The following is a 144,179-nucleotide window of genomic DNA, read 5'->3' as shown; positions in this document are numbered from 1 at the left end:
TTCACTTTTCCTTTTTTCCTTCTCCATCAGATTTTATAAATACCATTTCATATGCAAGATAATTAGTAAATATTTCATTAATTGTTAAACATATATTAGTTATCAAATACTTGTATACAAAACTTCCTAAAACCTATGCTGTACCAATGATAGGAATGAAACTCATTAAGAAATTGTTTGTTCTTTTTCTCATTTTGCATAAAGTTTGCAGATAAATGACTCCATCTTTCTTATTCAAATTCCAGAATGTGAACATAAAAGGAAAATATAAAATTACTATATAATGAAAATGAATTTTAATGAGGATTTAAAAGAAAACACACAGCTTCAGTGATATTGTTTCTCTTACTTGTATATTACCAAAGACAACACAACTGGCAAAATATTTGCCCATATATGTCAACCTTGGTTTACAGGAATATGGACATTGCAGAACTTAAATGCTTGGTGACAAGAAATACAACAATCACTAGAAAGTGTTTTTTTAGGAAAAATGGTACCTGCAGATCAAAGCAAAACATTTGAGATTCTAGCAAAGCATGATAACTTCAAAGGTTGTTCTCTGAACAGCTGCGAATCTGCTTTAGGTATAAAGCTTGCAAGAACTTGAGCATCCTGAAAACATTCCAGATTAACTTCCCAGTTTGACAGAAAGCTAATTGCTTTCTGGCCCTGAAAGGGATGATAGTGTGAAACCTAAAGTTCAGAAATCGATTTCTAAAATATGTCTTTCTTGGAGAATCTTTTCTTACATAAAAGCATGACTAGATACTATATACTTTGCTGAGGAATTGAGTTTAATAAACAACCAATATTTAAATAAAGGAAGAATGGCAGGCAGAGATGAGATTCTCATTTGTAAATGCATTAAATACCAAAGGTTACACCAGTAAAAACGAATGCTCTTTCCTTAAGTGTTTGCTGCTCAGAACACTCGCCTACTCTCCATCTCTTTCATTACTTTTGATCAAATTGCATCAAGGCTGATTGATTATCATCTTCCCTCTAACTGCTAACTTTCTGACACTCCTTCATTATGCTCCAAGGAGGACATCTTTATTACTAATAGCCTGGGGTGCAGATGAAGTATTGTTCAAAATTGATATTTCAATACAAGCACAATATGCTTTTGTATTGAAGCAGAATGAATGTTAATCCCTCTTTGTGCATTCACATCATTTTCTCTCTTCTTTTCCTTTATCTCAGTGATACAATTTTTTTCTTCTACAGACCTCAAAAGTTATTGCCCATGCTGTGCCCAGCATGTACCTACTAAGATTTGCAGGCTCCTTTTCCTACATGGATCCCTTTCTGCCAAATTCTGTGTTTACTGTACATTGAGGCTTTCTTCTCCCTCACTTTCACATTATAGTACAACTCATGAATTGCCCAACAGTAATTCATCAATGAGGTAAATTGTCCTCAGGATGGTTTATCCATGAGCATCAAGGATCTAATCCTATTGCTTGTTTAGGGCTGGCTTGAGACCTCTCCTGTGTTAAGAAAACTTTTGAAGAGTAGAGCCATGTTGTGCCCACCTGGGCATTAGCAAGGAAGTGAAACAGGGCCACCCTATGGGCAGGATTCCAGCTTCTGAGGCTGGGTCAGATCCCTGCTCAATCCCAGCTGAGAGGATCCACCATTCTCCCCTTCATTGTCAAATAAATCCAGAACGAATTGCATGTCCTATTTTTGTGTAATGTTTAATCTTCACAATACCCAAGGTAGGAAAAATAAAGATGTAATCAATCAGTATCGCCTTCCAAGGGAAAAATGAGTTATAAGAGGAAGATGAGCTTTAAGGCACTTTCCAGCATTATAAATCACTGTCTAAAGCGTCTGTATTTGTAACTGTGCTTAAAGTGTTTATCAGGAAAAAACTATATGTTGTATCGGTAAATGGGATAATAATAGTTCTTATGTCATATGGTTATAACGACGATTAAATGAGATAATTCTTGTAAAACACTTAACATAGTGCCTGTGTTAGTACTCAAAAATAGTAGTAGTTATTAGTATTAGCTATTAATTAGTATATTGTCCACTAGGCCACACTTGCTCACTATTTTATACAAAAGTCACACAAAGCTAGGCAGTGTTGTGTTTAAACTAAACAATAAGTAATTTTTAAGATGCATATGTTTTTCTACCCAAATTTGTTATTTGGTTGTTTTTCTTAAACACTGATATTTGGTGAAGAAAATAGGTTGTCACTTTTAGGAACCTAAATTTTTATATTACATTATTACCAATAATGTGCTGTCCTGATCTTGAGACTGAGTGTTAGAACTGAAGATGAAGCAAGGAATAAAAATTACAACATAAATAAGTTTTACCTTCCTCCTTTTATCTCACTTTTTAATGTGAAACCATATAAATACTATCGTATTCTTCCATTCCAATAATGATGAGGAATCTCAGAAATCAAGGAAATGTACAAGAAGGTACATTGTGAGATTTGTTACTGGTTGTGACGTCCTGACAACCCGCAGCTGTGATATTACTCCCTTTGGACGCATGATTATTTTTTGCCTATTAAGTACTGTAGCCTAAGAATATACGAGCCTAATCTTTAAACACTTTCTCTCATTGCTTTTATGTTCCTTAAAAAACAAACCAGAAATATGCAGTCTAATACACTGCTACTGAGAGTCTACCTTGATACGACATATTTGGAGAGCTATTAAAACTTTAATTGTGCATACTCTCCAATCCTGCAATTTCGCTTATAGAAATTTTCTCTTGCAGAAACACTTGTACAAATGCACAAAAACATATATATTAGGATGTTTACTAAAGCACTATTTATAATAAGACAATACTGTCCCCAACTCAAAAGTCAAAGGTGGTTAAATAAAATACGATGCATTCTGATAGTAGAATACTATACAGTTGTTAAAAATGAAGGAATGGACACCAAATCATGGAGCGGCTTTTCTCTAGGAGAGATATTATGGGGGATCTTTACTTATTTTTTCCATTATATGTCTTACCAATAGTTGAAATTTCAAAATAAGAATAAATTGCTTTTGTTAACAGGAACAGATACACACACATACACACATGTATATATTTAAATACACAGTAAACAAATACATAAAAGAAAACCTCAAATGAAAGTACTAGGTCAACCAGAACAGTTAGTTGAAGTAAAGCAGGAATAACATTTGATCTCCAGACTTCAAGTCTACTGTGTTCTTTTCTTATGAGAACACATATTCTTAAGTATGCCACATATAGTATTGGTGTATCTATGAAAGGAAAAAGGCCATCAGATTTGGTAAACTCTTTTTTTTCTTTCTTATGGTGTCGAAAACTCTTTGCTCTTTTCAAATTTAGCATTCTTCATGCCTGTAGGACTCCCTCCTCCTCTGTGCCTGGTCCCCTCTTGTTAATGAGTCCCTTCCCTTACCCCTGCCTCCTCCCAGCCTCCCTCATTTGAACGAACCATGCTGAATGGGCTTCTCTTGTAGCAAATGCAACTGAAAATTAGTGGCTACATTTAGCATGATGAAAAGGATTCTAAGGACAAATCTGGGACATAGTGTCATGATCAGTTAGAGCACGAGTATCATGAAGATGATCATCCGCAGAGGTAGCAATAGTTTCATAGCTTTTCTTAGGGTTAAGGTCCCAGAGCATTAAGAAGCTTTTGAGACCTGCCAAAACAAAAAGCAAAGTCCCAACACATTAAGCCATTGTGTTCTGAGGAATAGTAATCTGCATCACGACTCTGTTTAGTGGCTAGGAGGGAAGGCACCTGGGGTTATACTGCTAACCACTGAGTCTAGGTTCTTTCTGTATTTAGTTTTGTTTGTTTGTTTGTTTGTTTGTTTTTGTACATAGCCTTTGAGCTTCAAAGAGGACCATGGCTTACACCGAAGAGAATACAATTCAATAATTCAAGCATTGGGTTCAGAAAGAACTACACTTGACTTCAAATTTCTAAGTCCTAGGACAATTATAGGTTGAACTGGATCAATAAAAGATAGGTCTTGCCCATAAGATTTCTGAACTTTCACTTGAACTTGTCCAAATCAGAAGCAGAAAGCTGGAATTGATTCAGAGAATTCTAGGGCACAGAGGCAAGGACACTTGTGGGTAGTACAAGGTACTAAAACACTTTCATCACCCCAAAAAGAAACCCCAAACCATTAGCAGTCATTCTCCTCCTTCCCCCAGCCCCTTGCAACCACTAATCTTTCTGTCTCTATAGATTTGCCTTTTCTGAACACTTTGTAAAAATAGAATCATACAATATGTGGCCTTTGGTGGCTGGCTCCCTGCAGTAAACATATTTTCAAGGTTTATCCATGTTGAAGTAGGAATAAGTACTTCATTTCTTTTTATGGCTAAATGATATTTCACTGGGCCAGGTGCAGTGACTCATACCTGTAATCCCAGCACTTTGGGAGGCCGAGGCAGGTGGATCACATGAAGTCAGGAGTTCAAGACCAGCCTGGCCAACATGGCGAAACCCCATCTCCACTAAGAATACAAAAATTAACCAGGTGTGGTGGTGCACATCTGTAGTCCCAGCTCTGTGGGAGGCTCAGGCAGGAGAACCACTTGAACCTGGGAGGCAGAGGTTGAAGTGAACTGAGATTGAGATACTGCACTCCAGGTTTGTGACAGAGTGAGACTCTGTCTCAAGAAAAATAAAATAATATGGACACTCAGTTTGTTTCCACCTCTTGGCTATTGTGAATAGTGCTGCTATGAATATTCACATATAAGTATTTATTTGAGTACCTGTTTTCAACTATTTTGCATATATGCCTACAAACGGAATTTCTGGGTTATATATTTCTGGGTTATATGGTAATTCTATGTTTACCTTTTTTTTTTTTTCGTGGAGACAAGGTCTCACTCTGATGCCCAGGCTGGAGTGCAGTGGTGAGATTACGGCTCACTGCAGCCTCGACCTCCCAGGCTTAAGCAATCCTCGGTCTCAGCCTCCCAAGTAGTAGCTGGGACTACAGGCAGGTGCCACCATTCCACTCCCTGCTAATTTTTTTTTTTTTTGACACAGAGTCCTGCTCTGTCACACAAGTTGGAGTACAGTGGTGTGACCTCGGATCACTGCAACCTCCACCTCCTGGGTTCAAGCAATTCTTGTGCCTCAGACACCCAAGTAGCTGGGATTATAGGCACGTGCCATCATGCCCGGCTAATTTTTGTGTTTTTAGTAGAGATGGGGTTTTGCCATGTTGGCGTGGCTGGTCTCGAACTCCTGGGCTCAAGTGATCTGCCCGCCTAGGCTTCCCAAAGTGCTGGGGTTAGGGTGTGATCCACTGTGTCTGGCCCATATAACTATTTTTATCCTCCAGAAATATTAGGACAATGTTCATAAATCAGAAAAATTCATTGCTCACCTTCTAGTGTTATTTATGTCAATGAACAATCCAACAGGGCTAAAAAAAAGTCAATATTTGACTCTGGACCTGAGAAAAGAAGCTGTTTATTGCAATTTGGAAATTACATTTTCTGTGATATAAAATTGTTTATTAGGAGCATGACAGTTTATAATACCTGGAAAGTAGAAATGACTTTTTAATACAGTTTAATGCAACAAGAGTAGCTGAAGAAACAAATTAAAAATCATTTGCTTTTTTATACTTAAAATATAGAAAAAGAAGAAATACTTTAATTTTAAGAAGTGTTCTGATAATCCACAGACTTCATGTTATACTTTTTAAAAGTAAATCTGATTTGAAAAAACAACAACAACAAACATATTTAGCCTTGTTGAACACCCACAATAATAATGTTTGAAAAAAACTTACCTCTTAAAGCTATTAGACACAGGGAAAGCATTGTGAATATACAAATCTCTTTAAGTTCCAAAAAAATTCAATTCCAAATTTTTTTTAGTTTAAAAAAATTAAACTCTATTTAATTTTTTTTCTTAGGGATACATCAGGCAGAATGGAGAAACTGAGGCATCCTGGCAAATTTGATGAGGTCCCCAAGGTCTCTAATTTGGAATACGTCCTCTAGCAACGACCTGAGGCTTAACATCTGCTGATTCTGTGCTACTATAAGATAGTTCTTAGTTTACTGGGTCTGAAAAGCAGGTTTTTCTTTTAACCTCTGGTATTTCTTAACAGTTGCTACCTGTGGTATGATCACCTGATGATGTACTTTTAGCCAACTGTGTGTCATCACAGGGGTTTGTCTGTTTTAAAGAACATTCAAAGAAAAGGAATGGCTAGTCGTATATAGGAGATCTTGTTAGCTGAGATTTAAGGGAGACTTAGAGAAAAGCTAACGGGAGAAGGATGTGCATTGTGGAGGAAGGGGTGGCGGCTGTACCAATATAAAAAAACATTATAAATAATAAAACTGAAAAAAGATTTATGAAAACAGGTAAATGGTTGTTTTAGCTAGTGGTCAAATCCTTGGGAATCGGAGCTACAAAAGATAATTATGTGGATCTGCAAGCACTCTTAGAAACAGCAAAGGGTGTTTGTCTAACAGGCTGCAGGGGCAGAGTAGTGGTAACGATAGCCATGGAAACACCGTCACTGGGACAACTGGGTGCTACGAGGGGCAGCTGGATGGCTTGTGCACGCAATGGAGGTGGGCTGGAGTTTTAACGTAGCCAGTCACGTCCATGGCTCTCTGCAGCTAGTTCTAAATTGAATTTTGTTTCTTTGGTATGTTTTTCACTCAGGAAATTCAAAAAAAGATTAACAAAGGAACCACAGCATTGACATGTTTTGGATGCTATGTAGAATTGATAAAAGAGTCCTCAGGATTCAGGCATTTAAACCAATTCACCTGCTTTACTCCTCGGGATCCTTACTATTTTTTAAAGCCTGTTCTGGATTTTATTTCATGAAATACTGTGTTACTCTGAGTTGTATGTGAACACACATACCACCCACATGGGAATGAATAAGGACATGATTTCAAATATATGTGATAAAAAAAACTTACCCTTTGACAGATACTACTTTCGTAATAGTATCTTTCCTCTCTTATATCAGATATCAAAGAAACTTGAAAGTTTTTCCAAAAACATGTGTTTCAAAATAATAGTATCCAACAAGGATGATTATGCTTATTATACTTAAAAGAGGCAGAAATGGAAATTGTTGGAACAATTTGTCCAAATGATCTAACAAATTCATGATTGAGCTGTAATTTAACCTAAATTGCTAGAGTCCCATCTTAATGATTTTTGCTGCTGCTTGTTCAAATAAAGGAATATTGATTTTAAGGTAATCACAACTGAGATGTAGTTCATATTTCTAATAATTTTCTCAGCAATACTGTTTTATTTCTCACCTAGAAGTAAAAGCATGTGTAAATGTGTTAAGATTGTATATTTTGGTGGTATGATTTCTATATTTTCATAAATTAAAAAAATTGTAAGACGGGGCTTAGAATGGAGTCATACTAATGAGAAATTTAAGATATATTAATATATAAGATCCTTCTTATACTTTTATTTCTTGGATAAAAAGGTGAAGAAATCATAAGGTCTCAAAGAGGTAAAATATGCAATGATATTAAGACCAACCTCAAAAGTAAAAAACATAAATACCCGTGTCTCTATCAAGTAAACTTGATAAATAAATTAGATAAACCAATGAGGTTTATCTAACTGGTTAGTTGAATTTTTTCTTTTTTTTGAGACAACATCTCTCTGTCACCCAGGCTGGAGTGCAGTGGCATAGTCTCGGCTCACTGCAACCTCCACCTCCCAGGTTCAAGAGATTCTCCTGCCTCAGACTCCCAACTAGCTGGAATTACAGGCGCCTGGCACCACGTCAGGCTAATTTTTGTATTTTTCGTAGAGACAGGGTTTTGCCATGTTGGCTAGGCTGGTTTCGAACTCCTAACCTCAAGTGATCCACCCGCCTCGGCCTCCCAAAGTGCTGGGATTACAGGCGTGAGCCACCACACCCAGCCAGTTAGTTGAATTTTTAAATATTGAATTTTCAAATGACCATCTAGATCAACTAGTTCCTTTGCTCCAGTCAGAGGTACTGTTCATGGGCATAGATGACTTATACTAATTATCCTTTATTCATTTTCCTAAGATAAAAAGAGGATATAATAAATTATGCTAGATAACCTACCTGGAATTATGTGAAAATTAATGAGATTATGGTTGTAGAGTTTCATTTTTGTGGAGTGGCCAAAAACAGTTGTTTTTTCTTTTTTTTTGGAGATACGGTCTCGCTCTGTCACCCAGGCTGGGGTACAGTGTCATGATCATGGCTCATTGCAGCCTTGACTTCCCAGGCTCAAGTGATCTTCCTGCCTCGGTCTCTCAAGCAACTGGGACTACAGGTGCGTGCCACCATGCCCAACTTACTTTTTCATATTTTGTAGATATGGGGTCTTGCCACCTTGCCTAGGCTGTTCTCAAAATCCTGGACTCAAGCTACCCTCTCACCTCTGCCTCCCAAACTGGCATTACAAGCATGAGCCACTGCACCCAGCCCAAAAATAGTTTTAAAAAATGACTAATTCAAATTAATGTACTTTTTTGAGAAAAAAAACTTAAAGTGCATAACTAAACATACACAAAGAAAGAATATATTGTTCAAGAATTATAATAAACAATCAAGTTTTTATTGACTTTGACATCAATGGCAAATATACTTAAATATGCATACCTCATTATTGTCAATAAACTACATCATCACATTATTATTGACAAAAACAATAGCAAGACAAGCATCTTAACGAATGCAAAATATAATACACTTTGTAGTTGTATATTTTTACCAAAGTGTTCTCACATTTATTATTTTATTCTCATTTTAAATTAATGAATTATTTTGTGCCTTATATGTATTCACGTAACTAAAACTCTCTTTCAAATGTCAAAAGAAACCCAACTGAATGTTATCTACAGATGTCTTTTACCAATTTTTTTTAACCTAAGTTAATTTTCAAATGTTGCTTGTTTAACCATCTCCTATTTCACTGTCTCTATTTGTATGTTTTATTCTTTGAAATACTTCTGCTATCTTGAGGAAATCTTTATCCTTACCATCAGGATTCTTTTGCTTTTTCTTTCCTTCTCCCATTGAACAGGTCACTTAAAGCCTTCCCCAGTAACTATTGCATATCCTTCCTTGGGGGACAAATTCCTGCTCTCTAAAAGTTTGTAGATACCAGCATTTTTGTTTTGTCTCAATTTTTCTTCAACTTGTAAGGATCTTTTAAACTGCTCTTTGAAATCCTTCAAATTCAATTTTACAAAATCAAACTTCCTCTGAAAATTTCTTTAGGAGATTTTGTTACTATTTTTGTTGAGCTTTATTTTCTATTCTTGCATCTCCTTCACAACATTCCCCTTCATTGAAATATGTCCTCTTTTTAATTTCCACCTTTTAAAAGGTGAGATATGAAGTATGTCTCTCACATGTTCTGGATTCTAACTACTAATTATTAAAACATAGCCACATTAAAATGCAAAATAGTTGCTGATTATTTAAGCCTACACTTCCTTCTTTCAGAAGTGGACATGGGGACCATCTTTTAAAGTTTGCGTTTGTTCCAGAGGGTGGTAGAGAGATCACCGTCTAGTGTTAATGCACCCTGCAGAAAGGAGGCGTTCATGATAAATGCTAGGGACTATGGCAGACCCGCCCTCCAGTGATTCCCAATGAGTCACACCCTTGTATAATCTTCTCCTCTTGTGTGTAGAAATGGGTGACTCGCTTTTAACCAAAAGAATGGGGGTATAACTCCTTTGAGTAGGTTATACTATTAATACATGGAAGATGTGATAAGATGCCACTGCTCCAATTATGTTTATTATATAAGACAATGTCTAACAGGCTGGTGGGAGAGATTCTTCCATTGACCTTGAAAAAGTAAGCTGCCCCATGTTGTGAGATGTTCATAGCAAGGACCTGTATGTGACCTTTAAAGACCTCAGGGTGGCATCTAGCTGACAGACAGTAAGAATATGGGGTCTTCATGGATGAGGTGGGCTCACACATGTAATCCTAGCACTTTAAGAGGCCAAGGTGGGCGGATCACCTGAGGTCAGGAGTTTGAGACCAGCCTGGTCAACATGGCAAAACTCTGTCTTTACTAAAAATACAACATTATATTTTTGTATAATTTTGTGTAATTTTGGTTGTGGTGGCGGGCACCTGTAATTCCAGCTACTTGGGAAGCTGAGGCAGAAGAATAATTTGAACCTGGTAAGTGGAGGTTGCAGTGAACCAAGATTTTACCACTGCACTCCAGCCTGGGTGACAGAGCTAGACTCTGTCTCAAAAAAGAAAAAGGGGCCTTCAGTCATAAATCTGAAAGAAATGAATTCTACCCACAACCTGAATAAGCTTGCAAGTGGATTCTTCCCCAATTAACTCCCCAGATGAGAATGCAGCCCAGCCGACATCTTAATTGCTGCCATGTGAAACCCTGATCTGAGGACACAGAAAAGCTTTGCCCAGGCTCCTGACCCAAAGACACTGTGAGATAATAAATGCATTTTGTTTTAAGCCTTCAAGTTTATGGTAGTTTCTTACAGAAATAGAACACTAATACAAGGATTGTCACTCTTTTCCCTAATGACAATTTCCAAAATATTTATAGACTTTCTTTCCTGTTATTTTCAATATTTTAATTTATTCTTATGAGTTTTAAAATATACTTTAATTTATTCTGTCTCTCATCAATATTAACTTCTTTATTTGGAACACATTAAAGTAATGGAATTTGCTTAACTAATAGATTTTTTTTTATGTACAGTACCTCTTGAATTTTGTAATGGGGCCAGATTCTGTTATTGATTTTTTCGCCAAGTGCATAGACTATTAATATGCTTTTACACTTTCAAAGACGTAGAAGTTGCTCTGTTGTATTTTTAAAACTAGAATCATAAACTTTAATTAATTGCTTTAGCTCTGCACATGTTTTATAACAACGATCATAATGTTTTGCTGCAAGACATATTGTACTACTCAGGATATTTTCCATATTTCCCCAGTGTGTACTTTTCATTCACAATATAACATAGAGCAAAGATAATAAAGATTTAATATGGAAACAAGTTTAAAATTAATGTGTCTCTTAGGTAATACAAGCTATATCTATTCATTCTAATTTATTTTAGGATACCAGAAATATCATATTCCATATTTTTATGTTTCACTACAACTGCTTCTTGAGTGAAGCAGGTATAAAAATGTAACAATATAGACTTATCAATAATTGTTTGTTGCTAACATAGAAATATCCTGAAGATACTATTTTCTGAATTGTCATTAAAATGAGTGAGTCAGCAGTAGACATGAAACCAGAGACTTCTCAAGATGATAACATGTCTTATTTTTGTGCTTATTCATTTAGCTTTTTCCTTTGCCCCTCTGCCAAAGCTAAAGTCTTGCTTAATTTTGTGACGTTTCTACGGAACAGTGATATCAGTTACTTCTTCAAAATTATTGATTTTATAAAATCTTAGAACATCGGTGTTGAATCTATTGGCCTGTCTATACAGGCCATAAGAATATATAATCTCATCAGTACTATGGCTCCTGTTGTTCAAGACTTTTTTTTTTTTTTTTTTTTTTTTTTTTTTGAGACGGAGTCTCGCTCTGTCGCCCAGGCTGGAGTGCAGTGGCACAATCTCGGCTCACTGCAAGCTCCGCCTCCCGGATTCACGCCATTCTCCTGCCTCAGCCTCTCCGTGTAGCTGGGACTACAGGCACCCGCCACCACGCCCGGCTAATTTTTTGTATTTTTAGTAGAGACGGGGTTTCACCGTGGTCTCGATCTCCTGACCTCGTGATCCGCCCGCCTCGGCCTCCCAAAGTGCTGGGATTACAAGCGTGAGCCACCGCGCCCGGCCTGTTGTTCAAGATTTGTGCATTTTAATTTATATGTTCAGTTGTGTTGTCAGACTCAGAAATCAGATTACTACTTCATTTTTGAAGTCATCTTGTATGGGAATTACCCAGTTATGAATTTCCAAGGAAATTATTTGTGGCAAATGATTGACTTGTATCTTCCAGAGACTTTGCTTCCACCATGGATATTGGAGCCTCTTGCATGTCTCATGATGCTTGCCATGGTCCATACTGGGGGATTCTGTGACTGACCGTGAATGAAACAATCAGTGTCATTTTTACCTGCTTTATTTTTGAAAATTAGACTCTATATGAATTACTAAACATACATGAATTACTAGATCTACTGTGAAATAGCTATGTTGTTCACTCTTTCACAATATATTTTCTTGCCAAGTTTTGGGAATAGGCTATAGAGATGGATCTTAAGCAAAAGTAATGGTTGAACAGTAGTCATCACAGTATTATAAACTTCTTTAATGTCTTTATGTGCTACAGTCATAAATGATATTTGAACTTAATCCAGCGCAATTTCCATCTTGTTCAACTGAGAAAATGGCTCTTGTGGGAATTCTTTTAACCAATTCCACCTGCCACAGGGTATTAGCAGATTAGAGCAAACATTGGGAGGTGCCCTGTGTCATCTAAGTGAACAATGACACATTTGTTTGCTTTTCTACCATCAAGGATATTTGAAGGTCGACTTTTGAACAGAGTGTTTTGTGAACATAACAATAGCCACATACTTGTGTGGAAGTAAACAGATACTTGACCAAAAGAAGGATCTTTCAACCATATAACTACAAATAGGAAAGAAAGCCCAACATGAAAGATCTGCTTTTTCAGCATGCCCACTGCTTCACCCACCCCTAGACATCTCCTGCTCAGAGAGGCTCTGTCTTAGAAATACCCCGGATCCCACTGGAACTGTGAACACTGGTCAGCAATCCTATTCTATATCTGATACAGGAGAAAATCCAAAAAAGGAAATGTTGAGAGAAGTGTTTTTTCTTTCTTCACCTTTGCATTCTGTAAAGGACTGAAACGTGCAGATTTCTTGATGCTGTTCCTACACTGATAAATGACAACACAATAGTGCTTAAATCATTATTCCTGAAATTTCTCATCATAAACTCATCATCCCTCCACTGCATGGTAGGGCTCTGCAGAAATCATACAACTGAGGATTGCTTGGACCCAGGAGTTCAAGGCTGCAGTGAGCTGTGATTGCACCACTGTACCCCAGCCTGGCTGACAGAGTGAGATGTGGTCTAAAAAAAACATGTAACTGCCCTTAATTTCCTTTTCTATAAAATGAAAAGAGTAATAAGAGGCTCTTGCTCATGTCATGGGATATTTTATACACATTTAAGAAATGAACCCTGTGGGCAGACAGTTCTTAAGATCCATAAATATCACATTATTCTTGATACCCATAATATTAAATGAAAGAAAATGCTTTTTCTTTTCACTTCTTGAAGAAAAAAGTAATTAAAAAAAAAGCTGATATGCCCTGACAATGGTCAGAAGGCGCTCAAAAAAATTGGTCTGTGAGAATTGGTATTAGGGCAAACATAAAATAGATGATTAAAATGAGTGGGTAATTTGAGTTGTCAGAGGGTTGGGTGGGCAATATAAGTGCTAATATTAGAGGGATGTGGCTAATTCCATGTCCCTCCAGAAAAAGGAAACTGCACTGGGGTTTGGTCATTGAAGAAGAAACTGTTTTTAACAGTTGTGTCGTGTCATGCCTCATTTTATAATTCATTAAAAAATAAAAGCTCAAAGACCAGCCTGGCCAGCATGGTGAAACCTCGTCTCTACTAAAAATAAAAAAATTAGCCGGGCGTGTTGGCAGGCGCCTGTAATCCCAGCTACTCGGGAAGCTGAGGCAGGAGAATCACTTGAACCCGGGAGGTGGAGGTTGCAGTGAGCCGAGATGGCACCGTTGCGCTCCAGCAAAAATAAAATAAAATAAAATAAATAAAATAAAATAAAAACCCTCAAACTTAAAATAAGTGAAGACTGGGGAACAAAAATCTCCATATGAATAAGCATTCAACCCTGTACGGAAACAAAAACCTTCAATGACGTGAGTCCCGTCTTCTCGCTAAAGGAGAGTTTTCCAGAGGTCTGGCAGAGGGGATGTGGCCAAGCTTCATCTGGGCGCAGGTGCAGCCATGCTTCCACAGGGAAAGAACAATCTCTGGAGTGAGGCAGCACTGGTTTGGCGAACCCCGTGGCGACTGCCAGTCGTTTGCAGGCTTTTGTCTATTCTTTGTGTACTGTTTGACTCAGCTTGAGCCAAAAGAATCAGCAGCTAAAGCTGGAGCCTGCCTTTTTGCAGAGAGCACAGTATTTGATGTTTCTGGACATTTTTGCAACGTGTAACCCCTACCCTGAGCTCCTGCTGCCTTACTAGCACTTCTGCATGAAAGTACAAGACTCTAAAATGGTACCTTCTACACACTATATTCCTATTTATGAGGCAAGCAGACAATGTTTTCTGACAGCTGGCTGTCCATCTGGTGTTTGATGTGTGGCAAAAAAGCACCGTGGAGTAATAAGGGAGATGGATGTTTCTCTGAGGTGACAACTCAGTGTTCCTGAGTGCAGACTCCCTTGGGCTTCCTGCCCTTCTGCCCTGCGTGCTGCCTCTTTGCACGGGATTGTAAGTTTCCTCTTCTTATTGTAGTACAGGTAAACTATTTCTATTTACCTACCTGGCTTTTCATTTATTTGCAATTTCTTGATCACAACAAACATTTCAACTACTTTGTTATGGTGGTGTCAGCGTGAATGCATTGGAACTGGTAGAGGTTTTTTTTTTTTTTTTTTTTTTTTGAGATGAAGGCTCACTCTGTCACCCAGGCTGGAGTGCCGTGGTGCCATCTCAGCTCACTGCAACCTCTACCTCCTGGATTCAAGTGATTCTCCTGCCTTAGCCTCCCAAATAGCTGGGACTACAGGCGTGTGCCACCACCCCTCCACCCCTGGCTAATTTTTGTATTTTTAGTAGAGATGGAGTTTCACCATGTTGGCCAGGCTGGTCTCGAACTCCTGACCTCAAGTGATCTACCTGCCTTGGCCTCCCAAAGTGCTGGGATTACAGGCGTGAGCCACACTGCGCTCAACCTGGTAAAGGTTTTTTAAACAGCCTTCTTTCTTTTTTAACTTTTATTCTTGCCTGAAATTCTTTATTTTTATTTGTTTGTGAATGTTTTCCAGCCTATCTGTTCCAGAAAACTAAGAGAAATATTTATGCCAGACATAAAGCTATAATCTTGCAAACAGGCTGAAAATAAGTTTTTTAAAACTTAGATAATCTTCAGTTTGCTATGACTGAAGTTTTAAAATAGTTTTATATCTGCATATATATTTCTATATTATGGATATTCAGTTTAAGAATTGTTGGCTGGGCGCGGTGGCTCACGCCTGTAATCCTAGCACTTTGGGAGGCCGAGGCGGGCGGATCATGAGGTCAGGAGATTGAGACCATCCTGGCTAACACGGTGAAACCCCGTTTCTACTAAAAGTACAAAAAATGAGCCGGGCATGGTGGCGGGTGCCTGTAGTCCCAGCTACTCGGGAGGCTGAGGCAGGAGAATGGCCTGAACCTGGGAGGCAGAGCGTGCAGTGAGCCGAGATTGCGCCACTGTACTCCAGCCTGGGCTACAGAGCAAGACTCCATCTAAAAAAAAAAAAAAAAAAAGAATTGTTTGGACAGATTTTTTTGAGACAACTACATTTACAAAGATTGTACTTGGTGTCTACAAAAAATGTTTTGCATTTTTAATAGAAAAAAATGCTTTACACCTAACAGAATGCAAAGAACCATGAATTATTTAAATATTAGAATTTTCTGAATTGCCATATTATAGATAAAATGACTATTTTAAAATCAGCATATTTTAATGCTGATTATTTTATTAAAAATCATATTTTAATAATGATTATTTTAAATCAGCAAGCATACAAAAACCAACAATGTATACACCTTAAGGCAGAAAGTATTTTCTATTTTATTTTCAGTGCTACTGTGGAATCTTAAAGCAAGCATCACTTAGGATTGATTATAGACAAGCACCCCAATGCTGTCACTTTAAAGGAGAAACTCTTCTGAGCTGTGATTATCAGGAAATCCACTCAGAAAAAGATAAGCATCCCACAGAGTAGCCTGGGCTTCCTGCTTACTGAGGCCACCTCTCTGAGATCAATGAGCATTTAGCTGCAAAGATGACCCTGGACTTCTTCCTCCAAACTCATTGTCGTTTTCTGCGTTACTATTTCTCTTCACATTCTCTGCTCATTTGCACAAGAGTGAGGCCATCATGGTTAGCTTTAGTCAGGAACTCTTGGGTTTACAGAAGGGAAAAAATAGCCCAGGGATGGCCAAGCTCAGCCAGGTTCACCTCTTACATTGAACAACCGGTGTTTCTGTGCTCTCCTGAAAAACAATGGATCCGATATTTTTGCTGACTGTGAGGCCAAATTGGCTGGTTGTAGGTATAACTAAAGTTGAAAGCCTTGCGGTGGATGCTATCAATATAGAAAAATGGCTGATAATGTTAATGGTTTCGAATAAGTTAATTGAGGAGTACTTCTTGGGTACTGTGGACATTGCCACTTGTTTAAAATGGAGAAGAAAATGTCTTGTCTTAAAAGATACAATCTTGGCCAGGCCGGGTGGCTCATGCCTGTAATCCCTGCACTTTGGGAGGCTGAGGTGGGCGGATCACGAGGTCAGGAGATCAAGACCATCCTGGCCACATGGTGAAACCTCGTCTCTACTAAAATACAAAAGATTTAGCTGGGCGTAGGAGTGCACACCTGTAGTCCCAGCTACTCAGGAGGCTGAGGCAGGAGAATCGCTTGAACCCGGGAGGCAGAGTTTGCAGTGAGCCAAGATTGCACCACTGCATTCCAGCCTGGTGACAGAGCAATACTCCTTCTCAAAAAAAAAAAAAAAAAAAAAAAAGATAAAATCTTAACAAAATTTTTTCCTTTCTTCCATTCTATTCCTAAATTTAAAAGATACAATTTTTAGAGGCCTAAGTGAGACAGAAAAGGCCTATTTTGCCTTTTGTAGATTAAAAGGCAAAACTAGGAAGGGTGAACAACAAAAAGATGTAAAAATAAAATTTGTTCAATAAGAAGCATTATAATTAGGGATTCCAATGTTTATTGCATAACTGCAATATGTAAGTGTGTTTTTTTTTTTTCAAACAAAGAGAAACAAAAGAAAGAAAAGACAAACGAATAAAGAGAAAAACTTTAGTGAAAGAAAAATTTTAAAGAAACGCCCAGGCTTGGTTTTAGATGGTTTTTGATCTAAAGCATGATGTTTTAATATGGCATTTTATTTTTATATTTTCTGAAATAGCCATCCTGCAGGAAATTTTGCTCACTCCTGAGCTAGAGAAAGGTCAGAAAGAGAATGAACAGCAGCAGCAGCAGAGTCAAGAGAAGGAAGACATGGCCAGAAGTCACAGGACATAAGGACAGCCTCTGTTTCACCCTCCCCAAGGCTGAAGTAGGTCTCCATTTTGCCCTGTTTTCTAGAAGTAGACACGTGCTACAAAGGATTAATGAGCTTTACAGTTTGCATTGAATTTTATGCACTATGGAGAATGGGGGTTACATAGTACAGATCACAGATTTTCTTCAAAATCTGCTAGTGAGGGCCGGGTGCGGTGTCTCACGCCTGTAATCCCAGCACTTTGGGAAGCCAAGGAGGGCAGATTACCTGAGGTTCTGAGTTTGAGACCAGCCTAGTCAACATGGTTAAACCCCATCTCTACTAAAAATACAAAAAATAGCTGGGCATGGTGGCGCACATCTGTAATCCCAGCTACTCCAGAGGCTGAGGCACAATAATCACTTGAACTCAGGAGGCAGAGGTTGCAGTGAGCCGAGATTGCACCACTGCACTCCAGCCTGGGAGACACAGCAAGACTCCATCTTGGGGAGAAAAAAAAAAAGGCTCTAATCTGTTTTGTTTTTTTCTTTCTTCCAATTCGATAATTTATATTGGTCTATCTTCAAGTTAATTGGCCCTTTTCTCTGTCATTGCCATTCTGCTACTGAGCTCATCTGGTGAATTTTTTATTTCAGTTCTTACATTTTTCAGTTCTAAAATTTCCATTTGGTTCTTTTTTTAATGCTTTCTACTTCTTTGCTAAGATCATCTATCCCTCTGTTCATTTCAAGAGGCTTTACCTTTATCTCCTAGAGACCAGTTATAAAAGCTGCTTTAACATTTTTGTATTATAATTCCAACATCTGCATAATCTTGGATGTGATGGTTAACACTGAGTGTCAACTTGATTAGATTGAAGGATGCGAAGTATTGATCCTGGGTGTGTCTGTGAGAGTGTTGTCAGAGGAGATTAACATTTGAGTCAGTGGGCTGGGAAAGGCAGGCCCACCCTTAATGTGAGTGGGCACAATCTTATCAGCTGCCAGCACTACTAAAATATAAGCAGGCAGAAAAGTAACCTCCCAGCCTACATCTTTCTCCCATGCTGGATGCTTCCTGTCCTCAAACATCAAACTCCAATTTTCTCAGTTTTGGAACTTGGACTGGCTCTCCTTCCTCCGCAGCCTGCGCAGGTAGCCTATTTTGGGACCTGTGATCCTCTGGAAGGTGGTTGCAGGGCTGTTTGATGCTAGCTGTATGTCATCCCCTGCCATCCTTATGTTTGATGTTGGCCTTGAGCTGGTTCTCCTCATGCTTACAAAATGGATGCAGCATTCCAGACAAAACTTCTAGATACAACAACATTTAGAGACTGAAAATGGGCCATCTCTTTCTTTGTATTAGTATAAGATTTGACTATAAATGACAGGAAAACTAAAATAACAGCCACTTAAGTGTGGCTTTTTTTTTTTTTTTGGTTCTGCCATACGTAGTCTCCATTCCTAAGGTCATCCATGATCAAAGGTGGTTGTTCTACCTTCAACTACCACATCCACATAGCAGAATAAAAGAAGTAAAAAAAAGTCTGAGTGTGGTGGCTCACACCTGTAATGCCAGTGCTTTGGGAGACCAAAGCAGGAGGATCACTTGAGGCCAGGAGTTCAAGACCAGTTTGGGAAACAGCAAGACCCTATCTCTATAAGAAATACAATAAAAATTAGCCAGGTGCATGCCTGCAGTCCCAGCTACACAGGAGCCTGACCAGGAGGATTGCTTGAGCCCAGGACTTCAAGGATGCAGTGAGCCTTGATCATGCCACTGCACTCCAGCCTAGACAACAGCATGAGCCCTGTCAGAGGAAAAAAAAAAAGTAGGTAAGAAGCACCTGTCAGCTGTCCAATAGGGAAGATTCTCAGGAGCTGCCACACTGCACTTCTGCTTTTATCTCATTAGCCAGAACTTATCAGGCCACATGGGCAACAGAAGAGGCTGAGAAATGCATTCTTTATTCTGGATGTCCATATACTCCGCTAAACTTTCTGCTACTATGGAATAGGTGGAACACGTATAGTGGGAACCACAAGCTGTCACTGCCACATTCTTGCATGTCTCAAGAAGCCACTGGCAGGCTTCCCCCTTATGCCCTATTGGCCAGAAAAGTATTGCATGCTTATGCCTAAGCCAACCTTGACAAGGGAATGATAGGTACCATCATGATTAGCTTACATCAATCAAGACTCCCAATCTAAGCTTGGAATTGGGACTAGCCTCTCCTGAAGGATATGACTTCCAGTAAAAGAGCAGGTACCTGGGTGAAGTCAGAATTCTTAGGAAGAAGTAAAGGACAGAAAAAACAGGAAAGAAGAAGGAGGGGTGTAGAGTGGATTTGGTAGGCATGGTCACTGCATACCCTCTGTATGGAGTCCCTGATTTCATGAAGTGCAATTGAAGTGTTTACCTGTGATGCTCCTGTTACTGTCCCATCTATCCACACTACCAGAATCAATAGTGGATTCATTGTGTTTATGTGTGTGAAGACGAGAAAAGAGAAGTGGAAGAAGCCCAATAAAATGCAGTTACTGCTAGTGGCTCCGCCAGTATGCACTCTTTCCTCCCACCTAAAAGCTCATTTGAGTTAAGTTCTGAATATTGAAATTATTTGTATTCAAAAGTATTGATTAGAGAAGTTTCCCAGGAAAAATATAACTGTTCCTTACCTATGGTTGACTAGGAAGAGTCTTGAAGAGTACAAAACAGAAAAAACCAACTGGCATTTCGAATTGAGGGTGTTGTGATTAGTAACATACACTCTTTTTTTTGCCACACATAAACTTTTTTGAGAAGAAGGAAGCCAGTACAGGAAAAAGGATAAAAAATATATAGATGGAGGAAAATGGAGATGAATGAAAATAGGTGAAAGAGAAACAGTAACAGGGCATATGTGTGAGAGGGAGGGCAGGAGCCATGTGCTTTTGTCATTATTATGTTGCTATGGTAATGAAGCAAAATTGGGCTGATACTGCTCTATGGGTTTGCTTTGAATGAGAGGCCAAATATGTGCAAGCATAGTGGCAGATTAACTCTTTAGTAAACCAAAGGGACAATTTAATTGTACTTCATGTAAGGATTGAATGTAATTTTTAAAGAACTCTCACATTCCGTTGAAATAAGACCCAAAGGAGACTCTGAAGACATATAATAATTTTGAAGTTTCTTTTTGTGAATTAGCAGTGAATGAAAACTTCTCAATTATAAAGTACATATTCAGTGCAGAAAAAAATGTAAATATATAAAAGCACAAAGCCGATGATGAAAAAGACACCTGATTCTGTCTGTTAACTTTTGGATGTGTAGCTCTTTGGTCTTTTCATGTGTGTATTTTCACCAGTTGAGATCCCTCTTTATTATTGTATGTTGTATGTTTAGGCTGATTCCAGTTTTTCACTGTTATAAATAAGATTGTTTTTCTTTTTCTCAGGAGAGCATCAATTGCTCAAAATAGATTTAAAGGAAAAAATTTTACATACTTTTGATTGGACTTGGAGCTATTCTTGACACATTGTAGCCATTTGACAAATAGGAATTATTATGATTACTGACAACCACACATATGTGCAGCAAAGTCAATAACTGTTTGTTGACTATCCATTGGGGTTGCCATTCAAATATTACAGAAGTTGCCCTGTAGGTGTCACGTTCAGGTATATGGCTGGAGGGGTTAGCAAGCCTTGTCCCAGAGGGTTTCACAAGGTGGAATTTACTTTTCTATGGCTTTCAAACCTTAGAGTTTGCAGAATGTGTATCCATCTACATAGGATTTGGAGATGGCAACTCACATAACTAAACCCAGTAGAGATGGCTGAATTAATACAAATTTATTAATTGGCAATATGATATATAACTGCCAGGAAGATGGTGCATTTCCATCTGTACAACTAATATATCCTCTTCTGTAGTCAAACAGCTAGCAAAAAGAAAATCAGAAGTTTACAAACAGACAGAATCAGAGATGATTTAAATGTGTATGCAGCCTTGTCGTTCAGATAGGTTTCTCTCTTTCCAGGACAGTTCATACAGTCCATCTCCAGTCTTGGTACCATATAATTAGCTACATAAGATTTTCCTTTCTGAACACCCTTTCCAGGTCATCCTGATTGGAATTGTGTGGGTTCCAATCGTAAGGGTTTATGTTACATATTTATAAATGAAGTCTTGGTTTACTTCCTCAGATGACTGTTCATGTTCATTATATGTGGATACCGATAGTTTCTCCAGGGGTAACTGGGTACCTTTATTTCTCTTTATCATCATATTTATCAGTGATCCCTGTTGGGTTGGCATTTTGGCAGACAGCTAAAAGGTTTAAGTATTTTATTATTAAAATATTTATAGAATAATTAAAAAAAAATAGAGACAGGGTCTCACCATCTTGCCCAGGTTGGTCTTGAACTCCTGAGCTCAAGCGATCCTCCTGCCTCAGCTTCCCAAAGTGCTCTGGGATTACAGGCATAAGCCACCATCCCCAGCCTAGAATCAAATTTTAAAGGCTACAGACATACTCTGAAAATACCATTTGCTTAACAAATATTCACTGAGTACTTACTGAAAAAATAAAAGGAGTAACTCATCAAGTCTAGCAACTGTGAGATTTGTCTAATGGCTCAGAGAAGCTGCCATTTTAAAATTGTGATCTTCCCTGGAAGCTTCTGAATTTTCTAAAGGGAGAGGATTTGGCCCAGGAATCCAGTCTCGGGCCACTTTAAAACATACTTGGCGGTGGCTCATGCCTTTAATCCCAGCACTTTGAGAGGCTGAGGCGGGTGGATCACCTGAGGTCAGGAGTTGGAGAGCAGCCTGGCCAACATGGTGAAACCCCATCTCTACTAAAAATACAAAAAAATTAGGCGGGCGTGGTGGCACATGCCTGTAATCCCAGCTACTCGGGAGGCTGAGGCACGAGAATCACTTGAACCCAGGAGGTGGAGGTTGCAGCGAGCCGAGATCGCGCCATTGCACTCCAGCCTGGGCAATAAGAAAGAAACTCCATCTCAGAAAAACAAAAAACAAAACCCATACCTGGTTTGGGACAATGCAGAGGTAGTTGTGTGGAAGTGAGTGGAGCATCGTCTAAACTCTGGTTTTCTGGGGGAGGATGTGTTAGGGACTGTGTGAATATTGAGGTCTGAGTCTAAGGGATCATTCATTGTGGTCATGGTGAGTGTCTCCTGTGCGTTTCTTGTGATTCTAGATGGTATCACAATAAGACCAGATATGATTCCCTTCTCCAGATAGGGAAGAAAGTAGAGCTGGAAGGAGCCTGGTGGACTGAGAAAATGTGCAGCAACCTGCAAACTGGAGTCTGGATGAAGTTGAAGGTTAGGTAAAGTGTGAGTATGAGATTGGGAGTTTTGGAGACAGGTGCAAGATGACAGAAGGCTGTGTTTAGATCTGCAAGAACAGTGGAGGAGGTCCAGAATGATACATTTTCATGATGTGGTCATGAGAATGAGTTCTTATTCAGAAGCTAATGGATGGTATGAAGGATGTTGGGAATATTTGCTGCTTTTCTCTAAACTCTTTTATCCTCCAGAAGCCCTAAAGACACCTTCACCTGAATGTCTCATTAATCCCCGGCCCAGGCAGAATTCTGCATCTTTCTCCACCCAATCCGATCTCCATCCTGCATTGCAGGTCCCAGCACCTGCCATCCAAGCCAGAAATCTGAAAGTAAGTCATCCTTAACATCTCCCTCCCCCTCACTCAAACGCAGTCAATCACTGAACATGTTAATTCTATTTTATAAACACTTTGCAATTTCTTTTCCAACTCTCTATTTCCACTGCTGTGGCCTTGGTACAGATCATTATCACAAGCTCTACCACTGTGCTCTTCTCGCCACCAGTCTTTGAAACCTCCAGCCTATTCTATCCTGTCCCCACCCCCACGCTGGGTAGAATGAGCTTTTTCCTTCAGTACTTCAGCCTCCACTCCCACTCCCTCTGCAGCAGCTTCTCTGGACACACCCTGCTGTCAAGCCACACGGAACTACTTGAAGTTGCCAGAATCTTCTACATTTTCTCCCTGGTCCAGTCTTTAGTTCAAAGACTGCTCCCTTTGCCTAAAATGCCCCTCCTTTCTTTTTTCTTCCTAACACCTGTTCATGCTTTAAGGTCAGGCTTGTGGTTGCCTCCTCCAAGCATTCCTTAGTGACAGCTTTCACCCTTTCCTCCCTGCTTGAGATCCTCTGGACATCCTCCCCAGTACTCTAGCCTATGCTAGTAGAGAACTCCCTGCCCTGTATTGTGAATACAGATCGATTTGTCTTTCTTCCCCATTAAGTTGTGAGTTCTTTGAGAGAAGAGATGTCTTATTCAAATTTGTATTATATTGCCTGGTTTGAAGTCTGACACATACCAGACCCTTAATAAACACCCACGGAAGGATAAATGAATGAGTGAATCCAGGGAAGATCCATCATAACTATAGTTCTTTGATCCTGTGAAGCCTCTCCCTTTTTGCACCATGATCATTTTATGAAGCACTGTTATACACTGTTAGGTCATGTCTTGTCTGAACACTAAATCCTCATTAAAACTTCTTTGTCATCAAAGACTGAGATGGAAATGTAGTCAAGTATCTTCATCTTTATAGATGAAGAAACAAAGGCACAGAGCAGTGGAATGACATGCAGGGGCACATAGTGGGGCCAAACTGGGACAGGATCCTGGGCTCCTGTGTCCTGACTCCCTGCTTTTTCCAACCACTACATGGCTGCCCCTCAGATACCTGTAATTGCAAATACTTTTGATTGTGTTTCTTTGAGGAATGCATAAGCTGCTTTTTCTTTTTATGGGGTCTCACTCTGTCACTCAGGCTAGAGTACAGTGGCATGATCTCAGCTCACTGTAACCTCTGCCTCCTGGGTTCAAGCAGTCCTCCCACCTCAGCTTCCCGAGTAGCTGGGACCACAGGTGCATGCCACCATTCCTGGCTAATTTTTTGTATTTTTGCTAGAGATGGGGTTTTGCCATGCTGCCCAGGCTGGTCTTGAACTCAGAGCTCAAGTGATCCGCTTGCCTCAGCCTCCCAAAGTATTGGGATTACAGGCATAGGACCACTGTGCCTGGACCATGATATGTTTCTAACCTCAGGAAACAAACACTCCCACCAGTAGACAACTTTGAGTAGATGTTGAACCTTTCTCTGAAATGATTTTACTCTATTTCAAGCAGGAGGGTTTAAAACAGAGTGCCTTCCAATTTGGCTGCTTCTGGCCTCCTCTGTGCACTCCAAAACTTTCGTTTTGGAAAAGAAAGTCAGCTTCTCCTTTCACTTGGCTAGGAGAATGGACATGGTCTGAGATCGGATTGCCTTAGTTGGGTACTATGCCTCCTTGGTGTGTTTTTATAAAAATCATTCACATGAAAGTCACAAAACTAAAGCATTTGGTGCTGGAGGTGGTAGGGTGGGTGTTCATAAAGTAAAATGCAAAGCTCAGAGCTGTTCCTATCTTTTTTCATAGTAATATGGATTGCTCTTCAAGCCCAATTTGGTTTTAAGGCTTGCTTCTATTTTCCTCTTCCATTCTCTCTACGGATCTGCAACATCTGTTAAAAAATGATCCCTCCTGATTTTTTTCTTCAGTTTATTTCTCTGATCACTGTGCTTACTGCTTGTGGCACGTACACATTTAGCAAGTCAGCGTGACTGAGGTTTCCTTTAGTTATAGGATATAACCCAGTTTAGATATTAGATTTATTTAATTGCTGCATTCAAAACACTGTTGGGCATTTCATATTAGTATTTTTTTCAGTCTAAAGATCACCTATGCTTATATTAATATTTTAAAGAGGGTGTTTTGTAGATATGGCTAGTCTGTTTGTCAAATTACTGCCTTTTATCATCCCTCAGAAGTTTTCGTATTTCTTCTTGTAAGTGATTGTAAAGGATGTGTACTCACCCAAACAATATCACAGAAAAAAAGCCATAAACCTGAACACTGGAAGGTAAACTGATGGCAAAGACTTTCCATTTTACTGAGGCTTCTAAACTGCTATGTTCCACTTTGAACCATAGTTGCACCTTGTGTGTATATGGTGTGTGTGCGTATGTGTGTGTTTGCATGTATTAATATTTGTATATAAATGTGTAAGTATAGCCACCATTCATGTTTGTTGGGGTATCAGAACAAAGCACTCTCAGCAATATATTATCTACTAAGAAAAGAAACAATTTTGAGCACTGTGGGGAAATTCCAAGGAAGTCTAATCAGGATCACTGCATGACCAGATATCTCTTTTATTTAATGTCAGGTATTTATCACGGAATTTTAGCCTTCTTAAATAAAAAGACATACCAAATATTTACTAATAAAACATTCTGAATCAATTTCTTGTCCACTTACAGTTGAGGGAATAATGAAAGTTCTAGGTGATGAACCTGAAGTTTGTGGCTATACAATAGAAAAGAAATGATTCTAGGACTGATGAAGCATTTGAGTTCCATGGTGGCTCCACCTGCCAGCCTCACAGATTCCCTTCCCCCGGCCCATCAGTCCCTGCAGACTCAAGCTTCCGGTAGGGGGTGCTGTTGTCTAATATAAGGCCTATTACTTTGCAAGAGAATTTGGCTATTACTTCAGATCATTTCTAATCTTTACCATTTCTCAAGATTTCATGTGTTTAAATTGATATTGGCTATTTGCTGTTAAGTATACTGTGAATTTAATCTTATGCTACTGTTTAATACATTAAAGTGCCATTTTGGTTGCTGCCGCTGCACTGATTAGCATTAAATTTCCCCAGAATGTGTTCTGAATATCAGCGAGCTTGTTCAGGAAAATGAATAACAATTTTATTGTTTTTAAAACAATGAAATATTTGATTGCTTTGTAAAAATTCATGAAATGAACTTTGATGAGGCTTGGGAATCAAACTAAGACTTTTAGAGGAATTGAACATACAAGGTTTGCCTTTAAAATTTTATTTTTCTGCTGGTGGAGATGTGTTATATTTGCATTTTTGAGCCTGAATAATTTTAATTCCATTTGTATTGTACAAACCCAAGAGGAACATTTGCTTTGTTTTCACTGATTAGTTATACAATTATTCTCTTCAGATATTACACGAACCATGAACCATAATATTATATTTCTCGTTAATACATTTTGGCAAAAGTATTTACATGACAACACAATACATAAATGTAATGACTTTCTCGAATGAGTACATTGTTGCCATGAAGCAATCACCTTTATTTTAATACAAGTAAAATTCATTAAAATTTTTCTCAATTAGCAAAGCGACTTTTCCAAATGAACTAGTGAAGGAAAAACATTTCCTGTTTTATCCTAGCCCAGCTGATTTGCTTTTTATTGCCAGATGTCTATTTGGGAAGGACAGGAAAAAAGAGGAGTGTTTAATTTTAATAAACTCGATGCAATGCTGACTCCTAGGGGATTAGGTATGGTTCTGATACACTTAGTTTCTTTTCAGTTAGTTTCAAAGTAAAAGTTAAATTTGAAAGCAAAAGCCTTTGAAGCAAAGATACTACTTTCAAGACTCTCTCTGTTGAAAGGTAAAACTTGGAGAACCAAATGAACAAATCCTTTGAATTCCAAACTTAATTTAAACAAAAGAATATTTTATTTTTCTCCTCTCACTAAAATGTTTAAATCCCATCATAAGTCTAATAACCAGATTATGTCATTTGACACAGACAGTTGAGTTGAGCCCTGTATCTGTAAATGCAAATGTAGCTTTTTGGGAAAAAATATAATTAACTTTGAATTTGCATTTACATAGCATAGATTTCAGATTAATTTAACTTAACTGCTCCTTATGAGGTAATTGTTTAGGCCTAGTTTTGATCATTCATCTTATGTATAGAATGAAGATACCTTTTTTTCCTTAAGATAAGTTAAAAAATAAATGACAATACCTATGTACAGACTGAATGACTCAGAGTATCGAATTTGTAAAGTATGTCAGATTTTTTTTTTTTTTTTCGAGGCAAGGTCTTGCTTTGTCATCCAGGTTGGAGTGCAATGGTGCGATCTCAGCCCGCTGCAACCTCTGCCTCCTAGGTTCAAGTGACTGTCCTGCCTCTTCCCAAGTAGCTGGGACTAAAGATGCCTGCCACCATGCCTGGCAAATTTTTGTATTTTTAGTAGAGGGTTTTGCCATGTTGGCCAGGCTGGTCTGTTAGATATTCTTAATAAAATTGTGAAGGCTAAGAATATTAATTATCTTATATGTTTATGTGGCCCTTGCTTTTAAGATACTTAGCAACACAGAATCTAATTCTTAGAATACCTGATTAGCATTCTTCGGATGGATTGTAAATTGCTAGTTAAATAATATTTCTAAGGGAATAAGTTTAAGAATGAAAATTTCAACTTCTAGTAATGTTTACCTAGGATAAGTGACAATTAATATTTTCTCTGTCTTGTAGGAAGCTAGATTAAGATGTTAAAATAAATTATACATTAATCATGAGCAAAGAAATCAATATATTTCTCCTTCCCTGATCTTCCAAATAGCTCTTAACTTTACAGAAGGAGTCAAGCCTTAAAAAAAATAACAGCAATAAAGAAGAGGCACATGATAGACTCCAGTTAAAGGAGTGAGGCTCCTCAGAAAAATGACTGATTATAGAGCTGATGCAGGGAATATACATGATGAACCTGGAGCATCTTGTAAAACTAGAGGGTAAGAAAATGCTCAAAGCACAAAAACAGACCAAAAAAATGAGGCACGTCAGAGGAACACAGGAGCCAAGCTAAAGCTGCCAGTGGATAAACCTGGAATAATTTGGGCAACAAAATAAATAAGGTAGTATTAAATTATAACCCAAAGTATAAAATAAATATTCATGAGTCAAAGCTTGAATAAACAAACAAATAGGAGAAGCTCAACACCACTCCTCAAGTAGGCAGAGTTTAACTCTCCAACCCTTGAGTTTGAGCTGTGCTTGGTGACTTACTTGTGAGAAGCGGAATGTGGAAAGAGGAAATAAGGAACTACAGCGGAGAAATGTATCATCTAGCTCCAACACATCATCAGTGAAAAGTCATATTGATAGCATGTTCTCTTGATATGATGAGAATGGCACTTTACCTTCATTGTCTTCCTCCCAAATACTCATAACCTCAGTCTAACTGATATGGTTTGGCTCTGTGTCCCCACCCAAATCTCATCCCCAGTGTTGGAGGTAGGGCCTCGTGGGAGGTGATTGGATCATTGGGGTGATTTCTAATGGTTTAGCACCATCCCCCTCATGCTGTCTCATGATAGAGTTCTCATGAGATCTGGTTCTTCAAAAGTGTGTGGCACCTCCCCGCTTCTCTCTTCCTCCTGCTCCGGCCATATAAGACGTGCCTGCTTCCCCTTCACCTTCTGCCATGATTCTTAAGTTTCCTGTGGCCTCCCCAGCCACACTTCCTGTACAGCCTTTGGAACTGTAAGCCAATTAAACCTCTTTTCTTATAAATTACCCAGTCTCAGGTACTTCATTATAGCCTTGTGAGAATGGACTAACACACTAACCACAGTTAAAAAAAAAAAGTCAGACAAACCTAAATTAAAACACATTCTACAAAACATCTAACCAGGAGAATCTGAGAAATTGTCATAGACAGAAGAGGTTAAGAAGACATGATGACTATATATAATGCGATATCCTGGAAATATGACCCTGGAATAGAAAAAAAAAATTAGTAAAACTGAAGAAACTGTGAAATTTCATTAATAGTAATGTACTGGTGTTGGTTCCCTAGTTGTGACAAATCAGCCAGGAGAAACTGGGTGAGGGGTATAATAAGAGAACTCTGTACTGTTATCGCAACTTTTCTGTGAGTCAAAAACGATTCTAAAATTTAAAAATTTGTTTAAAAAAGAAAAGGTATTTAATATTTCATTTCTGTTACATAGATCTTGATAGGTTTGGGGGGAAATTGGAGATGGAGGATAGGAAAAGGTGACACAAGAACTAATTATCTCTCCAAAAAGCATACATGATTTGTGAAAAATGCCTCCCCGCCACACCCACTCCCAAAGCTTTCCACCCTTCTGGATATTAGAGACCATATTGTAAATTGGGTTTGAAGAAGTCCATGTTTTGTATTAAGCTAATGGTTAATGTAATGGATTTGCCTGATCTAGCATAGGCTGGAACTGTGATTCTGATACAACCTGGACTGGCACCTGTAATTACTGTTGTGCTGGGGATTACCTTTGCCTCTCAAATGTGTAGGATCCATCCCCACTCTATTGGTCTGTTGAATTCTAAGCGTTTTTTTAACTGGATTTCTCCCTCTCTTTTTATTTTTAATGAAGGACCTCCTTTAGAAGTTTCATTGAAAAGAATACATAAGGAAGCAAATTTTGGAGAACTTAAATCTCTAAATGTCTCATTTAAGTGATATTTTGATTGGGCCTAGAATTCTAGAATGTAAACTATTTTCCCTCAGAATTTTGTAGCATTATTCAACTTTCTTCTAGTTTTCTGTGCTCTCTTAAGAAGTCTGATCCAATACTGAATCTTGATTGTTTATGTCTAATGTTTTCTCCCTTTAGAAACTTTGTGGATCTTCTCATTGTTCTCTGAGTTCTGAAATTCAAAATTATGAGCCATGTATAAGTCTGTTTTTATTTATTGGACTGGACACATACCAGGCCCTTTGAATGCAGAAAGTCATATTCTTAATCACCTTTGGAAAATTCTCATGACTGTTTTTTGTTGGTGATTTCTACCTTTCCCCTTTCCATTTTCCCTGTTGTCCCATTATTCAGATGTTGAATCTCCTGTATTTCTCCTCTAATTTTTAAATAAATACTCTTATGTTTTCTATTTGTCCTGACCTGAGGGTCTCCTGACCTTGGGTGATCCACCTGCCTTGGCCTTGCAAAGTGCTGGGATTACTGGCATGAGCCACTGCGTGAGGATGCCTCTTGTTTTTGTTTTTGTTTTTTTTTTTAAGGAAAAAAACCCTTTCCTGTTATTTTTGTGTGTTTTGTTAAGACTGACAGAAGACATGCCTATGTTCAACCTGTCATCTTTAGATGGAGATCCAGTACGCCTTTATAGAGGGCTTACCATGGACTGGACTGTGCTAGGAACAATGGGGAATATAAAGATGTTCCCTCGAGTCATGAAATTGAATCACTGTCAGGACTCAGTTTTAACCTGAAATTTAGAATTGGCCTTAGGAAAGACTGAGTAATTCAGGATGCTAATTTTCCCATGATTGAGGTCAAATGAAAGATGGAAAAAAAACACAGTGTAATAATTGTTAAAATGAGTAAGAAAATCTTCCTTAGGTACTTTATGTATTGAGATTTCTATATGCTGTAGTAATTTTTTTCTTCTTTTCTTTTACTATTCGACCCAAAAAACTAATTAAGATGAAAAAGAGAAAAACTTTTTTATCCCCCTGAGCATTTTCAAGATAGTCTTGTGAAAATAACTCTTCTTTGAAGGGGTGTTAAAGTCCCCCAGGATTCAAATATAATGAACAATGTCACACAGTCAAATGTCCATAGAAGCTATCTGGATGTAAATAAAGAGAAGCAATAGAGCAAGAGACATAATATATGGCAGAAGGCCCTTGACCTTAGAGTTGGGGGACCACAGAAAGCAGCAGGAACTGTGGAGAACTGAAAAGGGAATATCCTATTTAAAGAGGGTCCTCGCTATTGAACTTCAACCTGTTGCTGCCTTGTGGAAATGAACAATAATCCAAGTTGTCAAGGGAAACCAGAAATCTGTGTTTTTAATATGAAATTTTAAAATAAGATGTTAAAACAAAATATTAAAATGTTAATATGAAATAGCCCAATTAAAACATTTTAAACGTTAAAAAGTAGCTAAACATTTTTTTAAAAAAATACTGTGCAGGCCAAAGAAAATGTATTTGTGAAGCAGGCTGAGTTGTAGGTCTCCAGTTTGCAAACTGTGCCATTGTCTTCTATTTGCCCTAGATTCATTTTTCAGGATTATATAGGGCCATTCATAGTTGTCATGGCAAATGTAGCCCCAAAGATTGATATTCATCTCTGGGAAATATTAGGCTTAGCAGGATGCAAAAATGGGAGATTCCGACTTACTAAAAAAGTAGGCCAAAAATCCTATATGCTGTTTGCCATAAGAGTTACACTATTTTTTCACAAAGAGTTTTGACTCCATTTCTCAAAACCAGCCTGCTTTTTCACAGTCCTTCTAAGCAGAATTGATTTTTTTTTTTTTTTTTTGGTACGAAGTTTCACTCTGCCGCCTAGGCTGGAGTGCAGTGGTGCAATCTCGGCTCACTGCAAGCTCCGCCTTCCGGGTTCACATCATTCTCCTGCCTCAGCCTCCCCAGTTGCTGAGACTACATGCGCCCGCCACCACACCTGGCTAATTTTTTGTATTTTTAGTAGAGACGGGGTTTCACCGTGTTAGCCAGGATGGTCTCGATCACCTGACTTCGCAATCCACCCGCGTCGGCCTCCCAAAGTGCTGGGATTACAGGCGTGAGCCAGTGCGCCCAGCCTCTGATCAGAATTGATCTTGCAATGCTGTATAGCTGTATATAGGAGTGAAGAAGCTCTCTATGCATTGATAGGAAAGGACTGCCAATAGATATTCTTAGGTGAAAAAAATCAAGGTGAGGAACAATGTCTAGTGTGCTACTTTTTGTGTTAAAATAGAGGAAAATAGAGATATATTTGTTCATTTGCTTGTATATGTATGAAGAAAATGTAAAAGGTTACATTTTAAAAATTAGGAACGACCTGTGGGGTACTGGGCAGATGGCCGGGCGTGGTGGCTCACGCCTGTAATCCAGCACTTTGGGAGGCCAAGGCAGGCAGATCACGAGGTCAGGAGACTGAGACCATCCTGGCTTACACAGTGAAACTCCGTCTCTACTAAAAATACAAAAAAAAAAATTAACCGGGCGTGGTGGTGGGCGCCCGTAGTCCCAGCAACTTGGGAGGCTGGGGAAGGAGAATGGCGTGAACCCAGGAGGCGGAGTTTGCAGTGAGCGAAGATTGCACCACTGCAGTCCAGCCTGGGCGACAGAGCGAGACTCCGTCTCAAAAAAGGAAAAAGAAACTGGGCAGATAGGAACAAACTGGAGAGAAGGCGTTCATTATATACCTTTTCCTTGAGCTATGATATCATCTTTTTGAAAAGTTAAATTAAAAATTATTCTATTTTTAGCCACATGCAGTGGCTCATGCCTGTAATCCCAGCACTTCGGGAGGCCGAGGCGGACGGATCACTTGAGGTCAGGAGTTCGAGACAAGTCTGGCCAACATGGTGAAACCCCGTCTCTACTAAAAATACAAAAAATTAGCCAGGCATCGTGATGCATGCTTGTAATCCCAACTACTTGGGAGGCTGAGGCAGGATAATCACTTGAACTGGGAGGCAGAGGTTGCAATCAGCTGAGATCGCACCATTGCTCTCCAGCCTGGGCGACAAGAGTGAAACTCTATCTCAAATTTAAAAAACGAAAAAACAAAACAAAACAAAACAAAAAAACAAAAAAACCCTGTTATCTTTTAATCACAAATCCATATCAAACTAACTTAAGTTTGAAAAGGGTGGTGTATTGGCCTATGTACCTGAAGAGTCCAGGAGCAGGACTAGCTGCATAAGGCATGGCTGGATAAATTAGGACTTTTTGCTTTTGTTTTCTTTCCTCTCTAACTCTCAACTCTCAGTTTGAGGGTGTTGGCTGCATTCTCTTACAGCAGATGGCTGCCCCCTAAGGTTCTGGAAAAATGGTTGCAAGATGTATGAGTCACATGCCTACAGTGGCTACAATCTATTATTATAGATTGCCAAGGAGGAAGAGAAAATATCTTTCTCCTTTGGTAATAAAGTCCAAAAAAGAACTCTGGATCATCTTAGGCTACATACCCATCCCTGATCCCTGAACCAGTCATTATGGTCAGAAGGTAGAGCACTTTGATTGGGTAGGCTTAGGTCACATGGGGATATTTAGCTTGTCCTCATTTGTATCACATAGAAAGGGCAGGGATATTCCTTCAAGCTAGGGGTGATGGGCCGTGAACACAGATCTATTATAGAACCAAATGGGCTCAAAGTTAAAGCAACCCTTCTAAATCCCTGTGGCTCAGATCTTTATTAAAGACCTGCTGCAGAACTCAGTGAACTGCAAGATGCCAGGTACATGGAAAATGACCATTAATCATCCAAAAATACACTCTTAATTTACATAGGCTGCAAAGTCGAGACTAGAATATGACATCTTTTCCTAGGCCCCTACCTGATTAAAGTTGCTATTTTGCATACCAGGAAACAGGGTAAGCCCCTTTTCCTCAGATTGTTTATTTCACTCAGGTATAAATGGTTTGAAAGCCCAAACTAAAATGATGAGAGAAAAGAAGACGCAATACAGCAAGCTCTGATTTCGGAAATGATGAATTAATGTTCACCAACTTGACAGATTTTTCAAAAATAAAAACTCAGCTACGTTCATTAAAAAGTCATCTAGTCTGATGACTGAAGGCAAAAGAATGAATGCCCTGTCAGTGAGTTAGCTAGTTTATGCAGCCTGCAGCTTTTTCAGGACCTGGGGAAAACTCATGTGCGTCAAGGACTGATCCCTCTCACAATGCATAAGTTGTGGCTATTTTTGAGTGCACCTAAATTCTCTCTTGAAGGCTGAATCAAGCCACGTGAATCCCTTGAACTATCAGTTTCTCTGTCTTTAAAATTGAGATGATAGTTTTGTTTTGTAAAATTGTTGGGAGCTGCATTAGTGTCTGCTATAGACTGAATGTTTATCTCTCTCCACAAAGTTTGTACATTGAAATCCTAACCTCCAGTGTGATGGTGTTGGGAGCTGGGACCTTTGCATGAGTGGAATTAGTGCCCTTATAAAAGGGACTCCCAGAGAGCTCCTGTTCCCTTCTGCCACATGATGTTACATGAAAAGATGTCTGCCTATGCACCAGGAAGCCAGCCCTCACCAGATGCCAAATCTGCTGGCACCTTGGTCTTGGACTTCCCAGCCTTCAGAACTGTGGGAAATAAATCTGTGTTGTTTGTAAGCCACTCAGTCTACAGCAGTTTGTTACAGCCACCCAAGTGGATTAAGACACTAACCTACTTAGCCAATTGGGTGGCCATGTTTGTGGTAATTTGCACTGCATTGTAATTTGCAATACAAATTAACACAGATGTAGCTTAAAACAACACAAAATTATTATCCACAGTTCTGGAGGTCAGATGTCCAAAATGGGTTGGCAGAGCTGCATTATTTCTGTTGGCTCTAGAGGCAGAAGCCATTTCCTTGCCCTTTCCAGTTCCTAGAGGCTGCCTACATTCCTTGGCTCATGGTCATCTCACTGATGTCTCTCACGGTTATATCTTCTTTTCTGACTCTGACCTTTGTGCCTCCCTTTTATAATGACCCTTGTGTTTACACTGGCCCACCCAGGTAATCGAGGATAATATTTTGTATCAAATCCTTAATCTGCCATGTAAGGTAACATACTGACAGTTTTTGGTGACTAGGATATGAACATCTTTGGGGGACCATTATTCTGCCTACCACCAGAGTAGAAAATGAAATAATATCTGTGAATTTTCTTAGCACTGTGCTTCCCACATATTAGATACTTGATTAATGCTGATTTTAAGTTTCTAAGTTTTATCAGTTCAGATGTTTGACCATGCATCCTGTCTAGCCTTACACTTTTGGATGTTTAATATCCTGGTAGAGCAGAATATATAATATTATATTCCCATGAATACCAACCTAATTTTTTATACTTATGAGCTCTTTGTACTTATCTTGAAAGAGATTGTTTATCCAAAAATAAAGGGCAGTCCTTGGATGGAACTATTTTAAGCAGCAAAATTGCCAACATGCACATTCTTTTCAGCTACTCTGTAAGGAAGACCAAATGTAACACATGGATTGTGGAGAATTTTCAGAGAATACTCGATGTGCTAAAGAATGTTCCATCTTATACATGGCAATAAAAGGGTTAATTCGTCAAGGTACACTGCAGGAGGTCAAGATTTGGCAGTACAGGTGTTTGTACCTTAGCACATCTCCCCATTTGTCTTTAGGTTAACAGGTTCCAAGGGCATCCCAGTGTCCTTCTTTTGGGGAGGGTCCTGCTGGCCCAAAATTATACTCAGCATGGCCCAGTGGCTCTGATTCAGGGGGTTGAATGGTGATTTTTGATGTTTTTTTTCCTGGCCTATTATACTCCAAGGACTTTAATGGCAAAACAGAACATGCTACCACATTGAAGAATGTGCAGTGGACTTTGAGAGCCTCCCAGAATGATTCATGAAGCCTAATCATATATCTAAAGAAAGGTAAAGATTACGGCTTTATGTATTCTAGCAGAAGAAATGAACGCCCATGATTCCCAGAGGGGTCAATCTTTGCAGTAATGAAGTTTATATTTGGGATGATGGGCCATCTCTCATGTATGTTCTTTTGGTTAATAATAGTCTTTGTTTAGTAGTCACTCTCCTAGGAGGGAACGCTAATGTAATACTCACTGAATTTTCTGCTGCTGGCTGGGAATTATCAATAGGTCATAAATAAGCTACCATCACATAGAAAAGACAGTAAGATTATATATACTCCTACTACCTCCAATTACTGTAAGAGTAACAATTATAAGGTTGTACTCCTACAGCCACCCTAGGGAGAAAATGAGAGGAAAACGTTCCATTAGCTTAATGAAGAGAGCACGGCAGAGCCACAAATTTCCTCACTATTAGCACCTATGGTGTGCCCCAGCACAGGAGGGAAGCTCAAGTTGCAGGGTAACAATTAAACTTTCTGACAATTAGCCCCTGCAAGGTATGGTCTCTGAACCTGAAGGAGACATTTCAAGGAATCCCATTTACATTTTTCTCACCTCTTGCCTCTGAAATTTGAGTGAGTCATTTGCTTGTGGAAATGGAGGGCGTCAGGGCAAAAGTTTCTTTTACAGATGACTACAAAGCATCATTGGCAGGCTTGCCAGAGAGCACCCATCAACTGAATGCCCTCGTTAGTAAAAGGGAGGGTTAAGAAAGGTGAAAGATCTGCAGAGAAATGTTCACACCAATCTAATTAGGGAAAAGATGAACTGGATCAATGTGAGTTCTTCAGCTTTAGTGTTATTTGCGTTAGAAAGAAGACCACTGAAGAATAAAAATAGATGTAAGTCTTGGCATTGCAACTGTCAAAGAGTCAGGTTTGCTCCTGGCAGGCCTTGTATTAGAGGGAGAAGAAGTCAGGCTCCCCCGACAGGCTGCCCTGTATTCACATTTTGGCTCTACCGTTCACTCTCATCAAGCCCCTATTTTTCTCCTTTGCAAAATGGAGGTACCAATAGAACAAACTTCCACGGGTTTGGGGAGGATTAAAAGAGAAAATCCATAGAGATTAATCAATAGTAAGTGCTTGACGAATGTTAGGTATTATTATCTAGGTTCAGAATTAGCCTACAACACCATGCATTTGTATAGCATAAGTAAATATGTGTGATAATGAATACTCTCAACATTTCCTTTGCCAGAATTTCCATGTTCAAACTTCACTTGCTTGTAATTAAACAGTTTACTTAAGATCCTCTCAATTTAGGAAGTAGTACAGAATATTTACACAATTTGGAGATGTAATATGTCTGACGTGTTCTACAAATTGCTCATAAATATATGGATAAACATGGGCAAATAATGGACTTTTCCCTCATTATCCAAAACACAAGGGGCTTTTGTTTGGTCCAACTTCTCTACCCAATTAAATGGAATACTGATGTTGAGCACACCAGTCCACTACTGCTCTTGCCCCTTATTACAGCCAGAGCCTGTTGAAAAGTGGGTGGTCTACTGCCTACCTCTCTGGGCAAGACAAAGCAGTTCTTAGACAAAGCCCAACTTCTCTTCCTTGGAGCTGACTTTGACCATGGTGCAGCTCTAACGTGCGCCTCTTTCTCTTTTATACCCCACATCCTCCAGCATAGCAGTTGGCCTCAGCAACTCTAGATGAGTCACCTCATGAATGCAGTTCCCCGTCCCCACGATTTTGCTCAAAATACTCTCAACGGATCTCCTGAATTGAAAATTTCTAACCTCTGACTTCCAATTACAGTTACTAATAGAAAGCTTAAAAAAAAACTCAAATAGCAGACTATCTTATTGAGAAACAGTCTTGCTTAGGATACAATATTTCAAGCATTACCTTTCATACCTGTGGGTTTTACACTGATGTTTCAGAAGGTAGTTGGCAATTGCAATTAGGCTTTAGGTGTTTTGTGAAACTACAACAGTTGTTTTTAAAAAAATCTTTTAAAATAGCAAGATACTGAGTTTGAGAAACAGAAGTACTTCTCAATGATACCTTTGCCTGTCCTGTGACACCTAGATGTCCCTTGTGATGATTAAGCTTGGGTCACTTCTTTTTCCTGGTGTGTGGATTTTGCCTTTCACAGCACTTGCTTCTCTTTTCCCAATCATTAGAGGGCTCACTTTTGCCCCCTGCTACCTGGCTCTCCCCCATTTTGTGACCATTATACATTACATTGTAAAAATTGTACCCCACTTCCATTCCTAGGACTCTTTGTCCTGATTACCCCTCCCCTCTTTTTTTTAACTGCAAAGAATTTATCACCACCTCATATACTATGTATTTTACTTATTTACATCTGTATTTTCTATCTCATCTTACTGTAGTTAAGCTCCTTGAGATCAGGGGATTTTGTTTTATTCATGCTGATCTCCAGTGGCTAGAATAATGCCTGGCACACAGTAGATGTTCAACAAATAGTTATCTATAGGTAAAATGACCCAACCTCCAAAATTATAGGTGAAGATTTTTATAACTCAACTTCCTTAACTATGAACCCTATCATAATTGTCATCATTACTTTTTTCTTATTAATTTGTCTCATCTCTCATGGCTACTAACAATAAAATTTGATACCTACACTAATTTAAAAAGAGATCAATTAAAAAAAAGAGGTTGATTTTTTAAAAAATTTAAAAAGAGATGGATAAAAAACAGATCATCTAATCATCTTGCCATGCTTCCACATTTTTCAGATTTAGAAACTGAAAATAGATATAATTGTGATTGCACAGCTACTTGCACTGTGTGGAGCTTGGGGAGTGGGGGAGTGTTGTTTTAGTTTTAACATGGAAAAGCCCTGTGACTTTATAAAAAGATTTGATAACCTGTGCTCATGAGGATAGATGCTCCCATAAGCTCATGCGCCCTAATTCCCTGTTTGCAATCAAGAGTAATAATTTTGGCTGTCCTTTTATCAAGGTGGATGGACTACATGAGTAGGATGAATAAGGAGGTGCTGATGTAGCATAGTTTGAAAGGTATCTAACAGTATGGAGGCCCTATAGCGCAAAATACAGAACACTGCCAATGTCAGAAATTGCACCATTGGCCTTTTTGCTCAGCTTTACTCACTTTGCAACATTCTACCTGAAAAGCAAATCCTCTAATATTAGAGCACGTGAAGTCGCTAATACTTTAGTGGGGACCCTGAGACTTGGAAGTGATTCCCAAAATCTAGGCACACAGAAGTACTGAGATTTTAGGTGTGGAGAAGAGGCAAAGTGGATACTAGTAATGTACTCAAAGAGAAAGCAAAAATGCTGAGGGTCAACTGCCCAGCTAAGGCCAACTCTGAATTTCCTCCCCAGTGAAATGGGTCAAATGAGACTGCATAGTGTTAATGGTGGAATATGATGCAGAACTAATCACTTTGTATAAACGCCCTTGGAAGCATGTGGTTGACACACAATTATTTGAGAATTGTTAATTTACTAATAGATAGCATCCTTGGATCTCCTTCTTACTAAGTGAATATTGATGAACATATAACGTTCAAGGTTGGTGCAGCACATCTTTGAAGGTTTTCTGCAGTTGGATGTCCCTGGCACAAAACAAAGTACGTTTTTGTCGAAAGAGATGAAATGAGGGAATGCAGTAATGTGTCGAGGGCAGGGTAGTCCCCTCCTGATGCAGGCAAAAGGGGATGCAATGTCTGTAGAGAAGTACACAGTAATAAAACTGACCAAAAGTTCGTCTGCTTTTCATTATCACTATGTGCCACCAATTCTAAACTATGCAAATAATAAAATAATCCTCCTGTAAACTACCTTGTGTTAAATTCTAAACAGTTGCTGTGGTTGTGGTTGAGTTGAAATAAAACATATGAAAGTTTCAAATGAGCATATCTTGATAACTTACCCTTTAATAAACATTGTATCCTACATGTAAATTAATTTGGAGAATTTCCACTTATACAGTTAATCCCCCACAAAAGGGCACTGCTATACCCATTCGTTTTGAGAGTAACAATTGTGAAGTGCTGAAACTCACTTTGAAGGCAATTTCTTTTTTTTTTTTTTTTTTTTTTGAGACGGAGTCTCGCTCTGTCCCCTAGGCTGGAGTGCAGTGGCACGATCTCGGCTCACTGCAACCTCTGCCTCCCGGGTTCACGCCATTCTCCTGCCTCAGCCTCTCCGAGTAGCTGGGACTACAGGCGCCCGCCACCACGCCCGGCTAATTTTTTGTATTTTTAGTAGAGACGGGGTTTCACCGTGGTCTCGATCTCCTGACCTCGTGATCCGCCCGCCTCGGCCTCCCAAAGTGCTGGGATTACAAGCTGAGCCACCGCGCCCGGCCTTGAAGGCAATTTCTATGTTTAAGCAGTATAATTGAAATTAACAATTTAGCGCTGTGATTTTAAAGATGAAGAAACAGAACCTGAGTTACTTCAATTAGGTCATTCTGTGTAGTTTTTATTACAATAGCGAAGCAGCATGCCAAGTCTGAGGCATGCTTTTGACAAGTGCAAATTTAATGTTTTTGACAAGTGCAAATTTTATTTCAAACATCATCTTTTACTAAATTTGAATAGTATTACTTTATTGTTAACTCTTTTTTTTTTTTTTTTTTAAATTTTGAGACAGGGTCTTGCTCTGTTGCTCAGGCTGGAGTGCAGTGGCACAATCACAACTCATTGCAGTTTCGACTTCCCAGGCTCAGGCAATCCTCCTGCCTCAGCTTCCCAAGTAGCTGGAACCACAGGCTCACACCACCACACCCGGCTAATTTTTAAAAATTATTCTTAGAGACATGGTCTCCCTGTGTTGTCCAGGCTGGTCTCGAACTCCTGGTCTCAAGATATCCTCTCACCTCAGCCTCCCAAAGTGCTGGCATTACAGGTGTGAGTCATCGTGTCTGGCCTAACCATTTTTTTTTTTTTAACTAAAGAATAACTCAAGAAAACAGAATGTTATATCAGTGCTGTAATCTAATTGTCTAAATTGTACCTTTTGCAGATGTTTTGGTTTTACTAAAACTCAGTTATCAGTTACTGTAATGTTAGTATGCATTACTGAGACAGACTAACATGTAGGTATAAACTCTCCCCTCTTTTTGAGATATATAATGTAATTTAAAAGTATTGGTATTTTTTATTCTGTAATATTTCCTTTTAAATTTTTCTACTGGCATGATTATTATGCATACACACATATTTTCAATAAAAGACCATTTTTAGTATCTGCACTCCTTTTTCAGCCATCATTCTCATTCCTTTCATGATTATTACTGAAAATAATTTTGTCCTGTGAAGATGGGTATTAAAAAATCCACTTTAGGTGTCAAATACTGTAGATATGACACTAATTCCTACAACACTGGTACTACAATGAGATCTTTTACTCGGATCTCTTAATTAGCTGCAGCTTTGCAAATACACTTTGTACCTTCACTGGCTGATTTTTCTAGTGATTGCTAAAACAATGAGCTACTTAAGACCAATCTGAGCTCCGTTTAATTCGGTTAAAAGATAAGAATTCTTATTATTGCAGTTACTTTGTCTTGATTGGTTAAATTAACATTCAGTTATTGGGGTTGCTGTGCAATATAGGATATTATTTTACCTACTGTGTGTTCAGAGTAGTCTTGTCATAGTAACAGCATGCTAGCATAGGAAGCATTATAACAAATAGGTAAATACATGTCTTTTGTGAATTAAAGGAGGTAATTATGTCAGCCTTATTGCATTTGTGGGTGAATAGCTAAAAATAATTAAAGTAAAAATGCCAGAAAATATTTAACATTAAATAAAAATAATCACAAGATTGTCATAAGAATGAGCTGTAAAACATAATTTTTAGTTTCTCTTGATAGAATATTTCAAATTAGAATATGAAAACACATATACAAATACTCTTTTATTTTCCCTTCATTCAAAGCAGTCCCAGTCCTAGACTACACACTACAGCTACGATTGCTGTAATTTTCCTGTCAAAATAGATATTTGTTAGAAAAGACTTCCAAATAATTGTTATTTTTATAGTTTATCTTTATGCTTTGTACAAACAAAACCCAAATAAATCTTGATATTTAGAATATTTTGGCTCCCTAGAAACATGTAGGATTATGCTGTATGGGGTGTCTTATTGAGATTCATTTAAAAACAAACACACCAGAACTTGCAACTGAGCCTCCAAGTAGTCTTTGGTTAACTACACACTTATTCCAATGATTCTGCTGTTGTCCCAAATCTTTCTGGGAATTTTTTTCTCTGTGAATGGCCTTTAAACCATGTGGCATATTCTTCCAAATATTTGATGTATTGAGCCTCACGAATATAAGGTGGTTAATTATGTTTAGATAAAATGGTTTTTATTTAAACAAAAGAGGAAATTATGAGGTTCATTTTTCTTTTGTAGCTTCTAAATTAGCTTCGAAGGCTTTTGCAAGAGAGGCCCCCTGAATATTTTTCCAGCTATGATACACTGGAATCATATCTAGAGGAGACTAATTTGAAAGACATGTATTTGAACTGGTAGAGTTGTTAATGATGTGAGTCCTCCTTTTTCTTTTAAAGTCAAATAGATTTTAATGGCTATTGATGTAAAGCAACAATCAGTGGCATAACACAGCTATGTGTGGGCAAAAATGAAATGCTTAAATTTAGAAGCCACCAGGGAATTATCTGACTTCAGTTTCAGGATCACATTACATTTTCCCCAATCTTTTTTTCTAAATTTGGCCTAGAACATCACTCAGCAGTGGGTTGACATTATTTTGCATATATAATTATCCTCAGCCTTATTCCAAAAATGATTTGAGAAAACTATAAGGGATATAGTAGTATATCATTAATAAAGATCAGTACAATATGATAGGGTAGTACAATAGGATGCAACATAAAAAATAGATTGAGGGTGGGAGAGGTGACTCACACCTGTAATCACAGCACTTTGGGAGGCTGAAGTGGAAGGATTGCTAGAGCCCAGGAAATCAAGACCAGTCTGGGCAACATAGCAAGACCCCATCGCTACAAAAAAATGTTTTAAAAATTAGCTGGGCATGGTGGTAGGCACATTTAGTCCTAGATACTTGGGAGGCTGAGGCGGGAGGAATGCAGAGCCTGGAAGATTGAGACTGCAGTGATCTGTGATCACACCACTGCACTCCAGCCTAGATGACAGAGCAAGACCCTAGCTAAAAAAAAAAAAAAAAAAAAGAAAAAAAATTGAGGCAAAGGGAAAATAAGGATAGAACAGAAAAATGAAGACAACACAAAGCTATTAACAAAGCATGTACATGAAAAGGCTCTGCATACCTCTAATAAAGATCAGAATTTCAGCTGTCAGTTTCCTAGTTACCAAACCAGAGAGGAAAATAATCTGTTACAAAACATATATATTAATATGTGTGTGTGGGTGTAGGGGAGGTGGCACTGGTTAGCTTAACTAGATGAAAATCTAAACCTGACTCTGCCATTGACATAAACTTTTGATTTCTATGTGTTGCAGTAAACATGAGGATTTAATACTTGGCTTTTCCTTATTATACTAGAATACATTACAAACAATAATTGGAATGTAAATAATTATGACCTATTTTCAGTTCATAAGCCATTAATAGAAACAGCTGACATTGATATTCAAGGGGAGTCAAAGGGAACGAACAGGCATCACCTATGTCGCATTCACTTTGTATGTGCTACATCATTTAATTCATACACCAATCCGAAGAGGTAAGATTCCTATTTTATAAATGAGGTCCCTGGGCCCCAGGAGACCTCCTTAAACAGAGATGGCATTTGAACTGTGGCCTGCCTAATGCTACAGCCAGAATATATTCTCCACTGACTACACTGCTTACTAAGGCCGCCAAAGGCTTTCTTGAGAAACTATCTTAGGTAAGATAATAAAAAGTTATCTTTCTTTTGGATTCCCTAAGCATCAATCTTTGGTTTTCACAAAGGCCCAAGATTACTGTGCACTCATTTGAGTTTTAACCTTTATGTTAGCTATACTCTACCCAAACGATTTACTCATTTTCTTTATATGAATTCCTTTTAAATTTAAAGAGAACTTTAAATCACTATTAAAAATGTAAAAGCAATGTGTTTGCCAGAAATAGAAGACACAAAGAGAAGTAACTATTAAAGATGGGAATACGTGTAGTTCCTAAGAAGCTCTCTGGCACTACCAACTGTGCCTCCCTGGAGGGTGGGGGCCCTCCTATGCAGGACTGGGAAGTCAGGAAGCTCCTTGAGTGTACAGGAGTGGTCTCTGGGAGTTTCTGAGGATCAAATCCAGGCTTCATGTCATTTACTTTTCTCCTTTCAAACACGAGAGAAACTTGGCATTGTGGCAAAGACGCAACCCAGGGAAGATGAAGGAATATATCCACTGCCATCAGAAATATGGAGCTGCAGCCTAGGATACCTTATTCAATGGAGCAAATTTGGGCAAAATGCTGGTAGAATAAAACAAAACAAAATATGTCTTTTCTGTGAGATGAAAACAAATTATCTCCCACTCCTTTTAGCATTACTGAGATTTAAGTGCCCTTGTTCTGAAACTGCAGATTTTCAGGAAGCAAAATTTGACAACTCAAATGTTTCACCACATGAATAAATCAAACAATCTAATATTAAAACATTTTATGTTGTCAATATTTTTCTATTTTTTTATGAAAAAGAAAGTCAAGAAACCCCAAGAGATAACAGCTGGTACTCAAAGCATTTCTACATTTTTTAGATTGTAAATTTTAGGAAAGCAGGTACTTATTCTAATTGTACATTCCCGCACCCCCCACCCCCAAACAGGCCCTAGTACAGTATTTTACGTCATGTGTGTTAGAATATTCTGAACACATTCATCTCTTTACCAGACATCCAACTCAGGTTTGATCATGGTTCATCTTAAAAAGACATGACTTCCACAAACAGCAATTCGTTATGAATGGTACGGACCATATGTTGGACAATGTAAAAGACCGCCAGAAGTTAATTGAGCTCTATTAATAGTTTGTGCATTATTACCGCATTTGTTCAATGTTCCTGTGGAAGAACTTTATTTTCACTCAATCCCACTTTGGGTAGAATATAACTGTTTTCTTATAATTTGTGAATTTTGAGAAAATGTCTTTCCATGAATAATGATGAATTGTTAAACTTTAGCAAACTTTATAAAACACTTACACCCACTCAATTCTATAGCCATTTTATTAACTCCAAACACCCATTCAAGCAACTGAGTAGGCATTCCTGCAATACAGAATTGAACATTCAAAACCAAGGGCACATGGATAATTCACATAATTTTGATAATCTGAAGGCACAGTCACATAATTATAGGTAGAGACAGTTCCATGAAAAGGCCATTATAAGTCTTTGATACAGAAGGGAATGAACACTGATTGAATACCTATGCACTTATAACTTGGTATCATTCAATGCTCACAATAACCCTACAAAGTTGGGAGGAAACTGAAGACCACAGAGGTTAAGTAACTTATCCAGGACCACCCAGCTTGTAAATGACAGAGCTGGGATTTGAAATCAGGCCTGTGTGACTTCAAAGACTGTATTATTTTCTCTACACCACTTTGCCTTTATGGTTAATGGAAATGTTCTAAATAATCACTTGGAACTTTTGGATACTGGCGACTCCATTTCATTAGCATACAGGAACCGCTGAAAGCTGTGGCTTTATAGGATAGGGAGAGTCATAGCTTATCAGGTCTCATGCCAAACGAAATCAGGATTGACTCTAGTAAATAGTAGGGAGCCCACAAAGCTGTTGTAGAGTGAGTTTCGGAAGGACATTTCTAAGATACGAGTGCCAAATGTTTTAAAGTTCACTGAAACATAATTGCAAGGAATGTGTCCTATGATGGGCAGCCTCAGCTGTTGCCAGTCTGACAGTTTAAGCCAAGGCACTACACAGTGTGTCTGAAAATCAGTGTCATAAATGGCAACAAATTGTCTGAAAAGTGCTAAAGATGGCAATCACAGGGCAGAATTCACCTGTGCCCAATACAGACTGAACCACTGTTTGCAAAATGGCCTTTCTATATACACATGCAAAACTCTAATTACTCAAACATCATTAATTTGTTTTAGGTGACAGGACAATCTGTTTTATTATGTATTTAATTTTGCTACTTCATTAAATCAACACTAAGCTCTGCTTTTGTGTTTCTGGTGGCACTGGAAATATAAAGGTATGAAAATGAATGTCATTGTCCACAAGAAGTTTGAAATATTAGGGAGGTAGGGGAAAGACTGGCACACTAATATAAATCAATGTGAGGCCACTACTCTAGAGCTTATATTTTTCTTGTTTTCCACACATGCACACACACACACACACACACATTCAAAATAAACAAGGCTAAGAATGTTTTCCAAGGTAGAAGTTCTATTGGATGTGAACTATCCTAAAGAAAAATTTAGTTTATCAACTGACTACACATTAGGATAGTTGGTAAATCTAAGACACATTAGCATACAAATGTTAGATTACCTAACATTTCTTCACATATATATTTTCCTTATAATTCTATATAGACATCCTATTTTCTTCACTGTTAAGGCAGAGGTAAATCTCATACTAGCAAATTGAGCACACATTCAAAGTCAGTGAAGGAGGCAGGAGGGGAATCAGTGGGAGAAACGTATAGTTAGTATGTAGGAGTTTTTTTGTATTTAATTTAGTATTTCAGTATAATAAATATCAAATCAACTATAATAGTAATCACTTCCATTAGACATTAATATTTACCCTACATATCCAAACCCCAAACATATGGAGGCAAAAAAGATTCTCTCATGAATATACTTACTATAATCTTTATTTCCTTCTGCTATATCAGGTGCTCAAGTTTCTGGGATGCTGCTTGCTAGAGATAGACCCATGGAGATATGCTGCCCCACGGCGTGCCCTTTAACTGGCTGGTGAACTTCAACCATCACTTTTTTGGGCAGTTTCTGTACTAACAACATACAGAAATAGTCTCCTATGCTACAATGCTAATACACTGCAGAAGGTAGAATATATTGTTCAAAATATGGAACTGTTTTTTGTCTTTGTGTCTAATCCCAGAGTGGCATATAATACGAGCACAAAGCTTAACATTAATTATGAATTTTTATTGACTAAATTAAGGTCTCCCTCTCAACCATATTGCTCAGCAGTTCTAAATTCCAAGGCATACCTTATGTTCAATTGTGTTTAGGCCTTCAATATTAAATAAAATAATGTGCTATTTTAATATGTATGAGAGAAATACTTATGGCATGAGACCACTGTTGTTCATATTAAAAAGTCCTTTTGCTCCAGTTGGTTAACAAGCTACAAATGTTACTAACCACTTCTACTGATTATTGCCTTAGCGAAAGCAGAATTAGAAGCATGGCATCTACTTTTAGATTAAACATTTTTTGTTTATTGACAAAGACATAACTTTTTACTGATTCTAGACTTAAAATAAATATATGATGCTCTATAAATGTACATGTTATAGAAATGGTAAGTAATAAAGTAACAGGCTAACCATTTCTTAAGAGCCTTTAGCAAGGGCTAATCTTTGATAACTGTGATAGATACGATTTTTAGGTTGAAATGTGGGAAAAAGCCGACAACTTGTCCTGTTGGTAAATCTAAGAAAATAGTTCTTCAAAAATCAGCCAATTCTTAAGGGATTACAGAATACTAAACTTGTATTCAATAACACTAAGAGACCAAGTAAAACATTTTAATACCTGTTAAATACTGTATTTCAATTTCTAAAGTGTAAGAGTGATTTAAATTGTTCATTTTAGAAAGGTAAAGGCTAAAATTCTTTCTAAATTTTTAATTACTAACTTTCCCATTTATCAATGCATATAATAAAGATTGAACTATTAAAGGTCAAATTGGTACATCTACTGTTCAATGGCTTTTTCATTCTCAATGTAGTCTTTACAAGGTAGTTCAAAATAACTAGCTCTCAAAAGTTATCACAATAATCAACCGGTATTTCTCCAATGCATATATTACATACTCAATTACATACTCATTTCAGTAATTTCACGATCGTTTTCATTTTTTGATTATTTTCAGCTTATTATTTCTTATGTATTGCAGCTTCTGGGAGGAAAGTTACATAAAGCATCTGGAAGTAACTGGAAGGTATATTCAAATAAATAAATAAATGAGAGTTTCTTTTTTTTTTTAATGGAATATATTTCCTAGAGAAAAAAATCTTTAGCAGAGAAGGTAACTTTAAGTTTGGCACTTAAACATTTTGAAGTAACATAGTTGAGAAATACTATGTTAAAAGTTATTTATTTTCTAAAATGTAGAAGTGACTGACTCATTTTTATTATCACTCATGCACTGTAACAGTCTGGAGAGCAGCAGGTTGCTTGAAGATGCAACAAATATTCTTTCAACACTTCAATAAACACAATGTAAACATTCACTTTAATAATGTTTCCTTTGTTAATGCAAAACCGAGTGCATTTTTTCCTTCCCTCTGCCTGAGCTATGACTAGCTGAGTAGCAACAGCAGAGTGCTGAAAGAATTTTTCAACAGCAATTTGCTTGTTTCAATTTACTTTTCAAGGTTGATGATCAGAATCATTATGTTGCTTGCAAAAAGATCTATTTCTATTAATTTGATCCAGTCATTCCTCTTGTTCTCATCATATTTAGTTTCCCTGGCAGCTTCACCAAGTAAGTTAATTGAATCAGAAGTGCCATTACCACTCCAGTTCTAGTTTCATATAGAAAATGAACTCCTATGTCCTTTAGAAACAAATCTGCTACACCTGTTGAGAAAGTATGGGTGTACTGAAATGAATAACTCATGTATTTCCACAGGATGGTGAGGAAACCTTTGCCTTTTGCTCTTCAAATACTCTTTCTAGTTTAGTAGACCTATGTCTGCAACGGGCAGTACCAAAGCATTATCTGTTTAGTACTCACTTTTTTTAAAAATAAGAAATTCTAAGAAGGTCTGTTTTTTGAGCTAGAACACAATCATCATCAAGATCAAGAATGAGAAATCTTGTGTAATTTTCAAATTATTTTCTTTCATGTAATTTTACATGATGCATGTTGAAAAAGCAAGGCTTACTCCAAATGTGTAATATTCTAGAAACATAATGGGAAACAAGCTATTCCCTACATCTGCAATAAGTTTCAAAATAGCTATTTTCCCAGTCTCCTTTCTGTGAGGGAATGTGTGTTACTATAGTTCCAACTACTTAGCCCCAGCTAAGTAGTCTGGAAGTCCAATGGTATCACATTCTTCACACTAAACACACCTATAAAACCAGTGGAGAAAAGAAACTCCAACTTCAACCACTGGCAAATTAATAAGAGTTAATATAAATAAATTAGCTCACACTGTCTTTGAAATTGGGTGTAAGCAGGCTATGTGTATGAAAGAGGAAAATCACAGGGTTTTAAAATAGATATAGTCACTAATTATCTCTTTATAACCTGCAGAGGGCACCCAAGTCCTTTGAAGGAAAAAGTAAAAATTTAAGAGGAATAACTAATTTTTAAATTTTTCATTATAACAAAATTTATAAACATAAAATATCATTTAAAAGAGGCCATTTAAAGGAAACATGTAGTTTTGACTTTAAATGTTCAACAGATTAGAAATGCAAAATTTCACATCCTGCTGGAAAAAAAATTCAGCAGGTGGTTTTTAGTGTGGAGCATTTGTCCATCTGTAAATGCTTGTGCATCATACATTAACATTATTACACTGATGTCAATTATGCAGATTAGCTAGGGCATTAGTGAAATCAATCAGACCTTGCAGTATCTTGCTTGCTTATAAAGCAAGAAACTAGTGATACAGGTACAGCCTTGTATTGTTCCAGGCTATACACAAACACTAATGTTATATCCATAAAACAGCTGGTGAGGAAAGTTGGAGGCTAGTTGGAAAGCCTTCAGGTCTTGAGAGTTTTAATCACTCTGTTTCAATCACAAGGAACTCATGAGTTCCTTGGCAATTTTCAGTTTAATGAATCCTTTCATTACTATTAACTAATACTGTGTTTGGAGGAAAGATATTTGAATATTTGACCTTAAAATATTGTTCATCTTACATGATACTGACATGTTTCACAGGGAAACCCACCAAGTCAGACACACTAGTGTTGTATACATTTACGTAAATTCATATACATGTTGTGTGTGTATATATATATATATATAGTGATGGTGAATTTCAAAATATATTCCTGTTTTATTGAATAAATATAACTACACGGAGTGTAATGATTAAAAACACTAGTTTCTTAGCAACATAGCCATGGGAACCTGCCCTCTATCTTTATAGAATGCCATATCTTATATTTTTCCTGATGCGCAATTTTGCTGTGGTTTAGGAACTTGCTATCAAAATATATTTTGAAACTAGTTATTAAATTGAAACTAGAGGAGGCTGGCTTGGCAGAAACATAAGTTAGGTATGCACTTCTTTGAGTCATTGTTTCAATTTATAAATTAGATCACAAAAAATCTGAGCCAAAAAAAGTATAATAATCTAAATACATCACTTGTATTGCAAAATGCTACTAGAACAGTAATTACTAAGCATTAAAATGCTTTGTTTATAACTAAATCATTAATCAAAATCTAATCTTTAAAAACGTATTGTAGCAAATCACTATACTTTTTTTTTTTAAAGGTCTTAAAATATACTGGAGGAATAAATCCTGATTTGACATCTTACAAGATAAAGACTGACATTGCTATTGAAACAGTTTTAAACATCAAATTGAGAAACCTAGCATGAAACATTACCTTTTCTTTCTCAAAATACTGTGCAAAATTCCATACAATATTTCAAGATTTAAAATTATGGAAGAAGAGGTACTCAGATAACTGAGAAAAAGGCAGGCAGAAAAAATTTAATTACTCGAGTATTTTGGTAATGCTGTCACTTTTTTTTTGAAAAAAAGCATTCTGAAAATGAATGCGATTATTCTTATAATGGAAACACAAGAAGCTCCTTTGCCTCAAGAAAAGAATAGTTAACAAAGCTTCGAAATCATTAGTCTTAAGGTGGATAACTGTGTACTGCAACACATTTTCCTCAACTGGATTTCTTTACCACACAGTATGACATTTTCTAATGGTGGTGGTGGTAGGGGGAAAGGTGAGAAGAAACCATGCAGCTTAATAAAACAGAAGCATTTTCTCAGCCTAAGTTGTAGCCACTGCTTTGATTTTTGGGTTATGTCAGGGCCAGTAAGTATACTCTAGTGCATGAAACAAAACTAGAAGCAATACTTAGAATGTAGTCTTTGTTTCTTCTTTCTTCAAAGCCTGTGTTTCCTAATATCATTGTTAGGCAAAGCAAAAAGAAATGTTTGTTCTATTACGTAAGAAATAAACTTCATTTGGTATTCAATTGACTTTCTAACTTAGCAGACAGGACTTTACATCTTCAAATACTGAAAATAAATTGCATTCTTGGCCCTTGCTTTAAAAGGTTATAGAGAATAAACGCACACCCTGGTAGTGTTCTAGTGATCTCCCTAATCTCAGTTGCACTTTGTCAGAACGAGGTAACTGGTAGTTAAGTGAAATACCCTAGATCAAAGGGGGATTAATCACCAACTGAATCCTTGCTGAATAAACCTGTCATTCAAGAAAATTATTTCCACTGAACTTAGCAGAGGATTGAAGGTATTTGCATAACAGGGACCAACGTACTTCAGCCAGGTTAAAAGGTTCAGAATTCATCCCATGTTTAGCTTTTTGCCTCCTTTTCCTTTCAGCAGCCTGGTACAATGGTTTCTAATCTGATAATACAGCTAACTATCTAAATGATGTCAGAACAGGAAAGTATTGCAAAGTTTGGATGAGGGATGGATCAATTTCACTTTCAGTAACTCCTAAATCTGATTTGTTGGAATTTAAGATGTAATCCTAAAAAAGTCCCTTAAACCTGAGGACTGTTTATTAACACCCCTTTTTTTTGACCTTTGTCTTAGGAACAACCATTCTGTTGTGGCAGCAGTCCCTACAGAAGGCCTGGATGATAATTCCACCTACCTAGCTCCCAGGGGTAGTGTAGGAGTCTATCAATGTCTATGAAGCATTTTGAAATACTATAACAAAAACCAGAAAAGAAATTGGCAATTGTTACTAAGTATAAATGTCTGCCTTGAAAGATCTTAAATCATGCAATGTATAAAAACACCATAATAATTTTAACCCAGTAGAAATACTGAATTGGTGTGAAAAAAATGAAAACGATTTTATGGGACAGACTAACGTTTAATAAAAAAATTTTTTTAAACAAATAATTGTCATCAGAATTCCTGACAAGACTACTTCAAACTTGACATTTGAATCAATTACTTAAAAAGTTAAAAAAAAAATTGCCACCACCGTAAGGGTATTGCCTAAGTACCATATTGCTGGCTTTAAAAAGTTTTTAAAATATTGTTTAGTAAAAAATGGAGAAAAGAAGGGTTTACAAAATCGTGAACCATCTTTTCTGGAGTCCATTCTAAAAAATGTAACACTTCTTTTTTTAACCTTTCAAGTTTATTGAAGAATAATTACCTATGTGATAGACATCAGATTTCATAATCATATTTTGGCACTAAAAGGGAATTTAGCAATTTTGCATCTAGAGAAGGTCTGACACTATCCAAATCTTTCACTGGAAGTAGTTGCTCATATTCACTGCAAACGCAAAGCATCTTTCAAGTTAAAAAATGCAAAGAATAGTTATCAAAGAAAATGAATAAAATCCATAGTGAGATAATTTTTTAGAAAATGATTGAAGTTTTAACCCAAGAAAGGACTCTTAGAGTGTCTTATAGCTTAGAATAAGAACATGTCAATCACGATTAAGCTTCTGGAATCGGAATCCCTTTGAAATGCAGCTGTTTCTTCTTTAATTGTGGCAGCGGACTCTGAAGAAAAGAAAGGTCCAGCCTTAAAGATGAGTAAGGAATACAAAATAGCTCAGGATTAGTTGTGGAGTTCAAAGGTCGCTAATTACACTAAGGAGTTCCCAGACACAGGGAAAACATTAAACAGGTCACCTACCAAACGGGAAACAGACTTTGTCTTCAGAAATTATCCTGAAGTGACAGGTTTCTAGACAAAATCAAAAGCATCACAGTGTGCCCAGCTGATCTCAACGGGATGAAAACCTAAGTTGGTTCAGTTCTGTAGCACTATGTTAGAATGGAATGGCAACAGATGGCATCAGGTTCCCCAACACCTCATCACTTTTCCAGGACACCCTAGATTTTCCTCCAGTTTCTAGAAATGTCAAATAGAAGACTCACTGATTTTTCTAACTGCTTATAAACTTTTGCCTAGGGGATTATTATATTAAATCTTTGCCTACTCACTAGATAAATGCCTCTTGCTTACCTTAGTGTATTTGGTAAACATTTATACAATCAAGATTCCAAATGGCTCCATTACCATTAACTTATCAACATAAGTGAAATGTTAAGCTTTATTTGAGTTTAAGAGAGATCAAATAACTTACAGGGAATAATATTTTCTTCTTTCAGAAGGAAAGTTTTCACGGCTGATTATCTATGATTAAGCTAGAATAACAAGTTAAAGTCCTGGTCAGGCAGTAATTCTTTTTTTCTTTGTTACTTGGGATAATTTTGAACATAGAACCTTATGCCATGACAATGCTTTGCAGAAAATGAGTTTATGAGTAGGACTGACCTTGATTAAAAAATCATATTTCAAATCCTAATTTTATATGCACTATGCCTTTAAACTATCATGCTTTCTTTTGAGGAGTTAGCAGCTTTTCTAAACAGAACCCAAGATATAATCAAATTGAGTATTAATCTTTAATGCATATATTTTTTCTCATTTGTAAAAAGACATGAATGAAGTTTTGAGGTTCGCGAGATTTCATCTTTTCTTGAATTGTCACTTAAAGTCCAACTTGACAATGAACTGCTCTGAAAACATAATATGACATATAATTGCAGAAGCAGGTAGAGGATAAAGAGGATGACTAGATGGTTTCTGAAGAAATCAAGAGAATGGTAAGAAAGTGAGAGTGACAGCTTTAAGGAGATATATATTACATGTGACTAAAATAAGCTTAAATGATACTCTCTACTCACAGAGTGCCTTTTGAATTTTTACCAGAATTCATTCATTAATTTTAACTTAATTAGACACAGCAAGAGCAGTATTAGATCTAAATTACCTTTAAAAATTTGGCTGCAGACATTAAATGATTACAAAACACTATGATCATCTTCTGAAGATATTCCACACATCTTAATATGGCTACTGACATCCTAAGCAAAATGTCATTGTGGTAGATTAACAAGCTTACTTAAAAACTAACTCTAGAACAGAGATTACACACCTTAAGTAGAATTATGCAAATTCTTTATTAATCAATAGGATAGTTCTGATTAAGAAGAACAGGCTACTATTTAAACACTTTTCCTTTGTCTCTGTTGGCTGTTTTTTGAAGAGATGTAGTTGTTTATAATATGGTCTCTGGTATTCTGTAACAACACCTTATACTAGGAGCTTAGTACTTAGATTTGGAAGAGAAAATAGTTTTTATCTTGCATGTTATCTACAACCCACTGGGAGTGGCTGCCTGAATCTCTGAACTGAAAAGGAGCCTGACCCTTTATCCAAGGCGCAGTACAGAAAAGGGCTGTAATTGATTAGCAATGTCTGCCACAGAAACACTAGGAAACAAGTGTGGCAGGGTGACCCAGGACTAGTCTAAAATGAGCCCAAGTGAATCACTACTTTTCTATGTCCAGAATTATACTGGCATAAAATCAAAGGTTAACAAAATTGGAGACATTAGCTTTTAAAACGTCCTTTCAAGCTCTATCACACTACAAACAGTACATGAGACTACTTTTACAATTAAATCATTCAGTGATTTTTCACTCACAGGTTATATGCATCCACATTAAAATATAAGATTATGATTTTCTTTAAACTGTTATCATTATATAATCCCATTTAAACATGAGACTATTACAATAATAATGATCCATATGTTACTGGAGCAGGGGCTTTAGAATTCCAGATGTAATAATCAGAAGAAATTAGTTTCCGGTCTAAAGAAAAGAAAAAGAAATTAATGATAAGAATATTTTAGCAAAAATTCAACGAGAGCAAAGTCATGATTTTTTGAAATTGTGGAATGCAGTTATTTCAAGGCAATACTTTGAAATATTCATCTTAATTTGATATTATCAAGACTTAATTATAACTTTTACCATTTTACAAATATGGACTCATCAAATATTTGAAGAATCCATCTTTGACCTTATATGAAATATCTCTCATTTATGCCAAATCTGCCAATTTTATCTTCACATTTTCTCTAAAATCTTTTTCATATGGACCATTACTCTGACTGCAAAAACATTAAAAATTTTTCATTGGTTTCTCTTCTATAACCTTATTACCATAGCCCTGATTCTGGTCTTACTATTCTTTACCCCAAGTGTCAGAGATATACATTAACACCCAACTTCCTAGCAACATTCTAAATAGTTTGCTTCACTGGTTTCTTATTATAGTTCTGATAAATTTAAGCCTTTTTAAAAATAGCTTTGAAACTCTACAAAAATGGCAACCTATTTGAACTAAAGTTTTCTGATATGTAAAGTTGAGATAATAATGCTCATTTGGAGTTACACATGTAAATTCTTTATATATATATATAAAATTAAATATCCAATTAAATATAATTATCCAATTCAGCCTTTTCTACCTTTCTTCTTCATGCCCTTCTTCATAATGAAAAGAATATAGACTATATTGTCTTTTTTGTTCTCTTCAAAGTTTGAGAACCCAGTAACAATGAGAGGCAAGACAGCATACTGTTAAGTGGACAGGTTCCAGAGCCAGAATGCTTGAGTATCTGACTCCCAGTTCTTCCATTTGCTAGCTATGGGACCCTAATCTCTCAGTTCCATCAGTGTCCTCATGTGTAAAATGGAGATAACAACACTTACATAGGGTGCTGTGAGGATTAATGAGATAATACACATAAAACACTTAGAATTTTGCCTGGCATATAGTAAGCAATAAATATTAGCCATTATTATTTAAATTGGTATTATTATTACTAAACTATTTTTAAACTAAGTTGTATATTATGAAAATAGATTTTATTGTCAAGATGATGGCAAAATAAATTTTACATAATTGCACAAACTGGCAGTCACATTCGGAAACTAACAGAGGAAAGAAAAGATGGGTCATAATATTAATTTAAAATGAGTTCTTTCATTCAACATATTTTGTATTAAGAAGCAGGTATGTTCCTATCCTGTATTATGTTCTCTGGAAATTACTGCAGTATGTTTAGTTAACATAAATAAATTAAAATATTTTCCCATAGACAATCTAAAATACTGGTCTGTTTGCTTTCAGTCTCTCATATATACAACAAAAAAATGATATAAGAGAAAACACAGGGCAAGCCTAGGGAAGTAAAGAATGCTGGTTTATTCTGGTTACATTACGTAGAAGTTTATACTGCCATGCACAAGTAGTTGCTTAGAATTCTGTAGTTCTGAGTTCTCTAATTCTCTTGAAATGTCCATGGAGAGTCCTTTCCTATTTCTATTTTAGGAACCCGAATCCTTAGTTTAAGAAACATTTATCTAACTATAATAATAAAAATGTATGAAAATTAGGATTATTCTTATCCACATATATAACAGCTTTATTCTCTTTAATGTATGAGGCAAAAAGGTTCTGTTTAAGTTTAGATTAACTCTACCTCATTTTAGCTACTATTCGATGTTACATATTTCTATTTGATCTGAATTAAATAATTTTGATTCATTTATAAATTGTTTTTTGTCTCATTATATTTTCATATGTTTCGTGTGTGTGTGTGTGTGTGTGTGTGTGTACACACATATAGATCTATACTTTACCAACCATTAAACATACTAAAATCAGGAAATGTCTTTTTTATTGTCTTCCTATTGATAGAATAGAGAAGGTGCTAAATAATGCTTATTGATTGCAACATTTGCTAAAGATATTTAAAAGTTTTAAATAAGAATCATCTGTAGTATCTACTAAATCTATACTATATGTTAAGCATCATACTAAGTCAATATAATCTTATTTAAATCTCATAACAATCCTGAGGTAAATCGCACTATTATTTCCATTCTATAGACAAGAAAATAAAAACTTCCAAGAAGTTCACTAACTTGCCCAAAGTTATACAGCTAATGAAATGGCTGAGCCAGGCTTGAGCCCTGTCTGTCCAACATCACAGTCTCTGTGAACCATCTCTGAATAACCAGAGAAAAACAAATCCAATTTTATACTAAAGTTCACCTCTGTCCCAATCTTTGCTCATCCAGACCACTTTATAAACATGGAGAAGGCAGAGGGCAGTGTAAAGTACACAAACTGTTATGTGGGGTAGAACCAGCCCAGAATTTTATAAATTGGGATTATTCTCTAATCTCTAAGTTCTGTTACATTCAAATTTTACCTTAGGTAATAACTGCAAACACCATTTTAATTCCCTTAAGTTAGTTTGAATCTGTGTAACTTACGTGCACTTATTTTTGGTTTTCCTGATGCAAAAACTTGAACTGAATGCTGATCTGCATAACATCCAGTAAGTGTGTAATCTAAGATCCTAAAATGAAGCTAGAAAGAAGAGAGAATGTACCAAATTAAGGTGACTATTTGGTAAAAAGGATGGTTACATTTTTTCCCTTGACCCAGTTTTAGGGAATTTATTTTACACAGTTCACAAAATAAAAACCACAAGTACTAAACTTGAATTGTGTGTGTGTGCATGTGTGTGTGCACACACATGTATACAAAAACACACACAATTTTTTTTCCATTTGCATTAGGGCCATGTTTCTGTAAGGCTGTCATTATGAAGTACTTAACACATAATATGCACTTCACTAACAGCTCTAATCCATACTGCAAGGTATGCTGAGTGAATTGAGGTTCAAAGATGGAAGCAACTGGTATCCCAGCACGTAAGCGGCAGAGCTGGCATTTGAACTCAGACCTTACTGCCTCCAAAAGCTGGTGCTGTCTCCCGCTGTGCTGCTGTCTTGTATGCCCTATATTCTCTCCTATCCCTAGGGCTACGTGGCTATGATATATTCTAGATCATAAGTCTTTTACAGGCAGGAAAGTATACATCTTCTAGTAAAATATAATGTAATTACAAAAACAGAAACATCAGTTTATCTTGTGTTTAGGGGGAATGAGTTGCGCTACTTAATTTTCCAGAAGGGTGAAATTTAACTTTTACAGAACTAAGCTTAGGAATTACCTTTTCCCTCACCTAGAAAACCTTTCTAAAACGTACTCCATAATTCCTGGATTTCACTGACAATGTGGGGCTATCACTACAAATGCCAACTATTATACTGTGCTGTAACAGAGTGAATCATTAGTACCTTCCCTGAAAACACAGCACACTCTGTTGTCCAGGTTGCAGTGCAGTGGCCAGGGTGCCCCTAAGTTACAATGACATTCACATGACCTATGAAAAAATCTATGCTTCATGGAGCTCTAGTTCTCCTTTGTTGTGATTCTCCTCCTCTCTGCTGCTAAATGCTCCAGATTTTTGCAGTATCCTGATATCTTTTTATATATTTTTTCTCCTATCTCTATTCCCAACAAATTTCTCCCATTTCCTAACTTTATTAATTACCAAACTAACTGATCACATGCATAAGATGTGATTTAGAATGTAATGTAATTTTCAGATCTTCTCAGCAATTTTTTTTTCCTGTTGCAACTCAAATTATCTCTGATAACAAAGGGCTTTTGCTTGCTTTTTTGGTATAATTCTCAATGCTGGAAGTTATGACAAGACTGATTTCCATACAACTGAAATACTGTAAAACACACTTAGATCATTCAGTCAACAAAAATATGTGCTACATGCTTTCAATGTGAGTGTAACTGGTTGGTGACGGGAATGAATAGAAAAGTCGTAATTCCTACCTTTGAAGGACATAGAATGTGTGGTAACATTCCACATTTTTTTCTGAAAGGTATCTGAAGTAGGAATTTTTATAATAATCCTTGAAACAAAGCTTCTGGACATAAGTGAAGCCAAGATAGAAGAAATGAATTATCATCAGTATACTTCTGACTTCACTACCACTTCCCCTAATTGCCTGTATTTCTCTTGATTTCTTTAATACATTTTTTAGGTTTTCTTGCTACCTTTCTAATCACTCCTTCAATTCTCTCATTTTTTTTTTTAATCTTCCTGTATTATTTTATCCTTTTCTGATCTTATCTATTTCCACTGCCTCAACCATTTCTTCCCTGTGGCTAATTCCTAAATCCTTGTATACAGCTGAGCCTTCTCTTAAGAATCAAGCTTTAGATTTTTAGCTACCCACTGAACATTTACAATGGGCTATATTGCTATAACCAGCAAAAAATATGATATGAAACCCATTTCTTCCCAATTTTCTCCATATCAATAATTTAGGTATATTCATCCATTCAGCAAATATTTATGTGCTAGGTCCTGGACTAGATATTTGGAATAAAACAATGAATGAAAGAGATTCACGTCTCTACCCTCTTAAAAAGCATCACGTTTGGTTTAAGTTCCATTTTTTTTTGAACAATATCATCTTGGAACAACACCATTCCTTGTCTCTGTATTTAATTAGTGGTCAAGGCTTTACTTTTATCACAGCTTTTACAGCAGTCCCTTCGTTTTCCTCCCTTCTCCCTTCTTTTCTCTTTCTGTTGACACTACACTAGCTCAGCATTATTAACTTATTACAATATTAACCTTTCATATGGAATATTAATGTTACAGAATGGCTTGTCTCTAGTTTTTTTACTCACCTTCCTTACATCCATTCCAGATTAACATTCATAAAGAATCACTTGTGAAAGACTATCCCCTACTTAAAAAAGTACACCATCAACCAAAGGAATAAAAGTCAGATTCAAACCCTCTATAATCTTAATCTAAATTATGTATCCAGTCTCTCATAGTACTACTATTTTTAGCACTGGTTTCTAAGCATGCCTTGTTTATCCTTCTTTACTATTTAAGTAATTTCTTTACCTAAACAAATGTTAGTCAATCTTCAAGTCTTCATATTCATGTATTTCTAGGCCTCAGAGTTTGGCTTAAACTTCACCTCCACTGTAAAGCTTTCCACAGCAACTTCAGCTGTAGCACCTTTTTCTTGAAATACCAAAGCTGTTAGCACTGATAAATTGTTGATGTGCAACACTGAAAATTCCTGGAGGGCAAGGACTACATCTTCTATTTTTTGTATACAAATCTCAATTTTTTTTTTTAAACAGAGTCTCACTCTATCGCCCAGGCTGGAATACAGTGGGACAATCACGGCTCACTGCAGCCTCGAACTCCCCAGGCTTAGGTGATTCTCCTATTTGAACCTCCCAAAAAGCTGTGACTAAAGGTGTGCACCACCGTACCCAGCTGATTTTTCTATTTTTTGTAGAGGTGGGGTCTCACCATGTTGGCCAGGCTGGTCTTGAACTCCTGGGGTCAAGCGATCCACCCGCCTTGGCCTCCCAAAGTGCTGGGATTATAGGTGGGAGCCACCATGCCTGGCCCAAATCTCAAATTTGATAACCAAGAGCTGAGTAGAATTAGACTAACTTGGGGTATTTAGGTTAGCTGGCTCCCTTTTAAAATAAAAAACAAAAAACAAAAAAACCCTTGTTTTTTTTTTTTTTTTTGAGACGGAGTCTCGCTCTGTCGCCCAGGCTGGAGTGCAGTGGCGCAATCTCGGCTCACTGCAAGCTCCGCCTCCCGGGTTCACGCCATTCTCCTGCCTCAGCCTCTCTGAGTAGCTGGGACTACAGGTGCCCGCCACCACACCCGGCTAATTTTTTTTTGTATTTTTAGTAGAGACAGGGTTTCATCGTGGTCTCGATCTCCTGACCTCGCGATCTGCCCGCCTCAGCCTCCCAAAGTGCTGGGATTACAAGCATGAGCCACCGCGCCCAGCCAAAAAAACCCTTGTTTAAAAGAGATCTGGTTGCACTCTGTTGTCCAGGTTGCAGTGCAGTGGCACAATTTAGCTCACTGTAACCTTGAACTCCTTGGCTTGGGCGATCCTCCCACCTCAGTCTCCCCAATAGCTGGGACTACAGACATCCCGCCACTATGCCTGGCTTTTTAAAATGTTCAAGTATTAAGTGATATAGAAGTGACTAATACTAAACAACAACAAAAAATCAAACAAAAATCCAAAAGAGAACTTATCCCAGACAAAAAGAACAGAATTCTAAAACCATTGGTGGAAAACATTAAAAATCAACTAGAAATAGGCAATTTATAAACAAAGGAAGGGCGCTACTATAGTGAGCCATATAAATATGTTTACCTTTAAATATGCTGTTTGTCCAATACAAATTGGGTCAAATGGCTGCTTCTCATGGCTCTTGGCTCCAAAAGTTACAGTTCCAGAAAGACTAATTTCCATTGATTTGGGGAACTTCTGGCCTAAAACACAAATATACCAATAAACTATTCTAAATTAAGTAGATTCTACAGTAAATTAAAAGAAAAAACAATAAATAAAACTTGCTCACCAATAATCCAGATCAATAAGCTTTTCTCTCGAAATACTTCAAGCTGGCCAAAACTAGTTTTGTATTCCAAATGTGTAATTGGACCTCTTTAAAGAGAAAAGGATAAAATAGAAAAAGATCACAGATGTAACAGTTTTAAGAGATCTAAGTCAAACTTGGCCACTGTTATTTAATACAAGGACAGCATAAAAGCAGATATGTATTCAAGTTTGCAGAATAGAACAAATAATGAATGTTGAATCTTGAAAAACAACAAGCACACATAAACATTTTTGGTGATGATGTATATTTCATTATTAATCCTTAAGACAACTATGAAATCATATGAACTGTATTAATAGAGTCACATGGGTTGCTACAATAAGACTATGATTTTACTATATATGTAGATATATTTTGACAAAAAACTATGCTGCAGAATAAATTTAAAAGTAGAATTGGTAATAAAGTAATATTATGATATAATTGGCTGATTCACTAGGTTGTTGATAGTTTGGTTTTTGACCTGTATACGGAAAAATTGCTAGAAATAAATCCGGTAGAAAAATAATCCCTGAGGAAGCTACATTGGTTTAAGTGTATAATTTACTAGTAAGTTTAACTAGAAAGATAAAGGCATATTTAAAGGTAAACAGATTATTTTTATGACTATATCATGAAAATCAGCATTCATTTAAATAAAATAAAATTGTTCAGACCTTAAAAATAAGGTAAAAGGCAAAGACAATTTATTGTGGGGCAGTGGAAATGTATTAAGACAGACGGAAATTATGGCAATATGCATTTTATTCCTACCTATTGTAAAAAGGTATATGGGCTTCACAGAATTCAAAATTATTTTTCACACTTTCATGAAGTTTTAAATTAATGGTTATTCTTAGTTGTACTTCTTCCTCCTTCATTTGATAAAAACCCAAAATTGGTGGGACAGGGACCTAAAAAGAAACATAAATGTCTATATAATTCTCAGGTTAATGGGTCTAAAACACCAAAAGTAACTGAGAGAAGAGTTACTTTTAATGACTTAGAAGTTATTCCAAATTATTTTGGTAACAGCAATGATGAATCTATATTCATTATAAGGACAGGGATTCTTCTCTCTTTGTTTTCAGAGATGAGAAAAGTGCTTTACAAAGGTGTACAATGCATTCTTGTTGCTATACTTGCTCATCCAGGCTCCCTGTCTCCATGTTCTCTGACCTGCAGCATAGGGCATGCAGTAGGCATACTGATTACTGCCAACCTGCCCACAGCTCCTGTTGCTCCAGTGGAATCCCATGAGTTCTCCAATCCCACTGTTCAGCAGTAACTTACTTGGTTGGTCATCAATAACTGACTGAAGAGGAAACAACTTGCAGGCTGGGGTGAGCCAATCATTTCTGGTATATGTGAAGTAAAACACAGAAAAACTACTCATACGGTGCAGGCCCTACAGCTGTAAGGTCATGTGTAAGCAGAGAAAGCCAGTTGAAAGAGGAGACTGAGAAGCAGAGATGTGACAGACAGGGTGGACCTTGAGTACAGGCTGATATTAATTTTCTGGTTCTAGTCCCAGTAAGAACTGTCTGCTTCTTTTCTTATCCTTAAACGGCAATGAGATTGCCTATTGCATTCTCAAAATAAATTCGCTCTACTTAAGCTAGCTTGAGTAGGTTTTTCTAACCTACTCATTCACAACTAGGACAAGAGAGAAATGGTGTAGTGGAAAAGAGGTTTGGGAGTCTGAAAAATTGGGGTTCAAATTCAGGCAGTGCCATTTATCAACTATAGACCTGATGCAAGTCATTTCACTTCTTTGAGACTCTCCTCAGCTGTGAAATGGGGATAATGTCTAATCTAAAGGTTGTTACCAGTACTACAGTACTAGAGAAAATACATGTAAAGTGCTTAGGACAATGTTTGACACACAAGCAGTTATTCAATAAACAATAAATAGCTATTAATAATAATATATATTTGCAATTCAGGTTGCCTGGATGAGGGGTATTTTATGTTTATGGTTAAAACCACGACTAAATCATACCAAAATCTATCCCATGACCATGAACTCCTTTTTAGGGAACATTAAAAAAAACCTCAATTATTTTGAAAGCGATTTACAAATAGTTACCAACACCAAAGATAAGAGGTATCTTATTCAAAGTGAACTTCATCTTTTTTTTTTTTTTTTTTGAGATGGAGTCTCACTGTCACCCAGGCTGGAGTGCGCTGGTGCGATCTTGGCTCACTGCAACCTCCACCACCTGGGTTCATGCGATTCTCCTGCCTCAACCGCCTGAGTAGGTGGGACTACAGGCGCATGACACCACGCCTGGCTAACTTTTTGTATTTTTAGTAGAGACAAGGTTTCACCATGTTAGCCAGGCTGGCCTTGAACTCCTGACCTCAAGTGATTCACCTGCCTCGGCCTCCCAAACTGCTGGGATTACAGGCATGAGCCACTGTGCCCTGCCTAAATCTTCATCTTCAATTATCAATTATTGTCTGATAAATAGAACTTTTTCTAAGTTCTCATACCAAGTGTATGAATTATTTACTTATCAATAGTATTTATGAATATAAAGATCAGCAAACTCTCAACTATTCTAGGGTTGTTTACCTGGGAAGTGTAGTAGCATAAGTTGAATGACTCTAAAGGTGGAGTGAATGGAAATTTGTAAGGCCCACTAAATGCAGAGTCATCCATTGCATCAATACTACTAGAAGTCAGAATTGCAGAGTCAAGAGAAGTTACACAAGGATGAACTAGAATATCCTGAAGTGGAGATCCATTGGTGGGGAGACTCAAGCTGATGGTAACATTTGGCATGATTCCTTCCAAATCACACTGAAATGCAAACAGAAAGATTACCACCAAAATCTCAGAAGCAAATGTCTGTTCGAGGCTTTTCAAAATTTGTCAGTCATTTTCCCCAATTAACTCACTTTTCTCTAGGTATTGTTCTCTTTGCTTTCTGTGTTCATATTAATGGTTTTATCATGTTCTTATACACCCAAGCCAGAGACCAGCAGAGCCCTCATAGACTCCATTGCTTATCTCTAAAGCTCTTACAAAGACAATTTAAATCTGCTGAATTTTCTCCATTCCTGTTGAAACACATTGATATGGGCCCTTACAATTTCTGCCACAGCCCTCTAAATATTTCTGGACTTGCTTTCCTCTAATCAGTCCTCTAATCCTCCATCAATGCCAGAGCTATCTTAATGAAACATAATTTTTATTATATTTTTTCCACTGTGAAATTCTTTCAGTGAATTCTGTACTACCTGTAAAGCCTTTCATTGTTTGAATATCATCTACCTCCTTTTTATTTTCCTTCAAGTTCTGGGGTACATGTGCAGGATGTGCAGGTTTGTTAGATAGGTAAACGTGTGCCATGGTGTTTTGCTGCACAGATCATCCCATCACCTAGGTATTAAGCCCAGCATCCATTTGCTATTCTTTCTGATGCTCTCCCTCCCCTAAGCCCCACAACTGACAGGCCCCAGTGTTGTTGTTCCCCCCTTGTGGCCATGCGGTCTCGTCATTCAGCTCACACTTACAAGCGACAACATGAGGTGTTTGGTTTTCTGTTCCAGCATTAGTTTGCTGAGAATAATGATTTCCAACTCCATCTACGTCCATGCAAAGGACATGATCTCATTCCTTTTTATGGCTGCACAGTATTCCATGGTGTATATGTACCACATTTTCTTTATTCTGTCTATCATTGATAGGCACTTATGTTGATTCCATGTCTTTACTATTGTGAATAGTGCTGCAATGAACATACATGTGTATGTATCTTTATAGCAGAATGATTTGTATTTCTTTGGGTATATACCCAATAATGGAATAGCTGGGTCAAATGGTATTTCTGCCTCAATGTCTTTGAGGAATCGCCACAGTTCCACAACGGTTAAACTAATTTACACCCTCACCAACACTGTAGAAGTGTTCCCTTTTCTCTGCAATCTTGCCAGCACCTGTTGTTTTTAAACTTTTTAATAATAGCCATTCTGACTGGCATTGGATGGTATCTCATTTGATTTGCATTTCTCTAATGATCAGTGATGTTGAGCTTTTTATCATTGTTTGTTGGCTGCATGTATGTCTTCTTTTGGGAAGGGTCTGTACATGCCTTTTGCCCACTTTTTAATGGGGTTGTTTTTCTTCATCTACCTCCTCAATAATTTTCTGCCCTGCAACTTACACGTAGTCATACTGGATTCTTGCATTTCCCTAAATAAATCATACTGTCTTATACCTCCAAATGCACCTTTGCATGTGCTATTCCTTCCAGCTGCAATGTTCTTTTCTCCCCGTAAATGCTTTCGTTCTTCACATCTTAGCTCATTTCATGCTCTGTGTGAAGCCTTACATTCTGTATCACCTCTACAGCCTACCTTTGCTATGTAGAGAAGCCCAGGATCTTCTTCCCTATGTAGTCTGGGTTAGTTTGCCAATGAGAGGTACTCATGAGAGATTCACAAGGGAAAAGAAAAAAGGAAGTAATTTTTCTTGAAAGTTCTTTGAAGCCAGATAGGACAGCTTCTCAAACCTGTCCTTGAGCTCCTACTTTAAGGCCAAAGTGGCCAGATGCTGCACTTCTGCAGAACTTTCCTTGAATTTCCACTGTGAGGTCATAACAGACAGACATGGCAGTTTCTCAGACTTCTTTGTGAACTTCTGATTTTCTATCTCCTCCATTCTCCAGACTGAAGTCTTTAGTGACTGTTTCTGAAAGGCTACAGCTAGAGGATCAAAGACTTAATTCCTCAGTGCTTCTTGAATAAGCCCTAATTTCTATATCAAACATCTTTACTCCCATAAATCTTATAGTGGCTTCTTCTGGCCCAACCAGACTGATATACTTTACTTGTGTTTGTGTAGGTAGTCAGGGTCTTTGTACCTCTATCGTGAAATTCACCTCTATTAAAGCCTGGATCAAACTGACCAACTGAGTCCCATAAGAATTATTGATATCTTTTGTTTCACCAGAAATATTTTAAGAGTTAGTGAACTCTTAAAGCATAACACTTAGCTCCTAATGCAGCATCATATATTAGATTGCACCATGCATTAACTGTCCACTATCTACAGGTATTTGGTCCATTTCTCTTTTCAAGCTTTAAATTCTTTGAAAGCAAGAATCGTTACATTTTTGTTAGTTATCTCTAGTGCCTGACACATTTCTATGCATAGAAAACAATAATAAAAAATGTTTGCTGAGTGGCTGTCTTTTTCTAATTATAAACCAACTTTTGTTTTCAATTTCTAATACGAAATGTTTCACTTTTCATGTTTTATCTACTATTTGACAGGTGTGGAAATTCATTATGTATCTGCTATACAATGTAAGTACTTAGAGAGCAGGCAGGCATTACGAAGAGTACTATATACAATTAGTGCCTTTATAAGGTCTGTCAGTGACAATTACAATAATGTCAGTCATGTTAAAAATAAATATGCCAAATAATCTTACTTTAAAACTTAAAAAAATATTTTAGGGTTTCAACTTTTAAACCACCTGCTATTTTCTATATGTGAACTATTAAGAATAAATGAAAAGTAGTTTTGTTTTTGATATTTATGGAGACAAAATAACCAAACATCAATAGTAAGTACCATTAAAATTTAATAATATTCAGTTTATACTTAGTAAATTAATCTCTTAACATTCGTAAAGGGTCAGAGAAACATCAACCATCATGGAACCCGCCAATGAATCTATCTGGGCACTTAAAATGCCGGATCATCAGTTATTTACCATAGGATGAGAACATCCATTCTAGAAGGAATTGGTGTACTACCTTTAAACCAATCTGGCATATGTAAACCCAATTTTAGAAGTAAAAGTTATTAAAAAAAAAAGGCACCTAAGAGTTTATCTCATTTTAAAAATGAGAAAAGATTCATAAAATTGTGTAACTTTCTAAAGACATACAGAAAATTAGTGGTAGAGTGAGGTCTAGAACTTTGGACCACTGGCCTTTGGCTCTGGTTTTCTACCAGAGTAGGACAAAATGAAGATGATTATTTCCATTTACAATGGGCTTCACAATAAAATTCCTTTAAACAGTAAGTTTCTGAAGTACTTAAAGAATGTTTGGCTAACAGTTATACTATGTACATACAACCTTAAAGAAACATTTAGTATGTAGGTTAAGGTATACCCCCATTTTTTTTCCCCTTAAAAACATTTTTTAAATAAGGAAGTTGTCCATCATGATAATCTGTATCAGGACTAAGAGTAGGAACCAATCTGAAATTCTCCTAAGAGTAAACTGGAGTCAGCCTATCAATGAACAGAGATGTTAAATGCCATGATATTAATTTCCATTATATCATAAATAACATATTCCCTGTTTATTGCTACAGAATGAAAAAAAAAAAAACAGAATTGGTGAATTTTTCTATTTTCTTTTTTTTACGACAGAGTATAGCTCTGTCACCCAGGCTAGAGTGCAGTGGCATGATCTTGGCTCACTACAGCCTCTGCCCAGGTTCAAACAAGTCTCATGCCTCAGCCTCCTGAATAGCTGGGATTACAGGCATGCACCACCACGCCCAGCTAATTTTTGTATTTTTAGTAGAGATGGGGTTTCACCATGTTGGCCACGCTGGTCTCAAACTCCTGACCTCAAGTGATTCGCCTGCCTTGGCCTCCCAAAGTGCTGGGATTACAGGAGTGAGCCACTGCACCAGGCCGTATTTTTCTATTTTCATTTCATTGAACTTATGAGAAAAAAGATTCAACTACTTTGAAACTTAAGAATGACATAAACCATGAACACCTCAATTTTGGAGCCATTTACAATAGTTATTTCCAATAAAGTGAGTAACTGGAGTGTATTTTTGACCATGATAGATATGAGTTTAAAATAGACTCAAAAACTTTTAGGTAACTTCAATGTTACCTAAAACAGGATAAAAAAAAAGACAGACCCAATTTTTCTGTCAGGACTGTTCTAATTCTCTGCTCTTGAACTCTAGTTTTATCTATAAGATTTATACATAGCCACACAACATTAAATTTGACATATAAAAAGTATACGTAACTGCAGGGAATAAAGGAAGGTAGAAAAACAAAGAAATGAGAATACTATTAATATAAACTTGTAGGAAGTTTACCTGGAGGATTTTATTTTCGATCATTATTCAACATGGCATTAATCACTGCTAACTGTATTCTTATTTCTGTTGTCTTTTCCTATTTTCTATTTCTACAGAGAACCCAATATTAACCTAACGACTTGTTTAAGTAAGAGCCCTTCAACATGATTTTAGATATGTCAGAGATGTCAATTTCACCCCTCTAAAGAAAATGGAAAATAGGAGTGGTGACTTTAAAATATGTTCTGAAGTTATTTGACATTACTCTTTTCATAGGTGGAGCCTAATTCCACGCCCCTTGAATATGGACCACTTAGTGACTTGCTTCTAATAAACAGAAAGTAGTGGAAGTGTAACCTCCCAGGCTAGGTAATAAAAATAATCGCTTCTGCCTGCCTGTCTGTCTGTCTCTCTCTCTCTCTCCTCTCTCTCTCTCTCTCTCTCTCTCTCTCACAGATCATCTGGTCTGAGGGAAGCCAGTCACCAAGTGTGAGGACACTTAAACAGCCAGTTGAGAAGTCCATGTGGAAAGGAACTAAGGCCTTCCTCCAATAACTAGGACCAACTTGTTAGCCATGTGAGTGAGTCATCTTGCAAGCAGATCTTCCAGCCTCAGTCAGACCTTCAGATGACTATAGCCTAAACTGAAAACTTGACTGCAACTTCATAAGTGATTCTACCCTGAAAGTTCCCAGCTAAGCTAATCCCCACAGAAACTATGAAAATAATAAATGTCTATTTTGGGGACAATGAGACAATTCTTTACACAGCCACAGATAACCAATATAATTGGTAAGGAATGCAAAAAGATAACATAAAATTTTATGTGACTCTCCCATTCAACAACTGCTGCTTAAGATGAAAATAAAAAATGCTATTTAAAATACAACTAGCAAATTTAACTTTTCTCCATATGTTAAATAAAACGATAAAGCAAATACCAGAGAAAAATCTCACCTTGCAAGTCACTGTTCCAACAACTTGCCATGTATCCGCTACACCCTGTTTATCATATTGCATGGATTTTACCTTTTCAGTGATAGAAATAGAAACTTGTGGTTTTCCTTTGTACGTTCCAGTTTTCCAAGCTGGCTGTTTTTGTGGCTGAGTCACAGATGCAAAGTTGGTATTATCTAATGAATTCTGTAAGTTAGCATCTAATAAAGTACCAAATGGACAAGCCTGCAGAAGCAAGTCAGGCAACTGGCTCAATTTTGTATTTAGCTCAGAGTCATTTTTTTGACCTGAATAAAGAAAATCCTGTATCCCAAAAAGAAATTCAAAGCCTTGTGAAACTCCACTAACACTAATTAATGGTGGTCGAGGTGACAGAGTTTGTTCAACTAGTGGAACACAGGCATATATCATGTCATTCTTCAGAAAAGCAACAACTGGCCAGAGTTCTTCACCTCCTATCAGGAGTCCATAAACGGATGTTTTATTGATGCGTGAACAGCTATCACGACTCTCAACAAAGTCTTTATCATCATCCAATAATCTAAGTTCAAAGAGCAGTGCTTTAAGAAAGGGACCGTCTTCGGGAACAGGCACATAACTTGCTCCATTGAAGACTCTGGCTCGTTTTTCAACAGTTGGATACCGTCTGCATTATGGAAACAGAAACATTACCAAGTAAAATCAAGATGAAAGAATTTTTTTAAAACTCCCAAATACAAGGCAAACAGTAATAACAATAAAATACACAAGAAACAAATATATACACACATCCACAAAAGCCAACAACCAAAAAATTATAATGCCCATTAAGTTACTCTTAGAGTGCCTGTTTCATATTTGGTATATAATCTGTTACTGAAAATGCTTAATTCAACTTAGTTATTTAGTTTAGGTAGAGTACATGATTCTAATTCAAAATCCTTGTCTCTCAGCCACTCAGATACCATCTTGGTCAGCAAGGAGTATATACTTGAACCGTTTTAGGCATCTATAAGAATTTTTTTTCTTCTGATTCTACCTTAGTAGCTAGAATAGGACTAACAAAGTGGTTCAATTTAACCCTCCACGATTTTGGATTCATTAGTTGAGATGGTACAATTTTAAAAGGAATGTTCTATTCTACTTAACCTATAGTGAATGACAGGTACCCTGAGTCTTCTTGCCAATCCCTACAAAAACATGGAACATCATTTTAGTAATAATGGTTTATCTCTATGGCCCTGGAAGATACTTTTAGGTAATAAAAAAGAATAAAATCAGAATGTTTTTGCATATTCTGAGTTGAACCGTAAGCAGTTACTAATTTATCTTTTCTTTGCTTGGAAACAGAAGATGCTTTTGCTTATTTACAGAAATCTGTTAGATCACAGTTTCTCAGTTCCAAAATACGTACTTTCCCTCATTCCTTCTGCCTCCACTCCAAAGTCCAGAACAACGTCATTTATCAGCTGTTAACTTTTGAGTAAATCACTTAACTTCCCTTTGCCTATTTTCTTGTTTGTAAATAAAGGGGTGGCAACAAATCAGCAGTTTTTACCAAGAGTCAAAAGCACACCTGGCTAAAACAGTTTTTTATTAAAAAATATTGATGTTTACTAATATTTTAAATAAATATAAGAAGGTATTCAAAGTTATCCATATGTAGGTTGGGTGCAATGGCTAATCCAGCACTTTGGGAAGCTGAGGTGGGTAGGTCACTTGAGGGCAGGAATTTGAGACCAGCCTGGCCAACATGGTGAAACCCTGTCTTTACTAAAAATACACAAATTAGCTGGTTGTGGTGGTGCATGCCTGTGATCCCGGCTACTGGGGAGGCTGAGGCAGGAGAATCTTGAACCCAGGAGGTGGAGGTTGCAGTGAGCTGAGCCGAGATCGTGCCACTGCACTCCAGCCTGGGCAACAGAGTGAGACTCCATCTCAGAAAACAAACAAACAAACAAACAAACAAAAAACACCAACCAACCAACCAAGCAAACAAACAAAAAACCCAAAAGCAGTTACCCATGTGTAGGTAAATCTCACCTACATTCTGATGCATTTTCTTGATTGAGAAAGGGGAAGAATCAGGTAGCACACCAGTAATGGCATGGCATAGCAGGTAAATGCCATTTATTTCTCTAAATCTCTGTATATGAATAGTAGAGACCTCTGGACTAAAATCTAGTCCAATCTCTTATTAGCTAGTTTTCTAGAGGATAATTAAAGTTCTTAAGTATAAAAATTTTACAGTTGACTGTGAAGATAAGTTAATCTGGGACCTTACACAACACCCCAATGTGTTCAATAAATATTTGGTTGGATGACTCAACCTATCATTTCTAATTTATTATATGCTTTTTCTAAAACAGGATTCAAGGCTTAAATGGGCCTACAACTATGGGGTATGATACCGACCTAAGCCAGATGTAAGCTGATGCTATTATTATCTGGAAAGGAAACCTTTAAACCAGAATCTTAACCAAGTTTTGTTACAGGAAATAAGTACTTAGATAGAGAAAACATCATTTGCCTTCTTAAATCTTAAATGTTGGCCACTTATTGACACTATTATCAAGTGTCAGTGCTATCTATGTAGCTCTAACGCCTCCCCCAAGAGGTTAGAAAACTGAAAATATAATAAAATTTAACTAAGTCATTCAATGATACAGAATTAAATCATTTGAACCCAACTTGCTACCTCCATAAATGTGTTGAAAAGCCTATCCAAACATATCTGACTTTTTATTCTGAAATAATATCCTGAGCACAGTGAAAAAACATTCTGAAAACTAGGATTTAAGAAACTTACTTTCTTAAGCAGTAAAAAGTTCACCTCTATGACATATTAAGATAAGCTACAAAGCAACAGATACGGTATTGGTACAAGAAAGACAAAGTACTAGAACTGAGACAGACCAACATTTATATGAGGGGACATAACTAACACTACCAATAGCGTCACAAATTAATGAAGACATGACATACTGCTTAAAAGATGATGTCAGAAAAACTGTCATACAGTATACAGAAAAACGAAATGGGATGCCTACTTAACATCATATCCGAAGATGGACTACATATGGGTTAAAGACCTAAATGTAACAGATGAAATTATAAAGAGAAGATAATGTAGGAAGATATTTTTGGGAAATATGGGTAAGAAAAAACTTCAACAAATTCCCAAAAGCAATTAACTACTTTGATTGCATCAAAATTAGTGATTTCTGTTTAACCAAGGGAAACATAAAGTTAATTGACAATGGTAAATTAAAGAAAATATCTATACTATCTAAAAATGACATAGGACTAATACCAAGAATACAAAACAAACTCCTACAAATTCAAAGGAAAAAATAACTTTGAAAGAAAAAAAGGACAAGACATGTACAGGCAATTCACAGTAGAGGAAACTTAAAGGACTAACAATAATTGCTACGTACAGAAATGCAAACGAAAATAAGATGTTCTTTACTGGCAAAAATTAAATGTTAGGAAAGAATGGAGATACGGGAACCCCTTCTTGCTGCTAGTGAGTGTGTTGGTGGGTGAAAGCATTCTGTGGAGCAGATTATTTGGCAGTCTTTAGTCAAAATCGGCATAGACATGCCCCATGGACAGATTCGAGGATGCATACTTTGGCAGTGTTCTTTGGAGGCAAATTTGGGAGAGGTCATCACTAGGTAAAGGGGATAGGTAAATGTGCAGGATGTGAACCACGGAGTACTACAGGGCAAGAAGAAACAATGGCCTAGATTTGCACTGTCCAACATAGTAGAACTACCCACATGTGGCTATTTAAACTTAAATAAAAATTAACATTACCCAAAATTAACAACTCAGTTCCTCAGTTATGCTAGCTGCAGCTCAAAAGCTCAATAGGTACTTGTGGCTAGTGGCTACAGTATTAGCCAGTACAGATTAAGAACATTTCTCCTTTCCATCATCATAGAGAATTCTATTGGACATGCTGCCTTAGATGAACACAAAGTATCATGGATGTTTCTTTAAAATAGTGCTGAGAAATTTGACAAATGTAACATTAGGAAGTGAAGTCCAAAGCACACTTAACTATGTAATTTGAAAAATGCATACAATGAAAAAGAGTAACATCGAAGATGTAAGAGTTACCTGTCAGTGGGAGGGGAACGGCAGTTAGAAATCGGTAACCAAAGGGAATATAAGTAAAATGAGAGATACTTTGTATGGACTGATGCGCCTGGTAAACCACGTACTAAAGAATATTACTAATCTCCTGTATTTGAGGTCCAATAACAAATGTTGGGGTTAGTGTCAGCCAGAAATCCTGGGGGGAAATGGTAAACTCCAATTCTGATGCCCTCAGGAACAAAAACTAGGTTGCAAAGAAGGAATTTTTCATATCCCCATTGCCAACCAATTTTCATTTAAAATTACAATCTTTTTTTCTGCCTCAATCTCAATTCTACTGTGGTACTACTTCACTATAAGCTTTCTTCAGGGAAGAACGAATTGTGACAAAGAAGAACTATCAATGGCCAGAGAATAAAAGGTGAAATAGACCCACTCGATTGCCACCAACATTTTACAATCAGTTACTGTACAATTCTCTTAACAGAGCTATTTTGATTACACAGGGCAAATTCTAAAAGTGGGACCAGATCAACTGAACACAATATATGAAAAAGTGAATAAATTCTTTTGTGTTTCTATTTTCTTCAACAATTAGGAACTGTAAACTGATGATTTCTACCAATGACACATATTAACAAGATAAAAATAAAAGCCTGGGCCGGGTGCGGTGGCTCACGCCTGTAATCCCAGCACTTTGGAAGCCAAGGCGGGCGGATCACGAGGTCAGGAGATCAAGACCATCCTGGCTAACACGATGAAACCCCGTCTCTACTAAAAATACAAAAAATTAGCCGGGCGTGGTGGCGGGCGCCTGCAGTCCCAGCAACTGGGGAGGCTGAGGCAGGAGAATGCCGTGAACCCGGGAGGCGGAGCTTGCAGTGAGCGGAGATCGCGCCACTGCACTCCAGCCTGGGGGACACAGCGAGACTCCGTCTCAAAAAAATAAAAAAAAAAAATAGAAGTCTGATATAACTTAGCATGGATTTTTCCGTAGAATACATTAAAATGTTCTTGAACGATTTTGTCAATGCATGTTGAAAAATCTGAAACATGTCTAGTGCTCAGTAAATTTTTTACCTTTCCCTTAGTCATCTCCATTTTAATCCCAAGTAGACGAAGGTCATTTTAAAATACAATACTAATAGAAAACATATACCCTAATACTTAATATGTACGAGTCATCAACTCAATTCTCACAACACTGTAAGGTAGGGCTATTAAAATCTCCATTTAACAGAAGAAACAGGTCTGTTAACTGGCTAGCCCAAGGTCACGCAGCTATTCGTGGCAAATCTGGGCCACGAAGCACCACAAAACTATGCTACTTCATCGATCTTCCGATCCATCATCCCTGAGGATTCGGATTTGCATTTACCTGGAGAATCTCACGGTGCCACAAAGTGGAGTTCCCGGTTCGTGGCTTATGAGCCACACTGCCCGCTGCGCCATGGTAAGTCAGTAAAGCATTAGCTCATCTCATAATTAAGGTCGCCACCAAGGAACAGCGCAGACCGGCTTTCTCAGACGGACTCTTACCAGAAGCCCCGAGGCTCATCCTGCGCCACATGCCGGTCGCGCTCAGCAGAGAGGTTAGCTTCTTTAGGTGAGGTGACTAACACTTTTGAGTCGCTCTAGGCCAACACACACCACAAAAAGTTCTAAGAACCCCAACCTATAACCTTGAGAAATTTACCTATCCCCCTGCAACTCCGGTACTTTCTTCCTCTAAATTCCACTTCCGGAATGGTGGCCCGCCAGGATCAAAGTTCCTCAAACACAGCGTCGAGCGTTTTTTCGGTTCGTCCGCCGCTCGTTTTCTTCGCTCCCCCCTCCCGACAACCTCCCTGGCGCGCGCAGTTCCACTTCCGGCGTATGAGGCGGTGACAATGGGAGCAGCGCGGGCGGCGCCAGGAGGCAGCTGACAGGCGTTTGCGGCTTCGCTTCATGGCCGCTCTCCCGCCCCGCCTGGGATCTGTGGGGAGTTGGGGAGCCCGCGGCGGCCCGGAGCCGGAGCTAGCGAGCCGAACGGAGACCTGTGCGCCGCGCCTTTGAGGCGCAGCATGTGAAGCGGAGACGGCATCCAGTGCGGGGCGAGCCTCTCAGCCGGCCGGGATGGCTACCACGGCCGAGCTCTTCGAGGTGGGCCCTGGCGGCTGTACAGGGAGGGGCAGGCCCGGGGTTTGCAGGCAGCTGGGCGGGCGGGCCGAGGAGCGGGCGTTTGCTGGCTGCACAGGAGGAGCCCTCGGGAGAGAGGTGCGAAACTGAAGGGTTGGGGTAGCAGCTCGGTGTCAGCGCGGGCGGAGCGTGAATGGGGGGGGGGGGGCGAGGGGCTGGGCGGCCGGTCGGCAGAGAGGGGAGCGGGTGTCCGAAGGGAGGAGGGTTGCTTTTGTCTGTGGGGGCAAGAGGGGGAGTCTGGAAGGTTCGGGTGTTGGAAGATGTCTACTCCGGATGAGTAGTGGGAAGGGCTGACTCAGGACGAGGAAAGAGAGCCAGGAGCCTCAGGTTGGGCGAGTCTTGTCGCTGGGATCCTCGCGGGAATAATAGGAGGAAGCCACTTGAGATCGGGACTCTTGGGGGCTTCTCGTTTTGAATAATTATTCCATTAGTAAGGTTGCAGGTGGCATTCATAGGCCTGCCAGTTTAACCTTACATTTGAAAGGCTGGGACAATGTTTTTTTTTTTTTGGACAATAAAGGGCTACTTACCTCTTTCGACTGAAGGGAGGCAAAATTCAAGTGAACACTTTATTTCATGTAATGCATAATAATACACTTGAGGCATTTACGTGTATTATAAAATAAAACCAAAATGAAGACTATAAAACTAAAACGAACACTTCGTTTCATATATATAATGCACCTTAAGTGTATTATATGCATTTACGCGTATTATAAAATCACCTAACTGCAAGCTAGAGAACCCTTAATACGTAATAGTGAGAATACTAATGTCTTTCCTCTAGCGTTTTCAATATCTAAACCTTAAAATTTAATTTCGTGAAGTCCGCTGTAAGAAGCTGTGATAAAAGTTTGAGATAATAGAATAGGAAAACTCTAATTGGACTACAAAACAATGAAACGTATAAAGCATCTCTTTGTGTGAAAGAAATGAAAACAGATAAGAAAAAGGAAAGACCCCTTTTTTGTGTGTGTGCTTGTGTTTCACATTGAGTAACTAAAGTGTAATAATTGAGAAGACTGTAATCCACAATAGGGAACTTCTCCATAAGTGAAAATGGTGTCCTTTTTCTGCCTAAGATTCAGCAGTTTTTGTGGCTTACAATTTGAATGTCACAGTTTTAATAACAAATGGAAATTTACATTTGTTATTGTTACTGTATTTTGCATATCAGTCAGCTTTTGGATAGATAATGCCTTTTTTGAGAGGAGTAATATATGTTATTGTTATAATTTGTAGTAAGACAGTAATTTGTGAGTGAAGGATTGTAATTACAAGAAAGACTTCAGAGATATTGTATTTTCTCAGTTAAGGGTTGGGAGATATGCTACATTAATTTCTGTAATTCCAAAATTGTGCCATCTGTTTATTGACACAAGAACGGGGAGACATTTTTCCTGCTAGGAACTTTTACTGTGTCCCTAGGTACTAAGTAGTGCTGTGGTTCCTTGTTTTATTTTTCACATCTTAAAAAGGGAGAACATGATGAAGTTGTATGAGATCTTTAATTAACATATTTGCTGACAAACCAGTTCTTAACCGAAAACTGTTATATATGTTGTCATACAGTTCATAAGACATTATCCTTTGAGTCAATCCTGCTTGACGGTTCCAGTTGTACCTTGGACCATCTTAAGTATATTTTTATTTAAATGTTTGACCACATGATTTCAGTAACTTATTTGGAAATACGTTTGATTTTTTTTTTTTTCCCTTCTCCCTAGCGGGGAAGGGGAGGAGATGGGGAAATATATATTTTGCTTTCTGGGGTCCTGCCATTAGGTTAAGTAGTTAAACCAGATTAAGATTTACGTAATTTAGTGACTCTAATTATATGGTAGCCAGTAAGATTCAATGATAATAGAGACAGTAGCCCTTAGACTACCCTTAGGCCAGAGGGTTTTTAGAACAAATTTAAACATATTTATAGATCTTAAAATTTATGTGACTTTTTTTGTTGACTATATGTAGCTTGTTGCTTCGTCAAAATTAAAAGCATAATAGTTACAATTAAGTTTTAATAGTTATAATTAAGAAGTGCATTGATCTTTTCTTGTACTGCTATGAATCCAGCCCTACAGTGGATTCTACTCTTGAGTAAGTTTTCATCCCCAAGTGAAAAGTTGATCTCTTGGCCTTGGAGGGAGGAGGAAAAAAAAATCCTGTCACTGCTCAGTTTCCTGTAGCTACTGCCATAGCATCTAGGTAGTAGTACAAGTCACAGGAAGCATCTTTTTCTCCTGCTTCCCTTTCTTAGTCCCAGCTGGAGAACTGTGGAAAACAGAAGGCAGGATGTAGTCAAAGATGTTTGGTTTTTATGCATCCTGATTTTCATGCACTATTAAATAGAATTATGCTTTCACTTTTCATCCTAAGAGAAGTTAAATGAAAACAAAATTAAGCTTTTGAATCCATGAAATTTCATTATGTTATCTCTGCTTCTTTTAAAATCTTATTGGTCCCATGACTCTTAATGGAAACAACTTCATATAACAAAATAAAACTGTAATATATTTCCTCAGGTGACCGAAATGATTTAGTAATAGATGATTTGGCTATTGTAATAGTGCATATCCTGAAAGTTTCTCGGAATACCTTCTTAGTTTCAACTTTTGTTGACAGATCTTTCTGTAAAGAAAGTGTTTTTAAATCTCCTCAGGATAGACATTCTGAATAAGGATTCTTATGTGGTGTAGATAAATTGTATCTTCTACATATATGAAGTGGCTGGGCTCAGAAATTCCTTTCTAAATTTTCTTTTCTTTGTTTTTGAGACAAGGTCTTTCTCTGTCGTGCAGGCTCGGGTGCAGTTGGGTAATCACTGCTCACTGCAGCCTCTACCCTCCAGGCACAATCCATCCGCCCACCTTAGCCTTCAGAGTAGACTAGAGGTGCCTGCCACCACGCCCAGCTAATTTTTAAAAATTTTTTGCAGAAACAAGGTTTCACCATGTTGCCCAGGCTGGTCTTGTCTCCTGGGCTTAAGCAATCTGCCCACCTTGGCCTCCGAAGGTGCTGGGATTACAGGTGTGAGCCACCGTGCCCCACCAGAAGTTCTTTTTATGTTGTTGCAAATATTCCTCTCTCCTTTTATTGTACTACTGAGGACATTCTTTTCTCATTTGCTTATTGTTTTCCCCCATAATTCTTCAAGAGTCTTCCCTTTTCTCTGTTTAGGCTACCATTATGGGAGAGTTCTTGGTTAGTAACTAGGGTTAATTATTCATTCATTCTACAAATATTTGTTGAGTACCTATTAAGTTGAAGATAAAGTTCTGAAATTAACGAGGCTGCATGTCTCAAAGGGCATGCCATAGAAATATTAATCCTATGAGATGTGTCGCAAAAAAACTAAAAGGGTTCGGTGGCCAAATAAGTTATGGAAATGAGCATAGTCTGTCGTTGGAGATTTGCAGTATACCTTAATATGTTAAAGATGATGATAAGTCCATTTCCCAAACTTTTTTCACCATGAGACTGTTTTCTTTCTTTTTTTAAGAGACTTTTATTTTCTACTGCTTGTTAACTTAATTTTGTGAATTACAAGGTACATATTTTGGAAAATATTGAATTAAGTGTAGAACCTGTCCTTATCAAATAGAGGGAGAGAAGGTAGATACATGATACTATACTCTTAAAAATAAGGTTATAAATGGTTTCAAAGAGGTCTAGGTGTGCCATAGGTGTTGAGAGGATGGGAAGATTACCTCTAGAAGAAAGAAAGGATTAGAAGATGGCATTTGAATTATCTACAGAGGGTAAATTAGATTTGAGTTTGTGGAACTGGGAGGAGGGACTTTTCAGTAAAGCTGACTATAAAAGCTAAGACATAAAGGGAGGGTTGTAGGCCCTGGAGATAAGGGGAACATTCATTTTGGCTGGAGTATAGCACACATAAAGAGGAGGAGTGGCATGTAAGGTAAATTGGGGTTTAATTTTGGAGGTCCTAAATGCCAGGATTAAAAATTCATTTTTTTTCTTTCTGTAAATGTAGATTACTTGATAATAGTGCTTGAGGTCAGCTAATTTGGCTATGATAGCAGTGGCTGTTTGACTTCCAAATTAGAGTATGAATATTGAAGAACACATTTTCCCACATTTATTTGTCTCTTAATTTTTCAAGCTAAATCACAAAAGCTATTTAAACAGACTTGTTGAAAATGATGTCTCTTGTTTAATTAGCTAGCCACGTATATACTAATGAACATGAGATACACAAGTAAGGAGCATCCCATTACTGTCAAGGTGCTGAAATGCTATTTATTTTAACCATATTAGTTGTTAAGTGTTTATAGACCTTGGCTACCAATTGTAGTATCATGTATATGATAAAATGTATTCATTCTGCAAACATTGAATGAATGTGTAGGCCAGACATTATGTAGAGTTAAAAGATGTTGAGTTAAGCATCTGGTTGAGGAAGACAGACATGTTAATCCATTAATACAGTGCAGAGGGAGTATAGAATCTTTTCCAGGGATTGTTAGGAAAGGTTTCATTTAGTAATGGCATATAGAAATTGGATGTTGATGGATAAGTAGAGATTTTTCAAACAGGAGGAGGGCATTCCAAGGCAGAGACACAAGATGACTCCAGTTTGTTGTAAGGTGAGGCAGCTGAGAAGAGTTAGGATGTGTATGTGCATATTTTAAGAATAGCGAGTGGTGGCAAGGCATTGAGACCATAGGAGTTCGAGGGCAGTTTTCTCGTTTTTTTGCTTTTTGTTTTTTTTTTTTTTTTTTTTTGAGAAGGAGTCTAGCTTTGTTGCCCAGGCTGGAGTGCAGTGGCATAATCTCGGCTCACTGTAACCTCTGCCTCCGGTTTCAAGCGATTCTCCTACCTCAGCCTCCTGGGTAGCTGGGATTATAGGCGCCTGCCACCATGCCTGGCTATTTTTTTTATTTTTAGTAGAGATGGGCTTTCACTGTGTTGGCCAGGCTGGTCTCGAACTCCTGACCTCATGATCAACCCGCCTCGGCCTCCCAAAGTGCTGGGATTAAAAGCATGAGCCACCGTGCCTGGCCAGTTTTTTTGTTTTTTTGAGACAGGGTTTTGCTCTGTCACCCAGGCTGGAGTGCAGTAGTGTAATCACAGCTCACTGCAGTGTCGACCTCCTAGGCTCAAGCGATCCTCCCACCTCAGCCTCCCGAGTAGCTGGGACTACAGGCATGTGCCACCATGCCTGGCTAATTTTTTATTTTTTGTAGGGATGGGGTATCACTGTATTGCCCAGGCTAGTCTAGAACTCCAGGACACTCCTCCCACTTCGGGCCTCCCAAGGTGCTGGGATTACAGGCATGAGCCACTGGGCCCAGCCTGGGGGAAGTTTTAAGAAGGCTTTTTATAGATCATGCAAGAGGGCTGACCTTACTTTTTTTGGGTAAGGGTCAGGGAGACAGACAATTTTAACGTTAGTGTGAAGAATGGCCTTCGATGGGGGAAGTTAGCTGGGAAAATAGGGATCATGGGCAATCTGACATAGTTCTTGTCATTTGGTAAGTGTTCCAGAATTATCTATTGACTGATTAATCTAGCCAGATGAAATTCTAACCTAATTCAATGCTGACAGAGAAGAAATTTGAAAAGAATTGTGGAGGAAGAATTAGAAGAATTTGATTACTGAGGAGTTAAAATTCCAAATTTGTAAACTTTGAAAAGTTGGTGGTTGGTGATTCATAAACTGTGACAGAGAAAATTAGAAAGACCCTTGCAGGGAGAAAAAATAATATATTCATTAAATATATGTATATATATAAATGTGTATATATATAAATGTGTATATGTATATACACACACACACACACACACGCATACATGCATACATATATATTTACACTTTGAGTTTTTAAGCAAGACATCCTGGTAAAGAAGTCCACAAGGCAAATGGAAATATAAATTAGTAACTCAGAAAGAGATCACAGTTAGACATAGCAGTTTAGAGAGTATCACTTTATATGGGTGTTAAGTTAGCCAGGAGGTGGATGACATCTCTCAGCTCTGCCCCTTACTAATTGTGTGATCTTGGCAAGTTACCCAACCTCTTTGTATCTCAGTTTTCTTATCTGTAAAATGGGGTAAATAATAGTATCTACTTCAGAAGGTTTTTTTGATGACTAAATTGAGAAATTTAAATTGCTTAGGAGCATACTATTAAGAGAGTAGTATCCATTTAAAAAAATTAGGTGTTGGCCACTTTCAATTTAAATGGATTGAGATGAGGACTAGATTAGAGATCTATCAGGGAGGGAACGACTTCAGCCTTCTTAGTCTCAGTTGACAGTAAATGATCCAAGAAGTAGGAGATTATAGTAGGAGAGGATTACAAAAAGGGGCTGTGGAAGGTTATGTTTTTCAGGATGGTCACAAGATCTGCCATCCTACGTTGTGTTGTTTATGCCCCTCCCATAGGGAAGTAGGGTCTATGCTCACTTCTTGAATCTGTACAGGCCTATGACTATAGAAGTGATGCTATGTAGTGATTTGCAAGGTTAGGCCCTGTAGAGGGCCAGATGTATTACCTTTGATGACCTAACCTCTTGGACTCTAGCACCCATGCCAAGAGAAAGCCCTGCATGCAGCCCTTTGAAAGAACCAAGGCCCTTCGCCCTTGGCTCTGGCTGAACTCCCAGCTAACAGTAAACACCAACTTGCCATCTTGGAAGAGTATCTTCTAGCCAAGTTGAGCAGCCACAGCTTATTTCATGTGGAGCAGAGACTGGGTTTCCCTGCTGAGCCCTCCTCAAATCAGATTTGTGAACAGTATGATTATTGTTATTTTAGGTCACTAACTATTTGAGTGGTTGGTAGGCAGCAATAGATAACTGAAACAGAGGCCGATCAGTTTCTTACCTACACCAAGATCTAATAGCCTTCTACTGGTCTTAGTGGAGACAGTGGTAGAGGTAGAGGTTGATGTTTAAGAGTAATAGAGTTCCATTTAAGTATTTTATGCTTTTGAGTTCTCCAGTCAAAGCAACTTGGAAGTGAACTTTTGGAATAAGCAAGTCATTAAATTGAGGACAGTATTACAGACTGCACATGTGTGTAATTAATCTAAAATACTGAATCCCTGGTGTTCCCAGGAAATTAGATAGTTGGGGTGTGTGTGTGCCCTCATGTGTGAGAGAGATTTGAAAGAGTGATTGATTGCCTTGTTCTCTTGCAAGTGGATTGCAATTTCATGTAACACCCTGCAAATAAACATATAACCTACAAATTAAACGAAAGTTCTAGTTGAGTGATAAATAATTTAAAAGTTTGATTGTTAATAGTTTATGTATATATGTATTTTTAAAACTTAGCAAACTTTTGTGATGCTACTTCCTTGAAGCTGAAATATGAAAATAAGAAAATATAGTTATTTATATATCTTTGCTTATTCAGGATATAATAAACGAAGCAAATGATTCTTTCACTTGTTTAATTTCATTTCCAAGGTGTTTATTAAATGCCTGTAAGAATATTTAACGTGTATATTTGTAAATACACTTAATTTGATTTGAAATGCTAATGGCAGATTTTGTTAAGTATTTAAAGTAATTTCACAGTCTATAAATGTTAAGGCACTATAATAGAGTGGGAGAAATATCTAGGTTAGAATACTGGTTTAGTACCTTGATAAGACTTAAATTTCATTTTCTCAGTTTCCTTATATGTAAAATTGAGATGAAAGAGCTGGGTTGTGATGATATTTAAAGAACATTCTTGCATTACAAATTTTAAATCTAATTATATGATTCTGCTGAGACTAGTATAACAGGAATTGTAACATTCGTTACCTCTCCCTTTTGGACATAGACGTCATATATATTACCTTACTGTTTGAAATGAGATATATTCTATCCTGGAAAAATATTTTGCTTAAGAGAATCTAAAATATTTTGTAAGATTCTAAACTACCATCATTTAGATAGTCTTCAAAACAATTTTGATAACATGATTAATTGGCTAATTTCATAGTGTAAAGGACTTCAAGATTGAATGTTAAAATTGACTAATTTTAAAAAGTAAAATTATTTATTTTGTAGTGTTTGTGCAAGTAGTTTTCAAAATATTTTTTCAAATTTTGCCTTAGTTATATTTGTGTCTTAATGTGCTTTATTTTTCTACCTTTTCATACTACCTTTGAAATCCATTTTGCTAGCCTGAGACAAAATATTTTGTGGTGCTTTTTTAAAAACTCAGTAGTCGATAAATATAACTTATTTATTAATAAGAAATACAGAAAACACGTAAAGAATCTCACTGAAAAATCAAGGAAAATGAGGTTAGAAAGTAGAGGCCAAATATTGCAAAATTCTTTAGTTCTTTGTAGTGCCAGAATTGTATTAGGCTCATATTTGGTTTCTGTTAGAATCTTGGATTGATAGTACCATGTAATGCCTGTTCTTTATTTCTGGGTTGTTGGGTGTTGGTCTTGCCTTTTTGGTTTTGGATATATGGATCAAGAGCATGACTTTCAAGACCCTCTGCAGGGGTTTCAGCCATGGCCCCAACTAGCTAGTGTTTTGGTATGCTCAGCATTGTTCTGTTGACTACAGCTGGAAAGCAAGAGAAATGCATGACACAGCCTCCCCTTGCTTTCAAGTTAAGTATGGAGAAAAGAGTGAAACTTATGAAAATGATTCTAAATCAATAAATGACAAAATGACAATTAGTAATATTCTGTGTTGGGATTTGAATTTTTAAGCTTTATAGGGGTTTAAGAGTGGAGAAATTAGTGGAGACCATGTAGGGAAGGAACCCTTCAAAGAGGAAATGGGAATGGAGCCAGGCTTTCAGTAATGGTATAGCAGTGTTTGAATTGTTGGAGGAGAAAGGGCATACTTGGTGGGGTGAGTTACCTGGCCACAGGTTAGGAAGCAGGAGTAGCATGGGCTTGAAAAGAAGACTGGAATAGTGGCTGTTTTGAGGTACAGAGAAATTTGGGTAGGTGGTACAAGATAAGAACCTTAGGGTGAATAGCGCTGCAATAAACATATGTGTGTATGTGTCTTTATAGCAGCATGATTTATAATTCTTTGGGTATATACCCAGTAATGGGATTGCTGGGTCAAATGGTATTTCTAGTTCTAGATCCTTGAGGAATCGCCACACTGTCTTCCACAATGACAAACACCATATTTTAATATTACAATTGGTAACATTTGTAAAGCATACAAAATCAGTTTAACGGAGCAATATAACAACCAATTAAGTAAAGCTAAATTTCATAAGATAGTATCTTAGTGCATAGTTATAGATTTTTGTTTTGGCTTGGTAATTTTTGCTTTGATTACTGTAGCAAAACAAAGTGAAGCTAAACCTTGTTAGGCTTATAAAATTCTAAAGGATTTAAAAATTTTTTTACAGGTATTTGTATTACAGGGAACTGTTTGAGAAGTCTTTTGGGAGGGCTTGGTCATTTGGAGGTCTTAGGATTTGTTAATTTGGCTTTTTCTCACTGTAAGCGCCTTTGCAGCAAGATAAAGTATTAGAAAGCAAGGCACTAGGATTTATTTGCTTATATAAGTAGAATTTTTTTAAAATTTTTATTTATTTATTTTATTTTTATACTTTGCTTTTTTGGAACTTCCATCCTTTGGGGATCGATTGCTGACTTCTCTTAAACCCTTGTGATAATTTGTCTCTGAGGATAAAATGTGTACTTGCTTCCAGGACACTGACTTCTAATTTTCTTCTGCCTGCACTGGTGCCTCCTGCTTTCTTTTGTTGGATTGTTTTCCTCCTCTTATCTCCAAATGTTGGCATGCCTTTCTTCCTCCTAGATCTCAACCAGTCCTTAGGTAACCACCTATATGTTGATGATTCAAATTTTGTGAAGCTCCAGCTTCTTCCGTGTAGTAAAAATTTGTTTTTCCATCTATGTGCTCTATATTTCTCTTATATATCTAATAGGCATCTACAATATAACATATGTGGAACAAAACTCTTGTTTCACTGCTCCCTCATCCATCTCCTTCCCTGATCTTCCCATCTCAGTAATTAGCACCACTATTCACAAAGTTGTCCTGGCTGCAAACCTCTACCTCTATGAGTAATCTTTTATTCCTTTTTTTTCTTTCTCCACATATCCAATCTATCAGCAACATATGAATGCATCCCTTAAAACCTCATGAACCTATTTCTCAGCACCTCATCCACTGCCACTTTCATCTGAGTCACTGCCATCTCTTGACTGGACTACTAAGGTGTTGCAGGTTGGGTCTTTTGGGAAGCAGACTTTGAGACAGTTTAGTATGCAGAATATTTATTAGGAAGTAACCTTGGATGAACAATTATGAGGGGCAGGGCAAGGATACAAGATTGGGCATGTGGAGAAGTAGAGTTACAGTTTTGGTCCAGTGGCAGTGTTGATGGCTCCTGTGGGGAGGTCTGAAACTACAATGACCTGTCAGAGTTGTCCTGCTTTGGACCAAGGTGGTCTGGCCCTTATACTCCCATCTTAATCAGTCATTGGATATGGCTCACATTGGGAAAGGCATGACATTGGGTGAAGTGGCTCTTTGCATCTGATGAAGTCCCTGAAAATACTGCCCATGAAGGCTTTTTGTTGACAGCACTATTAGCAGTTGAGCAAGTCCCTTCTTGAAGGGCAATCTGGATGGCACATTATTGTGTCCACCACAGACAACCCTTGTTCCACTAGTAGACTTCACTGCTTCATATACATTTGGGGAGCAGCCCTTCTGACATTCTGGTTGGGTCTTATCCTGGAGGAAAATTAGAAGAAGAAGGCTAGTGAGATGAACTGTGGCCCCCACTGCTATAGCTGGTCTCAGAGTTGCAACTGATATTCACTGTCTCTCACCTGTGCTATCGATTGTAACTCTGCCTTACCTTCAGCTAATACCTCTGATGTTCTTGGTATCTTAACTGGTTACAATACCCTTTTTAGGCCAGGGTTGTAACACTTGTCCATACATTTTCAAATTGGTTGAGGGAGTGTTAAGAGATCCCTGAGAGGATCATCTGTGTGCCAAACATACTGCTCTCTGCCCCCATTGTGTATTAGCAGCCGTGCCTCATTCTGATCATTATGGTTGATTGCCCCAGCCAAAGATGATCACTCCTCTTCTTATTCCCTAGATATAAGGAGACAATATGACCAGGCAGTACTTGTAGTTATAGTTTAATGACACTCTTACTAGGTTTGTAGGCAAAAATGTTCCTTCTTTGGGGACCAAGACTATTCCTGAAGAACCTAGAGTCACAGGGATCCTAAGCACAAATTGGGAGTCATGATATAAGTGAACCCACTTTCTGCTTTTACCCCTTGTTGCCAGACTCATGTGTTTTTCCTATAGGAGTCACAGCATCATATAAAGCCTTTTAATTCAGAATATATGCTGCATCTTAGAGAATAGTGCTTCTTTTTTTTTGCTTTTGGAGACAGAGTCTTGCTCAGTCGCCTGGGCTGAAGTACAGTGGTGTGATCTTGGCTCACTGCAACTTCTGCCTCCCGGGTTGAAGCAATTCTCCTACCTCAGCCTCCCGAGTAGCTGGGACTACAGGTGCCCGCCACCACACCCAGCTAATTTTTTGTATTTTAGTAGAGACAGGGTTTCACTGTATTGCCCAGGCTGGTGTTGAACTCCTGAGCTCTGGTATGAGCCACCACACCCGACCAGTGCATCATCTTAGTAGAGTACGCCCTCTGAACTGGTGCTTCAGCTGTGCCTTCATCAGGCTGTTCCAGTGCTCTGTTAGGCTGCCTACCTCTGGTTGGTGTGCTTTATGATATGACCAGTGAATCCCGTGGTTACCTCCTTTGCTGTAAACTGGGTGCCTGGGTCTTTTGGTGTGATGTGGTATGTGGAGTCCTGTGGCAGAGGAACAAACACTCCCTCTGAGGAAAGGCAAATCCAACTCAAATGTTTCTCTATCAAAGTAAAATATTCTTTCTTCTAGGGTGGAAAGGGCCCAGTGTAGTCAACTTGGCAACCATGTGATTAGTCTTGAATGGGGCTATTTTAGGGGCTTAGAGTTGGTCTCTGTCACTGTTAGCCTAAATATTTGGTTTCACAGTAGCTGGATCAGCCTTGGTAAGTAAGACCCCTTGCAGTTGGGGCCATGTTGTCTCTGTACGGTGTCTGCTTTGTTCATGTGCTCAGAGTGCTAATGCCAAGCAAAGTCATTTTTTCTACTTGGTTGCTTAGTTCCTCTTTCATGCTATATGTTCCCTGGTGTTAACATGTTATACAAAGAACTTCATACTTTGCATCCAGTCTCATGTATCTGTCTGTCTTAGTCAGCTCAGGCTTCCATAACAAAATTCCATAGACTGGATGTCTTCAACAACAGAAATTTACTTCTCAGTGTTCTTGGGGCTGAGAAGTCCAAGATCAAAGTGCCAGCAAGGTAATTGTCATGCTGAGGCCTCTCCTCTTAGCTTGTAGGCACCACCGTCTCACTTTGTGCTCACATAATCTCTTCTTTGTGTGTGCAGAGAGATGTTTCTTTTTCCCGTAAGAACATTAATCCCATAATGAGGGCCTGTACCTTATGACCTCATCTAACACTGATTACTTCCCCAAAGGTCCCATCTCCAAATACCATCACATTGGGAGTTAGGTCTTCAACCTATGAATTTTGGGAGGACAGTTCTTTCATTGTATCATCCATATGCCTCTACTCCAGACTTCCTTGTCCTTGGTCTTCCAATCTTTCTTACTTCTCTGATAGCTAGGCCCTTTGCCATTTCCTGTGTAAGGTGGCATCTCATGGTAGTTTTGATTTGTATTTCCCTAAATATTAGTAATGTTGGGCATTTTTTTTTTTTTTTTTTTGGGACAGATTCAGTCTCTCTGTTACCCAGGCTGGAGTACAGTAGAGTGATCTGGGCTCACTGCAACCTCTGCCTCACGGGTTCAGGTGATTCTTCTGCCTCAGCCTCCCAAATAGCTGGGACTACAGGCACTCACCACCACACCCAGCTAATTTTTGTGTTTTTAGTAGACAGGCTTTTGCTGTGTTTGCCAGCCTGGTCCCGAACTCCTGACCTCAAGAGATCTGCCTGCCTCAGCCTCCCAAAGTGCTGGGATTACAGGTGTAAGCCACTGTGCCCAGCCACTGTTGGGCATCTTTTCATGTGCTTATTGGCCATTTATATGTCTTTGGAGAAACAGCTGTTCAGTCCTTAGCCCATTTTTGAATTGGATTACTTGTTTTTGTTGTTGAATTTTAGGAGTTCTGTATAGTCCAGAATTTAAAATTTTTCCTTAAGTCTGATTGGTCTATTTTTTTCTTTTGTTGCCTGTGCTTTGGTATCATATTCAAGAATTCATTGCCAAATCCAGTATCTAGAAGCTTTACCCTGTATTTTCTTCTAAGGGTTTTATAGTTTTAGGTATTACAAGTAAGTCTTTGAGATGTTTTTAGTTAATTTTTGTATATGGTGTTAGGTAAGGATGCTTTTGCATTTGAATACCCAGTTTTCCCAGCATTATTTGCTGAAAAGACTGTCCTTTCTCTTTTGAATGGTCTTGGCACCCTTGTCAAAAATTGTTTGACCAAATATGTGAGGGTTTTTTTCCTAGGCTTTCTATTCTGTTCAGTTGTTCTGTGTGTCTGTCTTTATGCCAGTACCATATACTGTTTTGATCAGTGTAGCTTTGTAGTAAGTTTTGAAATCAGAAAGTGCGAGTCCTGCTGCTCTGTTCTTTTTCAAGATTGTTTTGTGCTCTTCGGGGTTTCTGGTCTATTTTTGAATAAAACAAAGTCATTGGGATATTCACAAGGATTGAGTTGAATCTGTAGATCACTTTGGGTAGTATTGACATTGTAACAATATTAAGTCTTCCAGTCTGTAAACATAGGATGTGTTTCCATTTATTCGTGCCTTCTTTGATTTCTTTTGAAGTATTATAGTTTGCACTGTACAAGTCTTTAGCCTCCTTGGTTAGTTCTTATTTTATTCCTAAGTACTTTTTTCTTTTTGGTGCTATTGTGAATGGAATTGTTTTCATAATTTCCTTTTTAGATTGTTCATTGTTAGTATATAGAAATGGCAACTAATTTTTCAGTTTTTCTTTTATCTAACTATGTATTTGTGTCTGTTAATCAGGCTCTCTTCTTTTTTTTTTTTTTTTTTTTTTTTTTTGAGACGGAGTCTCGCTCTGTCACCCAGGCTGGAGTGCAGTGGCGCAATCTCGGCTCACTGCAAGCTCCGTCTCCCAGGTTCACGCCATTCTCCTGCCTCAGCCTCTCCGAGTAGCTGGGACTACAGGCGCCCACCACCACGCCCGGCTAGTTTTTTTGTATTTTTAGTAGAGACGGGGTTTCACCATGGTCTCGATCTCCTGACCTCGTGATCCGCCCGCCTCGGCCTCCCAAAGTGCTGGGATTACAAGCGTGAGCCACCGCGCCCGGCTCAGGCTCTCTTCTTGCTCCCCCCCTCCCCTTTACCCTTCCCAGCCTTTGGTAACCACCAATCTACTCTTACTTCTATGAGATCAAATTTTTAAAATTCCACATATGAGTGAGGTCATGTGGTATCTGTCTTTCTATTCCTGGCTTATTTAATATAATGTTCCCCTGGTTCATCCATATTTTTGCAAATGACAGGATTTTCTTCTTTTTAATGGCTAAGTAATATTCCACTGTGAATATGTGCCATATTTTCTTTATCCATTCATCCATTGATGGATACTTAAGATTGATTCCGTATCTCAGCTTTTGTGAATAATGCTGTAGTAAACATGGTGGTGCAGATATCTCTGACATACAAAATGATTACATACAAAATGATTTCATTTCCTTTGAATATATATTTAGTAGTATGATTGCTGGATCATTATGGTATTTCTATTTTTAATTTTTTCAGGAACCGCCTTAACGTTTTTTGTAATGGCTATGATAATTTACATTCCCACCAACAGTGTGCAAGGGTTCCCTTTTTCTCCACATTTTCACCAACACTTATCTTTTGTCTTTTTGATAATAGCCATTCTAATAGGTGTGAGGTGATACCTTACTGAGGTTTTAATTTGCATTTCCCTGATGATTAATGGTGTTGAGCATTTTTTCGTATACTCGTTGGCCATTTATGTGTCTTCTTTTGAGAAATGTCTGTTTCTGCCCTTCACACATGTTTTAAATTCAGGGCATTTGTTTTCTTCCTACTGAGTTGTTTGAGTTCCTTATGTATTTTAGATAAACCCCTTATCAGATGTATAGTTTGCAGATATTTTCTCCTGTTCTGTAGGTTGTATATAATCATGTTAATAATGCTATGGAATTTGGCTTGCTGATACTTCATTGAGGATTTCTGCATGAATGTTATAAAGGGATATTAGTCTGTAGTTTCCTTGTGCAGTCTTTGTATGGCTTTGGTGTATCAGGGTAATGCTGGCCTCATACAGTGAATTAAGAAGTGTTTCCTCTTCCTCAATTTTTTGGAAAAGTTTGAGAAGGCTTGGTGTTAGTTTTGTAAAATGTTTAGCAAAATTCAACAGTGAAGGCATGAGTTCCAGGGTTTTTCTCTGTTGGGAGATTTTTGATTACTGATTCAGTCCCCTTACTGGCTATAGGTCTATTCATATTTTCTATTTTTTCAGGATTTAGCCTTGGTAGGTTTTGTTTCTAGGAGTTTTTTTATTTCATCTAGGTTATCAAATTCGTTGGTATACAATTGTTTGTAATGCTGTCTTATAATCCTTTTTGTTTCTATAAAATTGGTAGTAATGTCTTCATTTTCATTTGTGATTTTAGTAATTTGAGCCTTCTCCGTTTTTTTTTTTTTAGTCTGTTTAGCTAAAGGTGTTTCAATTTTGTTGATCTTTTCAAAAAACCAACTTCTGGTTTCATTGATTTTTTTTTCTATTGTTTCTCTATTCTCTAATTTGTTAATTTCTGCTCCAGTTTTTATTATTTCACTCCTTCTACTAGCTTTGGCTTTAGTTTTTCTTTTTTTTCTTGTTACTTAAGTTTATACTTCTTTTTCTAGTAACTTAAGTTTTAAAGTTATGTTGATTTGAGATCTTTTTTATTTTTTAATATAAATGTTTCTAGTTGCAAATTTACTCCTTAGCACTGCCTTCACTGTGTTCTATGTTTTTGTATGTTGTGTTTTTATTTAAGTATTTAACAATTTCCCTTGTAATTTCTTCTTTGATCCATTTACTTAAATCCTCTGACAGTCACTTTATCCAGAGGGAGAGGGGCTTGCAAAAATGGGGAAGGTGGAACAACAAAGGCCACCAGCCTCTTTATGCCTCTGTGGTCTGAAGCAGCAATTAGCCCTCAGAGCAGGGATCTCAGATATTTGGAGGACAGGGTCCTTTTTGGTCATGCTGGCCCCTACAAGCTGTGTGCAGGTTGTTCCAGGAATCTGTGGACAGCGCTCTGCCACAGGGCTAGGGTGGGACCTGAGTAGCTGCTGTTGTGCTAAGAGCTGAAATTGACCAAAATTACCACATTTTCTTGTCTAAGCCTTCCCCTGGGAACACATAAGCCTTCACTAGCCTACAGAGTTCCAAAATAATTAGAAAGATTCTGCCAGTGCAGTTGTTACCTAGGTGGGGAGACAGATTTACTCCACCATCTTCCCAGAATCCTGTCTGTTTTATTGATACACAACCATGCTCATTCATGTGTTGTGTATGTTTGCATTTGCACCGCAGTGGCAGAGTTGAATGGTTGTAACAGAGACTGTATGATCTGCAAGCCTAAAATACTAGCTATCTGGTCTTTTAAGAAAAAAATTGTAGATCTCTACTTTATATTCTTAAGGGTGGCAATAATTTTTGCCATCCTACATGATTAGCTACCTTGACTGGACAGGGGCAATTTTAGGGATTTTACTTGGGCTTCCTCATTGTAATCTTATTCTGTAGACCAAGGACCCAGTGTTGGAGTCATATCAGCCACTAAGTGTGTCTATACCTGTTAAACATTTGTAGACTGCAGAAATGACCACTAGGTATGCTCATGGACATATTGGTTTGACTCTGCCAGATCTTGGCCAGGAATCTATTACCTGGCCCCCATATGTTTTCACTCTGACACAGTCCATGATGCTTTGGGTCAATCAAGTGCCAGTGTCAACTAGGACCCTATATCCAACAGACTTCAACATATTTGCATATTTTTCTTTCCTTAGTGTACTAAAGTAAATGGTTGTAGCTCCTTTTCGGAGAAGGAATAGGAGAATTATTATTGTGTATAGGCATTCCCAAGAAGAAGGTAGTACCTATCTTCTTGAGAACCTGGCCTTTTCTTCAGTCAATAACAGGGAATATATCATAGTACATCCTATAAGACTTTGGTATAAACTCCAGATTCTCATTACCTCTCTTTACCTCGTCCACAATTATTCTCCCCTGCATTCACTCTCTTTTAGTCACACTGGCCTCTTTTCATTGATTGTATACCAAGAGTGTTCCCTGCGCTTAGAGTCTACCTCCCTCAGATGGCTTATTACTTAGCTGCATACAGATCTTTGCCCAAAATTTATTTTCTTAGAAAGGCCTTGCCTGGTGACTTCTTTCAAAGATAATCTCACTCTGGCCAGGCCCGGTGGCTCATGCCTGTAATCTCAGCACTTTGGGAGGCTGAGGTGGGCGGATCATCTGAGGTCGGGAGTTTGAGACCAGCCTGACCAACATGGAGAAACCCCATCTCTACTAAAACTACAAAATTAGCCAGGCATGGTGGTGCATGCCTGTAATCCCAGCTACTCAGGAAGACTGAGGCAGGAGAATCGCTTGAACCCAGGAGGTGGAGGTTGCGGTGAGCTGAGATCATGCCACTGCACTCCAGCCTGGGCAACAAGAGCGAAACTCGGTCTCAAAAAAATAAATAAATCATCATCATCATCATCTTCATCATCTCACTCTTATCCATCATTCTGTATCCTTTCATTTTCTTCATGGTTCTTATTGCTCTATCATTTTTTGCGCTCATTTGTCACTCTCCTCCACTAGATCCAGAGGAGCAGAGATTTTTCCCTCCTTTTTTATTACTTCCTGGATATTTCAGATAGTCTCTAGCATGTAGTGGGTGCTCAATTAATATTTGCTGAATGAAGGAATACTATAATTTTAGGTAATTGAAAATATTTTGTATGAAAATGCTTAATTTTTTATGTCAGTAAATACCTGCTATTTATAAGTTTTTAGTGTATGTCATTTAATAAAACTAATATAAGTGATAAACAGTATAATGTGTTTAATTGGAAACTATGGTTACTCAACAAATAAAATTAATAACACACAAGAACTAAGATTGTTAAGTATTTATACAAATGTGTATGCCAAGAAAATAATAGGGAAAGGGACATGATTACTATATGAAGTTTTTTAATGGAAGTATTGTAGATTTTTGAAAGGGCTGACTACTCCCTAAAGTAATTTCACAACTGTAAATTGAATTGGTGTTAACAGAACCTACCTTATAGACTTACTCCTTACCATAGTACATATTGAATATGATAAAGTATGTAAAATACTAGGCAATGCCTGGCACATAGTAAGTACTTAAAAATTTTTAACTGTCATCACCATCTCATTATATAGGGGTATTTCATGTGATAGTCAAGTTTTCTAAAATTTTTAAGTAGCTTAGTTTCTAAAGTTCTAAGTAGCTCTAAATATAAGTTCATCTTGACTCAATATTTCTCAATTTTAGGTGACGTTAAAAATCCTTAGATTCGCATCAACTCTTGTTTCAACAGAAGTGAGGCAGACTAGAAGCTGATTATCTAAGTGATGATATGTTGCTAAATGAGTTCATTGTATTTCAAGGTGCCATATTTTTTACTTTGTAAGGATATTAATTCATCCTTGGGACTTAATTCTCAAACATGTCAGCACTTTATATCTTTAAAAGTTTAAGAAAAAACTTTGCAGATATAAAAGTTCAAATTGTAATCACCAGCAAATGCTTGTGATCACTAGTTTAAGTTACATGCTAGGTAGGAGGCAATATGTGGTATCCATTTACATGAAAGAGAGTAGTATGAAAAGTATGTAAATTAGTGTGTATTAGTCCAAAAAATGTATTATCTGCTGATGGTAAACATTTGAAATTTTATTTTCTTGATTGAGCCTTCTCTAATATCCTTTAAAAAAAATTTTTTTTTTAGAAAATTATAAGATTTTATATCCTGCTTTTTTCATCATCTGTCATATGTTAGACTTTTTTCTCATTTCTAAACTTTTTACATGATCATGATTTTAATAGGAACATTGTTTTTCATCCTGTAAGTTTACCCTAATTTGTCAATTATGGCTTTGTGAATATTATTTATGTAAACAATTTCTTAGTAATATACATAATGCTCAATGAACATTCTGCAGAAAGTTTTACATTCACATATTCTTTTCCCTTAGATTTTAAAAATAGAATTACTGTTAGGGTATACGAACATTTGTAACACTATTGATGTTGCCTAATACTTACCAGTTGGCCTCCAAAAAGATTATACCTGTTGACATTTCTAACAATACTGAGAGTATAAATTTCAGTTTATCCTTTCTTGCCTTGCTCGTTATAATTGAAAAAAAAAAACTTTGTCAGTTTGTGAGATTTTTAAAAGAGGATAATTTGATCTTATTTGATTACTAGTAAGGCTGTACATTAAAAATAATTTTTTTGACCATTTTATTTGTTCTATAAATTACTTGTTTGTTTACTTTGCTCATTTTTCTGTTGAGTTGTTCCAGTTGGTCGTTAATACTGTTCTAGTATTTTAATGTCCTAATTTTCATTAAGTAGTTTGTTTTGTTTATTGAAGATTTTTTAATTGAAAAAAATCTGTACATTTTAATAATATAGATGTATTTAAACAATTAGTAATTTCATTTTAAGCTTTTACCTAGTAGAAGCTGTTTTAATTTTATAAGTAATATTAAGTACTTGTGTATGAAACTTTGTTAAAGCATATTTTTTTGTAAACTAGGAGCCTTTTGTGGCAGATGAATATATTGAACGTCTTGTATGGAGAACCCCAGGAGGAGGCTCTAGAGGTGGACCTGAAGCTTTTGATCCTAAAAGGTGAAATAAAAAAATTTTTTTCCCCACAAATCTAATCTGGTACACATTAGTGTTAGAATGGAGATGACTGTTGAGATTGCTTTCAACATTCCTCTACAAGGATTTTAGTTAACAATTGGCCAATAAAAGACATAATACAACAGAGCATTAAAAGTTTGAGATTTTGTTTTTTCTTTGACATTCTTTTAAAGAAGCAATTTAACTGGTATGCAGGAAGTAATTTTATTGAGTATAAGAATTGGATATTTCTTCTAATGAGTTATAAACTAGAAATGGTTATACTTCTAAAATAAAAACATTAAATACATTGTTTTAAATATAGTTGTAAATTGGGGGAACAAAGTCACTGAACTCTGGAATGTATATTATTATTTTTATATAGTACATTTACCTTCTTGACTATTTTAAGTAGGCTATAAAAATGTATTTCTTATTCTAGGGGTTTAATGGGGATTCTGGGTGAGGTTTTCATTCACCTCTGAGATAATCCACCAAAAAGTCAATAGTTAAAGCCTGGCTATATTTTCAAATGTCATGTTTGCTTTAAAGCCATGTGGCCTGGACAAAACTATGAGGAAGTTATGAAATTACAGAAAGACTTGATCTTTTGATGAAGAAATTTCTAACAAGATGCTATAGGAAAAATTAACATGATCATTTCAAGCTCAAGGAACTCTTCTTATTAAGACTTTATGATTATAAGTTAACTGGTCAGTTCCTAAGGATTAATAATAGGTAGATTGATACATATTCAAACTTTCCTCTGTTAGATTATTAGAAGAATTTGTAAATCATATTCAGGAACTCCAGATAATGGATGAAAGGATTCAAAGGAAAGTAGAGAAACTAGAGCAACAATGTCAGAAAGAAGCCAAGGAATTTGCCAAGAAGGTACAAGAGCTGCAGAAAAGCAATCAGGTAAACATTTTGTTAAGAAATGGGTATTTTATATAGGCTGTAATATCTTTATTTCCTTCCAGTTTTAAGCTCTTAAAAAAGTCAGTCAGATGATAGTAACTGTCAAAATTTCTCTCTACTGCTTCAGTCCCATGGGATAAAATGTTAATGAATTGTTATCACGTACTCTTGGCATTGGCTTTCCACAGAGTGTTGGTTTAGGATCACGGTACTCTTCTTAGGATAGAGTGGTATCCAGTTGAGTGTGGTCCTTGATTCTCCTCTAACAATGCAAACTTTGAAGAATGACACTTCAGTAGACCCCTAGTTTTAGGGACTCTTTATTAGCTTGGATATTTAGGTAGTCATTTGCTTAAACCAGCTATTGTCTGGATTAGGTTTTCCCTAGAGAAAGTTTCACAAAAGTCATGAGGGATATGCTCCAGTGAGAATTCTAGTGTAACTATAGGAAAAACTGCCTTGATCCGTTTTGGAGTAAAACCAAATCACTAGATTGGTCCTGGGGCTAAGCAGGCCAAACTTCTTAGTCACTCTTAGGTCCTAGACTTAATCTAGAACCTCTGAATCCCATTCACAGGCTGGGCCTTATCTGGAATTTGATTGCCCTTTCTTTTTTTTTAATTTATGACAGAGTTTCACTCTGTCACCCAGGCTGGAGTGCAGTGGTGTGTTCTTGGCTCACTGCAGCCTCCACCTCCCAAGTTCAAGTGATTCTCCTGTCTCAGCCTCCCGAGTAGGTAGGATTACATGTACACACTACCACACCCAGCTAATTTTTTTCTATTTTTAGTAGAGATTTTGCTATGTTGGCCAGGCTTGTCTTGAACTCCTGACCTCAGGTGATCTGCCTGCCTCGGCCTCCCGAAGTGCTAGGATTACAGGTGTGAGCTACTGCTCCTGGCCTTGATTGCCCTTAGTGTAGTTTGGAATATTGTTTAGCTTTGCTGCCTCCCAGGAATCATTAGTTCTTTAGTGTTAGGGATTAGCAAACTGATTTTCTGCTAAACTTTCAATTTTTTAGATTCCTTTACTTAAACATATGTGGCTATGAGAAATAAGGAAGTCAGTAATTTAAGATAAGGAATGCATTTTTAAGTAGTTAAGGTGACAGTTTCCAAATACTTCTAATGTAGTTTTCCCTTGGTAATAATAATAATATTAATAGTTAAGATAATAAACTCCGGAACCAGTCTGTCTGAGTTTGAGTTTCAGCTCTGCCACTTATTAACTGTGTAATCTCAAGCAATTTAACCTTTTCACAGCTCAGGTTTTTTTTTTTAATCTGTGAAGTGTGTTGTTGAGAGGATTATATAAGTAAATACATGTAATATGCTTAGAACAGTGTCTAGTCTAGCACAGAGAAAGTCCTCAATATATGTTTACAGCTCTTCCCCACCTCAATTTAAGGTTGGAAAAAAGTCCCACACTAGATTATAAGCAATTCTGCTGTTGGCAATTACAAGGCATTCATTGCATTCAATTTCGATATGCCACAGGACAATCAGTGTACCCTGGGAGAGGGGAAAGAATATCCTAGAAAGTAATATACCTTTGCCTTAGTAGAATAATTGCTACTTTTCTGTTTTCAAAACTGGGAAAGAACTATTTTACTTTATATATAAACATCACTTTTTAAATATTTAAAATAAATTGGTGTATTTTACTACTGACTTTTTTTTTTTTTTTTTTTTTTTTGAGGCAGAGTTTTGCTCTGTTACCTAGGCTGGACTGCAGTGGTGCAATCTCAGCTCACTGCAACCTCTGCCTCCTAAGTTCAAGCGATTCTCCTGCCTCAGCCTCCTAGCTAGCTGGGGTTACAGGGTCCACCACTATACCCGGCTAATATTTGTATTTTTAGTAGAGATTGGGTTTTACCATGTTGGCCAGGCTGGTCTCGAACTCCTGACCTCAAGTGATCTGCCTGCCTCGGCCTCCTACTGACATATTTTTTATTCTTTTCAGTTTAGTAGCAAGAGAGCTCTTTAGATGTCTGATCCTTTTGATACTTAGCTAATTGTTTTCAGAATCATTATTTGGGGCTAAATGGTGTTGAGTGTTTTGTTAAAACAGGATGAGGAGTAAACAGCTTTTTTTGTTTGCTTTTTTGTTGATTAATTACTCGTGATAAATATTATTTTAATACTTAATGGTATAAAAGTTTGCAATTTGGTTAATAGATTTTCAGATCATGTCACACTAATGAGCATGAATTTTGTAGATCATCTCATATATAACTTCTGTTATCTTTAGTAGCAATAAGATTAGTAGTTTAGATTATAAAGTGAGCACACTTATTGTATTTTATGCTTATGCACGTTTTTCCTAGGTTGCCTTCCAACATTTCCAAGAACTAGATGAGCACATTAGCTATGTAGCAACTAAAGTCTGTCACCTCGGAGACCAGTTAGAGGGGGTAAACACACCCAGACAACGGGCAGTGGAGGCTCAGAAATTGATGAAATACTTCAATGAGTTTCTAGATGGAGAATTGAAATCTGATGTTTTTACAAATTCTGAAAAGGTAAGTGCTGTCAGAAGATAAAACCAAATCACAGCATTAATAACAGTGCCCTAATTATGAGCTGCAATAATGGCTTTCCAGAGTTAGACTTCAAATCACTGAGTAGCTGACTTATTAAAAGTTTTTATTGTTCTGAAACGTAAACTAATACAGTCCCTTGTAGATTGCTGATGAAGTGTTAATATTGAGATTTTTAACTGGGTTTCCTGGCATTTTTTTTAATGAAATTTTTTGTGGCTTAAAAATGCTGTAGTAACTGTGTTCATAAGTATCTCTTTACCATAGATTTCTTTCAATATTAACAGAATTTTTATAGTCTTTAAATCGTGACAATCCATTGGGTGGTGGTGGAGTGGTCTGACCTAAATCATTGATAAGCTGAGATGCTTTTCTGTAAAGGAATAAGGAATTCAGAACTTCTGGTTTTTATTACTTGAATAAAGATCTCTTATAAAGAATTAAAACAGTTTGGACCAAGGAGAATTGAAAAAAATTCTGAATTAATTGTTTGTGTTAATCCTTTTCATAGCACTAGTCACTTACTCCTGGTCTAAGGGTACATGGTATTGGCTGCTCTACAGTCTTGAAAGAAGGTAATTTAGCCCACTTTCTTTCCCTCAGGGGAAAAAGAAAATCAAAATGTGTGAGAAAATGGACATTCTTATGGACCTTATATGTACATAGCAACATTGTCCACTCATATTGAATACAGTGTTCCTGAATTATTCCAGATTTACTCCATAGAATATTTCAGATAGTGGAATGTAAAAGCTAAGTATTATTGGCACTCACTTTGAATTAAGCAACACATTTTTTTAATAGAACTCTATAGGGTTATAGAATTTATAATTTTTAGAGTTATTTGGAAAATAGTTATGTGTGTACAGATAATTCCTCTAAAGAAAAGACATTTTCGAAAAATTTAGTTTTTTGAGTACAGGTGGTTTTTTGGTTGTAAGGATGAGTTCTTTAGTGTTAAATTCTGAGATCTTAGTGTACTGTCACCCAAACATTGTACACTGTACCCAGTATGTAGTCTTGTATCCCTTATTCCCCTCTCAACTTCCGCCTTTAGAGTCCCCAAAGTCCATTATATTACTCTGTATGTTTTTGTGTCCTCATAGCTTAGCTCCCACTTATAAATGAGAACATATGACATTTGGTTTTCCATTCCTGAGTAACTTCATTTAGAGTAATGGCCTCCAGCTCTATCCAAGTTGCTGCAAAAGACATTATTTTGTTCCTTTTTGTGGCTGAGTAGTTTTCCATGGTGTAAATTTACCGTATTTATCTTTATCTGCTTGTTGGTTGATAGGCACTTAGATTGGTTCCATATCTTTGCAGTTGAAGTAATTTTTGGCCTGGTTCTACCAGTTAGCCATCCTTAAGAACTCATATAGTATTAGATTGCCAATTATTAGATAAACTCCTAGCTATCTCAATTTCTGGACTCTGTACCAGTCACCTTCCCAATGGAAAGAAAAGGAAAAAGCACCCACAGAGCTAGACCAATGTGTGATTGTGGGAGGAATTAGAATGGGATAAGATATCAACACATCATATTCTTTTTCTTCCTGCCCCCTGGTCATTTTTGTTTTTTTAATTATTCTTTTTTAGAATCTTGGCTGGGTATGGTGGCTCAGGCCTGCAATCCCAGCACTTAGGAGGCCGAGGCAGGATGATTGCTTGGGCTTAGGAGTTTGAAACCAGCCCGGGCAACATGGAGAAACCCCATCTCTACAAAAAAAAAAAAAAAAAAAAAAAAAATTAGCTGACCATTGTGGCACATGTCCATAGATCCTAGCACTCAGGAGGCTGAGGCAGGAGGATTGCTTTGGCCCCGGAGGTTGAGGCTGCAGTGAGCTGTGACTGCCACACTGCACTCCAGCCTGGGTGACAGACAGACCCTGTCTCAAGAAAAAAAAAAAAGGAATCTTCTCATATTCTGAAAAAAAAAAAAAAAAAAAAAAAAAAACCCTTATTATGTGTTTACCTCTGTCCTTGCATATATGTTGGTTTTTGTTTTTTGTTTTTTAGTTTTTCTTTTTTTACCTAGAATGGCAGCTATTGTTCCTCATGTGGATAATACTTGATGACTGTGATTATCTTTAACACTATTAGCAAGGGTAGTCTCTCACCTCACCCAAATATCAATAACTATTAGAATATAGTTTTGCCAGCTTTTGTTACTTATTGTTGTAGTATGTTTTAACTGACTAAATGTCGTATATTGTAACCTTAAGAGATATCTCTGCTTTACACAATTTTTATAAAATAATTTGCTGTGGAAATTCAACATAAACAAGTGCCATTTACCTCTATACTACTTAGTACATTAAACAAAGTTTGCAACAGCACAATGATGATGATGACTTCTTAAAAGAACAAAAACAAACTCCTTATGGAAGCATAGAGCAGGCTGTGTGCCAAGTATATTATTTCTAAAGGGGGTATTGGTGAGGAGAAAATGACGGATTTTGCTAATACAACTAAATGGCATGGTGAGGACAGATACTGCAGTGATATTTGTGCCCATATACAGCAGGACAGAGTGAGTGTTTGGTAGTTGAAAATGACAGTGACCCGCTGACTAGGAGAAAAGAGATGACTGAAGCAGAAATGCTATATTCACTATAATTTGGAGTAAGAAGGGAGAAGAGGCTCTGCCGTTGTTATTCACAGTTGCTTGTCAGAGTTCACATGCCTACTTAGAAAAATCTGTATTGGGCAGGGCATGGTGTCTCAAGCCTGTAATCCCAGCACTTTGGAAAGCCAAGGTAGGCAGATCACTTGAGGCCAGGTGTTCAAGACCAGCCTGGCCAACATGGCGAAACCCCATCTCTACTAAAAAAATACCAAAATTAGCTGGGCGTGGTGGTGCATGCCTATAATCCCAGCTACTTGGGAGGCTGAGGCATGAGCATTGCTTGAACCCAGGAGGCAGAGATTGTAGTGAGCCAAGATCATGCCACTGCACTCCAGTCTGGGTGACCGAGCAAGACTCTGTCTCAAAAAAAAGAGAAAAAAAATCTATATTGATGTTCTTAGCTCTTCCTTCATATTTATGAGTCTCACTGTCTTTTCAAATGTAAAAGAAAATGAGTCTTCATAAAATGAATTATTAAAATTATGCCGAAGTAAAACTGAGAACTAATTTGAGATTTAAAGAATAAACAAACAATATAGAACTCCCCTACACTGTTGTATAAATAAGCACAGATATCTGCATTAAAGAATTTTAGAACTCTTGCCTAAGTTCCTTAGTTCCACAGCCTGAATAAATATACACATTTCTGGCTGGGCTCAGTGGCTCACGCCTGTAATCCCAGCACTTTGGGAGGCTGAGGTGGGCAGATAACCTGAGGTCAGGAGTTCAAGACCAGCCTGACCAATATGATGAAACCCCGTCTCTACTAAAAATACAAAAATTAGCCAGGTATGGTGGCATGCGCCTGTAATCCCAGTTACTCGGGAGGCTGAGACAGGAGAATCACTTGAACCCGGGAGGCGGAGGTTGCAGTGAGCAGAGATCGCGCCATTGCATCCAGCCTGGGCAACAAGAGTGAAACTCCATCTCAGAAAAAAAGAAAGAAAGAAAGAAAAGAAATAATACACATTTCTATATTATATTTCATCATGGGGCTTTACATTAAACTTTATCTTTTCTTTTAGGACAAGTGTTATAAATTCATACGATCAGTAAATGACAGGCATTTATCTTAAAGTAGGATATATGTGGCATTATGCTCTAAATTATTTTTATAAATCTTGTTTAGCCTTTTCAGGTTCATAAACTTAGAATTCTGAGATTTACACTTGGCTTCAGCAAGCAATGATTTGAATTTCTTTGGAATAAACTTGAACTATGTGTTTCATTGGGAAGGGATTGTGGCATCAAAAAAATCACAGAATTTCGGTACCAGAAAGCTAAATGTTTATGTTTTATTGACTCATTATTGGTAACACCCCAAATGTATTCTTGTTGCTCATAAAGTTTTATTTGTTGTGGATTTTTAAAGGAAATTTTTTTAGGGAAGGGACTGTGGGCATATGCAGGGAGATACTACTAATTTCAAATATATAATTATTTTTTGATATGCCTAAAAGTTTTTTAAATTATTGCTTTTATTTATTTTTTAATAGATAAAGGAAGCAGCAGACATCATTCAGAAGTTGCACCTAATTGCCCAAGAGTTACCTTTTGATAGGCAAGTTCATTTCTCAAGAGCTAATTTGAATGTATGGTATAATTTATAAAATAAAATTGTGTCTTTTCCTGTATGATTTTCTTTGCCCATTAATTGAACAGGAATTTATTGAGCATTTGCTGGTTCATTTACTTGCTAGTTTATTCACTTTGTACAAGATGCAGTATAAAATAGTTTATTGAAAAAATACAGTTTCTTCTTAATATCTAAATTTAATGATAGGCCTTGAAATAATTTCAATCCCTGTCTTCTGAAAAAAATTTGATGAAGGAGAATTTTGAAATCGACTGAGGTAAAATTTGGATTTTCATATTTTGGACTTTGAGAACCAGGTAGGGGATAGAGAGAACACTTTTCCTGTTTCTTGATGAAGGTTCTTAGGCTTTTGGAGGCGTTGGACACCTTTGAAAAGCTGATGAACGCCATCACCTTTCTTGAGGAAATTAAGATACACACAGATTATTGTATACAATTTCATGGAGTTTTAGACTCTAGCCTATTCACAGAACTCTTCCTAGGGACTACGGGTTAAGAACCCGTTTTTTTTAAAAATGCAAGTCCCCGGAGCCATTACTAAGTTAGATTTCATCCTAAAATAAACTATCCGCTGAGAATGAAGTTTTTTCATGATTTCTTCTAATGTATGGAATGTCAGACTCTTTAATAAACTGTTGGTAAAATAGTTCTTCCTCCCTGTGAATATTTGTAAGAAATATGATTTACTATATTACAAATGATACATAGTAATAGACATATAATATGTTATTTTTGTTGATACTTGAAGATCTTCAGGAACAGACAAAATACGGATATATTGCTATACTTAAAGCTTAACCATTATCTCCCAAACATGTAATGAATTTCCCCTAAAAATGTATCTGTTTTATTCTCAACTCTGATTATCGTGAAGAATTAGCAATAATGATCATCTATCATTCTTAATAATAATCTGGTAGTTGCCCAGCATTATGATTTAACTTACTGTAATAATTTTTAAAGTCACTCACCAAAACTTCTCTTTAACTTTATCTCATTTTAGAATTGGACTACTTAAATGGGTAAAATGTCTAGCTCAAAATAGGCTCATAATAATTATTGACTGCATCCCCCTACCTTGTCTTCGTTCTATTTTTCCACTCCAGAGCACACATGCATATATACATATATATATATGTGAATATGTGTGTGTGTGTGTGTCTGTGTCTGTGTGTGTGTGTGTGTGTGTGTGTGTGTGTATCTCTAATTAGGATATATATTCAACTCCAAGGCTTGGTGAAAATCCTAAAACAAAACCATAAGAGAAGTATGTACCTGAGTGGTGGTGAATATGAGTGTGTGTGTGTGTGTGTGTGTGTGTGTGTATATATGGAGTTGAATATATATCCTAATTAGATTCAATTTTTTCACACAGATTAATATGACCTTATATGTGATGTGATCTACTGTGACTTTGATACATCATTTTTGTGTAACACTCTAGATTTTTATTTCCTTCTTCATTTGTCTTTGGCATCTCTTTTGCCAGCCACTCTCCTCTCTCTTCAAACAATTGCACACGATCTTAAAACATTTCTTTTTCATGCTATGCATTTCACTTAGATATTTGAGATTTGAAAAAATTCTACCGTGGTATTTTAGTTTTTTAATTTGTAAAGATTGAATGACTACTCTGCTAGGCACATTGCTGGGTCTTTTTATTATTTGTCATTACTGTATCATTATCATATATTATTTGATCATCTTTTTCTTTTGAATAATAATGATGGAACTTTATTTTTAAAAATACTAACCATGGGAATGGGGAGGGAGACAAATAATCAAGTGTATTTAAAATGCCAGCAAATAAAAGTAAGAACAGTAAGTCAGTTTTGGGACTGGCTGGGTTGTTGTTAGTGTCTTATGCAGAGCAGTTGATTCTTTAAAAAGAGAATTGATTTTCAATGTGAATTTCCTAAATGAGAACCCGCTACCTACCTACATTAAGTTTTATCACCTGGCATGCTTCCTATCAGTATTCTGTCCTCTGATTTTGTCTTTTTTCTTTTTACAATAACCTTTTAACTTTATAATGGTTTTGGATTTACAGAAAAGTTGCAAAGATAGTACAGATGGTTCTCATATCCCCTGCACCCAGTTTCCCCTTTGGTTAGCATCTTACATTGCCATAGGATGTTTGTCAAAACTAACGAACCTCATCGTTGGTTTTTGTCTTTCAGATTTTCAGAAGTTAAATCCAAAATTGCAAGTAAGTGATGTATTTATTTTACCTTTTTTTAATAAGTAAAAAAACTAGTTGTGTAAAAATAAAACAAACAGCAAAAGGAGAAAAAGCAGGAACAATGTCATCTTCCTACCCTAGTAGGCCACTGCATAGAAGATCCTTGAGTTTGATTTCTCTTCCCTGAAAACAACCATTACCAGTTTTTTGGATATTCTTGCAGAATAATCTATGGATATACAAGCATAAGACAAATTCTATATATTTGTGTTTGTACGTATGTATGTGTGTGTATAGATATTTATATGTACTTCTATCCTCATTTATTTTTAAATAATTGCTACCATACTGTGTAAATAGCTTTATACCTTGCATTTTTAATTTAATAGTGCATTTTGGAAATTGTGTGCTTTCCATACATCTATCTCTGAATAAGATTCTCTTTTTTTTTTAAGATTATATAAGCATTTCAGTATCTATTTAACTCCTTACATGATTAGTTTGGTTCTTGCCAGTCTTGGATTTTGTTTTAGGTTATATCATTCTAGGTTTTTGAAAAGACCACTAAATTTGCAGATTCCGTGGTAGCCGCGGTCACTATTTAGAGTAGGCCACTGCACAGAAGATTCAAAGTTTCATCTATAGTCCCAAAAAGTCTTAGAATAAGGATGACACAGCTAGTTAGACTTCCTGGGAATATTTTTGATCACGATAAATTAGTCTGAAGTTCAGGTGTTCATTAAGAACCATACTAGCCTCAAGAATATAGTGAATAGGGCCGGACATGGTGGCTCACACCGGTAATCCCAGCACTTTGGGAGGCTGAGGTGGGTGGATCGCCTGAGGTCAGGAGTTCAAGACCAGCCTGGCCAACATGGTGAAACCCCGTCTCTACTAAAAATACAAAAATTAGCCAGGTGTGGTAACGGGTGTCTGTAATCCTAGCTACTCAGGAGGCTGCAGCAGGAGAATCGCTTGAACCCAGCAGGTGGAGGTTGCAGTGAGCCAAGATCACGCCACTGCACTTTGACTGGGTGACAGAGAGAAACTCTGTCACAAAAAGAAAATGAAAAAAGTATAAATACTGCATATTATCAAGATGAGATTTGGTGTTCAGTCATCAGTCCACTATGGTTCAAGGTAGAGGCATCAGAACTCTAGTAAAGAGTTCTGTAGTCCTCTTCATCCTTTCCATGTGTAGGATTTTTCATGTGCGTTGCTATCAGAAATAGTATCCGGAGGATTTTTTCCAGTCAGCTACTGGTTTAAGTAACAATGGCATATGACAGTCAGACTCTGGAAACTCAGTAGTTTTGCCAGTTTGGAAGTTTTTTGTCTTGAAAATATAGATTTATATGGCACAGTATATTACAGGGGCTAGGTTCACTGCCTATAGTCTCATTTGTTTTTGTAATTCCTTCAAAAGAAAGCTATATTCATAGTCATTATATTTGTAAATAATGTAGATACTCTTAAATAACGCGGATGCCTTGTATGCCTCAGTGTAGCTGAATGACTTTATTTTTAGGTAAATACCATGATTTAGAATGCCAGCTGATTCAGGAGTTTACCAGTGCTCAAAGAAGAGGTGAAATCTCCAGAATGAGAGAAGTAGCAGCAGTTTTACTTCATTTTAAGGTAAATAGTAAGAATTAAAAATGAATAGTGTTCAAGGCTATGGAAATTGTGTAAGTTCTATATATTATAGTCTCTGATTTCCCCCATTATTATATAACTATATCACAGTGATAATTTTCATTGTTTTGAGTAATTTGTACATTTGGTACTCTGTAAATGGTATTAAATGTTATATATTTAATATTTAAGGTTTTATATTCAATATTAATATTGAATTAAAATTAATTGATCAATTAAATATTGATGAATTTTTATACTTTGATAAAATCATATTGTCTGCTTTTTTGCTTTCACATATTATGATATAGGTGAAAAGAAAGAAAACTTGACTGTAAATATCTGGTAGGATATAGGAACCAGAGAGTAGATGGAACATGACTAGTAAGAGACTTAAATCCAGGGGACCTCAGGATGTAATACAAAAGAATTTTGTATTACGGAATTGTTTTCCTAGAATTTGAACTGGGGAGAGAATCCCTGTGTAGGAGTATATTTCTGCAAAGAAAGTGCTTAAAGAAATGGTTCTTCCTTCAATCTGTTTCTTTGATTTGTATCAGATTAGGGAAAGGGAAGCTATTTGTTGGACTTTTCATTTTGGTAAAATCTGAATGAGTATTGAGAATGGCTCTTGAGACAGTAGTGCACTTTATATTGCTTTCCTTACTGGTTTTTATGTATGATTTATTAATAGGCAAAAATCTCATTATGGTGAGCTTAATGACAAATTAGTTTGTTTTAAACACATTTTATTAAAATATATTCAGTTTAAAAAGTAAATTTCCAAACTGCCAGCTGAATACAACTGTCTAGATTCTTGCAAGTAAAACCAAATGCTAGAGAAAGGCCAGGCGCAGTGGCTCACTCCTGTAATCCCAGTACTTTGGGAGGCCGAGGCGGGTGGATCAGTTTAGCTCAGGAGTTCGAGATCAGCCTAGGCAACATGGTGAAACCCCATCTCTACAGAAAATACAAAAATTAGCCAGAGGGGAGGCATGCGCCTGTAGTCCCAACTACTCAGGAGGCTGCAGCAGGAGGATCGCTTGAGCCTGGGAGGCAGAGGTTGTAGTGAGCCAAGATCACACCATTGTACTCCAGCCTGGGTGACAGGAGTGAAATCCTGTCTCAAAAAAAAAAAAAAGAAATATATATATATACACACACACATATATATGTATATATACACACACTTTTTAATATATATATTTTTATATGTATATAAAACGCATACATATATATATATGTAAAACCTTTTTCCAAGACCTTGACTCTCTGTGTGTGTGTGTGTTTGTGTGTATGCGTTGGGTAGATAGGTGTGAGTGGGTATGTTTTGGAGTTGAAGGAGATGGCTAGATGATCATAGGACAAAAATTACTCCAAAGAACTCAGTTACATACTTCATCTTTCTTGTTTTAGTCTAAAGTTCAACAAGGATATGTACCAACTGATAAATTTTATCATAGAAAGTGACTAGGGAGACGATATCTTTATCAAGTTATTGGTTTTCTACAGTTAATTTTATTTAAGTTCAACAGGTGTTGCTGTTGGCCATTTACTGGTAAATAGACATAGCTTTATGACATATAACACTTCTTTTATTGAAATAATAGTTACTATAATTGAACCAGAATAATAACAACTGTGTTTCTTCCTTGTAGGGTTATTCCCATTGTGTTGATGTTTATATAAAGCAGTGCCAGGAGGTAACATAACAGTACACTTTACTGGATATTATTTTATGCTAATTGGTGTTTTAAAATCATTTAGAAATTATATGTTCACTGTGTAAAATGCCTCTGCTGTTTAGGGTGCTTATTTGAGAAATGATATATTTGAAGATGCTGCAATACTCTGTCAACGAGTGAACAAACAAGTTGGAGATATCTTCAGTAATCCAGAAACAGTCCTGGCTAAACTTATTCAAAATGTATTTGAAATCAAACTACAGGTAATTTTAAATAGTAACAAATTAAATAGTTCTTAAGGCAATATGTAATTTTTTTCCTATATTTTAGAAGTATTTTTAAAATTTAGTTTACTTATGTAATGACCTTAGAAATAGTAATCTAGTTAAGGAGAAAGGAATCCTCATGCTTTTTAAAAAATGTTTTGTTATTCACCAAGAAGAAAGTGCTAATCAATAAGTATCATCAGAGAACATGCTTGAAATTTGTGTAGTATTCGTAGTAGTAGTATAATATATTGTGGTAAGATAGCCTTGAAGATTTTTCTTTTTTTTGTTCCCTGCCTTCACCAATAGATGTCATTTGTGAAACTGAACAAGAATTACAAGAGCAGTCTGTAGAATTTTTAATAATATGGTACTAACATGAAAAGGGAAAACACAGAAATTTAATTTACCTCCATATCACTGTACTTTCAGATAACATTTCCTAAGCTATGTTTACAACTGGATTAAACAACATTCAATAAATGTTTGCTTTTTTTTTTTTTTTTAACACAATTCAGGAATTTTGAGAGTGTTGTCATTCTCTAGAAGTGGGGATGTAATCTACAGGATTTCACACGTTTACTGTCTAAGAAACCCTGTTTTGGAGTACAGCATTTCACACATTTGCTGTCTAAGAAACCCTGTTTTGGAGTAATGCCTATAGATGTCTGGAGGAACACTAGTGTTACCTGGAACACAGTTTGGGAAATGCTGCTTTAAGGAATTGACTCTACTGTTTGTACTCTCAGTTTTGTTTTTTTGATGTACCTCACAGAGCAGAATAGGCCAATTTAAAAGAAAACGTATTTCTAAATTCTTAATACTTATTCCTAAGACTGATAACGATCCTCTACAGGTAAATACGAGAAGCGGTAAAATGTAAAAACCTGTTCTAAAATATTTTATGATTGGTCTGTTTTCTGTACATTGCCTTTTTGATTGGATTGTAAGTCAGAAAGGTTCAAAACTGTAGAGTGAATTTTAAAAGAAAAAATATCTTGAGAAGTTATAGAATTTAATATTTACCTAATTAACAGTGTTAACCTTTTTCTTTTAGAGTTTTGTGAAAGAGCAGTTAGAAGAATGTAGGAAGTCTGATGCAGAGCAATATCTCAAAAATCTCTATGATCTCTATACAAGGTAAGTTTTTAAGGATTAGAGAATAATAGATAACAGATTTTTTTTTATTTTTTTGATAGAAAATGAGGAAGTATTCAGGTATTTTTGAATAAGTTTGTCACCAGTTTGCCTTTTAGCATTAAATGCTTAGCTGTATAGACTAGTTATCATACAAGACTGTATTGTGCAACATTCTTAATACATTAATTTGAGGAATTGGATGTTATGCTTTATCTTTTCTCTAAGCATTAGTGTAATTACATTTATCTGCAGTCAAAACTTTAGAAACTGCAAAAGGAAGTGATGTAATCTTAACAAATGACAATTTCAGCTTTAAATCTTATGTAGGAATTTGTCTTGTGCTTTTGTAAATGTCAGTGTTACTCTTAGAGATTGTCTCAGAAGCTTCATTCATATGGAGTTTTGTGGGTTTTTTTTTTTTCCTTGACTTTTCCCAACCCTATTACTCTTCTTCAGTGTCTTCATTTTGGGAGAAGGTTTTTCCAAAGTTACCGTAATGAGGAAGTCCATCTCAACAACAACACTGTTATGACCCTGTCTTCAGCAATGGGAAATAGAAAATTAGAGGGAAAGTCCACAAGGACAAAACAAAAGAGGGTGAACAGACAGTAGATCTCTCAGTACTCTGTTTTGGGTCCCATGTGATGAATGGCATTAGACATACTTCAGGCCAATCTGCCGCTGTTGCCATTTCTAGACTAGTTCATTGCCTCACAAGTTCTTTTCCTAGGAATTTATAACAGTTCTCAAAACCATAAAGTTGTTCGTAATATTTCACTGTACTTTATGTGTAACCCTGTAGAGTTGATCTGTACATCATAAGTACTCTCCCAGAGTTTTTTTTTTTTTTTTTTTTTTGAGACGGAGTCTTGCTCTGTCGCCCAGGCTGGAGTGCAGTGGCGTGTGGCGTGATCTCGGCTCACTGCAAGCTCCGCCTCCCGGGTTCACGCCATTCTCCTGCCTCAGCCTCTCTGAGTAGCTGGGACTACAGGCGCCCGCCACCACGCCCGGCTAATTTTTTGTATTTTTAGTAGAGATGAGGTTTCACTGTGGTCTCGATCTCCTGACCTCGTGATCCGCCCGCCTCGGCCTCCCAAAGTGCTGGGATTACAAGCGTGAGCCACCGCGCCCGGCCTACTCTCCCAGAGTTTAAGAAATGGTGGCTTAACATAAGTCATTAAAGTCACATTGTAAAAATTTGTATTCCTTAATATTGTTACTATACCTAAAACATATATTAATCTTTTTCTCCCCCTTTTTCATGAAAAGAACCACCAATCTTTCCAGCAAGCTGATGGAGTTTAATTTAGGTACTGATAAACAGACTTTCTTGTCTAAGCTTATCAAATCCATTTTCATTTCCTATTTGGAGAACTACATTGAGGTGGAGACTGGTTATTTGAAAAGCAGAAGTGCTATGATCCTACAGCGCTATTATGATTCGAAAAACCATCAAAAGAGATCCATTGGCACAGGAGGGTGAGTATTTTTGTTAAATACTACTGTTAAAACTGAAGACATTAATAACTTCATTATATTTGGGCAAATTATCAAATGTTGACTATCATTAGAATTTTCTATGAAGAGTTCTTTTAATCCAGATTGTTATATTATTCATCAAATTTTGCTCTTAAACCACGTGTTGAAATGACTTAACATAACATGATTGAAATGTAGGCCGGGAGTGGTAACTCACGCCTGTAATCCCAGCACTTTGGGGGGCCGAGGTGGGCTGATCACCTGAGTTCTGGAGTTCGAGACCAGCCTGGCCAACGTGGTGAAACCCCATCTCTACTAAAAACACAAAAATTAGCTGGGCATGGTGGCAAACACCTGTAATCCCAGCCATTCGGGAGGCTGAAGCAAGAGAATCACTTGAACCTGGGAGGCAGAGGTTGCAGTGAGCCTAGATTGCAGCACTGCACTCCAGCCTGGGCGACACAGCAAGACTCTGTGTCAAAAAAAAAAAAAGTAAAGCAGATATTTGTCAATTAAAAAATAATGTTTTAAAACTATCGAGCAGAACACTAGTAATATAAAAAGTTCCATACTTTCATTTTTTTTTTCTAGATAGAATAAGTTCGAGGTTATTGATCAGGAAATACATCTTTTTTTTGTTACTGTTGCAGGTGTGAAAAAAATAGAAAATAGTTTGCAATTTAAGTACCTTGAATTGATGAGTTTTGTTCAGAGACTTTAGCATAAAAAACTATTAAATTAATACCTTAATGCCTACAATTATTAACAGACTAGAAGAAGATAACTTGCTCCAAGAATAGTTGACATCTCAGCTGCCAGGCTTTAACTGCCTGGAACCCAGATTCTAAAAAGAGACAGAATGACTTTGGTGGACTCAAAGTCCAGAATCCCCACACATATATATCGAAACCAGTTTCTTATTTCCCATTTTGTTGTGTATTAAATAATGATTAGAGAGAGTTAAAATTAGTAGTAAGAGGTAATACCCGAAAGGTAGTAGCAAGGAAGGGAAGAGAAAAACTAATGAATAATAGGAATTTGTGTGTGTGTGTGTGTGTGTGTGTGTTTACGGTAGTCTGGAGTTACATATCCTAGGAGCAAAAAAAGTCTAACCTTCCAAAGATACCCCATGTAAGTGTTTCAGGTGACCCTCAGTAATTAAGAATAGCTAAATTATATTTAATATATCTTCTTTAATATGAATAAATGTGCATAATCTTAAAATGACTATATTTTAAAATTGTTAAACTTTTAAAGTTTTCTTTTTAAACAGGACTATTTAGTTATTTAGAATGCTAACCTATTTGGAATAGCTCACTTTCTAAGGAAACCCAACAAGTTTTACTATTGAGTTAGGATTGTAAGGTTGAATTGTAAAGCGACTTCAGACATTAGAAGTCCAAATCTACTCATTTATCAGATGAAAATCTTCCGTTTAGAGATCAAGGCTAACTTTATTTCACAAAACTAGTTATTGGAATTAGAAATTAGGTCTGTTGGCTATTGGTCCTTTTTTGTTGCTGTTGTTGATATATACTAAGTTTGGAAGTACTCGAAGTTGAAATCTAAGTAAAATGTTTTCTTTTTTTCATTTGTCTTTATGATGTACTAGTATTCAAGATTTGAAGGAAAGAATTAGACAACGTACCAACTTACCACTTGGGCCAAGTATCGATACTCATGGGGAAACTTTTCTATCCCAAGAAGTGGTGGTTAATCTTTTACAAGAAACCAAACAAGCCTTTGAAAGATGTCATAGGGTAAGAGTGATTGTAAATTTATTTTACGTTTACAGTTGTTCCTTGATATCTGTGGGAAGTTGATTCCAAAACCTCCGAGGATACCAAAATCGTGGTATATCCTATGCACATCCTCCTTTATACTTTAATTCATCTCTAGGTTACTTATAATTATTTGTATATATTATTACATTACCTAGTGCAATGTAAATCTCCGTAAATAGTTGTAACTTCAGTGTTTAGGGAATGATGACAGTACATATTCAGTACAGATGCAACCATTCTCTTTTTTTTTTTTTGAATATTTTTAATCTGTGGCTGGTTGAATCTGCTGATGTAGAACCCACAGATACAGAACTTACAGATAGAGAGAATTGACTATATAGTTGTGTATTTTAAGTCTTACCTTGTTTTACTAAGATATAAATTTACTCTCTGATTAGGAACAACTATTTTTTGTAATAAAAGATAGGATTTTTGTTTTGGAGAACAATAATTTTAAAATTAGGAATAAATGTGAATATAGCTTTAAATTAAAGTTGAGCAAATCAAATTTTTGTTATGTAAGATTAAATGAAGATGTGAAAGGGACAGTTAGACTTTTCTCATGAAGAAATGGTGCATCAGGGAAAGAACAATGTTTTAAGAGCATCAACATCAAAGGGAAAGAATGAAGATTTGACTCCATTAAAACTTAGATTTTCCTTTCTAATAAACACAGTTTAGCACAATAAACAGAAAAGTCAGAGTGATAAAGTATTTGTAAATGATACTACTAGCAAAAGATTGTATGAAACAAATAATAGTAGCTAATAATTTTATAGTACATAATATGTTCCAGACACTCTTCTTTTTTTTTTTTTATTATACTTTAAGTTCTGGGTTACATGTGTAGAACATGCAGGTTTGTTACATAGGTATACACGTGCCATGGTGGTTTGCTGCACCCATCAACCCCTCATCTACATTAGGTATTTCTCCTAATGCTATTCCTCCCTTAGCCCCCCATCCCCCAACAGGCCCCAGTGTGTGATGTTCCCCTCCCTGTGTCCGTGTGTTCTCATTGTTCAACTCCCACTTCTGAGTGAAAACATGCGGTGTTTGATTTTCTGTTCCTTTGTTAGTTTGCTGAGAATAATGGTTTCCAGCTTCATTCATGTTCCTGCAAAGGACATGAACTCATCCTTTTTGATGGCTGCACAGTATTCCATGGTATATATGTGCCACATTTTCTTTATCCAGTCTATCATTGGTGGGCATTTGGGTTGGTTCCAAGTCTTCACTATTGTGAATAGTGCTGCAGTAAACATAACGTGTGCATGTGTCTTAATAGTAGAATGATTTGTAATCCTTTGGGTATATACCCAGTAATGAGATTGCTGGGTCAAATGGTAATTCTGGTTCTAGATCCTTGAGGAATCACCACATTGTCTTCCACAATGGTTGAACTAATTTACACTCCCACCAACAGTGTAGAAGCATTCCTATTTCTCCACATCCTCTCCAGCATTTGTTGTTTCCTGATTTTTTAATGATTGCCATTCTAACTGGCGTGAGATGGTATCTCATTGTGGTTTTGATTTGCATTTCTCTAATGACCAGTGATGATGAGCTTTTTTTCATGTTTGTTAACTGCATAAATGTCTTCTTTTGAGAAGTGCCAGACACTTTTCTAAGCATTTTAAGTGTGTGTGTGTATGTATATATATCTTGTTTGTATGTAGTTTACATACATATATATATATATATATATATATGCGTATGTAAACTTATTTCATCATATAACCACCCTGTGAGGTTATTTTTCAGATAAAGAACTGAGATACATGGCTTTTAAGTAGTGGATTGAGAGTTGAGGCAGTCTTATTTATGTTGATGTATATAATCTGTATTTATACTGAGACAGTAAATTATACATGTGAATATAAATCAATAGAAAACAAGTCAAAGAATACACATATGCAGTTTACAAAAAAGAAAATGTTAATCACTAGTACAATACTCAGTCTCACTAATAGGAAAATGCAACTTAGAATAAGAGAATTACCATCCCATTTTCATTAGGTTGGGATAAATTAAGAAGTGTGATGACCAAGTGTTGTTAAGGAAGTGGAGCAATAGCAGTTGTCACACACCGCCAATGGGAGTGAAATTGGTATGGTTATTTTGAGGATTAATTTGGCAGTTTCTTAGAGAAACTCATAGGTTCATGTGATATGTATAACATCATAACAGCATTTCTTGTCATGTGGAAAAATTAAAAGCAAACTTTCAGTATCCACCAAAAAGAGAGTTGTTAAACTGGTGTTGTTCATACAGTAGAAAACTATACAACAATTTAAATGAGTGAAGTAGAGTTACATGTGTCAACATGAATAAATCTCAAAAATACTTAGTATTGATATGACTGAATCATACGGTTTTTTTTTTTTAGGAAGCTGCCAAACTAATAGTGTGTAGTGATATTTGATTATAGTTTTAGTTTTCATTTTCCTAATGCAGTGATGATTCATGTTGAGCATCTTTTCATGTGCTTATTTGCCGTCAATATATACTCTCTGGTGAAGTGTTCAGATCTTTTGTGCATTTTTAAATCAATTGTGTGTTTTCTTATTTTTTGAGCACTCTATATTGTTACAATTTATCAGATATGATTTGCACATTTTTTTTCTGCCTGTGGCTTGTCTTTTTATTCTCATCAGTATTTCTAAGGATAGATGTTCTTAATTTTGATGACATCCAATTTAATAATACTTTTCTGTTCTGGATGGTGATTTTGGTGTCATATATAAGAAATCTTTGCCTAACCAAAGGTTACAAAGTTTTCCTCCTGTGTTTTCTTCTAGCAGTTTTATAATTTGAGGCTTTATGTTAAGATGTATAATCAATTTTGAGTTAAGTTATACAGTATTGTGGATCAAAGTTCATAATTTTACAGTTAGGCATCCAGTTGTTTCAATTTCGTTTATCGAAAAGGCTATCCTTTCCCCACTGAATTACTCTAGAACCTTTGTCAAAAATCAGTGGACCATTTATATGTGGGTCTGTTTCTGGACTCTTGTGTTCCACTGGTCTGTCTTTATGCCTGTACTTTACTGTCTTAATTGCTGTAACTTTATAATAAGTCTTGAATTGGGTAGTGTAAGTCCTAAGTCCTCTAACATTTTTATATAAATCATTTTGTATTATGTCTTATAATGGCTTGTCTGTTTCAGAAAAAGTCTGAGATTTTGATTGGAATTACGTTGACTCTGTAGTTCTATTTGGGGAGAATTGACATATTTTGATCCCATTATAGCATATGTAAATGGTCTTTTTAAGATTTATATTTAATTTCTAGTTTAACTTAGTTGTTAGTATATAGAAATACAATTGATTTCTATATATTGCTCTTATATCCTGTGTGAACAGAAAATAAATCTCTGGACCCCCAAATCACTAAGCCAAAGGGAAAACTCAAGCTGGAAAATGCATCAGGCAAACCTGCCTCCCATTTTATTCCTAAATAAGATAGAAATTCCTTGTGGGCCTCAAGATCTTTCCCCTAAAACGGTTTTATTGAATTTCACCTTGGCAATGTAAGTTGATAGCTTATCTTCACAGTTGCAGGACAAAGGAGAGAACTCAAGTCATCCCTCAGCTCACCTGAGACAAATGCGTATCTGATTGCTTCCTCTGTCCTATTGTTTATGTAAAAATGTAGATTCACTGAGCCAGATTAAGGCATAAGTGATTATTCCTCTACCCACCTCTGACATGCAAATTGTATATTCAGTGAAGGGGTGATCAAAGACTCCAAAGAATACAACTGTTTGTCTCTTATCTACCTGTAACTTGGAAGCACCTTCTCACCCCTTCAAGTTGTCCCGCCTTTTCGGACAGAACCAGTGTACATCACACCTATTGATTGATGTCTCATGTCTCCCTAAAATGTGTAAAACCAAGCTGTGCCCCTACCAACTTAGGTGGGCACGTGTTGGCGGGACCTCCTGAGACTGTGTCATAGGAATGTGCTTAACCTTAGCAAAATAAACTTTCTAAATTGATTGAGACTTGTCTCAGATACTTTTGGGTTTAGACCTGCAACCTAACTAAACTCACTTATTAGTTCTATTTGCCTTTTTTTTTTTTTTTTTTTTGTAGATTCCACTGGCTTTTCTGTATAGATTATTATATTATCAGTCCATAAATACAGTTTTACTTATGTTTTCCAATATAGATGTCTTTTATTTGTTCTTTTGCCTTATTGCACTGGCCAGACTTCTAGTACAATGCTGAATAGAAGTCGTGAGAGTGAACACTTTGCATTATTTCTGGTCTTAAGAATAAATCGTTTAGTCTTTCACTATTAAGTATGATACTAGTTGGGTTTTTCATAGATGTTCTTTTTCAGATTGAGAAAATTATTTTATCCTACTTAGCTGAGTGGTTCTATGAGGATTAGATGTTAGATGTTGTGCAAAACTTTTTTATTCTGTTAATGTGGTAAATTATAGTGATTGATTTTCAAATGTTGGCCTTGCATTCCTTCTTTGATAAACTCCAATTGGTCACCAATTGACCTTTGACCTTTTGTCATATATTGTTGGATTAGGTTTGCTAAACTTTTGTAAAGGATTTTAACATCTGTGTTCATGAGGGATATTGGCCTTTTTTTTTTTCTTTTTTTTTTTTGGAGACGGAGTCTCACTCTGACGCCCAGGCTGGAGTGCAGTGGCACAATCTCAGCTCACTGCAACCTCCGCCTCCTGAGTCCAAGCGATTCTCCTTCCTCAGCCTCCCAAGTAGCTGGACTACAGGCACCTGCCACCATACCTGGCTGAGTTTTGTATTTTTAGTAGAGACAGGGTTTTGCCATGTTGGCCAGGGTGGTCTTGAACCTCTGACCTCAGGTGATCCGCCCGCCTCGGCTTCCCAAAGTGCTGAGATTACAGGTGTGAGCCACTGTGCCCAGCTTTTTTTCCTTTTTATGTCTTTGTCTGGTTTTAGTATCAGGGTGTTGGCCTCATAGGATGTATTGGGAAGTATTTCCACCACCCCTCCCATTTTCTGGAAGAGTTTGCGTAGAATTGGTATTCTTTCTTTCTTTCTTTGGTAAAATTCACAAGTGAAGTCATTTGGGCCTGAATTGTTTTCTGTGTGAGGATTTTAAACTACAAATTCAACTTCTTTAGTAGATACAGAACAATTCAGGTTATCCACTTCTTTTTAAGTCCACTTTGGTAGTTTGTATGTTTTAAGCATTTGTGTAGTTCACGTAAGTTGTTGAATTTATTGGAATAAAATTATATTCATGATATTTTCTTATCCTTTTAATATCTGTAGAATTTGTAGTGATGTCACCACTTTGCTAATATTAGTAATTTGTGTCATTTTTTTTTATCTGATCCATCTGGCTAGAGGTTTATTCATTTTACTGATTTATTTCCTCCCAAAGAACCAGCTTTTGGTTTCATTAATTTTTCCCTGTTGTTTTTCTGTTTTATATTCATCAGTTTCTACTCTTTATTACTTCTGTTATTCTGCTTACTTGGGTTTTATCCCCACTCTGACCCCAACCCCCCTGTTTTTTTAGTTTTCTAAGGTGGAAGCTGAGGTCATTGATTTGAGAACTTTCTTCTTTCCTAATCTAATGCGAGTGTTTTGTCTTACAAATTTCCCTGTAAATACTATTTTAGCTGCATCCCCAGAATTTTTGTATGTTGTGTTTTATTTTTATTCAGTTCAAATCCTTTTAATTTTGCTTTTGATTTGTTTTGGCCCAAACGTCATTTAGAAATATGTTATTTAGTTTCCAGATATTTAGGAATTTGTTAGATGTCTGTTACTGATTTTAAATTTGATTCCATTGTAGTCAGAGGATGTACTTTGTATGATGTGAACCCATTTTAAATTTATTAAGACTTCTGTTTTTTTAGCCCGGAATATGGTCCATTTTTTTTGTATGCACTTGAAAAAATACATATATCCTGATGTTGTTGGATGGAGTATTGTATAAATGTCAGGCTTAGTTGATTATGTTGTTCAAGTCTTCTATATCCTTACCAATTTTCCATCTGCCTCTTCTGTCTATTACTCATGGATGTTTGGATGTAAATAGGAGGAGTGTAAGAATGTCTTGTGAAGAAGGTAAGAGCATTTTTTGAGCATCAGTGATTAGAGGAGGAGGGTGAATATTGGAATAGAGAGACTGATGAGGGAGGGGTAAAGGTTGGGGTAGTATTAATAAGACCAGGAAGGAAGCTGAGTAATACCAATTCAATATTTATAATCAGTGGGAATTCAAAGGGGGTTATAGAATTCCTATCAACTTCTAATTTAATACATCAGATAATAAATATTAGCCCCAAGAGGACACATGAATGAAGACTACAAATAGGTTTGACGGAAGCAGAAATCAATGTATAAATAATATAGAAAGCAATTATAAGAAGTCAAGAGTAATTTTCTGACTGTTAAAAAAGGATTTTATTTTCCCAGCATAACTAATAATTATTTTACTAAATTGCTAGTTTAACAGCAACAGCAGCACCAAAATGAATATTGTAAGCTCACTATGTGCAAATACTGTGCTAAAAACACTTTATGCTTATTTTCGTATTTTATTCTCACCCCAAGGCTAGAATGTAAGTACTGTTAATACTATTCCCATCTTACAAATGAAGAAATTGAGGCATGGTGGGGTTAAATAACATCTCAAAGGTTCACTTAATCAGAAAATGATAAAACCATTATTTGAGCCAGTCATATTTTATGGTGCATCCGTTATTAATTTCTCCATCTCCACTCCCCAGTAAAACAAAGAATTCTTTTTGTTCTGAGTTTTACTAGACTGTTCTTTGCTCTCAAACGTCTTTGGCCCACAGTAAGAAATGCATTTTACATGTTAGTTCTGTATATATATATATATATGTGTGTATATATATGTGTGGGGGGTATACATTTTATGAAAGTATACTTGGATTTCACTAATGGATTGCAATCCAACTTTGAAAAACATTGCTCTAAGTCTGGAGAGTTGTAGACAAACATGGAGCATTATAATTGTGTGCGTGTGTGTTTGTGCATGCGCACACAATATGGGGGGAGCTGTGAGTTATTTTGAATACCTGAAACACTGACTACATCTTATAAAAAATTGATTGCTTAAAAAAAATTGGCATTTTCAAAAGGTAGACTTGAGGAATGATGTTGTTTGGTTTTTGTTTTTAAGCTCTCTGATCCTTCTGACTTACCAAGGAATGCCTTCAGAATTTTTACCATTCTTGTGGAATTTTTATGTATTGAGCATATTGATTATGCTTTGGAAACAGGACTTGCTGGTAAGTATATTTGTGTTACACTTGTGTTAAATTCTTTTGATCCTGCTTGGTTAAACTATATGCATAATGTTGTTTTGCGTATAATCATCTCTGTGTGTCAAATTCAGTTCAGTGCAATGAAGTTTGAGTTTTTATAATGCAAGGATTTGCCAGGTGCTGAAAGCTATACAGAATGGTTCTCTCATATTGTTTACATATGGCATAATAAAATAATAAGCTACATAAGTCACTACAATGTATGACACAATGTCTTACAATGCTGTAAGTTAGAAAATGTCGAGGAACAAAATGAAGGCGAAAACAATTCTGATTGGGGAATTGAGTAATGTAAGACTTAGAAAGAGAAGTATTAAAAACTAAGTCTGGAAAAAAATAGATTCAAATTAAAATTCTTAATTTGCTTGTGGTCTTTTGGTCTTAGTAGTTAGTATTAGTAGCACAATAATGACCAGAGTCCAGTCTCATTAATTCAGTTGTCTACTTCACCTGTTCAATGGTCATCTCAAACTTAACATATCCCAAATTAAACTCTTTATCTTCCCTCTAAACCTGTTCCTTTCCCATTCTTCCCATGTCATTAAAAGGCATTACCAATATGCATGATTATTGTATGTCAGTTTTTTAAAAGGCATTACCATTTACCACTTGCTCAAGCCCCAACAAAACCCAGGAGTTCCTCAGTTCCTCTTTTTCAGAAATCCTGATAGCCAATCCATCAGCAAATCCTGTCAATATACTTCCAGGCATAAGTCAAATTCATGTACTTTTCTCCATCTTCACTGATGCCACCCTAATTTAAACACCATTATCTCTGTCTACTTGTAACTGGTCTCCCTGTGTACATTCTTGCCTCTCCACATTACTGACTTCATGTAACAGCTAGTTTAATTATTTCCTTATTTAAAACTCTGTAGTGTTTCCTATTACTCTTAAGGGGAAAACAACAGCAAACTCTAGAGAAGCATGACTTTTTATGTGGCCTGGTATGTATTCATTATCTCTCATTGCATTTCTTCTCACTGCCCACTCTGACCCTTATTGTTTTTCCTTGCTTAGTCTCTTTGCACTTGGTGTTTTCCTGTCCTCAAAATCCTTTTGCCTCAGCTTTTCTCATGGCTGGCTTTTCAATCGTCTGATCTCAACTAAGATGTTATCTTCTCAGAGAGGCCTTTGCTGATCACCCTAGCTAAAGTAGCCCTCTTCTCCCAGCCCAGTTATCCTCATTATCTTATCATTGCATTAACTTTTTTTATAGCACTTATCACAATGAAATTTTTATCTGTTAATGTCTGCCTCCACTCATCAGAATTCATTCATTTAGCACATGCTTATTAAATGCCTACTCCTGCACTTGTGGAGTTTACATTCATATGGAGAAGATAGACAAATGATTAGAAAGTGCAATGAAGAAAAATAAAACTGAGTAAGGGATTAAAAAATTTTAAAAAGTGTGTATATATAATAATTGTGATATGCCCTTATTTTTATTTTTATTTTTGAGATAGAATCTCGCTCTGTCACCCAGGCTGGAGTGCAGGGGCACATTCATGGCTCATGGCAACTTTGAACTCCTGGGCTCAAGCAATACTCCTGCCTCAGCCTCCTGAGTAGCTATAACTACAGGTGCATGCCACTGCACCCAGCTAATTTTTTCTTTTTTTGTAGAGATGGGGTCTTGCTTTGTTGCCTAGGCTGTTCTTGAACTCTTGGCTCCAAGTGATCCTCCCTCCTCAGCCTCCCAAGAATTTTTTGTTTTGATTTAAACTATTTTCCTAAAGGTTTCTTTTCCTACTAACTTATGCCGCTGCTGGACTGTTTGTGTGTGTCAGTTTTTCTGTAATTATTGAATATTCTTTAAAAATTTTAATTTTGTGGTTAAAAACATACATTGTAGCTGAGTTCTGATGCCTATAAAGAAAAAAAGTACATCAATATTGCCTTAATTTTTATGTCTTTCATTAATAACAATGTTTCATATTTTCTACATATGTATTGATTTTGTGTTTTTCTCTTGTAAAGTTCATTTGTTATTTGAGCCTTCAATTTCTTATCAGTTGGTAATCTTGTCCTATAAAGAACTCTAGGTGTCAAGCCTGTATTTTCTTATTAGCTATGCATATTTTCTTTAGTGTCTTAAGTCTTTTAGCTAGAAACATAAACATCTAGGACCTTTGAGTTCATCTGTTATTCTTTGCAAAAAGGAGGAAATGGAAATCCAGAGAGGTCAGCTGACATTTTGAGGTCAGAATACGGAGTGGCTTGATTCGCTTTTTTATTTTATTCTGAATAAATTCCAGAATAAAATCAGGAATGTAATCTGTAGATAGTGAGGACATTTTGAGTATTTTTGAGGAAATAGTGTAGAGCACAGTAAGTGAAATGTGTCAGTTTAGGGATATTACTATGGCAGCAGTATCTAGGATAAAAGGTAAAGAGACTTGAATGAGGAAAACCAATGAGAAAATTATTCGAACTATTATCAGAGATAAAGAGGCCTGGTTATAAGAAATATGTGGAGGTGTATTCATGGCTCACGTGAATCATCAAGGCTAAGTAGATGGTGAACATTGGGCATAAAAATAACTTTGGATGAGTTTTACCTAGTATAAGCTTAAGCTTGATTTTCCTCTTCTGTCCACGGAAGTCATTATTGATGTATTAAAACAGCGGTTTCATTTATTTTATGTTATAGATTAAAAAACTACATTCTTTTTTTCTGTTGCCAAGATGAAGTTCTTCAAGGATGATTCTAACATATGTATGCTTTCCGGTTTTAGGAATTCCCTCTTCAGATTCTAGGAATGCAAATCTTTATTTTTTGGACGTTGTGCAACAGGCCAATACTATTTTTCATCTTTTTGACAAACAGTTTAATGATCACCTTATGCCACTAATAAGGTTAGTCAAATTATCTGATTTTCATTGATATTTCAGTGACTATTAATAGCATTCTACATAATCTACATATATTTTCATTAAATTTAAAAAATACATTTTCACAAAAATGTCAAACTGGACAAGTGGAATGACATAAAAATATAAAAGTTCTTAGGAAATAAAACATTAGATATTGTTTCTTCCTGCATTTCTGTTTTCTCTTTCCACTATATTATTAATTTTGGTGTATTTCAAAAGATTTAATCTGTCACAAATTTTTTTTCACCTAAAACTGAAATCTCATGTGAAAGAGGACCTCCAGCTTAGTGAAACTCAGCAAATTTGACATATTTTAAAAGATCTGATAGACAAAGTCCATATACCCACTTGTTATAATGTAAAGGTACATACAAAAAATTTTGTGAGATTAATAGGACAGATTTTAATGAGGCATTAAGTAAGGTTTGGTTTATATCTTCATATCAATTTATGTGAACTTATAAAGCATTTGAGAAATAAGATGGTGTATATGCGAACATGCTTTACAAAATTATCTCTTTAGCACTGTTATGTAAGAGGAAAAATATTCATATAAAATTTTTTGACATTTTGTTGTAAACATTGATATGCCAAGACTAGTCCAGAAACAGTCTCAAAGATAACAGTCACTTGTAATCCCTGAATCATACTTTGAAAGGAAATTTACTTTTTAAGAGCTGTTATGCCACAAAGCAGAGAATTCACACAATTATTAGGGTTGCCTATTTCTTAATATTTTGAATGTTTTGACATTCTGATAGCATTCAGAAGGCAAATATGGTTGTCTGGTTTTTAAAAATACAGCTGGATTGGCTGTTACCCTCCAAATTTTATAGTATGATTTACTGTATTCTTAAAACTCTGGTGATGATAGTCTATAACTTTTCTTGGTATTACACTAGATAATTGTTTATAAAGAAAACCAAATAATTCCAAAATTTTAAAGTCACATTTATATTCTTGAGAGATGTCTCCTCAGAGATCAAAGTAACAAATTTAAGTGGTCCTCTTCCTTCCCTTTTAATCGGTTGTTTTTAGTCTATTATAATGAATTGGGCATAGTGAATGCTAAATAATTACTTTCCTTCTTATATGCTTCTTGGATTTGTTAACAATATTAATGTGTGTATATGGATGTATTTATAAATGTATATAATGTAATACACATGGGTGTATGAAAAACTTTTAGAAAATATTAGACTATTAATATGATTCTTTTTCCCTTGTAAATATACAATAGCTCTTCTCCTAAGTTATCTGAATGCCTTCAGAAGAAAAAAGAAATAATTGAACAAATGGAGATGAAATTGGATACTGGCATTGATAGGCAAGTTGTTGGTTTTGTCTCTTGCATTTTTTTAAATTATAAAAACACCATATTATAGCAGCATGAAAATACTTTGTAGAGAAGAAAAATATTTATCTTAATTCCACCATATTGCTACAACATTTGCTTTTATTTTTACATATTGCCTTCATCCTTATTAGAATGTTGTTTTTATTGCATCTTGAAGTTTTTTACTTTGGCCTATCTTGGCATTTAACATGCATTCCTCACTAAGCTTAATCATTTCTAGCTTTTGATTTAAAGTGAGAAATATGTGATGTTTTTCAGTTGAACACTTAGAGGCCATTGTAGGATTATTGATTGTCCTAGTTTCAGTGTTACTGTGTTTCAAGGTATAGGGAGGTCCAAGGAGAGGCAGAGAGACAGGGAAACAGCCATTAACTGGAGCAGTCAGAACACACACTACATTTGTCAATTAGGTGCACTGTCTTATGTGGGTGTGGTTTGTGGTACCCCAAAACAATTAAAATAGTAACATCAAAGATCACTGATCATAGATCACCATAACAGATTTAGCAGTAATGAAAAAGTTTGAAATATTATAAGAATTACCAAAATGTGACACAGAAACACAAAGTGAGCACAGGCTGTTGGAAAAGTGGCACTGATAGACTTGCGTTGCCACAAGCCTGCAACTTGTAAAAAAAACAAACAAAACAAACCACAGTATCTGTGAAACACAATCAAACAAAGCAGAATAAAACAAGGTATGCCTGGATATTCAGAAATGGGGTTGTTGGGTCATATAGTAGCTCTGTTTTTAAGTTTTTGAGGAATTTCCATACTTTTCCATAATGACTGTACCAATTTACATCCCCATCCACAGTGTACAAATGTCTTTTATCTGCACTCTTGACAACGCTTGTTATCTATTGCCTTTTTGAAAAGAGCCATCCTAACAGGTGTGAAGTGATAATTGATTGCATTTTCCTGATGACTAGTGATGTTGAGCACCTTTTCATATACCTGTTAGCCATCTGTATGTCTTCTTTCAAAAATTTTTATTCAGGTTCTTTGCTTTTAATCATTGGATCATTTACTTTTTTGCTATTGAGTTGTTTGAGTTCCTTGTATGTTTGGTGTCGAACACTCTGAGATGTATGGTTTACAAATATTTCCTTCCATTTCATAGGCCGTTGATTGTTTTCTTTGCTGTGCAGAAACTCTTTAGTTTGATGCAATCTCATTTGTCTTTGTTTCTGTTGCCTGTGCTTTTGAGGCCATATCCAAAAGGTCATTGCCAACACCAATGTCAAGAAACTTTTTTCTTATGTTTTCTTCTGCTAGTTTTATAGTTGTGGGTCTTACATTAAATTTAATCCATTTTGAGTTGATTTTTTTTGTGTAGAGTATAAGATAAAGGTGTCATTTCATTTTCCTGTGTGTAGATATCCAGTTTTCTAGCACCATTTATTGAGGAGACTATCCTTTCCCTATTGTGTATTCTTGGCACCCTTGTTAAAGAGCAGTTGACCGTAAATGGATGGATTTATTTCTGGGCTCTGTATCATGTTCCATTGGGCTGTGTATCTGTTTTTATGCCAGTACCATACTGCATTAATTACTGTAGCTGTATAATATATTTTCTAACCAAGAAGTACGATGCTTCCAGTTTTGTTCTTTCTCAAAATTGCTTTGGCTATTCAGGATTTTTTCTGGTTACATAAGAATTTTATGTTTTTTTTTTTCTATTTCTGTGAAAAATGCTATTGGAATTTTGATTGGGAATGCATTGAATTGCTTTGAGTAGTATGGACAGGTTGACAATATTCATTCTTTCAAGCCTTAAACACAAGATATGTTTCCATTTACTTGTTTCTTTTGGCAATGTTCTATAGTTTTCAGTGTATAAGTCTTTTACTTGCTTGGTTAATTCCTAAATATTTTATTCTTTTTCGTGCTATTGTAAATGGGATTTTTTTTTTTCTTTCTTTTTTGGATAGTTTGCTGATAATGTATAAAAACAACTGATTTTTGTATGATGATTTTCTATCTGGCAACTTTACTGAATTTATTTATTAGTTCTATTTTTCGATGGAGTCTTTAGAGTTTTCTCTAAGATCATATCATCTGCAAAGAGACAATTTTACTTCTTTCTTTCCAATTTAGATGTCTTTTATTTCTTTTTCTTGCCTAACTGCTCTGGCTAGGACATCCACTACTGTGTTGAATAGAAGTGGTGAGAGTGGACATCCTTGTTCTTGTTCCTGATGTTAGAGGAAAAGCTTTGAGCTTTCCACTGTGGAGTTTGATATTAGTTGTGGGCTTGTCATATATGATCTTTATTATCTTTAGGTATATTCCTTCTATACCTAATTTGTTTGCAAGTCTTTGTCATGAAAGAGTGTTGAATTTTACCAGAAGCGTTTTTTTTTCACATCGTCAGACAGTCATACGATTTTTATCCTTCATTCTGTTAATGTGGTCTGTCACATTTATAGATCTGCATATGCTGAACCATCCTTGAATCTCAGGGATAAATTCTGTTTGGTTATGGTGTATGATCCTTTTAGTGTGCTATTGAATTCAGTTTGCTAGTTTTTCTTTTTTTTTTTTTTACATCTTTATTCATCAGGGATATGGCCTGTAATTTTCTTTCCTGTATTGTCCTTCTCTGGCTTTGGTATCACTGTAATGTTGTCTTTGTAAAATGAGTTTGAAGGAGTTACCAGTTCTTCCATTGTTTGAAAATATTTGAGAACGATTGGTGTTAATTCTTCTTTTTTTTGAGATGGAGTCTCCCTCTGTTGCCCAGGCTGGAGTCCAGCGGCATGATCATGGCTCACTGCAACCTCCATCTCCCTGGTTCAAGCAGTTCCCCTGCCTCACCCTCCCGAATAGCTGGAATTACAGGCGCACACCACTACATCCAGCTAATTTTTTTGTATTTTTAGTAGAGACAGGGTTTTACCTTGTTGGCCAGAGTGGTCTTGAACTCCTGACCTCAGGCAATACACCCACCTCAGCCTCCCAAAGTGCTGGGCTTACAGGTGTGAGTCATTGTGCCCAGCCAATTCTTCTTTTTAATGTTGGGTAGAATTCACTAGTAAGGCCATCTGGTCCTGGGATTTTTCTGACTTCAGCAGGACCCCGTCTCTTAATCTCTTCAACTTATGCCAATCTATTATCCTTTTCCTAGCTTTATTTCTTTTGTTGTTGTGCTTATATCACTTGGTCCATCTTTTGAATTACTTTCTTGAAATACTCTAAAGTACATTTCCATCAATTACAACTGTCTTACAGACCCTAACCTCTGATAGATGCTGTCTCTTTTATTCCCATGACTGGTTGACTCCTCGCTGTTGGAGAATATCACATAACATGTATGTTATTGGTACCACTGCAAATCCATGCTCTCATTTCTCAGTTGGATCTTTAGTACCTCTTATCCATCCTTGTGATTGTCCTCACACTGTGAGACTCAGTGTTGCTCCTACCTGTTTTTCCCAACCTTGGCCATTCTTCATAAGTTCCCTATCTCCACCAGAAGCGTTCCGTACACATTCAGCATCCCTAATCCAAAAATTCAAAATAAAAATGCTTCAAAATTTGAAACTTGAAACTTTTTGAGTGCTGACATTACCCTACAAGTAGAAAATTTTACACCTGACCTCATGTGACAGGGTACAGTCAAAATACAGATGCACAGCACACGGTTTATTTGAGTATCCCCAAGGGAAAAAAGATCCTCCCAATCCTCTTCAGCTGTGATACTTTCTGTGCATGTCCGAATCCCCCGCTACAACAAGCATGCCTACAAAGAATAATAAAATGGCATGTGTGTAGGCTGGACATGCCAATGGTAGGTTGCTCACAGTGCCCCACATGCAGCCAAGACCTGTGTGTATTACTCACTGTGTGTGCTTTTTGTTCTCCTTATTCTGTGCTCTGTGGTATAAAGATGTTATGGAATCTTAAAAGGCCTACAGATACCCCTGTGGTTAACAGTGATAAGAAAAAGAGGAAACATTTATGTTTATCTTTTTGTTTGTTTTTGTTTTTTGAGGTGGAGTCTTGCTCTATTGCCCAGGCTGGAGTGCAGTGGCGTGATCTTGGCTCTGTTCAACCCCTGCCTCCTGGGTTCAAGCGATTCTCCTGCCTCAGCCTCCCAAGTAGCTGGGACTACAGGTGCGAGCCACCGTGCCCAGCTAATTTTTTGTATTTTTAGTGGAGACAGCGTTTTGCCATGTTGGCCAGGCTGGTCTCAAACTCCTGGCCTCAAGTGATCCACCTGCCTCAGCCTTCCAAAGTGCTGGGATTACAGGTGTGAACTACTGCACTCAGCCTGTTTATCTTTAAAAAAAATTTTTTCTTTGTGGCCAGGCACAGTGGCTCAGTCTTGAACTGAGACCAGCCTGGCCAATATGGTGAAACCCCATCTCTACTAAAAAATGCAAAAATTGGTTCTGCATGGTGGCAGGCGCCTGTAATCCCAGCTACTCGGGCGGCTGAGGCAGGAGAATTGCTTGAACCTGGCATTCAGAGGTTGCAGTGAGCCAAGATCATGCCACTGTACTCCAGACTGGGTAACAAGAGCGGAACTCTGTCTTGAAAAGATAAATAAATAAATAAAAATAAAAATAATTTGTTTAGAGACATGGTCTTGCTCTGTCACCCAGGCTGGTGTGCAGTGGCACAATCATAGCTCACCGCAACTTTGAATTCCTGGGTTCACACTGTCCTCCCACCTCAGCCTCTTGAGTAGCTAGGACCACAGATGCACACTACCATACTCAGCCATTTTTTTTTTTTTAATGTAGAGATAGGGTCTCATTATGTTGCCCAGGCCATTCTTGAACTCCTGGGCTCAAGTGATCCTCTCACTTCAGCCTCGCAAAGTGCTGGGATTACAAGTGTGAGTCACCATGCCTAGCAGCACGTATGTTTATCAAAGCTGTTGGACAAACAGGATGGCGGTGTAAGTGTGAAATGTCTTACAGAAGAGTATGGTATTGGAATGACCACCATATATTGCCTGAAGAAACAGAAGGAGAAACTCTGTGCTGAAAGTGATGAACAGAAGTTAATGAAAAATATAAAGACACTGCATAAATCTAAAAGTGAAGATCTTGATTATGTATTGAAAGAATGGATCTGTCAGCATTGCAATGAATACATTGCCACTTAATGGTACGGTGATCATGAAACAAGCAAAGATCTATCATGATGAATTGAAAATTGAAGGCAATCATGGCTATTCAATGGGCCGTTTGCCAGAAGTTAAGAACAGACATGGCATTACGTTTTTAAAGGTTTGTTGTGATAGAGCATCTGCTGGTCATGAAGCAGCAGAGAAATTCCTTACTGAGTTTGCCACGGTTATTGCTGATGAAAATCTGGTATGAGAATAAGTCTATAATGTTGATGAAACACCACTATTTTGGCATTACTGCCCCAAGAAGACACTGACAATACAGGTGATAAGATGGCTCCTACAGAAATTGAGGACGCCAAGGACAGAGTAACTGTGCTGGGGTGTGCTAATGCAGCAGGCATGTATAAGTGTAAGGTTGCTGTAATAAGCTAAAGCTTGCATCTTCATTGTTTCCAAGGAGTGAATTTCTTGTTGGTTACACTGTTATGCTAACAAAAAGGCATGGATAACCAGGGATGTCTTTTCTGATTAGTTTTACAAACATTTTGTACTAGTGGCTTACACATACTGCAGGGAAGCTGGACTGGATAACAACTACAAGATTTTGTTATTCCTTGACAGCTGTTCGTGTCATACTTTTTCCCAAATGTGACTATTCAGTCTTCTGACCAAGGTATCTTTAGATCAATGAAGAGTAAATATAGAAACACTTTCTTGGGTGGGCATGGTGGCTCAGGCCTATAACCCCAACACTTTGGGAGGCTGAGGCAGGAGGATCACTTGAGCCCATGAGTTTGGGACCAGCCTAAGGCAACATAGTAAGACCCTGTCTCTACCAAAAAAAAAATTTAAGAATTAGGTGTTGGCATGTGCCTGTAGTCCCAGCTACTCAGGAGGCTGAGTTGGGTGGATCACTTGAGCCTGGTAGGTCCAGGCTACAGTGAGCAATCATCACACTGCATTCCAGCCTGGTGATGGAGCGAGACCCTGTCTCAGAACTTTCTTTTCTTTTTTGGAGACAGAGTCTTTCCCAGGCTAGAGTGCAGTGACGCCATCTCAGCTCACTGCAACTTCATCTTCCCAGATCAAACAGTTCTTCTGCCTCAGCCTCCTGAGTAGCTGGGACTACAGGCACCCACCACCACGCCTGGCTAATTTTTGTATTTTTAGTAGAGACGGGTTTTCACCATGTTGGCCAGTCTGGTCTCGAACTCCCGCCCTCAAGTGATCCTCCCACCTCGGCCTCTCAGAACACTTTCTTGAACAGCATACTAGCAACGGTGAACAGAGGCAGGAGTATGGAAGGTTTTCAAAATGAGTTGAGCATGAAAGATGCTGTATATGCTGTTGCTAGTGCTTGGAACACAGTGACTAAAGACAGTTACGCATGCCTGGCACAACCTCTGGCCTTCAGCTGTGTTCAGTGGAGGATGAACAAGGTGGTGACTTTGAAGATTTCCATATTTCAAGTGAGAAAAAAATGATGTCTGACTTCTTACATATACAAAAAATAATACGTTTAGAGTCCATCAGTAAGTTGGATGAAGTGAATATCAAAGAATTTTTTAACATCAGTGAAACTCCAGTTGCTCATTCATGGACTGGTAGTGAAATAGCCTAAATGGTTCTAAATCAAGGTGATTGTGGTAATAGTGACAAGGTAAGGTTGCTAATGCTGCAGAAAAAATGCCTGTAGATTACATGGTGAAAATGTGCAATGGACTTATTAAAGGTACAGCAGTGTACATTCATAATAGAACAATAAGTCATATCATTTACAAAATCAAACAGAGACTTCTAAGACAAAAACCATTATTAATGAGGCAGATGACTCCAGAGGAAACTTTTAAGAAGCCACCCAGCAGAATATCTCCTCATCCAAAGAGGTCCTGCTTTCTGGTCTCGCAACTGCTTCTGATGTTTCTTGTCACCTAAAAAAATAAAACATAGGATAGAGTAACCTTTTCATGAAAGCACGGCATTGTAGGTGGAGACTGAAAACCTGCTACATTGTTTGTTGTTGTTTAACAGGCAATACAGGTATTGTGGTGATGTTACTGTGCTGTTTGGTTACCTTAAATATGTTATTTTTTTCTCTGTATGAATGGCGTGTCATCTTTTTTACTGTTAAGTACTTATGTGTGAATAAGTATAAGAAAATGATTGCTTATTGGTAGCATATAAATTCAGAGTCAGGAATGATGGTAATGCCAGACAGCCACGGATTGTCCACATGGGTGTCTGAGATAGTGACATCTTTGCTTTCTGATGGCTCAGTGAACATAAATGTTTCATGTACAAAACTATTAAAATACTTTATAAAATTACTGTCAGTCTACATATATAAGATATATATGAAACATAGATGAATTTTGTGTTGAGAATGGGTTCCATCCCCAAGATACCTTATTATGTATATACAGATATTCCAAAATCTGAAAAATTTCAAAATCCAAAACACTTCTGTTCCCAAGAATTTTGAGAAAGGGATACTCAACTTGTATATGGTTTTGCCTTTGAAAATCCTTAGTTGTTAAGGAATTAAATTAGTGACAGGCTTCTGAGATCTTTGAATCTTGGAGTATTGCACAAAGAATTTTTGCCCTCTGTTTTGAGCAGAAAGATAATAAAACCAAGAGCTCTTTCATATTAAGACCTAGAGCTGACTTTTTCTAATATCTAAAGTTTACCAATAGTAAAAGAGTTTTATGGAGATAGGAAATTAAATAACTGATTTAATTTAGCATAAATAATATAATTAAACATAAGGTAAGTTAGATGGGTTAAAGAATGTTGTGTTCTCAATTCTCTAGGACATTAAATTGTATGATTGGACAGATGAAGCATATTTTGGCTGCAGAACAGAAGAAAACAGATTTTAAGCCAGAAGATGAAAACAATGTTTTGATTCAATATACTAATGTGAGTAAAATGATTCAATGTGTTAATATTTTGTTAACATTTTCATTAGTGTATCCTACTGTGCCCTAGATTTTTTTCCATTTATACTTACAGATTAATGAGAAACTATGTATTTCCTCTTTAGCTAAGCTGATATACATTCCTGTGTAATGAGTGTAGAAAAACTTTTATAGGCCTGTGTAAAAGTCTGTGCTTATGTAAGAAAACAAGTGGAGAAGATTAAAAATTCCATGGATGGGAAGAATGTGGATACAGTTTTGATGGAACTTGGAGTACGTTTTCATCGACTTATCTATGAGCACCTTCAACAATATTCCTACAGTTGTATGGGTGGCATGTTGGCAATTTGTGATGTAGCCGAATATAGGAAGTGTGCCAAAGACTTCAAGGTATGTATACACAAAAACATCAAACTTGCAGATAGGCCCAGGAGCATAAGTCAGATCATTAAAAATCACTATTTACTTATAGTTAGTGAAAGGTTTATAACTTTTGTTGATATTGTGTGAGATAGATTATCACATTCTACCTGAAACAGTGTTGTTCCAATCATTTTTTTTTTTAATTTTAAATTTTGAATTTTTATTTTTGTTTTTCCAAAGACAGAGTTTCACGATGTTGCCCAGGCTGGTCTCTTATTCCTGGGCTCAAGTGATCTGCTGCCTCAGCCTCCAAAAGTGCTGGGTTTGCAGGAATGAGCCACCACACCTGGCCCATATATTTAATATTAAACCCATTTTTGCTTTATGGTGTATTTTCAGTTCCACAGTCTTTGACTTATTGACATCCATGACTAATGCTGTATATGTCACGTTAGGAAAATAATGTTGTCTTAATTTATGTCCCTCTGAATTTTTCTGTAACATTTAAATTATGAAAAATGTATATTAATAACTAGTTGTAGTCCACTGAAGTATATATGATTGTTATTATTGAGAATTGACACATGAATCTTTTTGAAATATTATAGCAAGTTTATTTAACTATTGAAATCTTTAAGTTTTAATGCTTTGTGATCTTTAAAAAATTCTAATACGTTGAACTTCACCCACACTAGTAAGTCCCACCTGACAGTATGTAAAAAGTTACAAGCTAATTGTAAAACTGGAAATTGTTTTGTTTCAATGTTACTTTTTTCTTCTCTCAATTCAGATTCCAATGGTATTACATCTTTTTGATACTCTGCATGCTCTTTGCAATCTTCTGGTAGTTGCCCCAGATAATTTAAAGCAAGTCTGCTCAGGAGAACAACTTGCTAATTTGGACAAGAATATACTTCACTCCTTCGTACAACTTCGTGCTGATTATAGATCTGCCCGCCTTGCTCGACACTTCAGCTGAGATTGAATTTACAAAGGAATTCAATGTCAGTTCCTTTACAGAGGAATGTCTTGTACTTCAGCAGGCCTCGGTTGATAGCACAGGAGATACCTTATGACACAGCCAACATTTTGTGAAACAATGACTGGAACAAAACAGCAGCCATACTTACCTTTGAGGTTTTATTTAAAGTTTGGATACCACTAGCTATATTTTGCTTTTTTCCCCTTACATTGAATTTTAATTCCATTCTTGAATGTAGAAATTTCAGATTCTCTAAAACTACGTGTCGCTGTTTTCATCCTAGAAAATGTTGCTGTCAGAAGGCAAAGGGAATGTTACCAGTGTTTTCGGTTCTTGTACTTTTAACATATTCCATTTAGAAATTTTGCCATTCTGTTTTCCATTAATAATAGGTGAAATACAGGAAAACTACATTTGTTATTCCTCAGTTTTTAATGACCTTTTCAGCATCCATTGTTAATCAAATTATTTTAGGTTTTCGTAAATAATTTTTTTGCCTCTTTCGAAAGGTTAACAAGCATACTTTCTGTAGTTTGGATTTTTTTCTGAGGTACATTAATCTAGTCTAAAAAATGTCATAAACTGAACTAAAATGATGAAATATTTTATATAGACATTAGGAGTGGATCAGAATACTTCTGCTTTCTGGGTAAAACTTAAAAGTTTACTATTTCTTATTTGGTAAATAGATTTTAAGCCAATTCTACTAAGAAATTAATAAAACTACCTTATTTTATATTCCACTTAAGGTGGAGGACCTTAACTAAAGGACCATATTTATTCATTATTTTAATATTATAAGGGAAGTAAAAAAAAAGTGAGGTATAGTCTAAATGGTGCATATAAGAAATATTGACAGTGTTTAGCAACAATGAAGCCCTTTAAGATTTCTGTTGTAATGCTAAACTTGAATTAGATGGAATGGCTGAACATGTGGTTAGTCTTTTATTTTAAGAGGAATTGAGAATTGATAGATTTGGAGATGAGCTTTGCAAAGACTGGTTGCTTTTCATGTCTATAGGTCTGTCATTGTCCTTTTTCAAAGCATTTCTGAAGTTATTCCTACTTGGATGTACTTAATGGAATTGGCTTAATTTGATGACATAATAAATCAGTTATAAAATTTTAAACATCAAGTGAAAATTTAGAAAGGCCATTAGTATTCTATAAACCTTATCAACTTGCTCTGGGAGAATGCATTCTAGATTATATGTAGTGTTTCAGCTCCCATTGTGTTGTTCATAGTCTTCTAGGAACAGATAAGTATTCAATTCACTCTTGGCGTTTTTTCTTTAATATAGGTTTTTTAGCGTTATTTGTGGAAAACTGCTTTTCTTCTGAGAACCTTATTCTGAATGTCATCAACTTTACCAAACCTTCTAAGTCCAGAGCTAACTTAGTACTGTTTAAGTTACTATTGACTGAATTTTCTTCATTTTCTGTTTAGTCCAGTGCTACCAAGGTAAGCAAGGGAATGAAGTATACCGACCTCTTTCAAAGCATTTTAGGACATTATGGCAGCTTTAGAAGACTGTCTTGTTTTCTAGCCAAGGGAGAGCCAGAACAGGTTTTGGTTACTAGAGAAGGTCATATGCTTGTACTGTTGCCATTTTAGAAAGCTCTGATGTGAATTCAAATTTTACCTCTGTTACTTAAAGCCAACAATTTTAAGGCAGTAGTTTTACTGGCCATTTAAGCTCTTTGTACAGTGTCAATTTGTAAAAAAGAAAAAACGAAAAAAAATCTCAAATAAAACATGAGATAACATTTTAAGACTTCCAAATCAGAGAAGTGCTTCAAATTATTTTGTTTGGATTAATTTTTAAAATGTAAAGCATATACTTGTTGCTTAGTTATTTTGTTAATTATTTTCATGCTTGAGTTCTGTGCAATATTTTCTATTATGTCCGTTGATAGGACAGTGACAAAATTCATAAGTGAATACTTAATTTAGAAGTGTTAACATTAATGCTCAATAAACAAATTCCCTGCAGTTGTTTTTTTATTTCACTCTTTTTATATTTTAGAGCCATCCATCCTGAATTTTATAAATGATTTTTTTTTTAAATTGGAGATTTTTAAAATTTTTCACAGCACAGGTCTTCTCACTGTCTTTTTTAGCAAAAAATACTTGACTATATAAACAAGACTAGAAATTTATCCTAAACAGATGGTCTTTCTCTAAGGGAAAAAAAAAAATGTGTCATGTAAAGCAGTATGCATTCTTTTCTGATTTTTTAAGTGTTTTCATATTTATAGCCATCACAAAATTTTACCCAAAATGTATGGCTCAGAAGAGATGATCAATAAGTAAAATGTTTTTCATGTTGCACATGGTAAAATTTTAGGTAGAGAATGGAGCTTTGTATAATTGGTAACTTTAACCAACATTTACCTAAGTACAGTCTTTGCAGTATTACACAATACCATATGAGCTAATATGCAATATTAGTAATGCATTGAATGAAGTTGAAAATACACTCAACACACTGCACATTGTTTTTCTAAAATTGAGAAATTTCTGAAATACAGAATACAAGTTTAATAAAGGAAGCCTACCTTATGTAAATTATGATGTTGAAAATGACAGTCAACCGGAGTAGGTGAAGTGTCCTTATGAAGAATTATTAAATAGTAGCTGGATGGATCTTTAGACGGATGACCACCTGACCATTCCAAGACAATTTTTGGTCCCATTTTGAGGATTGCCATAGTTGCAAGTCCTTAGGATCTTCCTTGTTTTAAAGAGAACTGTCAAAGTAGGTTAAATTAAAATCTAATTTAAATTAGGTTAATTTATATTACATCATTCTTTTTTTCGCCCTCTTTCACTTCTAAATATTTTGCTTTCTAAATAGTAGCCTTCGGGTTCACAGTGAAATAATTTAATTATCGATCAGTAGATTGATTCCAGGTGGAGAATTCACTGCCTCCCTAAAATGCATTTTTCTTACCTATGATGGTGAATATTTACAAGGATCTGGATAAAGAGATTTTGATTTTTGAAATGCCACAAAACCCCTTAAAGTGGTCAAGTTCCTAAGGTACTGGCTAAGGCATGCTTGAACTGTATTTGAGGGACAGCAGTTCAGTCAGTACATAATTTGTTGGTGACTAACAAAGCTCACATCTGGGAGATAAACTTTTTTTAATGCAAAAATATTTTACACATTACCCATATGTTGTTGAATTTTACATACAAAGCATTTTGTGCTTTCATTCAATTAGTTTAACTATATTCAGTTTCTGTATTATTTCTCTCTGATCTATCCTGTAATACATTATTATGTACTTTAGAAGAAAAGATCAGTTCATATTGTTAGAGTGAATAATTCTACATAAAGTTAAAAGTTAGCAATTTAAAAAATTTTACTGCGTAATAAAGATAATTATAGTTACATGTATTGATTTAAGTCTCACACACTGTGCTAATAAGTCGTTTGCATATATTATTTGATTCTAGAGCAACCCTAGGATTTGGGTACTATTATTTCCATTTGACAGATGAAAAACCAAATGCATAGAAAGGTAAGTAGACCAGTCAAGGTCTACAGCTAGTAAAATGCTCAGATTGAAACCTAAATCTTTTCTCACTCACTTTTAGGTTCTATATGCTATTCTCCTTACATAACATTAAATAGATCCTTTAGTTTGATAGGTTCATTAGTTTTGCTTAATCGTTTCTTCCAATATGAGTCTTACTGTAGCATTTATATTACAAAGTTGGCATACAGAGTCAATATCTAATTTACTGTTGTGTTTTTCTTAATATGTTCAATGTATGGTCATACTTTTTAAATTTGATTTTTAAAATTTTATAAGTTGTCCTGAAACTTTAATATTAAGTTTGTACCTATAGAAATATGCCTATCACAAATCTTTATTGGTATTATTTTATATACTTTTCCAGCTTGATAATTTTCACAATAGAAAGAGACCAAATATTTTGTACTATATTTTGTGACACGGAAGTAAATGACAACTCTGCCTTGGAAGATATGAAGAAATCAGTGTTTTTATGTTCAAAACTATTTTAAATGTCATAGGCTTGCAAACTGTGTTAACTATTTAGTACATTGGTAGTTTTTAAATGACTAATGCTGGAGTGAAAGTGTAAGGCAAAATATTTAGTATATTAACAGTAGATAGTCATTTTGATGTAATCAGAATTGCATGTTAAGGGTTTTAGAAGCTGTCATAACTCTTATTTCTACCACTGATCAATCATTTCTCTTTACAAATTTAGGGAGGAAACAACTGTTCAAATGTATAGGGGACAGAAACCTGACATTTAGAGAATAGAAATTTTAATTGCCAAATTAGAGCAGCTAGGCTACCCCTGAGCTTAACAAAATTCCTATTTTTGAACTAGACCCGATGTATTTTATCATTATTATTTGATAGGTACCATTAACCTTTGTTTTGTGATTAAATACCTACTTTTGGGGGGAAAGGTGAGTAATTAAACACACTCACCCATTTTCTAAGTGGTTTAGAAGGTTGCAGTCTTCCTCACCATACAGAGCCAGTTTAAATAGGAATATATCACATCATACTTCAAATAGCAATCAACCTCAGAGGAAAGTCATTTATTCAGAAGGCATAGATTTTGCTAGACAGCAGTGATGCATTACAAATATATAATTATTTGCACTAATATTTGAGCAGGTGGAATGGATTAGAACATGGTCAACATTATGCTGCTGATAACATGTATTTTTCTATATTAATATGTACTGTGCAACATGTATTAAAATTGTCAATAATTCATTTTAGCCAAGATACTAATATTTATATTACTGTGTTTAAGAGACAGTATCCAACTGAGCCACTTTTAATTTAAAAGTCTGAAACTGGAATTAAGTTTACTTTCAAAAATCACTTAAATTACTTTATAATCAGTGAAAGGTCAGTAAAACGTAGAATTATAAGTGCCTAGTGACTTAATAGGAGGAAATATGGAGGGTTAAGAAAGGAAGTAGGAACCTGGAATAAGAAAGCTAAGTTTCATTTATAGCTCAGATGAGTGACTTTCTTTGTTTTCACCATTGGGAATCTTAAATGAAGAAAGTGTCGTATCCCTTCCAGTTATCTTTGTGTTAATAAACTAAATGAAGATTGGATAGAACTAACAAAGGAATTAGTCTCCAATGGTGGACTTCCAGAGTTTTGAGATTAAATTTTGAGAGGTGAGAAGCCTTCCTGATGCCCTGTAATCTTAAATTGGTAGATGCCTTTAAGTGAGGCCATCCCTCTTTGCCTGCCTATCATTTTGATCTTTATACTGTAACTGGTTCCTTTCAACTCTGGCCTTTTATTGTAGCACTTTTATCAAGTCTGCAGCTTCCCAGCTACTTGGGAGGCTGAGGTGGGAAGAACACTTGAACCTAGGAATTCAAGACCACCCTGGGCAACATAGTGAGTCCCTGTTTTTAGAAAAATAAATAACCCTTAGCTTTTTGCTATAGAAAATATCCAAATAGAGCCTGGACAATGCTGGATGTAAAGAAAACTTTGAAGCTACCTCTAAGTATATTGTTTGTAAATACTGTGTACCATTTAGAGGATAACATGGGGGATTCACATGAAGTTATGTGAAAATATTTTATAAGGAATAATACCTAAGTGCCTATTACAGTTCTCCAGTAGAATGTATTTTCAATTTTTGCCACAAGGGGGAGAAGTTATTTTTATAGTAACATGTACATTTTTTTATTTTAAAAATAGAATTCACGTAACTTTACAGCATCTATGAACATTTTGCTATCTTAATTATGTGTGTGTGCATGTGTGTAAACAGGATTCTGAAAGTCATGCATGAGAAAAATTTCAAAGGAAATTAATAACAAAACCAAAACAGTTTTGAAGAACATGTGCACAGTGGACACAGGAATTGAACAAAGTTTACCATGATTAAAATTATGTTTTCTTAGTTATATATCACTTTGAATTTCTTTATCAACTCTAATAAGAATCTACTGATTAGTGTTCTGCATTCTGCTTTTTTAAAAAAAATTTTTGAAACAATCTGAGACTTAACAGAAGGGTTGTAAATACTGTACAAATAAAATTTTTCCCTTTTGAGAATAAGTCGCTGTCATGATGCTGCACCACCCTCCAATACTTTTGTATTTCCAAGAAGAAAGAATGCTTCAGTATAACTACAATACATGACAATTGGGAAGTTAACATTGACATATTACTACTATCTAATCAGACCCCAAACGTTTTACTAGCTGTCCTAATTCCTTTTAAGGATCTCAGTTCAAAATCATGTGTTGCTTTAGGTTGTAGTGTCTCCAGTCTCATTCTTTCTGACACAATTCCACAGTCTTTCCTTTACTTTTGTGACTCTGGACATTTTTATAGATTATAGGGAAGTTGCTTTGTAAAATACTCCTGCATTTGGATTTCCGTTTCCCCGTAATTAGATTCTGGTTGTGCTTTTTGGCAGGAGTACCACAGATGCAACTCTGTGTTATTGTTGCATCCTGTCACATAGTACACAATTTCAATGTGCCCCATTTCTGATGATGTTCATTTTTATCACTTTCTTCAGGTACTATTTATCAGGCTTCTCCACTTTAAAACTATTACTTTTCCCTTTGTAAATATTTTGGAGGTAGATATAGATATATTAATAGATACAGACATATATAGATTCCCCCTTATTTATTTATTTGGAGACAGAGTCTCGCTCAGTTGCCCAAGCTGGAGTGCAGTGGCACTATCTCAGCTCACTGCAACCTCTGCCTCCTGAGTTCAAGCGATTCTCCCACCTCAGCCTCCCAAGTGCTAGGACTACAGGCGCATGCCACCATGCCTGGCCAATTTTTGTATTTGTAGTAGAAATGGGGTTTTGCTGTGTTGGTCAGGTTGGTGTCGAACTCCTAGCCTTAAGTGATCCGCCCATCTTAACCTCCCAAAGTCCTGGGATTACAGGTGTGAGCCACCTTAACCAGCCATCCTTTATATATATGTATATGTATGTGTGTGTGGTATGTGTATATATATATGCATATGTGTGTGTGTATATCTATATATGTATCCTTCTAATCAGGATTCTCTTGATATCACTATGTATTTATAGTTTTCTGTTCAACTGATTATAATCTGTCATTTTACCAAATCTCAAATTATCACAAATTTGGTCAGAAGGAGCTTCTTCAGGTTGTCTCCTGTCATTTTGGCATGTTCCCATCATTTTTAGAGCACTTTCTTCTGGGCACAACAGGATTTTCCAAGTTCATCTTGTACTTGCCTTGCCCCAGCTCTGGAATCAGCCATTCCTCCACTTTTTAGTGAAATTGGCAGTTAGAAATCAAGATTTGTGCATGAGATATGCTTATTATTATTGAGATGTTTCACCCTACTCTTTCTCAATAGATAATGCTAGGGGGCTTTAACACACACACGCACACACACATGCATATTTTAAATATACACCCACACACATGCTCCCCTCTGCAACATCTTCCTCACCTCACTTGAGCTTCCATACCCCATAGTGAGCTTCCCCTCTCTCAGGAGACCATCCTCGTCTCACATAGCTCTTGAAGTTTTGGCTTTAGGACCAAATCGAGGGAATAAGAATGGTCATTGCAGTAATCATGCAAAAATTTTAAAATATTAAATTAAAAAATTACAATTTTATCACTCAGAAACAACTATATTTTTGGCGGAAGTTTCTTTTCTTTTTTTTTTTTTTTAATGTAGTGAGCAAATTAGTAAAGCTGAATTGAGGAGGGGGTAAAGTGTTATGCCCAAGACACAGAACTTACATTTTGAAAGAATTAAATTTGAAATGCTTACCATATGTTTTTCTATTACATAATCTCCTTGCTGCTGTAATTGCTATTTAATAAGAGTTCATCAGAGAAACTGTATGAATGGAAACCTGACCATTAAGCAGTGAATACCAATAGGATTTTTTACTAATAAAGTTCAAAGGAAAAATGATCATACAATTGTTGTTTTTGTAGGCCATTGAAAAATATATATGCTAAGAAAGATAGACTTCATGTGAGAAAGGAGTCTCTGGGCTGGATCTATTATAATAGATACTACAATAAACTTAATATGAAATAGTCAAATAGAGGCACAGAAGTTAAATAACTTCACCAAAATTATATATCTAAAAAGTAATAGAGTCAGAATTCAAACTTATGTCCTTAGGCTTCTATAGCCCATGTTTTAACCACTTTGCTCTGTTACCTCTAAGAAGATTTCACAAAAGAGGTCACATTTCAGCTGTGCTTTAAAAAGGCAAGTAGCATTTCATCAGTGGTGGAGGAGAAGGGGAATTCTAGGCAGAAGTAACTTATACTTGCAAGGTGTAGAGGCATGAGTCACTGGTATATCACTGAATGGAAAAACTGCAGTGTGAGTAGAGCTCAATGTGTGGGGTCCATCAAAAAGGGCAAGTTAAAACGAATATTTGGATTGGGGTTAGCTTATTTAGAGTCTTTAGGCCGGGCGCAGTCTCTCATGCCTATAATCTGAGCACTTTGGGAGGCCAAGGCGGGTGGATCACCTGAGGTCAGGAGTTCGAGACCAGCCTGGCCAACATGGTGAAACCCCGTCTCTACAAAAATACAAATGGCGGGTGCCTGTAATGCCAGCTACTCGGGAGGCTGAGGCGGAAGAATCGCTTGAACCCAGGAGGCGGAGGTTGCAGTGAGCCGAGATTGTGCCATTGCACTCCAGCCTGGGTGACAGAGCAAGACTCAGTCTCAAAAACAAAGTCTTTAAAATGGTATCCCAATTAATTTAGGCTTCATCATAAAACCAGAAAACCATTGAAAAGTAAGTGAATGACATGAACAATTCTGTGTTTTAGAAAAAGATAACTGGTCAGAATGTATGCAGTGGACTACAGGAGAGAAGAGGGCAGAAACTAGGCTACTGCATTAATCTGGTGAAAGCCTGAACTAGGGGAGTAGCACAGGAATGAAGAGAAGGTGATAGATTCAGGGAATATTTGGAAGATTAAACCAATAGGACTTATTAATTGTTGCTTTATTAGATGTGGGGGGTAAGCAAGAAAAGGAATCAAAGATGATTCTGAGATTCTTAGTTTACATATCTTGGTGAATACCAACAGTATGGACTTCAAATATATACATTAGGAAAAGTAGGTCTAGGAGGAATGTCACTGACTACTGAAAGAACATCTCTTTTGCCAGAACTTGGTTCAGGTCATGCAAAAAATTTAAACTTCATAATCTGCTAGTTGTGGCAGGAGAAAAAAAACTCCATCTATGGCTTTGAAACAAAGGAGAATGATTTTGAAATTTTAATGGTATATAATTTGATTTTTATATATAATTGTTTGAATTGTTTTTTACTTAAAGCAAAAAAAAAAAAAAAAAAGAAGCTTTCCAGCATTTTAGTGCTCGAACGTAATGGGTAGATTCAAATGGAATAACACTGGTTGCCTTTTTTGATGTCAATCCTTTTAGAGAGTGTACATTGGAAGGTCTAAATATGATTTTCTCTGGTTGGATTGTTCACATGCTAGGAATGCTTTACATTCTGATTCAAATTCTAACCCAGAATCTTCCACTTTATCACTTAGGACATCAAGTAGTCTCTTCCAGGAAGTTACTGCAGACCTTGAGACCCTACAGATCTAGAACACAATTATCAACCATTGTATTTTGACTATAATCCCATAGGTTGCATGTTTATCTGAGGTCAACAAAATGACTCCTTGGCAATATTATGTGGAAAGTGTGATTACACATTATGGATATACCACAAACTCATTTCCTTTGACTTCATGGATTTCAGATAGGTGTTTTGAAAGTACACTTAAAAAAAAATCATTTATCACGCCCGTAATCCCAGCACTTCGGGAGGCCGAGGCGGGTCAGGAGTTCAAGACCAGCCTGGCCAAGATGGTGTAACCCCACCTCTACTAAAAATACAAAAATTAGCCGGGCATG

General features: G+C 36.7%; 2 protein-coding genes across 3 annotated transcripts; one reads left to right on the top strand and one right to left on the bottom strand.

The window, feature by feature from the left end:
- Positions 1-53,381: 53,381 nt before the first annotated feature.
- On the bottom strand, positions 53,382-75,155 carry AP5M1 (adaptor related protein complex 5 subunit mu 1). 2 transcript variants are annotated; one of them, XM_003267730.3, is made up of 8 exons: positions 74,679-75,155; positions 69,215-69,860; positions 63,761-63,988; positions 61,957-62,096; positions 61,162-61,247; positions 60,954-61,072; positions 57,138-57,234; positions 53,382-54,659 (listed from the first exon to the last, which is right to left on the bottom strand). In XM_003267730.3, exons 1-8 carry the CDS (start codon positions 74,750-74,752, stop codon positions 54,577-54,579), a joined length of 1,473 nt encoding a protein of 490 aa, XP_003267778.1. In that variant the 5' UTR covers positions 74,753-75,155; the 3' UTR covers positions 53,382-54,576. The 2 variants fall into 2 exon arrangements, with proteins under 2 accessions (XP_003267778.1, XP_030666956.1); XM_030811096.1 differs by lacking the exons at positions 53,382-54,659; positions 57,138-57,234 and adding an exon at positions 57,454-58,658 and having other exon boundaries at positions 74,679-75,004.
- Positions 75,156-75,159: 4 nt separating this feature from the next.
- EXOC5 (exocyst complex component 5) lies at positions 75,160-139,000 on the top strand. The gene is made up of 18 exons (XM_030811071.1): positions 75,160-75,442; positions 95,382-95,476; positions 96,247-96,394; positions 98,721-98,915; positions 103,059-103,123; positions 105,340-105,368; positions 106,870-106,979; positions 108,635-108,679; positions 108,784-108,924; positions 109,985-110,067; positions 111,337-111,546; positions 113,159-113,306; positions 120,499-120,607; positions 123,385-123,505; positions 124,764-124,850; positions 132,780-132,888; positions 133,062-133,277; positions 134,041-139,000. Exons 1-18 carry the CDS (start codon positions 75,416-75,418, stop codon positions 134,227-134,229), a joined length of 2,127 nt encoding a protein of 708 aa, XP_030666931.1. The 5' UTR covers positions 75,160-75,415; the 3' UTR covers positions 134,230-139,000.
- Positions 139,001-144,179: the final 5,179 nt, after the last annotated feature.

This window comes from Nomascus leucogenys, chromosome 1a (genome assembly GCF_006542625.1).
Source record: "Nomascus leucogenys isolate Asia chromosome 1a, Asia_NLE_v1, whole genome shotgun sequence".
In the NCBI taxonomy this organism is placed as follows: domain Eukaryota; kingdom Metazoa; phylum Chordata; class Mammalia; order Primates; family Hylobatidae; genus Nomascus; species Nomascus leucogenys.
This window is presented reverse-complemented; position numbering and strand designations above follow the sequence as displayed.

Bases quoted from the DNA above. Each gene is read 5' to 3' on its own strand.
- AP5M1 (XM_003267730.3), bottom strand. From the start codon at position 74,752: ATGGCGCAGCGGGCAGTGTGGCTCATAAGCCACGAACCGGGAACTCCA. The intron at 69,861-74,678 runs GTAAATGCAAAT...TCCATAATGCAG, and splicing joins GGCACCGTGAGATTCTCCAG to ACGGTATCCAACTGTTGAAA. The intron at 61,248-61,956 runs GTAGGAATAAAA...TTCTCTTTAAAG, and splicing joins CATATACCTTTTTACAATAG to AGGTCCAATTACACATTTGG.
- EXOC5 (XM_030811071.1), top strand. From the start codon at position 75,416: ATGGCTACCACGGCCGAGCTCTTCGAG. The intron at 96,395-98,720 runs GTAAACATTTTG...CGTTTTTCCTAG, and splicing joins AGCTGCAGAAAAGCAATCAG to GTTGCCTTCCAACATTTCCA. The intron at 103,124-105,339 runs GCAAGTTCATTT...TTTGTCTTTCAG, and splicing joins CAAGAGTTACCTTTTGATAG to ATTTTCAGAAGTTAAATCCA.